The 144,179-nt window shown below is 46.8% G+C and overlaps 2 protein-coding genes across 5 annotated transcripts; both read right to left on the bottom strand.

Annotated features, from left to right (window-relative positions):
* Positions 1-30,442: 30,442 nt before the first annotated feature.
* Positions 30,443-68,408, bottom strand: LOC144155219 (uncharacterized). 4 transcript variants are annotated; one of them, XM_077686541.1, is made up of 9 exons: positions 68,250-68,408; positions 67,602-67,711; positions 64,461-64,731; positions 54,009-54,113; positions 49,830-50,324; positions 45,056-45,236; positions 42,612-42,701; positions 40,159-40,197; positions 30,443-34,920 (listed from the first exon to the last, which is right to left on the bottom strand). In XM_077686541.1, exons 1-9 carry the CDS (start codon positions 68,358-68,360, stop codon positions 34,805-34,807), a joined length of 1,518 nt encoding a protein of 505 aa, XP_077542667.1. In that variant the 5' UTR covers positions 68,361-68,408; the 3' UTR covers positions 30,443-34,804. The 4 variants fall into 4 exon arrangements, with proteins under 4 accessions (XP_077542667.1, XP_077542668.1, XP_077542669.1 ...); XM_077686542.1 differs by having other exon boundaries at positions 42,612-42,695; XM_077686543.1 differs by having other exon boundaries at positions 45,131-45,236.
* Positions 68,409-83,131: 14,723 nt separating this feature from the next.
* Positions 83,132-118,848, bottom strand: LOC144155218 (eukaryotic translation initiation factor 2-alpha kinase 1-like). Its single transcript, XM_077686540.1, has 16 exons — positions 118,602-118,848; positions 118,378-118,446; positions 113,468-113,626; positions 113,369-113,397; positions 111,788-111,895; positions 110,828-110,856; positions 106,963-107,083; positions 106,814-106,894; positions 105,061-105,191; positions 102,891-103,290; positions 99,592-99,694; positions 94,206-94,306; positions 92,267-92,461; positions 88,820-88,957; positions 87,781-87,876; positions 83,132-83,439 (listed from the first exon to the last, which is right to left on the bottom strand). The coding sequence occupies exons 2-16, from the start codon at positions 118,439-118,441 to the stop codon at positions 83,278-83,280; spliced, it is 1,917 nt and encodes a 638-aa protein (XP_077542666.1). The 5' UTR covers positions 118,442-118,446; positions 118,602-118,848; the 3' UTR covers positions 83,132-83,277.
* Positions 118,849-144,179: the final 25,331 nt, after the last annotated feature.

Genomic DNA, 144,179 nt, shown 5'->3' with positions numbered 1-144,179 from the left:
GTGTGAACAAGGGCGTGGCGGTCTAGGTCGCCCCATACGATGCCCCGTGCCAGCTGCAGTTGTCCGCAGTAGGGTGCCCGCCTCTTGCTGCGCAGACCTGGGATGTACAGCCTCACGTCAGCTGCCAGAGCAGGAGCCGGGCCACCAGATCCCGTATTCACGGGGGCCACCACCTCTTCGTAGAGCGCGAGCATGCGCCCCATGCGTGAGCGGTGGTGGCCCCACAGTCACTGCAGCAGCGGGCCGCCCCCCTCGGCGCGCCGCAGCCGGTCAATTTGGCCAAGCGCCCGCTGGTAAGCCGTCCTCTCGAGGGTCCACGCCCCCGCCGCGGCCAGTGTCTTCTCGCACGGCGAGCTCTGGGGCAGGCCGAGGCAAGCGCGGACCCCCTTGCAGGCTCACCAGCGGCAGCGCATACATGAGGAGACCCACAGCGGAGGCACTGCACAGCCAGAGAGCCGTCCGCTGTGAGCATCCACTGTCCCGGGCCACCATCTTGTGCACTGCCGTGGTGGCCAGCTGCGCCCTGGATCGGAGCTCCTTGGCTGCCTGCCGGAAGTTCAGCCGGTGGTCCAGGGTGAGCCCCAGGTAGCGTACCCTGGTCCTCCACTGGAGCTCCTCGCCATCGATGACCAGGCGCCGAGTACATCCACGGGCGACGGCGCCCAGATGCAGCAGCATGGCGTCTGTCTTTGTCGCCGACAGCTGTAGGCCGACGCCCGCCAGCTTGGCCCGGACTGCATCCATGGCCGCCTGCAGTTGCCGCACAATGGCTCGGCCCTGACCCTTGGGCCCCAGCACCCACAGGGCGATGTCGTCAGCGTACACCGAAATGTACACTCCCTCTGGGCAGGCAGCCTGGCATGGCCGCCATCACCAGGTTGAAGAGGAAGGGGATGATGACTGAGCCCTGTGGGGTGCCCACGTCCACCGGCCGGGGGGCCGACCGGGCGTTCCCCACCTGCACCTGCGCCGTGCGGCCCGTCAGGAACTCCTCGACGAAGCCCCGCAGCTTGCCCGCAATGCCAGCCTCCTCCATGGCCAGGGAGATAGCATGACGTAGCAGGTTGTCGAAGGCGCCTTCACGTCCAGCAGCACCAAGGCCGGCCCCTGCTCGGAGGCCCTGGCGTGTTCAAAGGCCGCCACGACGTCGGCGATGGAGTCAGTGGCTACTCGATGCCTCCAGAAGCCCGTTAGCTGCTCGGGAATGGCCCCCTCCACCGCTGCGATGGCCTCCATCTTCCGCAGTGCCACCCGTTCGAGCAGCTTGCAGCCGCAGGATGTGAGGGCCACGCCGGTACGCCGTGACTGCCACAAGGCCCTTGCCTGGCTTTGGGATGGGCAGCAAGATGGCTACCAGCCACTCAGGTGGTAGCCGGCCAGTGTCCCATATGACGTTGTAGGCGGCCAGGAGCCGGGCGAACCCCACCTCATCCAGATTGCGCATCATCAGGGCCGGTATTCTCGTAACTGTCCCTTTTAAAAACGTCCCTTTACCGTGACGTACTTCCGGTTAAGCAGTGGGCGTTGGCAGTAGGTTTGTTCCGCTTGCGTTACGTCACTTCCGATTGTTTGCTTTTAGCCAATCAGGGCTCGCCAAAAGGGACACTTTTGAAAGGGACGCAAAAGGGACAAAACTCGAGAATACCGCCCCTGGTATACTATAGGTGAGGCCGTCCGCTCCTGGCGCCGACTTACGCTGCGGGTGTAGCCCAAAAGAACCCATTCCCGTTTGACCCCTTCACGTTTGAACCCATTGCCGAAACGCCCTTCCCGCTTGACCCGTCCCGTGTGCGCCCGTTCCCGAAACGACCTTCCCGTTTGGGCGCTTCCTGTTTCAGCCCGTTCCCAAAACGCCCTTCCCGTTACAACCCGCTCCCAAAGCGCACTTCTCATTTGAACCCGCATCGTTCCAACCCATTTGAATTTCTGAAAATATGCGTTACCGTCTTCGAAACTGTTCCCCAAAATGTGCTTACAAGCAACAGGTCATGCTTTGAAAACTTGTATGCAGCAAATTTTCCAGAATCGACCGATATTTCGGGCCGATAAAAGTTTCCGAATGCCTTAGGCCAATACTGCCCTCTTGACACAAAATTTGTAGCGGCGAAAGTGTATTCGAAAAATATCCAATATCTTGATTAATGCACGCATTGTACTTTTCTGCAGTTGGTGTTCGTACGTGCGGCTGAAATTTATTTATCAGCCGCTCTTATGCTCATTGTTTGGAGTGTAGCTTTGTCTTCGGGTTCGAGAGATCTATAGATCAAAGATGTCCGTAGGAGAGACTTTTAAAAAGGCAAGAACATGTGCAGAAATCAGAGAATTGGCTACTAATGACTTTCCTACGTGAGTAATTGGCAGGTATTTTTATTTATTTACCGATACTTTACGGCCTGGTCGGGCTCATGCAGGAGTGAACATAAAAACACATCAGTATTGGTTGGCGTAGTTTAAAAACGCCCCTGCTTAAAAAAAGTTTAAAAAAAGCTGCGGAGGGCACTGCGGAGCTCAGCCTCCGTGATGGGGGCGTTGTTGAGGGGGTGATGCACCTCCCCCGTCCCAGCAACAGAGGCAGCAGCCGGCGGCATTCCCGTGTTTTGTCCCTTTTGTGTCCCTTTCAAAAGTGTCCCTTTTGAGCGAGCCCTGATTGGCTAAAAGCGAACACCCGGATGCGACGCCATGCAAGAACGGCGGAGCTATGAGCCGTACGTGGCTACTCGGAGCAGACGATTTGGAGCAGACGATTTTTCGTCGCCTTATTGTTGGTTCGCTCGCGGAACAATAAACACATAAAAGATACTCTGATGCGGTTTCAGTTCTTTAAAATGCGTTTGCAAGAACAGTTACGGTATTTGAATCAAAGGCCCACTGCTTAACCGGAAGTACATCACGATGAAAGGGACGCAAAAGGGACGTTTTCAAAAGGGACAGTTACGAGAATACCGCCCCTGGTTCCTCCTGGTGTGGCGGCAGGAATTGCGCAGCGAAGAGGTCGGCCAACTCTGCGAAGCTGGCCTGCTTGCGGATGGGTATTGCAGCCAGGGGGTTGCGGTTTCTCTGGGCCTTCGCGATGGCGTTGAAGATGCCCCAGAGGCGGCGGCAGCGTGGGTCGGCCTCCGAGCTGACGCATAGCTCGGCCCAGCGCTGCCGGCTCAGGCGGCTGGCGTGACGACGACAAGCCGCGTCCACTCGCCGGTGCGCCGTCCAGTCCGCCCGCTCCCCCGAGCGCTGGGCCTTCCTCTCTTCACGGTTGCGCACCACCCGCAGCTGCAGCAGCTTCAGGTCCGGCGTGGTGGCCCCCTCGGCTACTGTGCAGCTCTGCGTGGCTTGCCTGGCGCAGCAAACCAGGCCCCGGAACTCGGCTCCTTCCCCCATGTCCTGCTCGGCAAGGCAGCGCCGGAACCGGTCCCAGTGGGTGACGTGGTGCAGTGCGGCTCGCTTGGCTGTCCTGTCGGGTGGTGCGATGTGCAGCGGGTAGTGGTCGGAACCCCACGTGCTGGGCTCCCTCCTCCAGGTGGCTTCAACCCCGGCTGACACTAGGGTGAGATCAATCGCGGTGGCTGCGCAATTGCCACGCCGGAAGGTGCTCTCACCAGTCTTCAGCGCATACAGGTTGAGGCGCAGCATGGCGTCCCACAGATGCTCTCCGCGAGCGTCATCCGGCCCTCTTTCTACGCAGTGTGGTGTGCGTTGAAGTCACCGCAGAGGAGATGGCAGGCTGCGCACAGGGACACCAGCCGATCCAGGAGGCACGCGTCCCAGGGCTGTCCAGGGCGCACGTACACACTAAGCGGCTCACCTCCCACTGTCTACTTCCGACGTTCTGTCACTAGGCGCCTCCGCCCTATGAGTTTGCCACAGGGATGTTGTGTCCGCCCTTCACTCTTATGTTGCGGCGACAGGCCGGTTTCCTTGCTAGCCAGCTAAGCGTTCACAATTATTTAATTTTTCTTCCTGACTTTACTTTTATATTATAAAAGAATATTTTCTGTTCTGTATTTTCTTTTCTAAATTTTGGGATCTAACATAATATGGTCACATTCCGATTAGCTACAAAGCTTCTTGGCCAATCGACCGCGTGGGTATGTGCCATGTTCTGAGGCAACCAACCAACCAGTCAACCAACTTGCTCGGAGCGGAAAGACACGTCATAGCGTGCGCTCCTCCAAAGTGATGTACAATGATTAGGAGGAGGAGGAGGAGGAATAAACGTCCCTATGAAGAAGTTCGCCTTGGGGAAGAGTCCAATGATTCCAGGACTCCTTGAGGCCGTCCGGCTTCTTGGCTCTCTTCACCAGCCAAAGCTGGTCATCAGGGTCCGAGCTGGACAGTGCTCTCTCCCAGTGCTCAGGGGAGGGGAAAGGCGGGTGTAGCCCGAAAGAACCCATTCCCGTTTGACCCCTTCCCGTTTGAACCCATTCCCGAAACGCCCTTCCCGCTTGACCCGTCCCGTGTGCGCCCGTTCCCGAAACGACCTTCCCGTTTGGGCGCTTCTTGTTTCAGCCCTTTCCCAAAACGCCCTTCCCGTTACAACCCTCTCCCAAAGCGTCCTTCTCATTTGAACCCGCATTGTTGCAGCCCATTTGAATCTCTGAAAATATGCGTTACCGTCTTCGAAACTGTTCCCCAAAATGTGCTTACAAGCAACGGGTCATGCACTAAAAACTTGTATGCACCAAATTTTCCGGAATCGACCGATATTTCTGGCCGATAAAAGCTTACGAATGCCTTAGGCCGATACTGCCCTCTTGACACAAAATTTGTAGCGGCGAAAGTGTACTATAAAGATACCCAATATCTTGAGTCATGCAGGCATTGGATTTTTCTGCAGTTGGTGTTCGTACATGCGGCTGAAATTTATTTATCAGCCGCTCTTATGCTCATTGTTTGGAGCGCAGCCTATCTTCGGGTTCGAGAGATCTATAGATCAAAGATCTCCATAGGAGAGACTTTAAAAAAGGCAAAAACATGTGCAGAAATCAGAGAATTGGCTACTAATGACTTTCCTACGTGAGTAATTGGCAGATATTTTTATTTATTTACCGATACTTTACGGCCTGGTCGGGCTCATGCAGGAGTGAACATTAAAACACATCAGTATTGGTTGCGTAGTTTAAAAACGCCCCACACAAATAAGTAAAAGACATAAATATGTAATAGACGCAAAGGGGTGCGAACAAGGATATGCACTCGTAATGTATTCCAATTTTAAAATACCACGATACAACCAGAACACATATTTACAGAAGAAGAAAACGTGGCGCAAACTAGACGTAGACGAAAGAAACGAGTCTAGTTTGCGCTACGTTTTTTTCTTCTTCATTAAATATGTACCCACTAGCTCAGCAACAAGTTTTGTTAAGACATATTTACAATACGTGGGGAAAATTCTTCTAACGATACCGAGTTCACTGTTCACAGTTAACTTATTCCAGTAAGAAATTGCACGAGGAAACAAAGAGAACTTTCGAATAGCAATTCAGCTGATTGGCTGCCTAATAGTCTTACTATGATGTCTTCTCGCTGAACGTCTGAAAGGCCCTTGGAGGTAGTATTCCCGCGACAATTTTAAGTTTCTGTAGTAAAGAAAATTTAGGCTAGAGACGACCCTGCGCTGCTTAAGTTTCTGAAGGTTTGCCCTATTATGGAAATTGAGTACGCTAGAGTGACGGGAATAAACAGAATCAATAAAACGCAAAGCTAAGTTTATAATTTTCGCCACTTCTCTTGACTGCGATTTTTTATAGCCAGATGTGGCATATGTATCCAGATACATATACATCTTTTTATTTTTTATAGTTTTCATCTGTTTCTTTTCGACATTGATGTACACTTGCGCTATTATAATGATTAAATGTGTTAGTCCGCCAAATACGGTTTCTTTCAAAGTAAGGGTGTTTTTGCGATTTTTTATTTGTGCTTCCGCAGCGCTTTTCTGGACTTTTTGATTTTATCATTTTTTTTGGTTTGTTAATTTAAAAGATATCTTTGTTAATTTCAAAGATTTGTTTATTAATTTGTTAATTGTTAATTTGTTTGTTTGGCTTTGTTAATTTAAAAGATTTGTTAATTGCTATGACGAATTGTAACCAAATCTCGTCGTCTCTAGATTCAAAAAGTGAAGCCCAGGTTTGAAAAGCAGTCAAGGACTCTGGATGTACTGGGCATGCTATCGCAGCGGCTGTGAACAAACGGAAATAAATGAAAAACAGTATGAAAATGTTTTTTATAACGTTTCATAAACTGGGTACGTTATTCCGGGAACGGGCTAAATAGGAAAATACGAAACGGGAAGGTTCTTTCGCCCCGGGTTGAAATGGGAAGGAACAAACGGGAAGGTTGAAATGGGAACGGGTTCAAACGGGAAAGGGCCGAGTGGGAAAGGGCGAAACGGGAAGGTCGTTTTGCGCCGGGTTGAAACGGGAGGGAACAAGCGGGAAGGGTGAAATGGGAATGGGTTCAAACGGGAGCCTCCCGAAAAGGCAGGGGGGGGGGGGGGGGTAGGGTTCTTATCGCAGCCCCACACAATATGGTAAAGCGTGCCCGGAGCCTCACAGAAGTGGCATTGCGAGGAGTACAGGGTGGGGGCCAGAATGTGGGCCCTAGTTGGGTGGGGAAAGGTATTGGTTTGGATACCTCGAAGGTGGCGTTCTTGTTCTTTTGTGAGGTTTTTGTGTGGAGGAGGGTACATTGTTCGCTGCAGGCGGTAGTGCTGCGTGATTTCCTTGTAGGACAAGAGGGGACAGTCATGCCACTGCTCGCCGAACTCCTGACTAGCCCGGTGTGTCAGATCGCGGGCATGCTCATAGGCAGCTTCGTTGCCAGGCACGTCGGCATGGGCGGGAGACCAAATAATCTTTACGCGGTGTTGTGGAGGATGCTGCAGCAGAATTTGTGTGGCGGGGGGTGAGAGGAAGCCGCTGGAGAAAGTTCTGCATGCTTGTTGGCAGTCCGTAATAATGATCTCTGCAGGGGTTTGAGCAATTGCTAGGGCTATGGCCACTTCTTCTGCCTGTTGTGTATGGGTGGTAGGAATTGATGCACTTGTGAGGAGGGCTTGAGCTGTAGTCACAACAGCAGTCATAGCTCTCCTCCCGGGATAGGAGGCTGCGTCTGCGTATACTGTGGTGGAGTTTTGGCCATACCATTTGAAGATAGCTTTAGCTCTTGCGATCCTGATGGTGCATTGGATCCTGATCTTGCGATACTGATGGTGCGTTGGGCGGATCTCATGCGGAAGCTGAGTCGCATCGGCCTGGAGATGTTGAAGCGGTGAGTGCAGGCACAGCTGGTTCAGAATTGTTCTGCCGGTGGAGGTGGAGCTCAGACGTAATAATTGATTGATATGATGAGCTTCGAGAAGTTCATCCAAGGTATTATTGAACTCCCAAGTGTAGGAGTTTGTGTCGAGGTGCTGACAGGTAGTCCCAACGCCAGCTTGTACGCCTTGTCCCTTCCAAAAAATAAAGGAAGCTCACATAGCAACAATGATGGAGTAAGGGCGTTGCGGCAGAGAAGAAAAAGCAAATATCGGCTGCAATCGTGGACTTAAACCATCATGGTGGCCGTGAATGTTGCGTACAGCTTCCCTACCTTCAAGTCTCACGCGTTAGTGCCAGCTACCTTCATTTTTTTTTTATTTTGACTGTATACAAGTAATCTTATCTTTCCAGTAGGGTGCTGCAGTGTTACCCGCCGCGGTGGCTCAGTGGCTATGGTGTTGTGCTGCTAATCCCAAGGACGCAGGTTCGATTCCCAGCCGCGGCGGCCGCTTTTCAGGTGGAAGCGAAAAGCGAAAACGCCCGTGTTAGAGATTTCGGCGCAAGTTAAAGATCCCCAGGTGGTCAAAATTAATCCGGAGCCCTCCACTACGGCGCGCCTCATCGCCTGCGTTGCGTAGGCGAGTTAAACCCTGCAACCAGAATCTGTTGCAGTGTTGCAAAATGTATCATCTGCTTTGCACCGAAGCTGTTAATGTTGTTTGGCGAAAGCGTCTCACTGCCAATGTTCATCATGTCGGGGAAGCGTGAACGAGCGGCTTGCGGAGGAGTTACCTCCGTTCCGACGACTCGCAGCCAAGAGCAAACCTTGCATGGTTTAATGCATGACGAGTAGAGAATAGCGATGATAGAAGCAGCACACTGGCGTCCTTACAGCTCTAACGGACAGAGCAACGTCCTCAGTGGTGGATGCATTAAACCATGCAAGTTTTAGTGCTCGTGGAAAGCTCAACCAGAAGTCCCAATGGTCCAAAGACTTATATCGCGTTGAGCACGACACCAAAAATACAAATACACAGAATACCCGTGATAGAAGCCGGCGCACGCTGTGCCGGAGAGAGGGCGAGAAAGTAGTAGTCCAACTGACATGAGAGTCAAAAACACACAAGCAAAAGCACTCTTGTCCTTCACAGCCCTGAGATGCAGCCTTCCTAAACTCAGCTTGCATTTAAGCTGGTCTGAAATCGGCACCAGAGAGAGAGAGAGAGAGAGAGAGAGAGAGAGAGAGAGAGAGAGAGAGATTTTAATGGGGGACGCTGGTGATCCTAGGCGTCGGCCAAGAGCCCAAGAGCGCGTCCTCGGCCAGCCGGATGGCCCATACTTGATCCGCTGGGTCGGAGGTGAGCAACACGGTCTCGCATTTCTCCGCCTGGATGAGTCTGCCAGTTGGTGTAGCCACCTGCGGGCAAGCTCATAGCATATACGTGCTAGGCCTGCCCTGTCCTTACATTTGTGGAATTTGTAAGATCATTGCTATGGATAGCAGTAGAGCTGTACTTAACTGGGCTTGGGATACGAATTCGTTTGAAGTCGCCATACGACTGATTGTCGCTTTTGGAGGGACGGGTGAGCGGAGAGGAAGCGGGCCCGTTCCAGGCGATAGTTATTTGTAATGTCCCTGTAGGACGCGAACCGATCCCTGCCCTACCATCGGACGAGTGAGCTAATGTGGTGTTAGGGTCCATGCCTGCTCGGTCGGTGAATCCTCGAGCAGCGTCGCGTGGCTGCCCCGGCCAGGCCGGAGTGGAGAGGTGCCCATATATCAGGTATATTTTGTCGGCCCGCGCATCGCGACGGACGCAAGATTTAAAGATTGCAGATGCTTCTGGTGAGATTCGCCCTCTCGAAAAATTTATAAAGGCAGATTTCGAATGGCTGACTACGTATTTGATTTTTCGGATGCCATCATTGCGAGTGCTACAGTGAACTGAGTATTCTAGTTCACTGTGCAAGTGCTGTGGCCGCCTCTTCGACCGCTTCCGGTTCGTTCGTGCGAAGCGAGCCGGAAGCAATGGAATGTCCCTGTCGGTCGACTACCACAAAGGCCATGGCGACTAGGCCCTCGTAATCGGCTGCACCAACGTATGTCACGTTATCTAATTTTTCGTACTGGTTGTGTAGGGCTCTGGCCCGCGCATGTCTTCTCTCTAGGTTGTGCACAGGGCGCATGTTTTAAAGCAAAGCTTTCTAGCTTCACCGGTCAGCGGTTCTTTCGTGGCGTGCGGGACAACAAACTCCCAACGCGTCGGAGGCGGCAGCGGGGGGAGGGAGGGGGACGGGCGGAGGGTTTCACTCACGGAGCACACTAGAGATGGTGCCGCGAATTTACCCAGCAGCGTTCCCCCCGGGGGAGTGCCTGCTCGCCGGCGGCGGCGGCGGTATACGACTTTGTCGTCTGCTTTGCGCGGTGCCTTCGCGCGGCTTGATTAACTTGTTCGACAGCACCTCCAGGGCAACCTGCACCCGACGGCATTGAGCGGTCGTACGGAAACATACGTTAAGGATTGGTTTGCAGGGCGGGAAAACAAAATGTACAAACCACATACAGACATCTGGCCGATAGAGAAACGCTACGTTTTGCGCACTGCTTGCCATGAATGGGACTCCGTTTCTAAATTGGTAATTACCAATTCGGTTGTATTTAAAGAGGTATTACAAAGGGCGAAAGGAGCAACTGGTTCTGATAAATAGCGATTATAAAAGTTCCCTCAGCTTTCTCGCCATTCTCACATACTAAACTAACTAGTTTAAATCGGTATAAACGAACCATGCACTAAGCTGACATGCCAAATTGTTTCGGTGTCTGCGCTTGTGTCGCGCGGCGGTGTATCCCCGAGCTAGCACATAAGGATGACCAACGCCGCCTGTATACGCCTCGAGCGCGGCCTGTAGGGGCGCCACTGAAATCCCCCTAGCGGCCCGTTTCGAAAGCAGGCGCGGGAGTCCCCGGCCCGCTCCCCCCTGTCGCCGTTGCTTTTGGGGCTCGTTCAAGACAGCGATTTACCGTTTGTCCGCGTTCGAAATACCGAATAACGTGGAGCAGGCACTCTGTTTGCAAGCGTGGTATGTTCACGAGAGTATAAACGTTTATGACGCGATATTAGTGAGATCTATATGAGCGCCAGGCGTGTGTCACAGGCCGGCGTCCCGAAGCCAGCATTTGCATGCAGCTGATTGCAATTCCGCAGCCCTGAAATTTAGTGACTGTGTCTCCGTAAGCAGTCTTTCCTCCGATGGTCATGTTGCGGCCATACACACTATGATGTAAATCGACTTTGTGCACTTACAAAATCTAGCGGAGCACTCATACCTGACAGCACGCAAGTTACGCCTGCCAATATCACATATCAGATATTGATCAGTACCATGAACAAGCTAATGCGGCATAAATTTCACAAACATTGTACCAAAGAAGTACGATGGATAATGCAAAATTACACTCCGGAGTCAGCACACGACGACAAATTTATTGCTGGGTCGTCTTGTCCCGAGCGAGGTGAGCGCTCGCAAAGATTCATCTGTTACATTTATCCTCCACGAGAAGCGCGAAGATGGGTTTAAAGAGAGTAATCCGCGTCCGTGACCAAACTCTTATTCGAAACATCGTCGTAAGAGTCATGACACAGGGAGACTGCAGAATCTAGCATAAACCGAAATCAGAGGCCCTTATCAGATACGACACTCTTCCAACGAGCCCGTGTATACGAGATTTTGGCGCACGTTAAGGCTCTCCAGGTGGTCAAAATTAATCCGGAGCCCTCCACTACGGCGTGCCTCATCGTCTCCGTTGCGTCGGCGCGTTAAACCCTGCAATCAATCAATCAACTCTTCCAACGACACCTCGTATCGCTTGTGAACTGCCTATCCTGTATTCTTCAAAAAATGAGTCCGCCGAGTGACCAGCCGTTTTTCAAGGCTAAAAACAAACGAAAAGTGAACACGCATCTTGTGTGTGCGATTACTAAAACGTTCATTCGTTGATTCCGCTCCGCATTTGTAAACAACGATAGTTAAGCGTCCTCCTCCTCACCCCCCCCCCCCCCCCCCCCCATTTGTGGCGAAATATCAGTGCATTTCGCATCTAGTTGGTCTGGTGAATACTACCTTGCTCGAACAAACGTCTTTAGCATTTCAGAAGCTGCACTCGTTTTTTTTTTTTTCATTCCCGTACGACTATTCTATTTATTCCTTACTTGCAGACCATTCATTTTCCCGTTGTTTCATTAACATATACCTTGGTTCTTACTATAAGGCATGAGTGGGCACATATCTGACTTAACATTTTCTTTTCCGTACTTAATATTTTCGCGTGGCTTATATTCCCATAAAAGGCACAAGTTTTTGTCAGCTATTGGGTTATCACATCCCCGAAATATATTTTTCTACGACGTACGTATTCGAAGCAAAGCCGCATTTGTTGTCCGCGCTGCAAAACGAACCAACCTTTTACAGTGCCAATATCAGGTCTAAACGAGGCGACAATAAATAGAATTCCCTTGTGCTGACGTGTTCGAAGGTGACAGCGGTGATATGCTGCTGCCATCGCCGACGCCCGCAAGAGTGGCCAAGAAGCGCGCAGAACCGCCTCCCCGGGTAGCTCTTGTTGGCGTTAGAGCGCTCTACCAAGACGCAGCTGTTTTTTTTAAGTGCCCTAAATGTGCAGTTAGCTTACAGACGTCACCATAACAAGTTGTTTAGAGCGCGGAAAGGCAAAGAGAAGCGAAAGAAAACCAAAACACTGCATGACCACCTATCAGCCACGCAGCGCTAATCCCGCACACGCCGCGGAGAAGCGGCGGCAGGCGGCGCAGCGATCGCGAATCTCGAGGCGTATAAACAGTGCCTAACGCGTGAGCGAAAAATGGCCAAACAGCCACTCTCCTGTTGCTCTCTCCTACCCTTCCCCGCTCCGTAGCCTTCCAGCGTGCTTTCGTGTCCGCCAGCCAGCGCCGCTTCTTGGAAACTATGCAAAATAGTGGAAAGTTTGTTTAGCGTTCCCGAGGCGGCGCTCCAACGCCTTCTTGTTTAAGGTCCCATGCCTGTCTGTGTTGGTCTGTCACTGATAAAACTTCCTTTGTCACGAAGCAAAATCCCTTGCGCTGCCGCAGGCTGATGCCGGCTTTGCGCGCTTATCTACTCGGATCACAGGCCCTGAAGTTTTCTGAGTGGGGCATCCCCCCTCTATCCCCTCCGCATTTAGGTATTGTTTTGACACCCCTGTTCGCACTCCGCATCGGTACGCACTTCTAAAATTGATGACTGTACTGTAGAAGCGCCCGGACAGCGTGGCGGGATCGCAGCTGCTTATCCTTTTGTTTCCTATAATTATCTGAATTTTACAAGCACGTGATATTATTGGAAAGTAATCGTAGAAGTGAGCGCCTGAACAAAAAACAGGCACGCATTTTTTTCTTCTCTAAATACTCCAGAAAGAAAAATATCAGTAAAATAATGGCTCCCCCATCCGAAAATATCGTTTTCTGTTAGCTATATGTCTACCCAACAATCAGTACGTTCTTAGACTATTTCAGTCCGCCTCCGTCTTTATCTATGGAAAAATGCAGCAAGTATGAAGCGAGCGACACGTTGAACGAGATCCCCAGTGCGCCACAGAACTAGCGCCCCGTCACGGCTAAGATGTAAGCGAAACGGCTCTTAAAGGGGCACTGACACAAAAATTTAGCATCTTGTTTTTTTCGTTGCGATAAGTAGCTAGTGACCTACTTATAACCTGTAGAAACCTCATTTGCTTCAGCGTGCGACGGTTGTTTAATTAGAGGGATTTTAAATGCGGCCAGTCGCAGTTTCGGTTTCAGCGAGTGCCGCGAAACGATGGATTTTGTGGATTTTGTGTGAACAAAGCTGACCACGTGACCGTCGGAGGGATATCACAGAGCAGAGCCGCCGTAGCACTGTCGAATCCGCATCGACGGCAGTTTCTGCGAATGCCCCCACGTACTGATCTCGTGAGGCGCTTAATTAAAAAGCGACCGTGGATGTGACGCAGGCGCTGCGAGTGCAAATGCTACCGCGGCTAAAGAACGACGCGCGACGCTCGAGACGGTGGGTGGCAAGACGCGCGCTGGGAGCAGCCGGCCGGTCTGCCTACAGGTCCGCCTACAGATGTGTTCGGCTCAGCACTGCGGCGGATATTCGAGTGCCGCTCTCGTAAGCGGTGCAGATGACAATTTTTAATGCAACCCGCCATCGCATCATTAACTCCTTTCTCATTTAAGCCACTATGGTCGGGACTTGGGGACAATTTCGTGCAGCGGTAACAAGCTATCACTCAAGCTACCTGCGCCGGCCTGGGCCACTTCGCGGCCGTGGCCGCCGCCTGCACAGCGACCGTGCGGCTAGCTCAGTGGGCTTTTCGTGCCTCCGGCGCGTTTTCGCATCCAATGGTAATAAACAGTAATAGAAACAGAGTGCCTGGAATCGCTGTAGAACTTTGGTCGCGGCCAGCTGCCCGATTAGCTGACGAAATCACGGCGCCTCCGCCGCCAACGATCGGGTCGTTCGTTCTCGAGAGCAGAAGCTCCGCCCTCCGGCCCTCCGATTGGAGCGGCGAGCCGGGCGAGCCCGCGTAAAACGCCGGTAGTGCGGAAGCGGCAAACACAAACTCGTGACGTGTTTGGATGTTGTTTATTTACAATTGCGCGTGGTCCTCTGCTGGCTGCTCGGTTGCGTTTCGCACACTTCAAAATTGATTTTAAATATGTTCTAGGCTGTATTCGCCGCTGATATTTTGCAGATGATGTATATGTGTTCCCACCAATCTATCTCCAACGTTATCTCGCCTTCAAAATTTTGTGTCAGTGCCCCTTTAAAGCCCAACAGGCAAGCTGACAGACACACGTCGTAGAAGTGGGTGCAGCGTTCGCGACTCGCGAGCAGTGACGTAAGGCGAGATGTCCGCCGGCACGCGCCACATAGCGGATCAGTGCCTGAACTAAGCGTCCCTACCCGTGGCCTCCGCGATTTGCTGCCGGCGGCGCGCCGCTGGTAGCCGATCGCGGAGGCCACGCCCTACCCTTCCCATTGAAAAGCGCGCGACGCGTCAGGCAATGTTAATACAGGCGGCGTTGGGATGACTAGGTACCGCTGTCTCAGCCTTCGAAAGACGCTCCTCTCCGTTTTCTTTCTGCCGACTCACGGCGGGGCTACAGCGGCGGCGTCAGCCGCTCTAGCCTGGCCGTGGCCGACGCTGCTGCTGCGTTCGGGACACCGCTTCCGCGAATTCCAGGTAACGGCTAGCAGAATCTCTAGTTTCACTCTTTGAGGAGCCATGTGCGGTATTTCAAGTGACGCCGCATGGGCAATTGTTGTGGGTGTCGTTTAAAGCTTTGCTTTCCAACCACCTTCACAGCGTGGATTGGAGCCAATTCTTTTGTTTACTTTTATATTTATCATTGCATTATTTTAATAAACAATTGCTCCCAAGCCCTGGCCAATCCTGCTCTGTGGGTGCGAGCAAGAAGAAAACGAAGAAGACGGCGACGAAGAAGAAGCAGAGTGGGCGTTCCGCCATTGTGGATTCCACCGGTTTCTTCCCCGCTGTGCAGCATCGTACTCCTCTTACAGCAGCTTTACGTTTCCTTGTGTTCGTGACACAGCGAACCGAGCAAGTCGGTCGTGGCTGGTTGAAGGCCTCATTCCAAAGTGCCGGCGTGTTCTCGCCGGGGTTTGCTGCCTCTGCTGCGTGGCCTGCTGACGAGAACCGCGCCTGCTTCCGGCGAGCTGGCCATGCCCGACGCACTGGCCATGGAGGGCGGCAAGTCATCTCGGCGCGCTGTTGGAGGGGCTTGCGGTGACGGTCCAGGCGTGCCGCTGAAGGAGACGCCGGCCAGCGGCAACCCAGAGATCGGGGTACTTCTGCCAAACCGTCGGAGGCCGAGGTGGCGCAGTCAGATGAGGCGCTTGTTTCAGGCGCACCGGAAGAAGACCCTTCGGAGCCTGGGTTGGAGAAACCAGCAAAAGCAGTAAGCCTTACATCACCGCCGGTGCCACCACGGCCATTCGAGCCAACGTCTCTGCCAACCGGAGGCGCGGTCTCTCTGGAACCGCCAGAACCAGAGCAACCTTCAGACGTTCGGTCGGTGCGGCTACCGGAACATCCGTGTAGCCCGCCGTATCTGAAAGGAGCAACTGCAGGTGATACATTATCGCCGAATAACAACGCTGTTGAAAAAGCACAGCCGGAATTATTGGAGCCCGGCAAGAACGCTAACACTAACCCAACGGTGACAAGGGACTCAAGCCACGCATGTGGACCTGGAAGCGTAGAGCCTGCTCCGGCAGTTTCAAAAGACGAGTCAGAGCGTCCCGACAGCCGATCAGTGAAATCTGCTCACTTTCCATCAGAGCAGGAGCGAAAGCGATTGAATCCGACCTCAGCGGCACCTATCGGAGCGGCTAGTTACACAGCTGGAGGTGCCAAGTCATCGGTACCGACGGCGCGTCTACGGCGATTCGGTGGAGCTTGGCCCCAACGGTCACCAAAGCTGTGCCCGCTGACACAAGTGGCCAGTTTTTCCTCTTCAACGCCTAAGAAGCCTCCTGTGGACACACCAATCCATGCGAGAAGCCGGGAAATGGATCTCTCCAGCTTGTACCCCGCCACGGCCATGGGCCCCATTCCGCACACCGAACTTGTCGAGGTATTCCCCCCGTGCAAGGGACCGAGTATTCGCGGCGCCCGATCTAGCCCGTAAAGACTGCGTCGCTCACCGTTCCGGCGGAAACCCGGCGACGTGCGGCATCGCGAACAGCGGCGGCAACCCCCCTCGCTTACCACCGACAACGGCTCCAAGGATGGGGTTTCGAAGCAGAGCCCGCAAAAGAAAGGCGGCCTCTAGAAGAATACGGGGGAGGAACAAGGAGGAGGTCGCGGAGACGGGAAACCTGTCGCGGCGCACCTTGCCAGCAGCAACAAGGACGAAACGCCAGAGTTCAGACGCGTGTTCCGCAACGCAGAGTACGGCGATGGCGCCAAGGATCGCGTGTACCCTCCCGTACCCTTGCCTCGACACCTACCGCGCACCACAACGGTGTTGCGTGGAAACGTGGCGTATTGACAGTATATAACACAGTACTTATAGTCATGAGCTAGCTGCTCAAGCTCATCAGCAGACCACTATCACGCCCTTGCCGCACTGTCGTAGCCCAACCTTTCCCCGCCGTCTCTCAGGCCACCAGCAACCACCGTGTTTCCAACGCATCGCCTTCCTTGCTCCTTCGAAATAGATACTCCCGTGCGGATATGTGAAAACAATATACCGCGTTGTACCGGCTGTATGGTTGCACTGAGTATTTTGGCATTTATAATAAATATATTATTAGAAAGTGGAGCTGTAAACGTCTGCTAATTACGTCCGTCTTGCCCGAAGGATCGGTTTACATAAAAATCAATTTCATCAACCATATTCTAAAGCAAATTATACTCCGTTTGAATGGGGAGCTTTATATCTCATTCGGTCCGACTCCGTATTATAGGAAAGTAACAGTCGCAGTGCTGATATTACGCATAAGCCGCCGCTTCCAACACCGGAGGTCCGAGCAGCCACGTTCGGCAAATTTTAGCTAAACATGTAGCAGACCGGACGAGAGAGCGGGTGCTGCAGTGGCGCTGCCTGCGCACTCATACTGACAATACTAGGACACGTTAAGTCGAAACACGTCTCGCCACCTGCCTCGGCCGACGCGCCCATCGCTTGCCGTCTCGACTTGTTCCGGGTCTACCGTCACCGCTGGTACCTGTTGTAAGGTGGAGCGTGCGGCCAGTGTCGGGGTTAGAGGGGGGAGGAGGAGGGATGGGGTGGAGGGATGGGGAGGAGTGGGAATGACGCCTACGAAATGCCGACAATGGCGGACAACAAAAAGAGCGACAGGAAGTCAATCCCGCTTATAATGAGTACGTGACCAGTGTTAGCGTGCTAAGCGCGGTTGGCACGGTGATGGAGGGTCTTCCAAAAAACAAAGCCGCGGTGAAGCCTGAGCAAGGCGTGCACATCGGTCCGAGCCTCAAGTTTGCGATGGGGAAGGACGAGATGCCCCGCAATCTCTTAAATATCCACCAACGAATCTTCTACTTTTTTTTTTTTTGCAATTTCGGGAAGCTTAGAACATTGCCAAGCCACTACGACTAAGGGCAGGAGGAGGAGGAATAAACGTCTCTAAAGCAGTCAGCCTGGGGAAGAGTCCTCATTCCAGGATCCCTTGAGTCCGTCCGGCCTCTTGGACTCTCTGTACCATCCAAAACTGGTCGTCAGGGTCCGAGCAGGACAGCGCTCTCTCCCAGTGCTCAGGGGTAGGCAATTCATTAGAGAGTTTTAGCATAGCGGCTAGCGTCGGCGACGCTAGGGTCGGCACTAGGGTCGGCGGGTAGCGGGGCCCGACTGCGCATGCGCGCGAGGGCACGGCCAGAAGGGTCACCCTTCAACGGAACATATTCTTGGGACCGTACCGGAACGAATGCGCACCTCCCCAGTCGGGTCCCGGTACCCGCCGACCGTAGCGTAACGTACGCTAGGCGCTATGCTATATTAAACTACGCTGGCACTTAAGCTTTCCCTCGAGGACACGGGTTCGATTCCCGGCTGCGGCGGCCGTTTTTCTGATGGAGGCGAAAAGAAAAAACACCGAGTGTACGAGATTTCCGCCCAGTGGCCAAAACTAATCCGGAGCCCTCCACTACTGCGCGCCTCATCACCCGTGTTGCGTCGGCGCGTTAAACCCTATAATCAATCAAGCAAGCTTTTTCTTAAGCGTGAATTACATGGCGCGTTTTGTAGCGTAAGCTACACTGGCCGAGGTTGAGCAGTTTCGCGTGGCATAGAGTTAATGCTACTCGCGTGGATCTTGAAGGGCCGTTCTGCTAGTTCTGCGCAAGCGCGAGGCATCGCATGGGTCGGTTTGGATCGGATTGGCTTGGATTTGGATAGGATTAAATTGGATTGTGTTGAATTGAAATCCAATTTAATTGGAGTACGGGCGTGTAGAGAATTGGGTCTGCACATTCGCCGGTCTGCGCATTCCAGAGGAGTGACGTCATAGCCGCGGCAGACGCACTGGCGCCGGCGCGTGCCTATACTCGGTTACAACTCAAGAACGGCACCACCTCATGTAGTGTATCACTCCGCCAAAGCGCCGGACCCGTGACGTCAGTGCGCGCGCGTTTTGAAAGGGGTTTGCTATGAATGCGTGATATCGTCTGCCTTGTGTAACGCAGTTTGTTTGTCGTCACTGGAGTCGTTTATAAGCATATTAAGTCCAAAAAATCACGGGAACGGCTCACGCCATGTTCAAAATATTCCCAGTAACGCCCTACTTGCGCCGCGCGGAGAAACATCCGGCTATGGTGATAAGGCACAGCGGCAACTTCCGGGGCCGTTCTTAATTAAGTTGTCACCGAGTATAGTGAGACACTCCCTTGCTGCATCGTGTGCAGCCTGGTTGCCCCCATCCGAGTCCTTGTAACCCGGCACCCATGCCAATCGGGCAGTGGTCCCATTGCGAGCCAAAATGGCGATCACGTGTTGGATTTCGTGAACAGTTGGGTGATCACTGAAGGGCTTGCGGAGTTCTTGAAGTGACTGATGGGAGTCCGTGAGGATCCGAAAACGTGGAGGGGGCGGTGTTGCAATACTGTAGGTCACGTGATCCAATGCGCAGAGGACGCTGCGCCGGAGCCGCTTGATAGCCGTTTCGCATGGCTCCTGGAGAGCCGTGCTAAGGTGGACTCGACTAGACTGGACTGGACTGGACTGGACTGGACCGGATTGGATTGGATTTGATTGGACTGGATTGGATTTGATTGGAAATCGTTTTAGCAGCAGTAAGCATGATAATCAGCTAATCCTAGACAACCAGGAAACTTAAGAATAACCAGCTGAACTTTAGCTCACGCTACGTATATCCTGGCATAGCCGAGCTAAGCCTTTTTTTTACACGCGATTAGTGCGCGTTGGCTATGCGAACGCGTTCTTTTGACGCTCATGTCCCCGGAAGCTGTTTCTGAAGCCTCGGATAAACGCGCGACGCCCGCTGCCGGCTAGAGACTGAAGGCCCGTTCACACTTGTGACGTAGCGAAGTGATTTCTGTCGCGGCGACAAAAATTGGTCGACCAAACGACAAACGTGACCGCCGGGCGTCGAAAGCAAGAAAAATCGCGTCGCTTCGTCGCAAGTGTGAAAGGGCGTTCAGGCTTACCATCATAAAAGGCCGCGGCACGGATGATGATTTAAAGCGCAGTTTTCGCCCACATAATCATTTCATTCCCGCATGTGCGACTCTGCGCCTTGCATTTCATTTTGCCCAGCGGTAGGAAGCTGTCGCTCGAGCTACCTGCGCCAATTCGCGGCCGCTTCCGGTGGCCATATTCTTGCGCGCCGCGGTCTGTGCGGTCGCGGCATTTTCACGTGCAGAAAACGCTAGGCATGCAACAAATGCGTGGCAATCGCCGAGCTTAGAGTTGCCGAGCTTTGTACTACAGAGTTTGATGTTACCGAGTAATGCTGTCGCAAAACAGCTCGTTCCGCATTCCTTGTTATGGGTACAATCAGTGGCGTAGACTTCTTATTTTTCCGGGGGGGCAGACCTGGAGTGCGCCTCGAAGTGGCGAAGGGAGGGGGGGGAGGAAGCGGTGGGGGGGGGGGTCCCTATGAGATGACACGTCATCAACCCACTACAAAGAGGCTACCACTAATCATCATCATCATCATCATAAGGGGCGCCTGCAGCTGTGAGGGCTTTTTACATTGTGTCGGCTAACTACGAGGTGTCCCCAAATAAGACGTCCCGCAAATCTATGAACCGTGAACTTCAGCGATTTGACACGCATCCAGTAGAAATTTCTTTGAATACGTGTTTTACTGGTCACATTTATTCAAAAATATTGCATGACTGAACCATCAGCACAAAAAAACGAGTCGATTTGTTTTTTTTTTAATGGGCAGTTCGGGGGTAAAAAGAAAGGGACACGAGAAAGGGACACGACAGGGGCGCTACGCGCTGCTATGTTCATTCCGTTAAGAGCCCCCGAAACGGGTCTGACTTTGACCCCTCATTTTTGTATCCGTGTGTGTGTTGTGCCAAAGCGCCCGGCACAACTTCGCTGCACCTGGCGACGTGCCGATGGCGGGGTTGATTCGCGCCTAGGTCAAACCGCCCGCGTCAGACGTGCCGCGACTTGGAGGGAAAGGCGCCGCCGAGTCTGCTCTCCCTTTCCCATCGCGACGGCTGGACCGAATCATGCCTGGGACGAACTAATCCACGCAGACACGCAGCAAGTAGCGCCTGGAGACACCGCCGCAGAGTCGCCTTCCCTTTCCCGGTCGTGGCGGCTCGGCTGACGCAATCGCTTTGCCTCCATTCGCCAGATTCATAATGCGGCCAGTGATAGCTCCGACTGGAGGCATTGGAACTGCACGCGGCTGCAACGGAACCCTGGGGGTATAAAACCAGCCCGGAAGCAGCGATGGTGCGGCGGCATCTCATCAAAGGCCTTGAGTTGAGAAGAGCTATTGCGCTTGTCTTAGCCATGTAACGCTCTTGCTACCTTTGTATATATTGTATATAAATGGTGCTTCAAATAACCGTCAGCTCGGCTACTTGGTCGCTATGGTCTGCGCCGCGTTGATAGCGGACTGGGCAGGGCAACGTCGCAACAGTAGTGACTGAGCTGGGATGTCCCAGTCCCAACAGTGTATGTGTTTTGGAGGCTTGGAGCGGGTATCGCTCGCAGTCGACGGCCGCAGTGCACCCAGTTGCTGCCGGTGCTTGGCAGCCGTTACAGCATTGCCCAACTGCTCTGGCGTGCTTTGTGACTTCGAAAGCAAAGTTTGCAGACAGGCGTTTCGGAGGCGTGATAGCTTGCACTGACGTCACTGTATTCCCCTGTTGGTGCGTTGGTTGCACAGTGGAAATCTGCAGCTCTTGGTTCGAGAAGCGCTGATGAAGCTGAGAGCTATCGATAAACAAAACGCGGTGGCGTCGTTATGGGCAAGCAACATGTTTTACGAGACGTTCCAAGACGCGAGCTAAAGGTAAACACCCAACGTCTGGCGTTGGCGTTCAGCATATAAAACCGCCCTTTCACGAGGCCTTCCACAGTGCGAGCTTAAACTCGGCACAAGTTGCTAGCGAGGAGTATCGCCCCGCCAGTAAACAGCAGATGAAAGTAGGGGAAGAACAACCACGGAAATTCACCGTCGTCGTCAGCTGCATCATTACACGGTGGCATAAATGAGAAGCAGCGCATCGGGTTGCCAGTCGAAAGCAAAACGCTCCTCCAGCAGCAAGATGCCAGCGCTGTTCGACAAAATGTGCGAGGCGAAACAAGGCGTCACACGCGTTCGACTGGGCATTTTTAACAACAATAGGACATTATTAACAACATCGACTGTGGATTAAGAACCCACAACCTGCACGGTGGGGCTATCTGCTCACTTGTAAATGGAAAGCACGAGGACATAGTCCTACCAAACCTGAGCAAAAAGTTTCAAAACGGGAGCCTCATAAAACCATGTGGTTGACACAAACCATGCAGTCAATTTGACGCAAGTCACGTAAACTCACTGCGAATGTTTAAATGAGCGGTTCCGCTCACGAAACGACTCCAGAGCATGACATGCATATATGGAAACTGCTTAAGACCGGAAAAGAGCGACTTCGGTGCGCGCAGTGCATGCATTGTGAGCAGCCCCCACCGGTTCCCCTAAAACAATTTGAATGAAGCAAGCGGAACGAAGCAGCTACGCGTTCCCAGGCCGCGCATTTGTAAACAAAAATAACTGCTCCAATCAACAGGTGCCGTAGAAACAGAGCAACTGTGGCCCAGCTTCCCACCGGGACCTAACCCCCTCGTTTTTCCCTTTTCACCGCGACCCCGAGTGACCGCCGAAAAACGCTAACAGCACCAAACAAGGACAGGCAAAGGAGGGAGGTGCAGTTTTCGTTGCCTGATTTTACCATCCTTGAGAGTTAAGCAGCACAGCGCCACCGCTAAATGTCTGAAACTCGTACATGTGCGTCCAGACTTGAGTTTGTGATAGAACTTGTTCGCACTGCTGTACTCACGAGTGCATGTACTCATGAGTGCAAGCATGAGTTCTGTACTCACGAGTAGTGGACTTACCCCTGCACTCAATCGTCATCCTACTCACTTTTTTAATCTGGGTGTGTACTCACTCATCATCTTACTCACTCGTGAGTTTGAGTACAAATGAGTACAAAAGAGTGTACTCACGAGTGAGTGCACCGACCTATGCTCCCGACAAAATGTCGCTTTGCTGGCGTGCTGCTGAAACCAAGCTATGGTGGCTAGAAGGGCCACTCTTCTGGCCACCATAGTCAAGCGCAGCGCTACATTGTTGTCAACAATCCGCACACAGAGCACGTCTAACTCACCGTAAAGAAAAGCGACACGGCCCTGCGTTTCCCCCTGCCCATTGGGAGGACGAAACTGTCTTTCAAGATCCTAACCCCTATTGTAAACAATAGTTGGCAGACAGGACGGCCAACAGTCCGATGTCGACGGGCGCAGAGCCGAGCCAAACCGTTAAAAAAATCCTCAGCCGGGCCGGAGGGGGCTCTGCCCCCCCGTAAGGCCATCCGGGGTGGGCACGAGCCCCACTGCCCCCCCGTAGTTGGCGCTTCTGGGTACAATGTAGTTATGGCCGACTTGGGTTGTGCACTTTGTTTCAATGCTGCCGCTCCCACGTTTCGCCGCTACATCGCGCTCCCGCGGTTTCTGGGCGCTCAAATGCATCGGGCGGCCATTTTTCGGCTGTTCACCAGGGGGCCCAAGTCTCTAAAACGACGGGCCGTCGCTTTGAAACGACGGGGTAGCGCCATGCAAATGCATGTGTTCCGGGGTTGGGGCCGTCGCTCTGAGGGGCGAGAAAGCAGCAAAATGGCACTGCGGCGCACCGGATCCGCGCAAAGCGACACGCGCTGCCCCACGTCGTTTTGCTTGTACTTTGCGCCCTGCTTCCGGTGCGCCGCAGTGCCATTTTGCTGATTTCTCGCCCCTCAAAGCGACGGCCCCAACCCCGGAACACATGCATTTGCATGGCACTACCCCGTCGTTTCAAAGCGACGGCCTGTCGTTTTAGAGAATTGGGCCCCTGATTAGACCTTTCCTTGCTGGCGCGCCTTAGCGAGCCTGCGCCATCTGGTTAATCGCCTGCCAGGCAGAATTTTGTCGTCAGGTTCTGGCCATGCTGTTTGGTTACGCCGATCTAGGAACGCCGCGTTTTAACGCGGAAGCATTGAGCGGAAAAGCCGGCGTTGGCGTCTGTAACAGCGAAACATCAAGACCACGTGTCTTCAAAGCACTCTCGGCACTAGCGAAAGGGCCACAAGTCCAGCGTGCGCAAATGAACAAAAGGTGTCTTCGATTTGGCTGTACTCGCTGCACTCATTCAGGTAGTGCAGCACTCGCCTCTTCGATTTTCGAGTGCAGCACGCCGCCTGCACTTTTCTATTTACCGACGATGCAAATAGTGCAGGATGAGTTCACGGCTTCCCCTGCACTTCCCAGGGAGAAGGTGCAGAAGCAGACGACAAAAGTGCAGGACCGGTTCTGCAGAGCCTGCGCTGAACTGGCTGAACTAATTCTGAACTCATGCAGAAAGTGCAGGCCAAATCAAAGAGACCTGAAGAGAGTGGAAGAACGTTACTGCCAAGCGAACGAACAGACAGTCATGGTGCTGGTGGTAAAACTTTTATTGAGCTTAAAGGGAACGGGTAGAAGGGTGTGGTTAGCCTCCTAAGTTGAGGAGGCTTCTTGTCTGGGCTGCCTCCAGGGCAACCTGGCGCTCCGGTGCGGAGCTGGTCAGCTCGGACTCCCACTGCTCAAGGGGAAGGGTGGGGATGTGGGTGTTGGGGGCAGGAGAAGACGAGGTGATAGGTGTTGAGAGGGACAGAGAAAATATTATCCCATCCCATCCCACGGTGGCAGGGCCGAGCAGCGGCGCAGCGCGTAGTAGACAGATGGATCGAAGCCATTCGAAAGCGTAAAGTGGCAAGAGGACGAAGCATTTCGAAAACGCGGGGCGGAAGCAAAGCGTCTCAGGTGTTCAATTGGACATTAATGCCTTCGTATCGCAACCGTAAGTGCTTCGGTGTTCCCGAACTTTTTCGCCAGCTGAGCGAAGTAACGTGGGAATGATGACCATGCATAACATTCGTGCATTCATACGTACACCACAAATTACACCCCCCTCTTCCCCCGGCAACTTCATATCCCGCATGCTAAAGCCAACAAGCACTGAAGATTGAAGTTCGCTGCTGCGCACAATCCTTGAGGGCCAACTGCACTCAAAATTTTATTTGTCCAAATTAAGAAGTCTTAGTTCTTACGATCACCACGGCAAAATCCTAAGCTTCGTAAACACTCAGAACACTAGGTACCGTCGTTCAAAGTAGCTCCGTGCAGACGACGTTAGCACCTGGCGGAGAGTCGCCGAAACAAGTTCCAAGCGGCCTGTGACGGAGGTTGGGGAACCTGTCCCGTGGAGCTCGCGCTTCTCTGGCGACTTGCACGGTGCTCCGCCGGGCGCAGGAACGCGTTCGCCCGAAGTTTTTCGAGGTCGAGAACAACTCCTCGCTTCCCATGCCCTCCCAAATGATGCGCAAGAACACTTACTAAAAGTTCGGAGTGACACCACCCTACTTGAAGGAATTGTGCGGCTTTCACTACACAGTGGCCTCTATAAGGTTGTCTGATACGTGAACGGCGATCCCTTCTTCAGTGTGCCCTTTGGAAGAACTCTAACTGTTGTCCAGTTTGAGCACATTCGCAGCATTGCCCTTCAGTTTTTTTTTTTTTTCAAACTCAATCGCCTACGTGAACGGCGGTCCCTTCTTCAGTGCATCCTCTGGAAGATATGCAACCGTTGCCCAGTTTATGCACATTCACTGCTGCCCTTCAATGTGTTTTTTTTTTTAACTCAAGAGCACTACACAAGAACTGAATACTATAACCTTTCAATAATCTGTAATCTGTAAGCCCTCTCCCCACCCACACCCCGTATTCCCTTTTTCCTGCTAGGGCTTCTTGCCTCTTTCTCATTAAAGCCTCTCAATCAATCAATCTGCTACACCACCGCGCTGTACCGCCGTCGCCATCACGTTTAAAACTACGCGCATATAAGTAGCAATATCCGCCTTTTTTTCAGTGCAGTAAAAGAGATTAGAAGCCTACGAACTATTCGCACGCTTACGAACGTTCTGGAGCTAGCAAAAATCTTTTCACTTGAAAATAATATTTCTAGTATAGAAGAACAGCGCGACACGCACACTTGCCTTACATTTGTCAATCCTATTGCATCTATCACAGAAAAAAAAGGACATGTTATAAATTCTCACTCGCTAAGTGAACCAAAATCAGCCTTGCTCGTGGTAAGAAATACATCCGCACCAAGATCGGCCGTCGTCTTCGCGAAGTGCGAAAGCTAACAAAACTGCTCCTCTCATAAACAATCAACTTGATTTTTTTTCAATTCAAAATGAAGTATTTACTTTTGTAGAGCGCTAGATTAAGTTAACTTGAAACTAAAATGTTTTGAACAGCACATGTCTGGTGAAAGTAGAAAACAGCGGTAGATAGGTAACTTTTTTCTTGTTTTAGTGCATCATTTAGCTGTGGAAGCTGGCTTATAGTTTTAGATCCCTTTTATAATTCAATTCTCGATGTGCAGCGAGGCGAAAAATAGTGGGCTGATATTCAGGAAGCTGTTTTCACGTAATGTATAGTAAAAAAAAAGTCATTGATCTCCGCCCGCGTGAGGTTTATTCCCTTCAAAGAGAGCGATGTGACAGCCGAGGCGCCGGTTAACAAAAGCTGCTTTTCGATATTGTACGAACTAGCTTTGTAAATAAGGGCCCGCTTTTTTACTCGCAATGCCAAGGATTGCTACAACGGCAGTTATTCCGTTTAAAAAAAGAACTGTCGTACGCTCTACTTCATTTTGATTGATAGCAACTCGATGTCGGAATTATCCCGAGCAAACGTTAGCGGGAGTTCTTTGGAAATAACAGGGCGAAACGCGACGCTACCACGCGCATTTGAAGGCGGCTCTGAGCGGCCGCCGGTTCTAGCGCGGCCGCTTCCGTTCTATCACGTACGTCACGTCCGGTCGCCGGTAATGGCCGCCTTTTCGATTCAGTTGGTTCCGAAAACGCCGATGTCGTGAGCCGTTTGCGTCGCTCGCGTTAATGTCTAAAACGTAGTATTTTGCATTTCGCACTCTTTTTATGTGAGATTATTTTTACGTTGTCGAAAATTTGAGCGCAGTTGGCCTTTAAAAGGACCCAGAAAAGCTTTATGAAGGTGGCAATCAAATGCATTCAGGTGGTAGAACACATAACGGGGATTTTTGAGCAAAGTGTGAGCCCCATACGTTGTACGGACAATTTTTAAACAATTTTTGAAGATAGCCTTTCTCAACCGATGAGCGCGACGCCGCAACGGCGATCGCGGCTGACGCAACGGCGAGCCGCCCCCGATTCGCCCAATTGCCGGTGACGTCGGCCGCCGGCAACGTCACTGACATTGGCTTCCGGCGGCTCTTCGTCCTTCCTGCGCGATCCCGGGGCAAAGGCGGGTCCGCAGCGATTGACGCGTGCGTAGGTGCAGGAATGAAGCTAGCGCAGAACGGAAGTCGAGCGTCGCTATGTCACATGGCTATTCCCAGTGTTTACAGCTGCTTTGAAAGAAGCAGAGGAGGAGGAGGAATCGCTCGACAAGGGGGAGAGGTGCCCTTAATTGCTTCTCGCGCAGCTAATACTGAATGTAGATCAATAATTCCAACAGCATTGCACCGCTATATTGGTGCTACGCGGCAATACAGACCTTTTGTAACTTTTACAAAAGGCTTTTCTGGGTCCCTTTAAGAATCTACTACTAGTACATGTACACGTTCTTGAGGAAGACGATTTCATCTTAGAAAATGTGATGCGCAGAATGGTGAGGGGGCTAAGGTCACCCTCACATGAAGGCACTGACGGCCCGGTTCCGCTCCTCCCACGATCTTGTTTTAACTAGTGACTATGACAGATGAACACAGTTGTGCCTCGGGACTGCGACCGCTTTCCGCTTGAGGAATACTGAGGTCTTTCAGGCAAACTGAGCAGCGGAGTCGTACCTCTCCTCACGAGGGGCGGTGGGTTACCACATCTCACTAAAATGGGGATGCATGGACGAGTGGGGCACGCATGCATACACTTACAATCACATTCTGTGGTTTTATAAATTCCTTATGAAGAATCAATGCTTTTTTTTTTCAGTCGATGCTACTATTCGTCAGTCAGTGACCGTGGCATTTCAAAGTAGCAGTACAGTGGCTAAATGAATGATAATTTCTGTGAAAAGCACCACCTTATTTTTTTTCAGCAGTCTCCCACGAGAAAGTAAGCGTGAATTTCTCTGTTCACAGCCACCACTCTTCCCGGTCCTTTCTCTGCCTCCTTAAAGGGGCTATGAAGACAAAATACACGTTTGGTTCATCAGAAACACTACTCTGTCCCGATGACAATCATGGCAATTTTATCGCAAACTTGGAACAAATAATGTAGTATTAAAAAAATGCTAACCAGTGGCTATTTTTTAGCCACTTTCCAGCAACTTTTCCATTATTTCACAGAATCTTGTTCGTGCGATTGGCGGCCGCCACCTAAACTACACCATCGCTAAGACACATGGGATCCATTTCATTGCACAACTTGAACGCCAACGCGCAGTTGACATACTGAATTGTTTTTATTGCCAGCCCGTATGACATCACTCCTGCCCGTAACACGTCACAGTAGGGCGAAATTTGAACGTTTTTAAAAACTTGGTGTTTTCTGTTAAAAAACGTTTTGTGGCTGTAATGGGGGTGAGTGATGTACTGAAGCCCAGTTCTTTCAAACTAAACGAAGTTGTATTTTGTCTTTATGGCCCCTTAAACACTTCTCAGACGGCTACCCCTCAGCTTTTCAGCTGAGGGGTAGCTGAAAAGCTGGTGCCTGCGGAGTGGAATCCGAAATGGCTACCCCTCAGCTGAAAAGCTGAGGGGTAGCCATTTCGTTTCCACTCCGCAGGTAATGACGTCACAGAGTGCCACCTAGAGGGAGATTCCTTTCTGCCTCTTCTCCTAGCGCTCCTCGACAAAGCGCGCCTGGGAGGTGCACAAGACCCAAAGGCTGCGGTAAGTTCATGGTTTCAGAGTGTGCCTACATTACTCTATAGGCTGTAAGGTGCGTATGGATGAGAAATCTTAATTGTACCTAAATCAGCAAGCTTTGACATCTGCTGAATACCACAAAAAGCTTCGCAACGATGGAAATTCGACATGATGCTTGTTGATGACATAACCCCATTACATGCTTCGGGACCAGTATCGACTTGGTTTTAGTGACGTAGCTTTAAACTCTGAAATGATTAGCAAGGTCTCCAGTTTCAGCATACATCAATTCATTTGCGTGGTTGAGCGGGACCAGCAGAACCGTACAATGGATGTCAAATAAACATCTTTAATGAATTCTGTTGCGTTTTTCAGAGCTTTACCATCGTTCTGTCATCTGGTTGGCTATGCTAGCTCATTTTGCAATGCCATGTGCTGCGTATCAAGCTGACGTGTAGCCCACTGTTTTTTTGCTCAGTACTGGGTGCCAAATACCAACAAGATCCCCCGCCCAGAAGGCAACCTAGCTAAGTAAAAAAATCAGACAAAATTCAAGTGCACACTTCTGTGCACAAGCCCGCTCTTCGCAGCACAGGGGTACTGTGGTGTGGTGGAGCAAGACAAAGATTAGTATGAAGAGTACCATTAAAAAAACTGCGACGGCACCGGCAAATCAGTAATTTGACGTTTAAGCCTTGCTGACAAGGTTTCTTTGAACCTTGATAAAGTCCACATGAACGGGCATCTGAAGTATGAGAAGGTGTTTTTAAACATTCCCTGCTTTATTTGACACATGTGCAAAATGAAGCACAGTTCAAGCTAGACAACTGTGCTTAGATCCTTAAATGACAAAGCAACCCATGACATTAGCTGGCAAACACCAGCACTTTTTTTTTTTTTCACACAGCCCTTAAAGATGAAGCCTTAAGGTCATGACTGCCACATAAGCAATATTTACATAACTGCACAACGCTCTGCTACAGCACTGTTGCATGGAATTTGCAAGAATGACAGCTTTTTAACACTTCCTAGGCAATGCATCGACTGTAAGACCGTAAACGCACTATGCCACTTGCACAGCTCAGGCAGATCCCAGACCAGTCCATTTGTTATATACACCCTAATGTAAAATATTGGCAAGTTGTGCAAGAGTTGAATATTTACACGCATTAGTTTTGTAGGCCGAACAGATTTCTAGAGTTTACAGTTTGGAAATATCTCTTCCTTCACAAACATCACGAAATTTAAATAATTTAACCTTCCCATGTCCTACATTAAGCAAAATAAAGATTCAACTCACCATGTTACCAGGTGCCACTGTGGGTAACTAGTTCCTTGAAACATCTGTGTTGAATCTTTCACTGCTCTGAAGTACTCAGTGCATATTGTTTGTTTTATAACTAACCAGTTGCACACAGAAAGGTAAAAACTTTGCTGGCTGTTAGCAAGTGCACTTGTATGAACTATTAGTTGGTAGAGCTAGCAACAAATAAACACAAGGAAGTGACTAGGCAACACATTTTCAGTAACACTTTTAAGGATAGAAAGCTGAGAGCAGACAAGGAAATTGACCGAAAATGTGATAAAATTGTAAGAAAGAGGTGCATCACATAACTTCGAAACCAAAACATGCTCCGCTGTTGGCAAGTGGCAGCCCACTAGCCGTAATAAATGTGGCACCAGTGCTGTACAAATTACACGCACCTACTATGTACAAAAGGCGGGAGACAGAACATGAGCACAGTGAAATTACACTAAGGAATGTAATGTGTAGCACAAGGTTGAATGCGTACCAATGCATTCCAATATCAGGCACCCACAGAGTCACACAAAATGTACCACTACTCTTGAAGAGCTGCAAGCCATGACCCAGGCATTCCCAGACAACAGCTTCTAGCCCAAGAGTGCAGGAAATGTTCTCAAGAAAGTTGCTTGACTAATAATTTACAAATATTCATGCAACAGCAAAAGTGAAGTAGACGCACACAAGAAAAGAGGAAAACACATTTATATTTATGAAAGATAACATCTGTACAGATCAGGAAATGATGGCCTGGCTACTCTGGCAGAAAATATGACGAACAGGATATAAACATGCAAGGATGACCAATGTACATATATCATTCAAATAAGGGATGGTTGTATGCACATTATGTTTAAGTAAATTCTCTCTACCCACCATGATTAAGGGGTACACACAGGCTTGAATGTGAAGGCAGGTATACATATTCGGCAGCAGCAACAAAGATGAACTAGACGTACACAAAACTTGAAGTAAAGCTGCTGTACAGCAAGGCTTACAACAGACCCTTATCAGCACTCTCAAGAAGCTGCTTTAAAATTATCTACGACAATAACTTGCAGAGGTTATCTTAAAAACAGGAATTTTGGCTCAAACCCACACGTTCTAGAATTTCGAACACAAACTGAAGCCCAGCTGCCCTTAATATATTTAATGGCTGCTGAATCAAAGCACTACAGAGATTATAAAAACCTGTAAAATACCATTAAACCAAATTTCACATTAACAAGTGGTTTGACACATCACCACATGCATAACGACACTGATAACCTCAATGTTAAAAAAAGATCAAGATGAAGTGCTGTAACGAATTGTGAAACTAGCAGTGACAAATTGTTAATTACTGCTGTTGTGTGCATTGTGTTTATGTTAAGTCTAGCAGTAGCCCCCTGCAGTCTAATAATGTTGTTGTCAAGGGCCTTAGTGTAATAAAGCCCTACCTATATACAGTAAAAGCTCATTAATTCAAACTTTAATAATTAGAATTTATGGATAATTCCAACTGCACAATTTGGTCTGACCAAGCTTCATACCGTTAGTTCGAATGAGAGTAGGTTCCACAATGGATAATTTGAAGAACGTGCCACCGTATGCAAATTGGGTAAAACTAAACTACCATGAGGGCCAGAGAACTGCAGTGGTGGCTGCATCAATTTTTTTTTTTTGCACAAGTGAAGTGACGAATCAGAAACTCAGCCCATGTAATTTAAGTGTGTTTGTCATGGCATCAGCGGTGTGGCGCAGTTGGACCCAGAGCTCCAACTTAACGGTGGCGTGCGCCCACAGTAAATACCGCACCAAAACACTACAAGAGAAGAGAGACATCCTGCAGGAAGTGGATGCCGCACTCTTGTCCAAGCAAGAAATCGCAAAGGAACACACAATACCGAAAAGGACGCTATCGACTTACGCCAAGAACAAAAGGTCAATTGAAGAAGCCTTAAAGGGGCCATGCAGACATAATACAAGTTTGTTTTACTCGAAAGATTTGTTGTTTTATAGTGCCCGCAGTGCCTCTACGGCAGCAAGTGATGCTTTATTCACTGAGAATCAAAATTTTAACTTAAATTGATTAATTTCTCAGAGAATAAAGCATCGTTTGCTTCCGGACAAGCACTGGGGGCACTTTAAAACAAATCTTTCGAATAAAACAAACTTGTATTTTGTCTGCACGGCCCCTTTAAGGGCTTCAACATGCTGAAGATAGACCAGGGCTATGAGGGGCAACCTGATGGAGAGGTCCAGATTAATTGCTATCACCTCGGGATCTTTAATGTGCACCAAAATATCGACATGGGCGCCTTCACTTTTCACTTCCATCAGAAAAGCAGCCACCACGGCTGGGATCAAACCCATGTCCTGGGGCTCAGCAGCATAACGCTTTAGCCACCCTTAGATCAAAAAGTGCACTCGCTTCACTTTCAAGGGCAAAAGAAAGGCGGAGATTATGGAGTTTTTCAAGAAATAATTAAGTGACATGTTGTGCTACTTCCCTACTGCCGTGTACTGTTGTTATTTTTCACTTCCATTAGTTTGAAATTTCATTAATTCGAGCTGAGATGACGTCCCCTTGCAGTTCTAATTAGTAAGCTCTTGCTGTATATGCTTTCTCAAGTGCACAGAGGCTTGCAGTAGCTTGAAGGTCCAGCAAAATAATGAACTACTCATAATGCACTAAACGATATAATGTTTCATAAATAGGATGTCCCATGAACAGGAATAAGGTCATTTTTAATAGACTCGCTTACTCTACATGCATGAAAGTGTAATATTAGCCTCTGTGTGTGAGTTCAGAACTGCAGACGATCATGTCCACATTCTGATTCAGCCATGATTAAACCAGTGGGGAAAAACTGGACACTGGTTGTGAAGCACAAAAATGAGCCTAATGTTATTAATGTCATTATTCGTGAGGAAATTTTAGTAGTGTGGTTAAGCACACACCTGCAGAAGGTAATGGGGGGTAAGAGAGAGATTTGTTAGCCCTCCCTGAAATTTGGAAAAAATTGGCTGCAATTACAATTTTGACATCACTCTGTTTACAAACGATTTCAATTTACATAGCTTGGCAACTGAAGTAGTAAATTTACAGACAATAAATATTTTGCCACCAGTTCCGTACTGCATAGTGTTTGTCCTCTACTTCTCTCCTTTTGCCCTTCCTGAAAAAGGAAATCCTGCAGACACTCCGTGAAATTTTGTTTTAGTTGCCAAGAAAGAAGGCAGTATTCAGGCAATGTGTGACATGAGTATTTGCTGTGCTAACGTATGTTAAGTGTATAGGGGATGCACTACACGTCACTTTGCTCGCGGTAGTTAAAGCCAGTTTTTTTACGCTCATACGTAGTGCCGGTGCAGTGAAGCTGTTCAAAGCAAACAAATGGGCCGAGAGCAGGTAGCTTTGTGGGACCTACCAGTGCAGCCAAGCCTTACTGTCAATGAGCGGCTAGCTTTGAACATATTCTCCTCGGAGTGCTACATCTTTGGTATGTGCCGAGATGCACAAAAAAGTTCTTTTGTAGACGAGGCAACAGGGCTACACCCCGTAATATTCCTGCACAACCTATTCATTACAGAGCTAGAACAGGGTAGTGAGGTGGTTCCAGTATGGTACAAGGTAATCGAACGGCGCAATTGCGCAACTCGTAGGGGGGCCAGAACCGGTTGTGTACATGCGCAGGGTGCCCACCGCGTACCAGGCAGCGTACTAAGACTGGTTCTCCACTCTGTATTGCCTCAGCCTACATACCGACTCAGTGAAAAAGTTGAATCAATCATGGAATTACACATTCAGTAGAAAACACAACCGATGATTGCAGGTCACGTAATACGACACTGAAAGAACAAAACAAATCAACTGATTTTCCTCATTTCGAGCACCCTCTGATTCTAAGCAACCTTTTCATTTTGAATTCAATGGGTGCAGGCAAAATGTGATAGGATTGAAAAAATACGACTTATAAATTGATGACCATGGGCCTGCATTACATGATGTGATCCAGCCAGCACTGGTATTTCATAATGCGCAAACATATGCCGTGCTTTCCGCTTACTTATTTTGGAGGTAAAAAGTCCTTAATTGATGTCAAATCAGAATTATGGGGTTTAACACATGGAAGCTGCACCTAGGCTGTAAGGCATGCAATAGTGGAGGGCTCCAGATTAAGATGGACCTCCTGGGGATCTTGACCAAGTGCCAAAATCTCGAAACATGGGTGTTTTCACTTTTCGCCTACATCTGAAAAGCCGTCACCGCGACCAGAATCGAACCCCCATTCTTGGGCTCAGCAGCGCAACTCCTCACTGAGCCACCATGGCAGGTAATCTTAAGTGATTTATTGGTCAATTGACAGATTTAAAATCAAAATGGCAGAGCTCTTCAGCACTCTTTTGCACCACGGACTCCAAGATGGCCACATAAAAGCAACATACCATGAGTTATGCGGTTGTGTGCAAATGAGATCACGGACTGGTAACTGAATTTTCATAATTATATATGCGCTTTTGTACAGATTAAAAATATCAAGTCTATGTACAAATCTGATGATGTGGGATGAGTTACAGCAAAAGAGAGAAATGTCTGCTTTTAAAGGCACTCACTTTGTAACACAGAGGAAAACCACAAAAAGAATCACAAGAACAACCTTGTGCACCCCCCTCCCTCCCCAGGAGGGAAAAAAAAAAAAAATCATCAACACTGACAAAACACAAGGTGAAAAAAGCACACTTCCGCCAAGAAGGCTTTTTCACAGACAGCTCATTTCTGCACACTAGCAGGCGTAATGCGAACCAGAGTAATACATCGAGGAGTTACTTGAAGGGCTGTGCTACTAATGACAAATACAGTACCACATGCTGAAAGACCCAAACTATATTTAAACCGCAACACTTTTGTGAGCATGTCCTTTTTGCTGAGAAAAAGTGGAAAAAGAAGCTGCTCTTAAAACCCCGTAAGCCCTGAAGCAAAGCTTACTGCCCCACCACAGTTACATTGGATGGTGTGCGCACGAAGGCAGCCGCTGTGCTTGACGAGCGACACGAGCTCGCTGCATCACACAGGCAGTATGTCGAAAAGGTCGCAGATGCCTTCACTTTCGTCGAGGTGGAAGAAGTAGTCGCGCTCGCTCAGTGGCGGGCTAAGGCACAGGAACGATGACGACGGGGACACTGGGCAGAGGGAAGACCGAAGGCAAAGGCATGTGAAGCAAGCATTTGCACAGCAATATTAGGTGACAGAAAACTGTTCCAATACTTACTGCTGTCAGATGCTGTTGGGAATAAAGATTTCTCGCATTAAGTTTCCACCATTTACACACGAAAATTTCTGTGATTTTAGCTACACGAAAACAGAAATGAAACAGAGGCTTTCAAGAGAAATGGCATCTTTCACCTGGACAAACTCTAGGAGATAAGCAGTCAATAAATCCCATACAGTCTACATTTGTTACAACAGATCCAGCAACAACGGTCTTCCGGTTACAACAGACCATTTCTGTTGGTTTGTTTGGCACCCATGCATTTTAAGTGGAGTCCACTCCGCTAATAATGGACCCGGCTACAGCAGACTATCGGCTACAACAGAATCAATTTTAGGCGAAAATTGTTTTGACTGAATGTTAATCGTGGACTTTCGCGGTGTGCTTTTTTGTGTGTGAGCATACACCCGATATGCATTTTTTGTCTCTTTTGGTGAGGAAACTACTATTTCTGGCAACATTGTCGGCACAGAATGGGTCGTTGGCGCAGCCAAACCAAGCCAGTGCCGGAACCTTTTCACTGTCGGATTAACTAAACATAATCAACGCTGTCGACCAGGGAGCAAAACAGGCCAACCTCGTCAGAAGTACGGGCCTGCCTAAGCAGATGGTCCGCTACAATCTTAAGAACAATGCTGCTGCCGTAAAACGTGACTCCGAATAGCGCTTTCGAATATACTTATTGGCACACCCGGAGGTCGAGTCTACCCTTGTCACAGTTTTTTATGTAATAAAGGACTCAGGTTCAGTGAAGTTCGGCCTTTATTATCCCCACGCATGAATCGTCTCCGTTCTGTTGAATGAAAAAGTTAATGCCTCAAGCAGGGTGATAGTTCCCATCCATTGTGTGCAATTTTCCATTGGCCATGCAGAGTCTAACTGATCTAACTTCCAATTTCACAGCCGTCCTTTATCAGATTATTTGGTACCAGCTGTTTTATTTACCAGACTGGGATCATTAAAAATGCGGAAGTTGCCGTGGGGGAACGTCAGGCAGGAATCCAAATTGTTTGACGAACAGTTTCGGGTAAATCTGCCCCATCAAGAAGGCTTTGAGAAGAACCTGGCTAATTCTGCTGGCCTTGACTGATTTCTATAGCTGGTTAGTAGTTGCTCCTAGTTATATTCTTGTTTTATTTGCTCAGCTTAGCACGCATTTTTAAGCACTCGACCGAATGAGCCACAGCTTTTCCAAGTGCCAGTGCTAAGCTTCGACCACAGCGTCAGGCAATTCTTCTCCCCCGCGTGAACATTGTGCAGAGATGCTGCAAACATGTTACCGCCAATACGTTTTCCTCTGCTGCCTCTGTTTTCACTATGCACAGTAAAAGATATGTAAGTACAAACTTAAAGCAACACTGAAGTGATTTGTGAACATTGTGGGATTACTTGTGCAAATTGTAGTCTGGAGTCTCTAGGCCATGTTTCGGCCACTCTCACTGCGTTTACAAGACTTTATTCAGTAGAATAATTAATTCGAAAGTGCTGCCCTCCTCTCTGCAGTCATCTTGCCGATTTCCTGTGACGTTTCATAAGACGTTCAAACGAGGTAGCTTGGCTTGACTGCACTACTGCACGGCTCACCGACACACCGAGTCGCTGACAGAATCAGTCGGCTCAGCGTTTAGTCGGCCAGCTGCTGGCAGGTCATCGCAGTCCATTCGCTCAGTTGAAACTAAGCCACGACACAATCGTGCCTGGAAGAATGTGCCTCTAGTTTGTTAGTTTGTAGACTGTATTAAGCTCTAAGTTCAAGTAGCTCCAAGCAAGTGCACATGTGACGATTGGCTGACTGGTATGCTGGTAGAAAAATATAAGGCCAAATTACAGGCGAGACAAGAGTTGGTGAAGTTAATATGGATACAAAGAAATTAAAATCAACTGAAACTATTATTTACACCGTATAGCCAAGGTGCGGGAAGCACTTTTTGTGCTGGGAGAATTAGCACAACCGTCAGCAGCACGACCACACATTTTCAATTGTTTTTCTGCCTAAGGAATGCAGTTGCTAGAGATGAGATATCTGTGGTAATTTGGGGGACGCTTACTGCACGAGCGGTATTCAAGAAATAGTCTTCTAAGCTGCTTGGAATGCTAAAACTAAATAAAAATATAAACAAGCTATACCATATATACTTTATTTTTCTGCCCCTGACAGCGCTGGTTCATGGCTGAGTGGTCTGGAGCATTAGGTTCATAGTTTTGCAATTCGAGCGCATTTTTTTAGGTTGATTTATTTGTTTTTTGGCAATGTTTCCTATACTGAATTCAACATTTTGGCGCTGTAATGTTCATTGCTCCACAAGCGAGTTCGCAGAACACGTGCAGACTGACACTGAGTTCTCGTTGGCGTGGTGTTGCCGTAAGCACAGACTCCTTGCGAGAACAGTCGAGAGTCAGCCAACCCTTGGCCTGGCACGAACACGCCTCTTACGATACAGGCAAGAGCCAGGCAAGAGCCAGGAAAGCACCAAAGGTGAGGGAAAAGCGCATAGCATCTGATTGTCTCCGGGGGCACGGAGGGCATCCATCCACTGCGCACGACTCGGCGAGAGATTGTTACGATTCCAAGCCGTGATGGCAGGATTATCTGATGCATTTTACAGCCGACAGCATGACAGAAGCACAGTAACCTATTACTCAGTATCGAGAATGCCCAGCTAACGATAACGTTGGATGCTAACTATGTTTTCACAGAACCGAAACCGAAACTAGTTTGACTTCTAATCTTGGACGTCACTGCCTTAGTTGGTGCGGCCACCGCAGACCACGCATGGTAGTTTTTTCTTCTTTCAGGTTTTATAAAAGAAATATCGCTTTGTCGACCGGATAAACGAAAAGTATGTTTATTTGAGCCAGTCTACGCAATGCAAGCGAAAACAGAAGCTTGAAAAATTCACTTCAGTGTCCCTTTAAAGGGACCCCGCAACACTCTTTGAGCAGTGCAAGTAAACCTGCGCGACGTTTAGATTACACTGCCAGGAATACCTGAGCCAAATAGTACACGTGCACGTGATGCGGTGAGCGCGCAAATCACTCTGAAAGACTCGGAAAAACCAACCGCGCTCCCTTCAGTTCTCCTCATTATGCACCCCTGGCATGCCCTAATGGCGTCATTGAGGCCATGGCTGACCGATCGGCTGTCACTGGTCAACTTCGCGGCTAATTTCTCCCATTTCCGCCGTCGTCAGCGCTGTGTACGAACCTGTTCTATGCCTGAATCTGTAGGCACAGTTTTATTGATGAGCTCAATACTTCCCTTTCTACGGGACCACTCGACAACAAATGTTTATTGCTTCAAAAATGCCCTACCAGCCCGAGCGCGCGCTTGCACCCACACCTGCTTTTTTGGGGCACCAGACTGGAAATAGGCCCCTCCACGTTGCGGAGAAAAGGAGAAAACTCCCCGGCCTGTGATATATCGAAGGCCGCCGAAGAAAACGCCGCGAGCCGCCCCCCTCTCCGTGAGAGAGCGTGCTGCTTTCGTCGCATTGTCCGCGGTCGAGTTGAAAGGGAACGATTATGCGCGATTTCTCATCGCGTGTAGTTTCGGTGATAGTGAACGGATTTTCATAATTCTTGCGGGAGGACTTACGAGATTTTCATAATTCCTGGGACAATAGACTTTACCCCAAAATACATTCCTAGTAGTCGATGGTAAGTGTTGCAGGGTCCCTTTAAGAGGGTCCGTTGTAACGGGCGGACATGTGCAAGCACCCTTTTCAATAGTCAGATATACCTAGAATGTTTTTTTATTTTTCCTCACAGCGGTCCTGTGCAGTATCGTAGTGCCATCTGGAAGGACGAACTGCAAACAAGGCAACAAAATTCGCTGCAGCCCTAGTCACCATACTACTGATTGTTTTCAGTACCCACCCTGGATACGTCATCGCTGACATCCCGAAACACAATTTAGCGGGAGAATTGAAATTTTTGCTCAAAAGTTTCAATTTCTCAGTGAATAAAGCCTTGTTTGCTGCCGGACAAGCGCTGGGGGCACTAGCGTCACTAAATAAAGGCTTTTAGAGTACCGGCACTCGTTTCTCTCATTGTTATGTGCCGCCAGGATTTTCATTGGTCGGTCGGCACCAAGTGATATTTGTTTACATATGGGCGCAGCCATTTTGTTTTTCGGCGCCTCTCCTCTCCCTCCACCTCTGCTGCGCGGACGCTAGAGCAGCCGGTCACACTCTGCCCGTCACAACGGGCGGCGGCGGTTTCGTTGGTAGAGGTGGCAACATTGCAAGCCAGAAACAAAATGGCCCCCAGACGCTACCGGGCGCACGAAGTGGCGGTACTCTTAAGCGTAGCTTATTTAGTGACGCTAGGGGGCCCTATAAAACACCAAATCTTACGACCAAAACAAACTCGTGTTTTCTCTTCCTGGTACTTTTAAGTTTTTCACCGTTTTGTACACACAAAATTGATAAACTGCCTTTTATTCCTGTTTGCATAAAAATTTTCTGATCGAGCTAAAGATCCACTCTTATACAGTCTACCACTGCAGGCTTTAACTACACTACTATACTAAGTTCAATGAAGAACCTTGTTGCAGTGACCCGTCAAAAAAAAAAAGAAAAAAAAAAGTTGTCATTCTGGAGACATTGGACAATAGTAATTTGCTGTCAAGTGTGGTGGAGTGTAGCTGGTCACATTTTCTACAAATCCTACGTTTCTGAAACCTCTCGGTTATCTAAATCTCAAGAATTGAGTTTCACTTCTGGCTCCTCGCTCCCAAATTCAACTAAATAGTAACATTGATAATAAAAAGCTACACATAAACTCACATTATGTTCTAAAGCTGAGATTGCTAATTATTTATTAGAGCGAGGCCAGTATCATATCAAAGCAAAAGTCACAAATGCATAGAGATTGTGACGGATCAGAAATTGCCACGAGGCATTATAAGTCACGGAAAATTCTAGGAGTTTCCAGGTATGTGCCCAGCAAATTTATGCAGTGCTCCTTATGTGCAAAGCCTCCTTTGTGAAAGCACTTCTCAACTTTCACAACAAAGGTAGCAAAAACAGGAATTGAAGATGAAACTCAAGTGCCAATATGCACACTTAAAAGAACAAAATAAATTATTTATGGAGCTTAAATAATAGCAACAAGTTCGCTAAGCTACAAATCAAGATTTCCCACTTACAGTTCTCCAGAACTTCATCGGCGTCAGTCAGGTTCATATCTAGAAAAAAAAGAGACAATAAGATGATCACTCAGAGTGTAACAAACATTATGACCTATATGCACGAATGTGTGGATGTGGGCCTTTGTTGAGGTCCTTTGTGAATCAAGCATCTAAATCTGGATGAATTCCCTACATTGGGTGCCTGCAGGATTAGGGCAACAAAACCTTATTAAACTGTACCATGATGTAACATCAAGTTTTTACAAAGCGGTGCCACTAGTCTGGTTTCACCAAAAACGATGACCTCATACACCCATTAAACAACGCAACATGAAAACAAAATGCAGTTATTTCTGCCAGTCTCCCCATGATCTAAGCAGACCTATGGCTGTATTCTGAGTCATCCCTCCACTCCATGTGTCTCCTCGATTTCTTTAAGCAATAAATTGTAATCAGACTGTGCCCAGCGTTTTTGCTTGTTATTTGCGTATCAACACTCGCACCTGCAGCAAAGGTACGTAATTTTTGTTGTGTTACATTACCGACATGGAAATAATGGTTGCGATATTTCAAAATAACGAATTAAATCTCGCGGTCCCGCGAAGTCCGTTGTAACGAGATTCTACTGTATATGTATATACAGTAAAAGCGCGTTAATTCGACTCTCGTTAATTCAGAAAATTGGTTAATTCGGACACGTCATCTGGTCCCTGTAAATATACGCATCACTCTATGAGACAGGGCGCTCGTTATTTCGGACAGATTTGACCGCAAATCGGATAATTCGGCGACTTTCAGGCCGCTGGCGAGGCTCAAAAACGAAAAAAGAACAATTCGGAACAAAAGTGAAGCTCAAACGCAGCATCGCCATGGACATCAATTATCGACTTGGCTTGACTTGAGACTGGTTGAACGTCTTTTCTTCGCGTGTAGGTTTGGCGGTGCCATCGGTGCCATTTTGTGGCTTTGTTCCCGTTGCTGAGCACCTTGAAGGGCTCAGAAAAATTGTGTCCGCGCGAATTTCTGCTCGAAAGCAGACAAGCATACGCGATTACTTCGTAAAATAAAGGTATGTAGAAAAAAAACTTGCATTTATTGTGTTTATTTTGACCATTCGATAATACGGACATTCGGTTAATTCGGACATTTTTTCCGGTCCTTAGAAATCCAAATTAACGAGCTTTTACTGTATATATATATATATATATATATATATATATATATATATATATATATATATATATATATATATATATATATATATATATATGGCAAAACCTTGCTTCCAGACTGAGTACAAGAACTACACTCCTGATTTTCAGTAGATTCTAAAATGCATGGTTGAATTCCCAGTACAGCGAACATTTTGGTTCTGAATTGCGTAATTAATGGGGGAATGTACAAGGAGGAAGGAGGGGAGAAAACTTATTTCACACAATAAACAGAACGATACAGTAGAACCTCGTTACAAGAGACACTTGGTTATAAGAGATATTCGAATGAAGGCGGTTTGGTTGGTTTTCCTATGTTCGCCATGTTAGCAACATTGCATACAAGAGACCTTGGCTACACGAGACGTGTTTTTTGGTTCCCTTGGGTGTCTCTTGTGACGAGGTTTTACTGCATTTGTTTCTTGGAAAAAATCAATGCTGACTCATTATACAGATAAACAAGGCACAAGAGCACCGATGTGCAGGGCCCACAAAACTGGTAAGATCCTCCAATTTAGTTGTGGGTTCCAGGCCCAACACAATTCTGTGAACACTCTTGGCTACAAATCAGCAGGCTTTGGAGCATTGTTTATGGAGAGTATTACTTTGGAGTATTGCTCATGTATTACTTACAGAGAGCACACTTTTGCAAGTACAGCCTCCGAAATGTTTACTAATATCGCGCGAGCGACGACTGATGAGCATGTTAGCGCCTTATCACGGTGTCCAGCGGCGAAACAGGCGAGAGTACGCGCACGCGCATAAAACTACCTGCTGTATGATTGTTGTCTGCTACGCTGTTCTTTTTAAACCAACACAGCCTCTGCTTTTCTTAACTGCGAAAGCCATTTCACTAGCTGCCACATATAGCTAAACATTCCTGACGAACGTGCCGGGCAAGTGGTACGCGAGAAAAATCAGCACTGGTGATGCGCACGTGCTTCATGTAACCCCGGTTTCTTTTAAACAAAGTCATGCAGATGTCATGCCAGGAGGTGTATAACTCTCAACGAAACAGCCTAGCAGACGATGCTCACACACGAGAGGTCTTTATGCAGGTGCACGTACTCTCACCTATTTTGCCGTGTACACCACGATAAGGCGCTGACATGCCGATCAGTTGTCGCTCCCGTGACATTATTAAAAATTTGGGAGCCTGTACATCGTAGCAATAAATGCAGCGGCTGCCTCATTTTCAGATTTCTTCCTGACTAAAAGAAAGTAGGTGAATAACATGTGATTAGTCAAAGCAAACCATACCTCTCAGGTCAAGAAGCTCTTCTGTGGTCAAATCCTTTGGAGGATCAGAGCCACCCGAAGGTGGAGTACCACAACCAGTATTTCCTGAAACTGAAGAAACATTAATTTTACTGCTACAACAACACACCAAGATAATTCAGTAAAACACACTTCTTTTTCTGTGGCAGGAATTATTTTGCATTGTGAACGACGCTGAAGTGGGTTACACTATCAGTGTTAAAAACAGCTGCTTCAGTGGCCAACAAACCTAGCAGGTTGCCTAACATTCAGGCTTAAAATAATCTCTGTTTGGTACGGTCTCCAACTGTGCATGGCTGCAATATGGCTGCAACTGGCACTGCTGTATAGAATATAAGAAAGTGCAATTAAAGAGCAGATTCACCACATCAATTTAAGTTAAGCAATACAAAAATAAAATCAAAGAAAATATCCTTTCCTATTACGCTAACTCAAGAATAAGGAATTAAAATAAACCAACATTTCATTCATCAAGCCACAAGAAAAAGCAAGCGAAATGGCTGCCAATTAATCTGGCTTGCTTTTCCTGGCCCAAATAGAGAGCAGTCGCTACTCATCAGCTAATTGTGTCTACTTTTAGGTCTAGGTGGAGCTGGCTGCACGAGTGTCAATCAAGAAATGTTCACTTTCTCTGCTAAGGAATGTTCACAACAGGTTAGGTCCAAGCTTTTATAATCAGCACTGCAGCCCAAAGAAAGTGTTGCATTTGTAGCTATTGGTGTAGAGCGTCGAGCAGTAATTGCACAAAGTTGCACTGTACCAACACTTCAAGTGCAGTGGAGAGAAAAAAAAAAAAAAAAAAGCAGCCTTTTTTTTAAATACGCATGATGTGCTTTGCCTTATGAGCGAAACTTTAAACAAAGTGTGCTGTACTAGTTTTTTAACCTTTTCTTTACTGCAAGAGCGAGACTTTTTTTCAGGAGTTTAAGGAAATGTTTTCTTTTTCCTGCCGAAATAACAATTTGCTCAGTCAAACTACTAAATGTAACAAAAAAAAAAGATAACGAAACAGCCAGCTCGATTGTGACACTGCACAAAAGCATGCTACCATAACTAAATTGTTTCTACCGCGACAGTATTATCGTGCCCCAAATTCGTTGCCACGGTCAACGTTTTGGTGTTGAGCGATTTCAGATTTCCTGCCCCAGGATGCATGCATGCAGCAACGTGTGTAGCAGTGTATCAACATGTGCTCTGCAGACGTTACGTCGAATTCTTTGCTCTCTCTCTCTCTTTCTCTCTCTGTGCATGTGTGTGTGTGCGTGTGCATGCATTTTTGATGCCTTCGAGTGGGCTTAGAACGCCAATGTTTACTTGTTATTAGGTCCTCACCGTGGGAATTTATGACTGTAACGTGGGCTTTGGTCTGTTTACAGTGAGCCTGCATTTCTCTCACATCAACTTCGAGAACTCACGACTACTCACAGAAGGCGAGGTTCTGTACAGGGAGAAACACATTGTGGTGATTTGATTTATTAGAGTAGTGGGGGACTTTTCTGAGATTAACTTCTAATGCCGAAAATTAACACCAAAATACACTTACAAAGCGCGTCCTAAACGAACTGTCACATGCTGCAAGCCAACTACGCACCAAGGTAGGAACGGGGATCCTACAAGTGACGTAAAAACGATCGCAGCGCCAGCCTCGCCAGTGGTAGCCCTCGCAGCCAATACAGCGCCTCCTAACTCAGAAGCAAGCACTTTGCAGGCACGAACAAAAGGACGCGAAAACACAGCCCAACCACAATCACGGACTGCGATGAGGCACTTCGGAAGCAGATGGGCAGTGTGAAGCGTGAATAATACGCAGCGGAAGGAAAGCTCGCACTAGTCACCGTCTGGTCTAAAAAACAAGTAAACACGCAGTAACCCTACACCAACTGCATTAAAAACAGCCAAAACTGCTTTCGATTTTAAATTAACGAAAGCGCTGTCAAAACGGCAGCGGTCTTTACCGGAAGCTGCCCTAACATGTAAACCTCCGGTCGCAGAATTCAAACTGGCGGCCAGAGTCGACGGCTCGAAAAAATGATTTTATCGAAGCAATCGCAGTTTACTCCATGCACTGGGATAAAATTTACGGCCTCTGCAAGGTGAGCTCATCGAAAGCGCGATTTGGATGAAACTTGCCGAGCAGACGGTGTAGCAGCAGTGCATTAGCGTGCGCCGACGTTTCTCGCTTTTGCAAAGCCAAGGAACGTTCAGAAATCGAATTAGTACATATTCGATTCGCGAATTGAATTATTCGCGGAAGTACTATTCGATTCGTATTCAAATGTTCGAGTATTCGCACACCCCTACCACCAACAAAATGTGAAAACACACGTTTGCCAACTGAGCGAAATTCTCAGGGCCCCCTCAAGCTTTCGAAGAAATGCCTTAGGTGCGAGAGACAACTTGACAATAAAGAGTACAACGAAACTCACTGGGGGAAAGGTGTGCCCTGTCTGATGCCTCTGCAACCTTGGCTGCGGCCTTTTGGCTACGTGTGATCAACGTACTCGGCTGGGGACTGGCACTCCGCTGGATCTTTCGGGGCGAGTTGCGAGTTGTCATGCGGGTCACAGGCGCCTCCATAAGGGCTTCCTTGGGCTTCCGGATGTCACCCTGCATCACACGACAGAGGGAAAGCTACTTTCACACACGAAAAATGCTTCACATTAGTGGCAACTAGCTGCGTTTTGAGATTGCTTTTATGACTACCAATCTATCCCCCAAAGGAATTGGCACAGAAGTGACCATAAAGACACAACAGCATCGTACAAAAACGCACAGGCTACTTGCTGCACAGCTACAGCACAATTTCAAGGGAGGAACAAGCATGCAGAGGAATCAGCCGTACACCACACCATGAAATGTGCTTTTTGGAGAGTTGGTTCACAATACTGAGAAAACAGAAGAGCACTATGAAATGATGGACGTGAGAGACAAAAAAATGGGCAAGCACCCATCCCACTTGTCTCTCTAGTCCATACTTTGTAGTACTTTAGATAGCGTACAATAAACCTGCCTGACAGAAAAACAAGAGCATGCAAAAAATAATAAAGGAAGAAAGAAACGTACATATCAATAAAATGATGCAAAGAGCAAGCAACTTGGGCATGCGCAGGCACTAAATATCTGATGCCAGTACACATCCCCCAGCAAGACGGATAAATTTCTGCACAGGTTGTTTAGGTATTACACGTGGTTAGATGCCACAAATTTTTCTACCAGTACGAAAAAGCTTTACAGCCCCATAATTCCACATTTGCAACTTTCACAAATGGTGCAACAACCGAAAAAGGTTGTGAAAATTGTTGCTGTCGGTCCCCTTTTAGACATGCAGGGGTGAGACAGCTGAATCATATTTGGGAGCAGTTTTTGGAGCAGCGAAATCTTGATTTTGGAGCAGAAGAACTACAGTTATTATGTCACCTTAGGAGACTAAAAAAATCAAATTTTTGGCAACTCAGGGGGTAAATCTGCACTTTTTAATTGGTTTTGAACATACATAACACTGAAACAGCCTTTCAATAAAGTTTTTTTCTTGCAGAGTATCACAAGGTACGAACTGCACTACCGTTTTACAAACCATTTTTAAATTCTTAGGCTTTATGCATAGTGTGGAGCGCCATTGAGAATATGAAATTGAAAAACTAAGCAACTTTAAGGCATTTTTTTTATCATGTGAATGCCGAAATTATTCTTTTTGTAATCCCAGAATGGGCGTTACGCACAAGTGTAGAGCCACGGCAAAAGTTGCGCAAAGCGAGGTGAAAGTAGTCGCACACCACCAGCCTTCCCATTTCAATCCCCAAGGTGCACGTTCACTACGATCGTAATTTAAGTAACGTTGCTATCTTTAGCCACCTCCCTCTTGGCATTAAATTTTACTTCAGATAGATGAACCATTATCACTATTGTGCGAATAATAGCCCGTCCCGCTATCGGACAGCGGCGATGTGGCCTGCACCGCCACTTCTGCAGTGTCGATCGTCCCATTCCCGCCGCTCGCAAGCTCACTGTCAAAGGCAGCAATAACTCGGCGTTTTATAACACCGCAATTAGTCCAAAATTTCACTTCAAGCACGCACCGCGTTTCACATTCAAGGCCGAAAGACGACGAATTCGCAGGCACCACGTTGTTTTTGATGAACTCCCGTCTTTCGAGTCGCAGTTCCGCAACAGATCAAACGACTTAATGTATAAGCAGACACCCCCATATACAGCATCGCCTTGGTTGGGCTGAAAAATTATGCCATCAGTAAGCATTTTCCCCCACTGAAACTCACGGGAGCGTTAAAATCCTTGGCTCTCAGTCTGTTTTGGAGCAGTTTGGCGCAATTTTTATAATTTTCAAGCTTTTGGAGCAGCCTGGCGCAGGAAAACCAATTTGTATCAAAACTGCGCAATATGCGCAGCTGTCTCACCCCTGGACATGAGAAAGACTGCTTGTTCGCTTTCACATTTTTCCAAATGTCATCTTAACAAATGTCATGATGTTAGATAACAGGGAGAGAAAGAAAAAAATTAAAAACACAGGGTTATCATTTCCTTGGTCTGAGCAGCAAGGAGAAAAACATTGCTGAGTCAAGGAAGTTTTCTTTGCAGGTAGCAGAGCTAGCAAACACACACTGAAATTCCGTTATCCGCCTGTGCCATTTTTAATTTATGTAGGTGTTTTTTGCCAGCCCCCACTTTCATTTTTCTGTCGTGTTGAGTACAGTTGAACCCCTTTATAAGAGACACGTACCGGGGAGCAGTTTCTGTCTCTTATATGAGATGTCTCTTATAAGCAGGGAACCATGTTTTCACTTACTAATCAGACCCTAGTTCAATGTGATCCCCGTATGACTAAAATAAGCTAAAAAGAATGCTACAGTACGTTGAAAAAGATTCATTCTAATTTATGTTTAGCCCCCAGAATTTATGAAGCAGTTCTGAATCTTTGTTTGCTTCATGACTGTATTTACACTGTTTTTTACAACCAATTCTACAAGCTTTTTTTTCCTTTCACTGTTTGTGGAAGATGAATCGTAGATGTTGAGTTCACGAGCGTGATGAATAGCCAGAGTGCACAGCTTCTTCCGCTGTGCACTCAGGCTATTCATTACGCTTGCAGGACTCAACACCTGCGATGCTTCTTGATTGGGAGCTACGCGAGTGGGAGAGCCTGCATGTGCGGTCGCGCTCCAATGGATGGCAGTAAGCTTCAACCACTACTGTAAGTTGCATTTCCATTGGCCGGGCTTCTCATTGTCATTTCATAGCTGACTGAATTACTGTGTGTTTGCTGAAGTTATAATAAATAGCGACTGCAGGCGTCTGTCGTCCACCTGTGTTTCCACAATGGAAGCAACTGCAATTAGTGACTAGTGGCACTGCATCTGAAGTTAAAATGTCTGTTACAAGCGAGATTATCGATTAAAGTTCATTATAACCAATTTTCTACATCCGATGTCTATTATAAAAGAGGTCAATTTAATGGGAAAGATAGGGCAGCCAACCATGTGGGTGAATAGTGTCTCTTATACCCATTTGTCTCTTACATCCATGTCTCTTATAACGAGGTTCAACTGGATTTCTAGACTATTACATGTTAACAGACACACCTGTTGGCAGACTGCTAAAAAATACTCTGAGCATGCATGATTAATAATTGAATGCTGTGTACAAGTCTTTTTTTAGCAGTTGCAAAATATAGTTGTTCCATAAAACCCAATAAGGGGACCTTCTCCAAGTTTAGAACAGCCGGGACAGATCTGTTAACATTATTCCTATTAGCTAAATCTGAAGCTAAGTACAGAAGGCACGCAATTTATTGCTAGGATTTTTCAAACAAGTACCACATTTTCCGGTGTATAAGTCATGTTTTTTTTTCTGAAATTTTCGTTGGTGCATCTTATCCACCGGTGCGACTTATGCATGGAATAAGTCCGGTTCACGGCGGCCACGCGTGGTCAGCGCACGTTACGAGACACAGCTCTATGGTCTAAATGAATCCAAAGCCCACCGCTACGGTGTTTCTCATAGCCCATATGTCGCTTCGGTACGTTCAACCAAAGAATATTCAGCTTTTTCTAGTCAAAAACAATGATAATGACCTGCGACAACCGCGCGCCACCTTTTGCCACATGCCGTAACTACAGTTAAGAATAAATTCAAAGTGACATCAAACTAGGTTGCAAAAACAAAATGCAGCTGATAAATTATTACAGAGAGTTATTCTGAAGGAGGTAAATGTGCTGCTAATTTTTAAAATGACAGCTTGCTGATAAGTTTCGATTTTCCGGCCGCTGCCGTTTGCGTCACTTCTGTCCGCCATGACACCTTTATTGCGCTGATTTACGAAAAAGGACGCATGAGACGCGCGACATTTGGAGAGGTGGCCAAATGGGTCTCCGACTCTTGGGACTCGATTTCTACAAAAACAGTTGTAGCCGGATTCATAAAGGCCGGACTGATCCCGTCCGCGAGTGGTGACGATGTTGGAAACGAAGACATCAATGAGTCAGAGGACGACAGCGATGCGCCGGCGGAACTACCACTTGAAGTTACTGAATTATTTGTTAGCAAATCGAAGGAAAAAGGAGCTTCGATGGTTTTGCCTAAACGCTGTCTGCAAGTACATGCCATCTGTGAGTATTAATAAACCATTTTTGAGAAGTTAGTTCTGTCTAGACATTGGACGGTATATGCGCGTGTCTAGCCCTCCTTACCGCGGGATGCGTTCATAGGCGGTAGCCGCCAGAACCATGTACTTTCGCCGCACTTTCTAACGACCTGATTCGCTATGAGTTTACCTAATTAACAAGTGCGTCTTGTACACCAGTGCGACTTATATACTTTTTTTTTTCTGGAAAAACTGTCGTTTTGAGGGTGGTGCGACCTATACTATAGATTGGAAAATACGGTAAACAGCAAAAAGAGAGAGCACCAGGATGGTAGCTGTTTAAGGTATGACCTGTTCCAGCCAATTTCCTAGACCAACTTAGCACTGTGATGATTCTTAACCCTTACAGATCAACTTATTCTTTGTTGTGCAACTTACAAAAACAGAACCTTCCCTGAGCACACACACACATAAGCAAGCACGACCCAAGCACTGATTTTTACTTATTTGGTGCCAAAAACATTGCGAAAGTCAGTTTTCCTGGTGATTTCAAATAGGGGTGTGTGAACTCAGCAAAATGGTGCCACCCAAAGCCAGGCACTCACATTGGGGGCCTTGCTGTCACTCAGCTTCCGCTTCACAGGGAGCTGCTGCTGGCGAGACTTGCGACGCGTCATTGGGACCGGAGGCAGGGGGTTTTCGTCTTCTGTTGAATCCGGTTCCAGACACACAGCCTCGGAAGGCTCGCACTCAGCGACCTCGGGCTCAGCAACTTCAGCCGCAGCAGCGACCTCGACCTCTGCAACCTCGGTTGACACAACCTCTTCCATCTGTACATCCTGAGCATCGCTCACAAGCACCTGCCTCGGAGATACTTCCCCTGCCAGGGCTGTGGTGTCTGCGGCAGCGGCAGGAGGAGTCGTTTCGGCAGCTGCGGTGCTGGAAGCAGTCGTGTCAGAGGCTGCTTCAGCACCAGCCTTCGCATCAGTGGCACCAGCCACTGCTGGGGCGGTGGTAGCAGTCGTCGCAGATGCAGCTGCTTCAGCAGAACTGGGCGCACCAGCAGCATCGGTCGCCTTCTCCCCAGCCAACTCCTGCGGCTGAAGTGAGACAAGTGTGAAGCACATCACACATATCCACACGCTCTTCGGGGGTACTATTTGCTGCCTGCCATTCAAGGCCTCAACATCACAGCGGCCTGCAAAAACTAAATCATTGCTTGTTTGTCTGACGGTCACCTAGAAAGACTGCAACACCCAAGCTATAAAAACAAAGCTGCAGTGTAGAACTGCATTACAAACAACCAACTGCTTGCAAGAGGATTTTGGTCACACGACATCAGCCACTAGGGGTCAAGTTTTTTAGGAACATACAGGGATAAGGAATGCAGCAGCACAAGCAGTCTTTGCAGCACCAGTTTTGCAGACCCTACAAAACACACAGCAAGAGAATATCAAAAAGGCTGAACTTTGCAGAAAAAGACCCAATCAAGGCTTGTTTCATTATTTATACACCTTATTTGCTCCTAGGTGTCAGACAAACTTGCTAAAAATGTCGCCCGGTGTGCTCCTACAAATTCAGAAACCTTATTTCTAACACGCATTCTACAACATTCGCAAGGTTGCTTCTCCTAAACATTTGAAATTGAAAGTGGCCTTTGGTGGCGAGATCTGACAAATACTGCACTTTAAACGATTCTTGCATCCTACTTTACGGGTGGACGAGGGCTCCAGCCTTTCAGAGCAGCTCAGAGCAGGTCTAATTATGTTTTGGAGCAGCTTTGGAGCAACAAAATGTGAATTTCGGAGCAGCGGAAGTTTGTTTCGGAACAGATTTATAGAGTCAAATATCACGAATATCAATTTTTCATTTCTGATAAGCACAAAAAACAAAAACTGAAATGGCTTTTACTCAAGATTCTATCAATGCAAAGCGACCACTTCTTCATAAAGTTAGAAAAATACAGGTCCCCAACGTTAAAGCATCACAGCTGATATAACAATAACTAAAAAAAAATTTGATATAAAAGAACAAGTAAAAAATTAACATTCCTATTATTACAACACCATTACAGCCATGAGAAACAACTAAGAGAAGACCAGAAATAGGCAAAATAGTCGCTCTTGCAACTAAGATTAAAGGTTCACCTTCTTTCTGCACCTAATGGGACTCTAGACGAACAAAAACCAAGAGAGGAATAAATTAAGAGGGAAATAAACTAAGATGAAAAGAAATTTTACCTAAACCAGATTAAACTACACAGAAATTAAAAATAAATGTAAAAAAATATATATGTATATATATCCTAGCCTGCTGCCCGCAATGCTGACCAAGATTTTTCTAAAAAAAAAAAAAGCGTGCAACTGTGTTGATTTTATCCAAATAGCGAACATACTGGTGTTTAGCAACTTTATTTTTCAGCCTAAACTGCTGGCTTTTTATAGGAAGGAGGAGGGAAAAGGACACGCTTCCAACCCCCCACCCCCGCACCCCAGAAAAAGCAGTGCTGTATGGCTACACACGCCTACTGAGCTGATTACTTGCAGATAGCTGCTAGATTAACAGAATCTCCCCTCCTGTTTGTACCAGGGCTGGGCCTGTTATGTTATACTGTCTGAAACAGCATGGCAGCATCTAAGCTTTGGAATAGCAAATGCACTCGCAATAAGATAAAATGGCGAGGGTCCGACCTCGATCAGCTTTAAAAAGCCTCCGACAGAAAAGTAAAACTGTTTTACGTTTTGCATTTGACAATAAGCGAGAAGACTGTAACGACTACTGATGAAACAAGCAGAACGGCGCAGCGTGCAGTGTGGTGAAGCTGCATTTAGGAGCAGATTTTGCACATTGCCCGCTCCCACGGTGCCCGCACCCCACATTCACTCTTAGGTCCCGTAAAACCGCCCCAACACTTCGAAACCACGAAACTGTGACGAGTGACCCAGACCGTTATTTTTTTTAGGGAGTCCGCCTGAGCGCACCACGTCAAGAATGACAGCCTAACAAATTATTCCCACTGCCCCCAGGGCAATGCGACTGGCATTGAACATCATTTCTGTTGCCTCACATTTGGATGCCCCGTTTGGGAGCAGTGTCAGAGCAATGCTGCCTTTTAGAGCAGGATAACGCAGGCAAAGCGGATTGGCACAGCGTGGCACAAATGGCGCAGCACTTCCACCCCTGTACTTCCCTACCAACGGGAAGAAAAAAAAATGTGAGAGAAAGGAAGAGGCAAAGTTTATTTTCACAAGAAATCCCGCTCCTTGATGCTGTCCATGGGTCCTCATCACTTGCCACCAGCCACAATACTTGTCCTTGTATTTATTGAACATGGCCAATGGGATAACCAGGCATGCCCGCATCAACTCCGTGGTAGTTGTGTGAAAGAGCAAGAGCCATTCATTAGTCACCACTTGCTGTATGGTTTTTGAACCAGAATCTTCAGCGGCTTTCAGGCCTACAGAGGATGTAGCTGAGAGGCTGTGCTGCCACAGCTGTTACCACAATGTTTGCAGTACCTGCTTTAAGCTTGCCTTTCCCTGGGCAAAAGGACTCCAAATCCAGGCCCCGGTGCAAAGCCAAAGGCTGGCACTGGGTCTCTTATGCAATACAGTGCTGATTCAGCCCTTTCTACATGCTCTCCCAACAACGCCTTCACAAAATATCATTGCCATTGTCAGTGCCCCACATCTGAACATTGAGAATGTGGCCACTTTGTGGGCACCGGCTGTGCAGTACAGCACTGCTGACGCTCAAATATTTACATCTTCAGACCATGCGGCTCACATACTGTTGTTTTTAAAGGGAAGTGGGTGAGCTTGCTTCATTCCAACCGTAAGGCCAAGAATGCCACAATCGAACCTGCATGAAGATTCATACGCCCCGCAACACAGAACATTCAATGCTTCTTGTGGAAGACGCTGGCGCACCTCCAATGGGAAAAGGTCCTGTTTCCCATGAGCCCGAGCACTCGGTGCTCCCTTTAAACCAACCCCTTGATGGGTCATAATGGCAAGCCAGCTTCAGCGCACCAACCTTTAGCCCCCTGGTTGGGTCACAGCCTCCCAGGAAAGTTGCCAGTTTGAAGCTCTCATACAGTCCACTATCAGCATCAAGAAATCAGCTCCAGAAACAGCACCATTTGTCGCCTGTTCACGTGTTTCTGGGTTGATTCACCCACAAACACATTTTTCACAAATGACCTAAGCGTGTGCACTGGCTCTGCTGCCACTGGTGTCAGCACACAGTTGGTTCTGGCTTCCTAAAAGAGCATCGAGACCTCAACGTCGTCACTGGGTGTGCAAGCTTGTTCGCATTACTCGGTGGAATGAACCAGGCAGCACCCAAGCTGAAGCAAAGGCCCGAGCATCCTCAATAAATTGCAATGGGCAAACACTCCGGCGTAATCCTAATGCAGCAATGAGAATGGGTGGTAGAAAATGGCCGGTGCCATTTCAGTTATGTATTCAATTTCAATGTACATATTACTTCTACTCCAGATTTTTTTTTTTTTTCTGGGAAAATAAAAAGCCCGTTTCATCCAGGTAACCATGTCACACATCTCTATCATATTGCAGCATAAAACTTGCTTTTTCCAAGACTGTTACATTCCCTTTGGTGTGCCAATCCATTGACATAACCTTTAATGTCCTTTCCACACCTTGCTTCAGAAAGGCAAGAAGTAATGCATGACCATTTGACAGAAATCGCAAGCACGCGAACCTGCAGGAAAACAAGCAGCTTGAGTGCACGAGTCATACTGCTGAAGACAGAGAACAGCTTACTGGTGATGAACCACTCTCTTCAGGTTCCTTGTCCATAAGCAGCACACTGATTGGCCCTTGTTCAGACTTCGCATGGAGCCAGTAAAGCTTGCCCTCCCCTTCAACCTGCAAAATAAAGCAGCACAGTATTTAGCCAGTGAAACGGCAAGCAAAAAGTTCATTGATCATTTAGTTGGGGGAAACAGAATGAAACGCTAGTCAGAACTTTTGGGCACTTGATTACAGCCACGCAACCTCAAATAAATTGAACACTGCGGAAAAAACAGGACCAGGACTAGAAAACACAAAAGACAATGACGAACATTTTCTAATCCTTCCTCCTGCTTGTTTGCGCTGTTCAATGTATTTCAAGATCGTGAACCAACTAAGTTGAACCAGAGTCCCACATGCAGCCACCTTCGTTACTGAATCGTCATGGCCACTCGCAGACTTTCCCAGGCCCTTTTTATCCCCAAGCAAACAAGGCATTGGCTGTAGCATGGGCAGCGAAAAACTTCACGAAGTGATTTACTGCGCAACCTGTGGATGTTGTTTTAGCAGCTGGAGAAAGCTAAAAAAATTAAAACCTATACGCACAAAGCAAAATGTCCATATCTATAAACTGCTTACCTCTTTTTAATGCCTGATGAATACCAACAGCAAAACTTGTTTTTAGTTATATATTATTGCACCCAACCCCCCAAAAAATAATTGATTTGATTGAAGGGATTAACGCGCCGACACAACGCAGGTGATGAGGCACGCCGTAGTGGAGGGCTCCGGATTAATTTTGACCACCTCAGGATCTGTAACGTGCGCCGAAATCTCGTACACACGGGCGTTTTTGCTTTTCACCTCCACCCGAAAAGTGGCCGCCGCAGCCGGGAATCGAACCTGTTCAGTTCCGGTTCAACTAAATCACGTACCGAACCGGTTCGTGAACCAGTTCGATAAGTTGAATCATCAGCCACGGGATAAAAAAAAAAAATATTCCCAATACTGTGTTCTACAATAACAGTGGTGCAATTTCAAAGACAATTCAAACAATTAGGCCAGACATTAGGGCAAACAAATGAAGTAGTGAAAATTACCCAGCCACTTTCTCACCCAGCCCTCACACCGGCCCATAGGGACTAGTCTCGGGTGTTTTGATAAGAGATGGGACAGGTGTGCCCAGTCGACATTTGTATCTTTAATAAAAAATTTATGTATACGAAGCTGCTTGTGCAGAGGGTATGAGATATTTGAATTATATTGACAGGGGAAAAAAACTTCCCCCTTCTAGAAAAAACCCCAAAGCCGGCTCGGGTCACAGACGTGTTGGACAAATTGCGCGAAATTCGAAACTTCTATTAGTCTAAAACACAAGCTACTGCAGCTATCACTGCAGAATATTTCTTCCGTCAAGACTTCCCATAATTTCAAGTGAGTTAACACATTTATTTTTGGCTTCCAGAAGAAAGTTCTTACAACCAGAATCACAAACATGACATTTTCGAAAATTGCCAAAATGCCGGGTCCAGTTATTTTGCATCTAACTTGCATCTTTGCATTCTGCATCTTTAATTTTTTGTTATAATTTGTCATTCTTCATGCCAAGTTTACTTTACGTAGAGAAAATTGTTCAATTCGAAAAATGCAATGAGTCAGGCATTTCACTGTTAACTTGAAAAGCAATATAAAAAAAGGTCTTGGCATTTTTTTTAAGCTTTAACATAACAGTTGCCCTTTATCACATGTCTCAAAAAATGTTGCATTATTTGTGTATTTTTGTTTCTGCAAAGCACAAAATATGACCTTGTTGGCTGTATCTCAGTGACATATTAGAGTGGTTCCCAATAAACTTCCGAGGTCAATGTAAGATGAGATATGGCTGGTACAAATTTGTCCGCTATACGCGACTTGAGAAACTAACAATTATACCAGGATTATACACAGTGATGGCAAATCCAGTTACGTGAAAGGTCGGACAAAGGAAGGGACGTCTAGAGAAAAATCCACCTCATTTCATGCTTATTAGATGGCTGAAGACAGCGAAAAAGACCATAAACTCTTCGTGTATGAACTGGGCCTGGAGTAATTTAAACTGAGTAATAGGTGTTGTCTTTTTGTTTTCCTGTAGAATTAGACTTGTCAAAAAATTTCGCTGCGTTTGATGCTACGAATCTATACGCCTCGAGCGCGGCCTGTAGGGGCGCCACTGAAATCCCCCTAGCGGCCCGTTTCGAAAGCAGGCGCGGGAGTCCGCGTCCCGCTCCCCAGTGCCACCGCTGCTTTTGCGGCACGTTCACGACTGACATTTACCGTTTGCGGGCGTTGGAAATCCATGTTTATGTGGAGCAGTCACTCTGTTCGCAAACGGGGTGTGTTTACGAGAGCGCAAATGTTTCTGACGCGATCTTAGTTTGGTATATTCGGTCTGTATAAGCGCTAGGTGTGTGTCACAAGGCCAGCGTCGCGGAACCGGCGTATGATGGAGCCGATTGTAGTTACAATGACCTGAATTTACTAGCAGTCTCTCCGTAACCACCGGTTCCTCAGATGCTCATGCTACGGCTATACACTACGATTTAGATCGGTTTTGTGCGCTTACATAATCAACGGAGCACTCATACCTGACAGCACGCCAGTTACGTTTGCCTCAGATATTGATCACCACCATTTACAAGCCAGTCTGTGTTAATTTCGGGAATATTCAACAAAAGTACGATGGAACCGCATAATTATACTCGGGGATCAGCACACGACAGAGTCGTCTTTTCGTGAGGTGAGCGCCCGCAAACATAGCTGCTACACATATACTTTGCGAGCAGCGTGGCGACGGGCTTAGAATATAATCCGCGTCCGCGACTAATACTTCGAAATATCGTCATATGGCACAGGGAGCCAGCAGAATAAAGCAGAAACTGAAATTAGAGGGCCTTATCACATATACCACACTCTTCCAACGACACCTTTCACCGCTTGTTGAACAGCCTGTCCTCTGTATACTTCCAAAAATGCGTCTGCCGTACGATTAGCTGTTCGTTGAAGTAGAAAAACAAAAGGGAAGTGAACGCGAGATTTGTGTGTGTGATTACTAAAACGTTCATTGCTTGATTCCGCTCCGCATTTGTACACAGCGTCCCCCTCCCCTACCTCCCCAACGATGTCTCGCGAAATAGAAGTGCACTTCGCGTGGTCTAGTGAACCCTACCTGGCTTAAGTTTGGACGAACATCTTAAGCATGTCAGAAGTAGCACTGCATTTTTTTTTCATTTCCGTTAGAGCTATTATGTTTCTTTTCCGCACTTGCACAGCAGTTATTTTTCCGTGGTTTCATTAACTTGCTTTGGTTCTTGGCGTGTATGGGCACATATTTAACGACGCACAAGCTTGGAATATACTTAACATTTTCGCATGGTTTATATTCTTATAAAAGGCATAAGTTATTGTCCGGGATTGGGTAATCGCATCCCCGAAACATATTTTTCTGCGACGTACATATTCGAAACGAAGCCGCATACGTTGTCCACGCTGCAAAAAAAAAAAGCCAACCTCTCATTTTGCCAGTATCAGGTCTAAACGAGGCGACAGCAGAATTCACTTGTGCCTGATGTTTTGGAGGTGACAGGGGTGGTATACTGCGGCCGTCTCCGACGCCCGTAACAGCGGCGACGAAGCGCGCAGAACCGCGTCCCCAGGTAGCTCTTGAAGGCAATCGCGTACTCTACGAAAACGCAGCTGCTTTTTAAGGGACCTAAACGTACTCTTTGCCTACAGACGTCACCATAACAAGTTTTTTTAGGGCGCGAAAGGGCGAAACGAAGCGAAACAGAACCAAAACACTGCACGCGCCCCTATCAGCCACGCAGCGCAAATCCCGTCAACGCCGCGGAGAAGCGGCGGCAGGCGGCGCAGCGATCGCGAAGCTCGAGGCGTATATGCCTGTGCTATGAAGTGCACCGTATATTACAGGCTAGCAGAAAAAATTTACCATTCCAGAATGTTTAACAAATGCCAAAATAAAAACTGCCGCCGGGGCAGGGATAAAACATGCATCCTTTAAGGCCCAACCACATGCACGCATAAAACCGACGTACTCCCGCAACGACGTAAACTGGCGTAAGCGCGCAAGGAACCGGCGTACTCTGGCGTGCTCTGAATGCATTGCTACACGCTTGTTACGCCCAAGTCAGAGCCCGCCAGACATCGACGCAAACATTCGGGCGCACGGTGTTGACGTAGACCTCTGCCGGTGATGTTATCTGGCGGTCAGGTCGCATAAGAAGACAGCAAATTGATAAATAAGCTAACTTTACTATTAATTATGCGATAAAATGAAGTAATTTGTAAAATACGGAGAGCAAACAACCGGACAAAACACGAGAAGCAACCAGCAACTATGGGAGCAAGGTAGTTTACGCCAAATGTAGCGGAGGGTTTTGTGTCAACCAAGTATGCATACCAATACTTAAAGGGGCACTGACACAAAAATTTCGCATCTTGTTTTTTTTGTTGCGATAAGTAGCTAGTGACCTACTTATCACCTGTAGAAACCTCATTTGCTTCAGCGTGCGACGGTTGTTTAATTAGAGGCATTTTCAATGCGGCCAGTCGCAGTTTCGGTTTCTGCGGGTGCCGCGAACCGATGGATTTTGTGTGAACAAAGCTGACCACGTGACCGTCGGAGGGATATCACAGAGCAGAGCTGCCGCAGCACTGTCGAATCCGCATCGCCGGCAGTTTCTGCGAATGCCCCCACGTACCAATCTCGTGAGCCGCTTAATTAAAAAGCGACCGTGGACGTGACGCACGCGCTGCGAGTGCAAATGCTACCGCGGCTAAAGAACGACGCGCGACGCTCGAGACAGTGGGTGGCAAGACGCGTGGTGGGAGCAGCCGGCCGGTCTGCCTACAGGTCCGCCTACAGATGTGTTTGGCTTAGCACTGCGGCGGATATTCGATTGCCGCTCTCGTAAGCGGTGCAGATGACAATTTTTAATGCAACCGGCCATCGCATCATTAACCGCTTTCTCATATAAGCTACCATGGTTGGGACTTGGGTACAATTTCGTGCAGCGGTAACAAGCTATCACTCGAGCTACCTGCGCCGGCCTGGGCCACCTCGCGGCCGTGGCCGCCGCCTGCATAGACACCGTGCGGCTCACTCAGTGGGCTTTTCATGTCTCCGGCGCGTTTTCGCGTCCAATGTAAATATACAGTAATAGAAACAGAGTGCCTGGAATCGCTGTATAACTTTGGTCGCGGCCAGCTGCCCAATGAGCTGACGAAATCACAGCGCCTCCGCCGCCAACGATCGGGTCGTTCGTTCTCGAGAGCAGAAGCTCCGCCCTCCGGCCCTCCGATTGGAGCGGAGAGCCTGGCGAACAGGCGAAAAACGCCGGCAGTGCGGAAGCGGCAAACACAAACTCGTGACGTGTTTGGATGTCGTTTATTTACGAAATATCTGTCGATTGCGCGTGGTCCTCTGCTGGCTGCTCGGTTGCGTTTCGCACGCTTTAAAACTGATTTTAAACATGTTCTAGGCTGTATTCGCCGCTGATATTTTGCAGATGATGTATATGTGTTCACACCAATCTATCTCCGAAGTTATCTCGCCTTCAAAATTTTGTGTCAGTACCCCTTTAACGTTTTTTAATATCCCAAGAACTGTTTTATTTTAGTTAAAATGTAGTTGAACTGGTCGCCACAAAGCTGAGTCCGGGGTAGTCGAGCCACACTGCGCGGCACATTGGTATACGCGCGCGTTGCAGCAACATGTGGGTACTCGGCCACTCCGACGTCGTCGGTCAGCGTAAAGGCAGAGGCGTATGTCGCCGCAGGCATACGTTGTTGCACGAGTACGTGGATTTTACGCGTGCATGTGGTTGGGCCTTTACAGGAGCTTAGCCACATAACCAGTCCTGGGGATAACACTTGTCAATTATTTAAACTTTCCAGGTTTGCGACCTTTTAAAGAATATTATGAAATACAAGAGGGAGTCACGTTTAGGGTGTGGGCCTTCGCTGTTGCACAGTGCACAAATCTTACAGCCTGAATACTCCTATAAAGTCACAACAAACAAATAGCAAAGTGCATTGTGCCATTCCTTTTGCTCAGCTTTGCCCTCTGCACGCTCGACCAGCGCATACCAATGCAACACTGGTGCGCATACATTTCCCCATGACGCCCCCAAGTATGGAGTGGTGATAGTGTTGTGACTGCTCTGAAGGGGAAAAGTGCATGAGGGGTTGCAAAGTTTATCTTGCATGAAAGATAAAAGCCTGAATGACATTGACTGAGCCTCATCAACAATGGGTGGGCAGACCGTTTTGTCATGAACCGGTAACCATTACTTTTTCCAGTTCAGTTCCAGTTCGGACACAGCTGGCTCAAAAAGTAACAGTTCGGGTTTGGGTTCAGTTTCGACAAAAATACCGGTTCGGTTTCAGTTTTTAGTTCAGTTAGATTCTGGTTCGACACCTTGCTATTTATAGTCGTCTTAAAAATGACAAGCCAAAAGAGGATCGACGTGTCAGAGAGGGTTTGCAAAGTGATGGACAGGAAAGAAACTATGGTGCTCGACCACATTAATTTGGTATTTTTTGTCCTTGTAACCTGCCAGGAAATACACTTCTGGTAAACGCCTGTGCCCTGCACAACAACGGGGGGGATGACATCCCACTGCTGCCAACTTCGCAAGGTGTCCAGCATCTCGAGCTATTATTAATTATAGTCAGCAGGCACTGCCTGCTGCCAATAGCCACAAGAAATTATTTACACAAACTTATACTGTGAAACCTGTATATTTCTTGGGCACCGCAATTTGATGCCTCTACCTATTTAAAATGAGAGAAGCAGCCTTGATTAATTTTGATTAACCAGTTTTACAGACAGTTTAAGTTTTAAGCAAACTGAGCAGAAATCTAAGAAGTTTCTGCTTAGAAATAAGCAGGATTTTTTGAGGCTGAACAGTAGCGGCCAGACTTGACAAAGTGCTGCCGTCAAGGCACCAGAGCTAGCGTTCCACAAGGGGCATTGACTGCTTCAAGAGCACTCCCGATGCAGAGACTGATGCCATGAAAACACTGGCAAGCAAAACCAGTTGACTGACCAGTTTGCTCTGTAACCGTCTCATCTGCCGTCTGCCCTAAGAGCGGATACCAGATATAGCACACTGGTGGCAAATATGCTATTCCGATTTCAGAAAAAATAAGTCAGAAGGATGTTATAACTCTTTTGTTATCGTGCCTATTCAAAATCGTTCAATTTGTACGATACCTTGGGAGCCCCTTTTCATGGCGTTCCAGGCGTTTCTGGAACAGGTACAGCTATTTGCGGTTAGCTCAAAAAATGCCCTTTCAAAATCAGTTTTGTCTTCATTTTTGCAACAAAAACATGGTTTTTGACACACGTTTGCATCACCTGGGTGTGGAAAAGGGGCGTGGTCATCACGCGTCACTGCTACCAAAGAAGGTGTGCCGCTCGTAATTACTCCAATTAAGCATTTGGTTTTTGTTATTAGGGCACAAATGGTGAATCCAAAGATCCTCTGCTACCAAAGAAGGTGTGCCGCTCGTAATTACTCCAATTAAGCATTTGGTTTTTGTTATTAGGGCACAAATGGTGAATCCGAAGATCCTCTGCTACCAAAGAAGGTGTGCCGCTCGTAATTACTCCAATTAAGCATTTGGTTTTTGTTATTAGGGCACAAATGGTGAATCCGAAGATGATTTTCAACCATCACATTTGCACTCTGACAGTAATAATGCCTGAAATCTGCTAAAAATATCAAATAGTGCCTCTTTGCAAAGTTACTTTATCATTTTAGGCAGTTTTATTGCCTTTGTGCACGTTTTACTAGGTCGTGTTATAGTTCTACTTACCACAGGACCATTCGCAAACAATTTACAAGAGTTTCGGTTTAGTTTCTGCATCGTGAAATTTGTATTTGGCGCTACTACGCAGTTACCCAACTTCCAGCCTATCTCTCATGGAGCCTTCAGCATCTGCTACAGATCCTCGAAAAAAGCATGCCGCACGTGATTTCACCCCACCCTAACCCGATTTCTGTGATAAGAACTTCCGATGCAAGCCAAAAGATAGCACCCAGTTACCAGATATCAGTTCCGACAAGGAGAGCGCTTCAAACTGGCCTTTGCACACCGCCAGCTGTTTGCCAGCCAGTTTCGTTTTCAAACGAGGGTATCTCCGGAGGTCTAGTGTCGCTTCTTAGTATAAATGTCTATTCGGACAGAGTTTCCAACAAGTTTGGTATCCTTTCTTTTCGAAAATGTTAGGTGGCGTTGCAATTCCGGAGGCTCGTAGTGTAAACTCTTTCATCACGCAACAGCTGCTCGGTGAAAGCTTTGGGCACGATTCTAGCGCATCGCACCTCATTCCTGAAAGAAAGGCTAAACAGTGAGTCAGAAGATGATAATAAACCACAAGTTTATGCTCCGAGAGATAACTGACAGTAAGCATCAACAAGCATCAACCACTGAGTTTCATTTTCAACTCTATGCAGATTTTTCCGCATTGCGTGCTCGTCCCAAATACTGTGCTGGCCATAAATGCGAAGTCAGTCATCGACAAGATGTTTTTATGTCATGTGGGGACAAATTGGTGCCTCTGCTAATGTCAAACCGCGAGATTTCTTCTAGGGAACCACCCAAAATTGCGCATTTCCAAATGGAGGTCGGGCTTCACCGCATTGCGTGGGCACCACGTGTGCTAACATTTTCTTTTATATCTGACAAACTGTTCCGCGCAAGTCAACATTTTCTCTAGGACGCATTTTTGAAATAATTCCCTACAAAATGTATATTTGAAATTCTTTCTGCTATCGGTAGTTTGTTATACAGAACTCCTTTTTCATCACTTTCTACGACAACTAGACAAAAATTTTGATTGTTATATTTTTTTTTTGCAACATGATGTATGAAAACATTCTAAAACCTGGTGTTGTTAAAAAGGGTTTTAAATCATCTGCACTTTATGTTGCTGCAATTAGTGCCTACTATGCTTAGCAAAAAAAAAAAAAAGTTTTCTCAGACTCCTAAACAATTTCCCGCGCTAACGAAAGAGTGTCCTCACTGATGCCGTTGTATGCCAATATGTCCTGCAGGAAAGCCAACTTTCTCTGACAATGATGACGAATGATTGTGGGTGAAGTGAAAGAAAAAAAAGCTTTCCGTGGCAAGAATCAAACCTGGATCCCATAGGTTATAAAGCCGGCATCTATCTGATTGCTCCATTTCATTTCGACGTGGTCAAGCAGTTTGGAAAACTAGGATGACAACCAAAGAATCCGTCAGAAGAAGAATGGCGTTGCTCTGCGTGCCGTAACTGTTAGCCCCAAGACGTTAGGCCTAACTTTCCGTTGTGAGGTTTAGGACGTTAGGCCTAACGTCACATCTTGAGGTTTAACACCTCAAACCAGCCACTACTAAAAAAATTGCTCAATGAAAGCCAAGCAGCAGGTACAGATTCACCCTGTACACCCCAAACCCAAACGTTAGACCTACGGAGTGCACAACCGAGAGTTGCTGTGGGTATTCGAGAAAAGTGGTGCGTTCCTCCAGAGTACCACATACTCGCAGTGTCGGATTGGCCAACCAAAGAATCCATCAAGAGAAAGCTTCGAGTTCAACCTATGTCGTCGTTAGACGGAGGGGTGCATGACTTTTTATGTTAAGCATTATTAAGGAGCTAACAACATGCAAGAAGTTATGAGGTCACATCTCGCAAGTTGGCAGCACAGTTACATATGGGAGCTTTGCTTTTAGATTCTTTTGTACAATGTGCCATGCAAAATGTTTACTGGCAAGGCATTCTAACAGGTTGTATGTCAAGAGCTGCTGTATGTCATTTTATTGAAAGGGGGGGGAAGCCTACAACTTCAGCTATTATAAAGTAGTATATGTTTACCAACATAAAAAAAAGAAAATATTAAAATTCACAATTTAAAGCCAAAACCAAATGCACATTAAGCATACTGAATTTACCCCCTATTTTACTTACAAGCACGACAAAAATTCCTTGACTGAAATTTTAAAAATCTTACTTTCGCTTCGACGTCAGTATTGGCTACTTTATTTTAGCTGTTACAATTCAAAAAGTATTCCTTTACCTTATACGACGTTTAAGTTGGCAGCATGTCAGAGGCATTATGTGATTATGAATTTGTACAAAGCAAATTACAAAAGGGAACATTTCTGTCCAGATCTAAGCACATGACACACCAGCTGTGTCATTCTGCGAAGACATTTAATTATGCACATAAGACAGCCCTTTGAATTCATAAACTTGAAGCGACTCCCAGCTGCTATGGCTAATTTGCCTACGAGGGAGCCTTGACCTCGTGAGGTGGTCATGCAGAAACAGTTACTAAGCAGGTTGTCACATCAAGAGACTGAATCAAGAGACCCTTGCGTGAACCCTTCTTCCCACTGAAGTATCAGCGCAATGGGTCAATGTACACCACGCACCTCCCTGGGATCGGCTACTCGAATGTACGTGTCAGGTGGCCCCCGCAGACTGAGCAGCGTGGAGCCGGGGAAGCAGTTTCGCAGCGCTCGGGTGCTGAGGTGAGCGTAGGACGCATTGGACGTGTCGTCGATGATGTTGAGCAGGCTCTGCTGAGCCCACACCATGTGCTCATCCAGGGTGGCCTCTGCCTTTTCCAGCTCATCCAAGTCCGCTTGCAGCACGGCCAGTCGCTCGCTCAGCTCGAGTGTATTGCAGCCAGGCCCCGCACCCCTGTAAGCGAGCGACTCCTTCAGGTAGGGCAGGCCACCGAAGTGAATTTGTAAGCCTCATTTCTGGCCGCACCCGCAGGTTTAACCCATGTGGTGCATCATCCGACTGTTTAGCGGAAAGTCTTAGCTTTTCTGCAATGGGCGGCAGAAGAGAAAACACCGTGCGCCGTCTGCGCTTCCCCTATTTCATGGTTGATATTCACTTGTTTGTCCACACTATCAATTAGCTAAGTTTGGGAATGCACTTTCCAGCATGTCGTCACAGTAAATCTGTGTGGTGTGAGTGTGAGGGGGAGGAAAATGGCGCTTTTGACTAAATTGGCAGCAAAAAATCAGAATATGGCCTATGCCTCCTATACCTCAATCTGGTAAAGTAATTACACAATGTTTACAACTCACTTCAGTGTACCATTAAGGCTTATTCCCACCCAAGGTTTCGGTGCAAGATTACCACTATGAAAACAACATTTTGAACGGGCACCATGAACAGAAAATACAAGTTTGGTTCATTCGAAAGACTGCCAAGTCAGATAATATTCATGCCAACATAAGACTATAGTTGAAAAAAGAAAGAGACGAAATGGACAGGACAGAAGATAAGTTACAGTGAAGAAATACAGAAGTGCCGACTCCCAACTACATTGTTATTCATGAGGGCAAACACATATACCGTACACACTCCATACTGTGCGTGCGTCAGGCAAAATTGCGTGTCATGGTCAGCAAAAAACACACTTTTGCCAGGCATGTGTATGGCAGATATGTTCTTTCTAACTGAATGAAAATGTAGTTGCGAGTCAGCGCTTGTGTATTTCTTCACTCTTACCTACCTTGCCACCTGTTTTTGTGCTGTTTTTACTATTACACATTTATCCCACTTTTGCTAGTCTATGACTGGGCTGGTTTTACAACTAGTCCAATTATCTAGTTTACTCAAACAATTGAGCTAGACAACAAATAAGAAAATCCGATACAGCAGTAGCAACACATCGGCCACTTTCTCACACTCGCCTTATGACAACACAGGGACTAGTTCGGGCGATTGCCAGTACCACCAAAAAAGAGAAACAAGATTGTGCAAAATTAGTGTTGCTCCTGGTTTCATTTTCTCGCACCTCTTGAATGCTAGCATAGTTAACACAGTGATTATTCCGCTTTTAGTAAGAAATTGAGATGTTTATCAATATCTGCGATGCTTTTTTTTTTGTTATTGTCCTTGAGGGCCAGAATTTAGTTGTGAATTATCAAGGGCTAGTTATAATGCATATCTGCTTCACGGTACAAGCTTCAAGTAACCCACATACAAGTCAACCGTGTCATGTCCCACCATGGCTGTCACGAGTCTTACAAAAAGAGGAAGAAGATCTCTTAAACACCACATGTCATCAGGAACCAAGCACCACGTTTACACTCATCATGCACGCAGTAAATTTACCAACAAACAGATCGGCCCTCGCAATAGTCTTTTTGCTGATAATGCGAATGCAAGAATTGCCTTTCCTTTTCCTTCATCTCTGTTGGTTGTCCTGCTAGTGTTACCAGGCGTGGCCTATACAGGGGCTCAGAACATCACCTGTTCACCGCCACCTCTCGTAGCCTTCTAGGAACATACTTTCACACTACCACTCCCCATCACCTCCCTACAAGGACTTTGCAACAAAGTAGCAGGGAAGACTTTTTGAACATTTTATCACCACTAAATAGAACGCCAGAGACGAACGCCCACCGTCACAAAAACTGCAAATAAAAACAATCCTTTGTGGCTGAGTTGGTGTGGAATGACTGAATAACTGTGCAAACCACGGGTGGCACAATAGATGGGGACACGAACAGAACACTGAGTTTGTGCCCCTCTCAAATTGTTTCATCCGAAGCTTGCATCATTTTTCAATATTCAGTGCTGAAAAAACACATCCACCAGGTCAATGTTATATCTGTGTCAGGTGCAACCCTTCTTCCCACAAGAAGCCCCATGGCACAGAATGAGGTGAACTATTCAAGTGATGTCTACTGTTGGCATGTGCCAGAGGTATCCGAATTCTGCAGTGCTCCACCAGCTTGAATAACAAGCCAACTGGTTTACGTAAAAGAATATCATGTAGCAGCATAAAGGTGGCAGCTGGGGCAAATGACATTCACATTAGAGGCATTGCAATGCCCATACAGCATGGGTATGAGAAATTGAGTCATTTTTGCCACAGTCAGGACAGATACAGCAAAAATAAATACAACCATCCATTTATGCTAAGGAAAATGTTACTTATGCTTATTGTTACGTGTCTAATCTGTACCGAAGTGCACAAAACTCTGACGCAACATTCCCGGTCGGTAGCGGCAATCATCCACAGTGGGCGTTATGTAAGCCTCCATCGTCACCATCAACATCCAGCCGTGAAGATGATCTCAAATGACCTTCGCGAGCATGTGCTCTCTGCGTGACTGCATCCAGGCATCATGCAGCCACGAATTCACTAAATACATGTTCTTTCTTGTTCGCCCGTTTTCCTTGATCATCGTGACAATACATTCTCATGTCATTGGAAAGTGCATGTCTGCAGGTCTCTGTGGTGGTGGTCAGACAACAGAGATGATCCTGCTGGACATGGCTGTACTTACATTATTGCATATTCTTACATTTTCCACTAATACATTACGGCAATACGAAGAAATCTACGAATAAATAACGGATATGAGTATTGCACTTGCATAACCACACAGGCTTGGATGCACGTGCGAGGGGGCATTTTAAGGCTGTGTGTAACAGGTGCACAACGAAGGAAGACAGAAAGGCATAGAACCTGAGCGGAATGTTGCTTCACGTACAGCACACGCGTGCAATGACAACAGCGATTCCGAAGACATCTTACGTACTTCCACTGAATGCTGTTCTTTGACTTCTTTTCAATCAGTCCGATCCCCTCAAGCACGTTTGTGATGTCGTATATTCTTCTCTTCTGCCTGACCGCTAGGATGTCAGCAGCCTAAACAGAAATGAAATAAAGCAGCAAGTTAAGATCACAGCGCTGTACACTTCCTACTAATACACTGCAGCGATATGGTGCCGGCGTCGACGAGACGCTGGGGTACTAGACGCGCAGTTTCGGAAACTTGGCGCACTCGCACTGCGCGGCATGCAAAAGAATAGTCCCATCATTGCACCGTGTTTTCAGGCGTTCATGATCAGGCAACCTGCAAGCTTGCAATCTAGTCCACGGTGATCAAGCTTTCTTTTTCTTTTCATCCTTCCGCCCATGTGCTTTGCAGACGTTCAATTAGCAGATTTTTAAGAAAAGTAAAGTTGCCGCGAGCACAAAATACATTACGAAACAGCGACAAAAACTGCACTTCGCAAATTTTTACCGGATTAGGAACGCTGTCTACACAAAAAGCTCGGAAGGTGCGTCCGCAGACCTTTTCGAGCGTTTAAAATTGGCCGGCGTTGGAAAACAACACACCGAACTTGAACGCACTAGAATGAACTACAACGGCAAAAAAAAAATCAGTGAACGCAGTGCCTACCACTTTTAGGTCTAAAACACCGTCAGGTGCCTCCTGCAGGAGTGTGACAAATTTCGTAGTTAATAAACCCAAGCTTTTCTCGTGACGACTTGGAGCTCCTACGTCCGCCATGGTGGCAGCGTACAATGCCGTTACAAATTCACGCCAATGCTCGTGACCAACGTGTTAGCACGAGATCGCATCGTCGCGCGAGGGAGAGGGAAGGAAAAGGTTCTCCTCCATAGGAGCGCGGGCTAATTCGACCAACGTTGGCAAAAGGTACTGTTTCACTAAAGTGAACAGGCGCTGGAGTATTTGGTACAAGGGTACACTGCACAATAGGCAACGATGTTCCCGCAGTAATGGATGGATAGTGGTCTCACTCATCCACTCTGCAACTACGGCACATTGCAGTCGGCTGTCTTAAATCCGAAAACTTGTGCATCCCATCTGCTGAACCGTTAGCGTAATGTAGCCCGTAGACCGAATGTAGTATCTCTCGATATTCGGATCACTGTCAACGCCAAGGTGCAGGCAAGAAAGAACGAGCGTGGTTTATCTGCACCTCTTAACACAGTTTCCCAGAAGCGCAGTTACATGTGGAACGTGCAGGTTTGCGTGATGCCTGCACCGGCAACTGGTTCAAAGGTGCTCGTCAATAGCTAAGATTGGCAGTTTTCCGTCCTCGTAGTTCTAGCCACCAAAACCAACCACACTTTCTCCCTGTAGTCCAAGCTGATATTTCTTTTTTTTTTCTTTTTTTTTTCTTTTTTTTTTTTTTTGCTGCACTCCAAGGTACATTTCAGCAAATTTACCTTGGAGTTCACCGGGTTCAGGTGATTGCTTTTTTTTTTGTCAACGGGAATGACATTATTCGAAGCGTCTGGGTGTACCACAAACCTAAAGTGACCATATTCCTCAGACCCCAAAGTGGGACGGGGGTTGCGGGTAAGACAAAACGTGGCACATAGCTTAAATGACACATCGGCACCATGCAGCCTTTGTGGTCTTTCAAGTTTTTTCCTGGCCAGTAACATACTTCTTGCTTGAATAAATTGACCGCAACAGTTCTTCATTTTTGCTGATGTGTCTGTAGTACCGCCCACACGTCATGTGCAGATTCACCTTAAGCAACAGCATTGCATGCTTTGAGTGTGGTCAAATAAACCTGCACACCTTATTCATCAAGGAAAACATGCTTTCCACTGGTGGGTTTGTGCATGGCAAGCACAAAGCGTATTCCACGATTGTCTTGATATTGTTGCAAGTAACATCATCTGTTTCAAAGTGCTGAAGCACTTCCACCCACGTACCGTTCCTCAAACGCAAATGGATGTGCTGAACGATTGTTAGTACACACTGCAACTTCAAGAAAACAGCTCAGACGTTGGGACTAAAGAAGAAACACGCAACGCAGGTGCTGTGTTGTGTTTCTTGCTTGGTCCCGTCGTCTGCTCAATCGGTTTCTTTTGGCTCTTCCATTCTTCCAGCTTTTCATTCGTGACACAGGGCTTGATACCCATCTTCATACTTTCAGCCAAAGGCAGGACAATATACCATTCCACAAGCGGATTGCCGGAAGGGGGGACCACAGCCGTGAAGCATACACGAGTCCTTCCTAAATCGGGACGTTTGGTCACTTTACACAAACCCCGACTGCCCTGCACTAATGTGCTAAAAGCTAAGGGCTGAGACAAAAGCAATGGTCACATTGTATAAATACTTTGGCGTTCACATAACACCATCATTATCATGGGTACTACACATTGACACTATCTGTTCCAAAGCATCAAGGACTCTTAGATACCTCCAACGCAATCTGAAATCCACGGCCACAGAAAAGAAAAATTGCTTATCTAACATTCGTCTGACCAAAATTTGAATACACTTCATCAATCTGGCATCCATCACAAGCATATTTGACCACTAATTTGGAAGCCATACAAAATCGTGCAGCTCGCTCTATCACCTCCAAATACTCCTCGGGTACCAGCATCAAAGCTCTAAATCTGTCCATTTCCCTTCAGTCACCTGAACTGCACCGCCATATCGCCTGTTTATCCATTTGTGCCTCCTTCATGGGGCATACTATCATCCGAAATCAAGGCACGAATTATTAAAACCACCCCACCATACGCCAGCGCGCCTAAATCACACCCACCCGGTGTGATTTAGGCGCGCACACACAAATCGCACACATACCCGGTCGAACATCGGCACTTTCAAGTTCATTTTCCCCCCCGACGCAATAACCCTCTGGAATTCACTACCCGACAATATGCATCATGCACTGTCCACTCATCGTTTTGAAAAAATACTCCACAACCATTATCACAATTACTGACATCAACCCTGATTATTGTGCTTTACTAGCTTGAACCTGTTTAATTGGTCTTGCTTGCCTTTTGTTTGTTGTTTTTCTGTTTTTGTTAGTCTTGCAACTGAACCTGTGTAATTCGGTATTGGTTTTCTCTTATTTCCCTTTTCAGTGATTGTTTTCGCCACATGTATTCGCGCCCCCACTTACGTAATGCCTTCGGGCCCTTACGGAACAAATATAAAGGAAATGGTATTTCCCAGTTTCTCTCTGCTTTGAGACTTTAAATTGAGACTTTAATGTTCAAATATCGCTCATTTTAGAGAATGTCACAATCTTTGGCCTGCGAAAAAAAATCTTGCACTGAAAAACCAATTAATCCTGCGAAACGATGCACGATTCTAGTAATCAGCCCCAAAAATTCTGCAAAAGCATCGCCAAGACTAAGTTCGGATGCTTAGCACACAACTTTAGAAACCTGTTTCCCTTTTTTAGAGCCACCTTTGTTCAGAGAAATTTATTTATGTTCATTTTCTGATAAAAAACTGTTGCCACAAAATTAGAAACACCACAGAGCGAGATGTGCTGGAACAAGCCATCTACATTATTTCTCGCGTATTTCAAACTTTCATTCACCTCAAAATCACTGACTGTGTGTTTTCTAGTTTTTAAAGATTCCAGATGTAACTATAAACACACTGTTTGTGGTCTACTTGTCATACTCAGCAAAGCAGGCAAATGCATAATCTGCAACTCTTCCTTTGCATATTTTATGGTTTTTTAAAGTTTATATTTGTGCGCTTTTATTTTTACAGCTACAGCATGAAAATGCTAGTGGGCAGACATAGAGTAGCGTCTTGAAGGTGGGGTAAATGGGCACGGTCAGTAAAGACGATGGGGATCACTTGCAGCATTAGTATCACTAGTTCAAAAGCCACTTTGAGGTCTGACACTGGACTGCACTGATGCTTGAAATTGTTACTTCTGTTCTATAATATCACTTGTAGCTAACAAACCACTTGAGAGAATATTACACAAAAAAAGTATGTGCACCAGAACTACATTACATGAACACTGCATGGAAAATTTTCGGAAAAACAGTGATCCATTCGTTGCTATCGAGTATCGAGTGGAGCACAAATGTCCAACATTGTTTCCTAAACAGTACAGCACTGGTACTTCCTGCAAGCACTTAGCACCATCTACCATAATCCCTTCTGACACCAGCAACATTCTACATCCTTCTGATAAAATGCTAAAAATAACTCATCGTTCAAACTCTCTCTCTAGCTTTGAGGTACACTCTCTGGTTCCCATTGTAATGACCTGGGCTAGAGCCCAGGCAATTATAATAGCTATTTTTTTTTGGGGGGGGGTGGGGGGAAATGGAACATCCCTGCAAATCTATGTGGCAGCTATTTTGCTTTCGTAAATGTCTCTACTTGAGCTGTAATCACATGAAACGAAAAACGAAGTCCCGAAGCCTCAGGAAAACAGACTCCCTTTACACACCACCTGAAAAGGCTCTCCGAACAACAAAGTCCAGAAACAGAGCATTTACTTACGTCCTTCTCCGAGTCAGCCATTTCCGTTTCGTCTTCATCTCCTGACTGAAAACGGTGCACACCCACCCACGGAGAAGGATTTGCTAGGGCTTGATGAAAGCAATTGGGGGGCTGGTAAATAGCGCTAAATGCTCTCCATTCAAGAACACGAGCTGCCAACTGAGAAGCAAAACTTTATTGTGGCTGAGGGAGAGAGAGACATCAGTGCGAAAGTTTATGAAAATATTGTAAGCTACAGAGCCCTGCAGAGCACTCAGTTCATAGCCCAGCACTGTGCCTAGCACAGTGGAGTGATGCATTGAACACCATTGAGTGAGCACCGCTTATCTTTTCCAATTTCTGAACATTTGGCTGCTTCGACTGCTTCCATGTACTTCATTTACTTTGGTTCCTGAGGGGATGTTTTTGTGTCCTTGCTGGATAAGTGTACCAGAACCAGTAGTTGAAGCACACACATATGCATGTTAAATGAAAGCACACACATGCATAGAGCTTAAAAAAAGAGCTTGGAAAAAGCTGCGAGCAGTTGAGAGCCAAGAATTGGAGATGCTGTTCAGTAACTCGCTTTCATTCACAGTGCGAGTTTAAACTTCGGAGTAATGCACGAAGCGAAACCAAGAAAGTGTAGGATGTATTCACATACTTGGGACATGTAAGCTTCTGAGCAAAGCATTCTGGATGTAAATATTGAATCAACCCAAGCCATAAAGAAAAAAACAGCGGGTCTTGGCTTTGAGCACACCTACATGGCACTGAATTAATATTGCATCATAGTGCACCAAAAAGTGCTTTGGCTCGGAAATAAAAGCAGTTTGCATGCCACCTGGGCCTTCGAAATCTTTTGAACTCCTTTGCTGAGCTGATGGAAGATGTTTTTCCCTTCTTGCATGAGGTGAAGCACATACCACAGCTTGAAGATCAGATGTAAAGTGGCTAGCTGGATAGGCTGGTACATATTCGCCATCTGTTAAGGGGGAAACCTTTTTAAGTAAACTCTGTGAAACTTGCCAGTCTTGCTACTTCCCCCTGGTTTCAAATATGCCATTATTTTTTAGTCGGTCAATTAGTTCCCAAGATAATTAGAGATAATTAGCCATTTTTGGTGGAACAATAGACAAAACAGTGTTGGTCATAAAACTGTAATCTTTATATTTTCCAATACAGTTGAACCTCGATTTACTGAAGTCACTGGGACCCGCAAATTATTGCTTTAAATCATGAACTTCGTAAATTCAAAAGAACGACAAAGTTCATCGAGAGAACGACAAATTTATTGCCTTGAGAAAAAGCTTGTGATTTTCGCCTGCGCACCCTCTGTTATATAGTAGCGTGAGCACACACTTCCCGTAGCTGGCCAGTGAAGTCAAAGCGTCCTCGACACCCTCGTGTGCTCCAGCAAACTGCCTCAGAAGGTCGACAGAGTCCATCACCTGGCTTGGTGTGGGCACGGGAGCTTCGACAGTAGCCGGATCATTTGCATCTTCAGACTCCTCTTGTGCGCCGGAAACAAGCTTCACTATCTCCTCGTCGCCGAAAACTTCTGTTGTGTCAGTGTGCGTGTCTGCGTCGGCGTTTACAAAGTCATCAAAGTTCTGATCTGCGGCCACCTCGTCACGCCGACGAAGCTCTTCCTATCTGCGCGATGCCTCTTCCTGCTCATGTACACTAGCTAACAGCACACTGCCAGCTCGTGTGCTTGCACTGCACTGGCAGCACACTGCCAGACATTCTAGACGCCATAAATTTGGAAAAAACGCTTTTTCAATGCATCTTTCTTTCTGGAATGCTTCGTTAAATCGGGTTTGGCGGTGAAGTTTGTTTCATTATTTCGAGTTCGCAAAAGCATTAAACCTATGGGCAACTGCGGGGGGAATATAAATTTGTTCGTTAAATCAAGAAATTCGTAAAATCGGGTTTTGTAAAATCGAGTTTAAACTGTACTATGAACCCTGGTGAATGCAATAATCGAAGCATTTTTCTGATGCATCGCTTGGAACTAATTTTAGAGCTCTTTATGCTTTGTTGGCACCAGTTGAAAGGAACCATTTTGAGTGCCCATTTCAAACACCAAAGTTTAATGAGTTGTAAAATTAGTTCGAAGTGGTGCATCAAAAAAGTGCTTTGATTATTGCATTCCCCAGGGTTCATAGTATTGGAAAATGTGAAGATTATAGTTTTATGGCCAACACTGTTTTGTCTACTGTTTGACCAAAAATGGCTATCTCCAATTATCTTGGGAACTAATTGACTCACTCAAAAAATAATGGCATAGATATTTGAAATCAGTGGGAGAAAAGTAGCAAGACTGACAAGTTTCACAGCGTTTACATGAAAATTAAAAGTTGTAATAAGACCAGTGTCCACCCTTAAATGGGCCATGAAGACAAAATGCAAGTTTGGTTCATTCAAAAGATTTCCTCGTTAGAATCATGCTGACACCACTTTCAACATGAATGAACTTCGCTCAAATAAGCTATATAATTAGGAAAAAAGGGAATGGCCATGCGACCTGCTAGCTCATTTCCCGCAACAGAACCTACGATGTCATCCCAGCCAGCTCTGCAATTGGCGGAGGCCGGCGAAAGCAAACGCAAATTAGACAGAGCTCATCAGCTTGCCGAACGAGCTATTTGGGCTTAAATTTAGGGCACATTTTTTTTATATCAGTAAGAATGGTGGGACAAACAGGGGAAGTTACGAAAGCACATGTAAACATACAAGTAACGATGCGTACTTCTGTTGGTACTGCTCGCACTATGCTTGGTTTAGATGCACAGCACTGCACTTTGAGGTTGCCTCAGACGACACCGGCTGATTGACGCAAGCGACGGTGTCTTACGTAACCATATTTGTCGAGCGAGCAATATGTTTCACGAAACGATTACCTCCATCAATAAAAACAAGCCAGGTTTAAATACGGTCACCCCTGGGGTCACTATATAACACGAAATCTTCTGAATAAAGCAAACTCGTATTTTGTCTTCATGGCCCCTTTAAGTGCAGCCCGACAGGTGTGACACACAATGACAAAAAAGTAGGCAAGAGCTTACTGGCATTAAAACCTCAATGGCAACAAAACTGCACGCAGCACCCAGTACTGTTCTATTCTTCATTTTGTGCCCCGTCTGATGTCCTGCACTTAAACCACAAATTGAAGATGAGAAGATGCTAGGGCCCGGAATTGCGCCTCCACAATTCTAATGACCCTAATGGTATGTTCAATACAATCCTGCAAACTTCATATCTCAAGCCCTGCGAGGGGCATCTTTGCATTAAAAAATGAACATCACTGTTTAAATCGAGACTTTGTTGTTCAAATGTTGCACCTTTTCCAGAATGTCACAATCTTGGTCCTGCCAGTAAAAATCAGAATTTACTGGGTATCACGTACGAGTCACATTCATGAGTACATACGTTGTCATTTGAACATAAGAAATGCACGCGGGAAGGTTCATCCAGCGGTCCTTCCTGTGCTTCGCCCGCAGGTTACAAACATGAAGTGCCATAGGATCTGGTGGACCTCCAACATTCAATGGCATTAAACTGTGCACTGACAAATCAATTATTCCTGCAAAACGATGCACGATTCTAGCAATCAGCCCCAAAAATTCTGCAAGAGCATCGAAAAGACCAAGTTTGTATGCTTAGAGCACACAAGTTTAGAAAGCTGTTTCTCAAATTTCTTAGAGCCACCTCTGTTGAGAGAAATTTATTTCTCTTTAGTTTCTGACAAAAAACTCCCGCCACAAAATTGGAAACACCACGGGGCGGGATGTGCTGTACAACGAACCTACGTTGTGTTTTTCCCTTATTTCAAATTTTCATTCACCTCAAAATCACTGACTGTGCGTTTTATAGTTTTTGAAATTAGATAATTACACTCCAGGCGTAGCTGTTTGTGGTTTACTCGTCATACTCAGCAAAGAAGGCAAATGCATAATCTGCAACTCTTCCTTCGCATATTTTATGGTTTTTTAAAGTTTATATTTGTGCGCTTTTATTTTTACAGCTACAACTTGAAAACACCAGGTTGCAGACATAGAGCAGCCTCTTGAAGGTGGGATAAATGGGCATGGTCAGTAAAGGCAGTGGGGATCACTTGCAGCATCAGTATCACTAGTTCAAAATCCACTTTGAGGTCTGACACTGGACTACGCAGCTGTATGAAATTTTCCACTTCTGTATCACTTGTAGCTGACAAACCACTTGAGAGAATATTACACAAAAAAATAAAAAAAATTCAGAAAAACAGTGATCCATTCCTTGCTATCAAGTGGAGCACAAATCTGCAACCTTGTTTCCTAAACGGTACAGCACTGGCACTTCCTGCAGGCACTTAGCACCGTCTACCGGATCCCTTCAGATACTAGCAACATTCTAACATCCTTCTGACCAACTGACTAAAAATAACTCGCCGTTCAAACTCTCTAACTTGAGGTACATTCTCTGGTTTCGTTTAATTGTAACGACCTGGGCTCGAGCCCAGGCAATCATAGGTTTTTTTTGGGGGGGGGGGGAATGGAACATCACTGCAAATCTACCTAGCAGCTATTTTGCTTTCATAAATGTCTCTAGTTAAGCCACACTCACACGAAATGAAAACAAAGTCCTGAAGTCTCAGGAAAACCGACTCTCCTACACACACCCTCAAAAAAGGCTCTCCAAACAACTAAGTCCAGCAACGGCACATTTACTTACGTCCTTCTCCAAGTCAGCCATCTTTATTTCGTCTTCTTCACCTGACTGAAAACAGTGTAGAGGGGTAAATGGGCATGGTCAGTAAAGAAAGTGGGGTCACCTGCAGCATTAGCATCGCTAGTTCAGAAACCACTTTAAGGTCTGCCACTGGGCTGCACAGCTGCTTGAGATCTTGCACTTCTGTTCTATATTATCACTTGTAGCTAAGCACCACAACTACACGACACCAACACTTCATGGAAAATTTCCGGAAATACAGTGGTCCATTTCTTGCCATCGAGTGGATCACAAATCTGCAACTTTGTTTCCTAAACGGTACAGCACTGGCACTTCCTGCAAGCACTTAGCATTGTCTACCGGATCCCTTCAGATACTAGCAACATTCTAACATCTTTCTGGCCACTCTAACTCTCTAGCTTTGAGGTACTACATTCTCTGGTTCCCATTGTAATGACCTGGGCTAGAGTCCAGGCATTTATAAGTTATTTTTTGGGGGGGTGGGGGTAGGTGGAAGCGAGCATAACTGCAAATCTACCTGGCAGCTATTTCGCTTTCATAAATGTCCCTACTTAAGCCATAATCACATGAAAGGAAAAATGAAGTCCTGGAGTCTCAGGAAAACGGACTTTCCTTACACATTTCCTCAAAAGGCTCTCCGAAAAACAAAGTACAGAAACAGTGCATTTACTTACGTCCTCTTTCAAGTCGGCAATTTCCGTTTCGTCTTCATCTCCTGACTGAAAACGGTGCACACCCACCCACGGAGGAGGATTTGCTAGGGCTCGATGAAAGCAATTGGGGGGCTGGTAAATAGCGCTAAATGCTCTCCATTCAAGAACACGAGCTGCCAACTGAGAAGCAAAACTTTATTGTGGCTGAGGGAGAGAGAGACATCAGTGCGAAAGTTTATGAAAATATTGTAAGCTACAGAGCCCTGCAGAGCACTCAGTTCATAGCCCAGCACTGTGCCTAGCACAGTGGAGTGATGCATTGAACACCATTGAGTGAGCACCGCTTATCTTTTCCAATTTCTGAACATTTGGCTGCTTCGACTGCTTCCATGTACTTCATTTACTTTGGTTCCTGAGGGGATGTTTTTGTGTCCTTGCTGGATAAGTGTACCAGAACCAGTAGTTGAAGCACACACATATGCATGTTAAATGAAAGCACACACATGCATAGAGCTTAAAAAAAGAGCTTGGAAAAAGCTGCGAGCAGTTGAGAGCCAAGAATTGGAGATGCTGTTCAGTAACTCGCTTTCATTCACAGTGCGAGTTTAAACTTCGGAGTAATGCACGAAGCGAAACCAAGAAAGTGTAGGATGTATTCACATACTTGGGACATGTAAGCTTCTGAGCAAAGCATTCTGGATGTAAATATTGAATCAACCCAAGCCATAAAGAAAAAAACAGCGGGTCTTGGCTTTGAGCACACCTACATGGCACTGAATTAATATTGCATCATAGTGCACCAAAAAGTGCTTTGGCTCGGAAATAAAAGCAGTTTGCATGCCACCTGGGTCATTGAAATCTTTTGAACTCCTTTGCTGAGCTGATGGAAGATGTTTTTCCCTTCTTGCATGAGGTCAAGCACATACCACAACTTGAAGATCAGATGCAAAGTGGCTAGCTGGACAGGCTCGCTGGTATATATTTGCTATCTGTTAAGGGCAGCCAGACAGGGGTGACACACAATGACAAAAAGCAGGGCAAGCGCTTACTGGCATTAAAACCTCAATGGCAACAAAACTGTGCACACAGCACCCAGTACTGTTCTATTCTTCATTTTGTGCCCCGTCTGATGTCCTGCACTTAAACCACAAATTGAAGATAAGAAGAGGGCCCGGAATTGCGCCTCGACAATTCGAATGACTGATTGATTGATTGTAGGGTTTAATGCGCCGACGCAATGCAGGCAATGAGGTGCGCCGTAGTGGAGGGCTCCGGAATAATTTTGACCACTTGGGGATCTTTAACCTGCGCCGAAATCTTGTACACATGGGCATTTTTGCTTTTCGCCTCCATCAGAAAAGCAGCCGCCGCAGTCGGGAATTGATCCCGCGACCTCGTGCTCAGCAGTGCAACGGTAATAATTCTAATGACCCTAATAGTATGTTCAATACAATCTTGCAAACATCATCTTTCAAGCCTTGCGAGCGGTATCTTTGCATTCAAAAATGAATATCATTGTTCTAATCGAGACTTTGTTGTTCAAATGTTGCACATTTTCCAGAATGTCACAATCTTGGTCCTGCCAGTAAAAATCAATTTACTGGGTATCACGTACGAGTCACATTCATGAGTACATACGTTGTCATTTGAACATTAGAAATGCACGTGGGAAGGTTCATCCAGCGGTCCTTCCTGTGCTTCGCCCGCAGGTTACAAACATGAAGTGCCATAGGATCTGATGGACCTCCAACATTCACTGGCATTAAACTGTGCACTGACAAATCAATTATTCCTGCAAAAGGATGCACGATTCTAGCAATCAGCCCCAAAAATTCTGCAAAAGCGACGACAAGACCAAGTTTGGTTGCTTAGCACAGAAATTTAAAAAGCTAGCTGTTTCTCCTTTTTAGAACCGCCTCTGTTGAGATAATTATGTTTTTCTTTAGTTTCTGACAATAAAACTCCTGCCATCAATTGGAAACATCACAGGGCGAGATGTGCTGGAACAACCCTGCTATGTCCTTTTTTTCCCTTATTTCAAATTTTCATTCACCTCAAAATCACTGACTGTGCATTTTCTAGTTTTTGAAACCAAATAATTAGATTCCAGATGTAACTATAAACACACTGTTTGTGGTCTACTTGTCATACTCAGCAAAGCAGGCAAACGCATAATCTGCAACTCTTTCTTCGCATATTTTATGGTTTTTTAAAGTTTATATTGGTGCGCTTTTATTTTTACAGCTACAGCATGAAAATGCTAGTGGGCAGACATAGAGTAGCGTCTTGAAGGTGGGGTAAATGGGCACGGTCAGTAAAGACGGTGGGGATCACTTGCAGCATTAGTATCACTAGTTCAAAAGCCACTTTGAGGTCTGACACTGGACTGCACTGATGCTTGAAATTGTTACTTCTGTTCTATAATTTCACTTGTAGCTAACAAACCACTTGAGAGAATATTACACAAAAAAAGTATGTGCACCAGAACTACATTACATGAACACTGCATGGAAAATTTCTGGAAAAACAGTGGTCCTTACCTTGCCATCAAGTGGGGCACAAATCTACAACATTGTTTCCTATATCAGCGGCTAAGGCGTTGCGCTGCTGAGCACGAGGTCGTGGGTTCAATTCCCGGCCGTGGCAGCCGCTATTCTGATGGAGGCGAAAAGCAAAAACGCCCGTGTGTACGAGATTTCGGCACACGTTAAAGATCCCCAGGTGGTCAAAATTAATCCGGAGCCCTCCACTACGGTGCGCCTCATCGCGTGCGTTGAGTCGGCGCGTTAAACCCTACAATCAATCAATCAAATAAACATTGTTTCCTAGACGGTACAGCACTGGCACTTCCTGAAAGCACTTAGCACCATCTACCGCAGTGGTTCTCAAATGGGGGTCTGCGGGAGCATTTGTGGGGTCCATGAAGCCTCCTTCAAAACTTTTCCCCCTGCCATTCCTGTCTCGATTTTTGCCACTTGCTTGCAATGCGAAAAAAAAGGTGGCTTCACCGCACTACATGTGCGTTTCGTTTCTCCGCGTAGCACATATTTTAACATCTGCTTTTCGCAAAACACACCAGCTATGGGAAGAAAAAGAACAGACTCAGAAAAGACAGCATATAGGTGTTTAAAACACTTTTAGATTCAAGAGCAAATTGCATTATGAGGCGCATCGTCATTAACGTCCAGCAGAAAAGGCATGCATTGGATAAGTGTGTGGCGACGTAAGCTGGAAGTGCGAATTGTTTGACGTTATGACACCGATACACATGTGCTGCATCGTGGGGTCCCCCATCACTTTCACAAGCTCAAAAGGGTTCCTCGGGGCAGTCATGGCTGAAAGCCACTGATCTACCGGATCCATTCCGATTCTAGCAACATTCTAACATCTTTCTGACCGATTGCTAAAAATAACTCACCGTTCAAACTCTCTAGCTTTGAGGTACATTCTCTGGTTCCATTTGTAAGGACCTGGGCTAGAGCCCAGGCAATTATAAGTTATTTTTTGGTTTCTGGGGGGTGAGGGGGGGGGGGGGGGAAACGGAACATCACTCCAAATCAACCTGGCAGCTATTTTGCTTTCATAAATGTCGCTACTTAACATAATCACATGAAACGAAAAATAATGAAGTCCTGGAGTCTTAGGAAAACAGTCTTTCCTTACACATCCCCTCAAAAGGCTCTCCGAAAAACAAAGTCCAGAAACAGTGCATTTACTTACGTCCTTCTCCGAGTCGGCCATTTCTGTTTTGTCTTCTTCACCCGACTGAAAACGGTGCACACCCACCCACGGAGGAGGATTTGCTAGGGCTCGGTGAAAGCAATTGGGGGGCTGGTAAATAGTGCTAAATGCTCTCCATTTAAGAACACGAGCGGCCAACTGAGAAGCAAAACTTCATTGTGACCGAGAGAGAGAGAGAGACAAGTGACTAAGTTGATGAAATTATTGTAAGCTACAGAGCCCTGCAGAGCACTCAGTCCATTGCCTAGCATAGTGGAGTGATCCATACCATCCTTTGCACAAAAACCATTTGCTGTTCAGAAAAGAACCAAAGCAAGATTTTACACTCCTGCAAATTAAAAGCTATAATAGCTACAGGCTCATAACATTTTTTCACCAAAATAAACATGTTTCGAAAAGAAAGCGTGTTGGGTATTTGTAGTTTCATACGGAAGTGCTTACCAAGTGGATGCCACCCACTTTTCTTTTCTCAATTATCGGCGCCAATAAATATTTTCTCCTCCTCCTTAACCAAGCTTGATGAAAAGATTATAGAGGAATGTCAAGATGTAGTGCGCAGCAAATAATCAATATATAATCCAATTTCTGCCTTTGGCTACATATTGCTGCAGTGAGTAAAATGTGTATTGGAGGCAAAGAAAAAAATGAACAACTGCCAACTGCTGCAAGAAAAAGAAGAAAATTGACATGCCTGACAAAAATTACAGGCAGAATTACGAAAAAGCAGTTCTTTTTCCTCCTCCTTATTACTGCAATGTATTGGGAGCCATCTGTATTGAACTGCGGATGGCTGAGCCACAATCAGGAAAACTATTTCTCAGCAAACAGAGGACTCCAACCTTTGCATGGGATGCCCTGCATCCCTCCCAGTGATTTAACAGCCATGTTATTCAAAACAGTACCCTAGGAGTACTAATGCAAGTAATCAAAAAGTATGCAATCCCTATGAAATGCCAGTTTTATTCGAAGTAATTAACTGCTTATGTTTTACCGTTTCTGCACTGCATTGTACTTCCGAGATAATAAAATATCCTCGCCAAAACACCATACTTGTGAATGTTATTAGTGACATTTCCAGATATTTTGCATCATTAAATGTTATGCAGGAATAACTACCTACCCAGGGCTTTCGTGCAACACACCTTGACGTCTCCTCTCCGGTACAGGTGCGATAATACTTTTTTATTCAAAACTTCGAGTACTATGCAAATAGTGTATGCGATTTGCCACACAGTTTCACTGTTCGAAGCATTCAAATATTCGAAGCGTACCAATAATAGAGCAACAAAAGTTGGCTCTGCCACATGACATGCAAACTTTTACACATTTTTGCCTAACTCTAGAGCAGTGCAAAAAAGCCCAACACATGTAAACCTAGCGAAAGACAAGTTTATGCGAACTATGGTGTATGTTAGCTGAAGTGAAACTTTCTCCTTGAGTAAAACTGGTACGATTAAAAAAAGTTTCCTGTCAATGTAGTGGAACGAGTCAGAAATCAGAGTTACTTGCTGGCATTGCTTGCAGTGAATTACTGGTCATACCAGCCACTGGCATCTTTTCAATGACTGAAGAGCTAAGGAATTTCTTCATGGCAATGCGCGCCACATTTGTGTTTCACTGCTTTGCCATCTTGACCTAATCATTTATTAACATCAACACTCAGACGAGGCAAGTTCTGACTGCGTAAGTTACCTTTTATTTTTGTAGTTGTGTAAGAGCCCTGTACACACTAAATCAAAGATATTATTGTTTGTAAATACTCTATTCAATTCACAGTCTGTTTTTACTTTTCGAATTCAGAAATATTTGATTCTGTTCGCAGCGAGTTTATTTGAGTCTATTCGTGTTTTTTTGCAGTCCCAAATTTGATGTTTGCACACCTAACTTTCGGACAAACAACGGGACACTGTCTCAAATTCTACTAAAAAATGTTTTTATTGTAGAAAAAATGTTTCGATTGTAGAAAAACTTTGGCACATAGACCTGTAATGAACACATCAAGTGATGGACGGCACATTTCAAGAAAATATCACAACCACAGTGTGTAGCACAATTCCTCAGCTGTTGTGCGAGAAGAAAGCAGTGCCACCGTTCTCTTGATACCAACGAATTTCCGCTTGCATCTTAGCCATTTCACTTCGCAGTGCTGATAATTCCGTCGCCATGGAAGCCATCTGTTTGTCCTTTTCTTGAATCTCAGCTTTCAGATCTTTGATAATCTGAAAATAACAAATAAGAAAATCATGAGGGGTAAGTTTGTTTGGCTGGACATGCATATAACTTCAAAGAAGTCTTGTATGTTGCAATTGATCGATTGATTGTGGGGTTTAACGCGCCGACGCAACGAAGGCGATGAGGCGCGACGTAGTGGAGGGCTCCGGATTAATTTTGACCACCTGGGGATCTTTATCGTGCGCCAAAATCTCGTACACACGGGCGTTTTTGCTTTTCGCCTCCATCAGAAAAGCGGCCGCCGCGGCCGGGAATCTTGTATGTTGCAGTACCCTCAGTGTCTAACACTGTTGGGCAAGAAAGGCTATGAAAAACAAACAGCCACGTGCATAAGATTTTGGTACAGATTAGAAAAATCCCGAAGCCCAGGTGTAGCTTCCGTATGTAAAGCCCGAATTATAGGCAGAAAAAAAAAGTAATAAAGAAATAAAACAGGAGGGATAGGTTTTTAGTAGGGATGGGCAAATAGTGAATTTCAGGTTCGAAGCGAATACGAAGCAAATACTGATTTGGTCAAATAATTTCGGGTCAAATAGTTCGAATAGTACACATCCCAAATTACAAAGAAAAAAATGAGCAAATTGTGACCCGACCAAGAATAACAACTCACGTTAACACAGCAGCATTTTGTGAAAATATCACCAGTTCAGCATTTATTCAGAAATTACATGCACAGCTTCTCTTTACTGTATTCACAAGTGTTCGTGAAGTGACGGGTATGTTCGCGAAGTGAATACACTCACTGCTGTCCCTGTTTCTTGTTTGCACTGTGAATTCAAGAATATGGGGACACTGAAGAAATGTAAATACAAAAGTGATGGGTCCACTTAGATTAAAAGATTTATATTCAAACGCAATAAGTATAATCACCAAAATGTAACAGTGACCCGCAGTTGGCTCCTGGTTGGCTCCAGTGGTTTCAGCGCCATAAAAAAGCTTCGCTTAAAAAAAAAAAAAAAAAAGAGTATTGTAGCCACTAGTATCAGCGGCCACAACCAACCAAAGCGCAAGCAGTGCAAGTTACAGGCCGCCATTTTATAGAATGTTCTACTGATTGTGTATCGAATTGGCAGCACACGTGCAGCAGCTTGATGCCGCGATGTTGGCAGCAGTGTCAGTTCAGTGCCGCCTTTCAACGGACAGGGCGATGGCGGCCAAGAGCTCATCGAATCTCTAGGGCAAGGCACCAACTTTGCAATGATGATAGAAATGTCCGCACTGGCGGGGTCTGGTGATCCTGGGATAACATTTTGGAAGGCTTGACTGAAAACCTTGCCTGCCTTTTCGCTGCCTATTCGGGAGCGTTGTTTTCGAAAATATCAAATACCTGCATTCGGATTAAAGTGAATAACGAATAGAGCCCAATGTTTCATGAAACAATTATTACCAACCGTAGTACAAATAAGGCCCACATACAAGTCGGGCCAGAAATTTGGAAACCCCAAAATCACAAAAGAATCGATTTTTGAAAAGCCACATATTTGGGTTGTACGTCATAAACTACCTTTTTTCAAATTATCAGCTCCTAATTCATCGTAAGAAGATAAAAAAAATCAAATATATAATGAGCTGCAGCATCTCCAGAGTGGCAAGCAAGCTTGAAAAGGGCCCAACTTTGCATGAAAGCAGCCGCTTCCGGGCCGTTTTCTGTAGTGCTGCCATTTTGGTCTTATTTGGTTTGTGAACTCTTGCACTTTTCTTTTTTCCCCACCATTAGTGCTAGTGACCATGGCATGGCCGAGGCATGGTTCGCTTGTGACTGAGGGGCTCGCATGGCTTTCGAGTTTCCCACATCCTGTGTGCGAAGCTTCGATTGAACCTTGCACGCACTCCTCAAGCCTGCGAGGCATCACGTGACTGATATTGGCTGCTGCGCATGACGATGCGCCCTTCTCTGCCGTCGGCAGTCCTGCGCTGCTATTTGTTCGCCGCTATTTTTTTTTTGTTGTTCCGCTTCGCTGTTTACAATCTTATCGTTTGCTTGTCCGCTCCTCCTCGTTTTTGGCCATCTTTACGATCGCTCCCATACTTCAGTAGTTTCAAGCAGCCTTTCAGATCGTTGCGTGATCAGATACGATGTGTGAAGTAAGTTGAGGACGTTACACGTGTTCGGTGCGCGGAAGCGTTTCATGATTCAAGCTTGTCTGCATGGCCAAGCACGCCACTAATGAGTGCATCAGCACTTCCAGGGACGTATCTGCTGCTCCGTCCGTACAAGACTACAATGCTTCGAGTACACCCGCTGTCACGAGCGCATCGACCACAGCGACTGTATCCTCCAGCTCCAGTCTCATGTATACCCCGATGAACGAGAATGTGTCGGCCAAGGTTCACTTGGTAACGCATCTCCTCACGCACGACGAGGTCAAGGCGGTGAACAGACAACATGCGGCTGTTCAAAAAAAAAAACAAGAGAATACAAAAAAGCAACAGAGGAACAAAGTGCACAAAGACACCTCTAGCTATGTTGTGGGGTCTGTTTAGACTTGAGGTGTGTGCACAACCTTCGAAGTCCATTTTCTCTGAATGAATTTTTTCCATTCTGTGACCGCTAATCCCCGCAATATCTAGAGACATGCTTGACAGATTCCCATGCAGTTTTCTTTATTATGTTCCTGCATAAATTTCTGAGGACAAGACAAGCCTGTCTTTTCAACATTTTGTATCTGAAATTTCTGACAAAAGAACAAGAAAAAAAAAATGTATTTTTATGTCCGATCAGCAACACTAATTTCAGTACTGTGCTAAGATCTTTCTACAGGAAAATTGGAAAAAAAAAAAAAAAAAAAAAAAAGGCTCTGTCTTGCCTTCAGGTATTTATCCAGGAGTCATCATGATAAATTTCACAGTGCCAGCAGACTTAGCTAATTCTCCAGGCCTGGGATAAGGAACCCATACGAGCCACTTTGATATACCCTTGCAACTTAAAGGGGCCCTGCAACACTTACTCATCGACTACTGGGAATTTATTGTAAAGTAAAGTCTACTGTCCCAGAAATCTCCTCCCGCAAGAATTATGAAAATCCATTCACTATCACTGAAACTACGCGCGATGAGAAATCGCGCATAATTGTTCCCTCTCAACTCGACCGCGGACAACGCGACGAAAGCTGCACGCTCTCTCCTGGAGAGGGGGGCGGCTCGCGGCGTCTTCTCCGGTGGCCTTCGATATATGACAGGCCGGGAAGTTTACCCCTTTTCTCCGAAACGTGGAGGGGTCTACTTCCGGTTCAGTGCCACAAAAAGGCAGTCACGGCTGCCTGCTCGCAAGCGCGCGCTCAGGCTGGCAGGGAGTTTTTGAAGCAATAAACGTTTGTTGTCGAGTGGTCTGGTTGAAAGGGGGGTATTAAGTTCGTCACTCAAACTCCACGCGCACTGAAAACACAAAAGAAACGTCAAAACTGTGCGTACAGGCTCAGGCATAGAAGAGGTTTGTACGCAGCGCCGACAACGGCGGATCGTCAAAGGAAATGCGAGAAAGAAGCCGCGAAGCTCACCAGCTACAGCCCATAGGCAGCCATGGCCTCAATGACGTCGCTTAGGCCATGCTAGGGAGTGCATAATGAGGAAAATTGAAGGGAGCTCGCTTGGTTTTTCCACGTCTTTCACAGCGATTTGCGCGCTCACCGCTTCACGTGCACGTGTAATATTTGGCTCAGGTATTCCTGGCAGTGCAATCTAAACGTCGCGCAGGTTTGCTTGCACTGCTCTGTAAGCCTTACTTGCACAGCTTAATGCAACTTTGTACTTTTCTAATGCTCATGCTATAACACAACCCTGAAAATTTCATTTAGATATCTCAAGAAACAAAACACTTGGTGTTCAAGGGTGTTCCCCCCTTAAACTCTTCCCAGTGAATAAAGCATCACTTGCTGTCTGAAAAGTGCCGAGGGTACCGTATAAGTCAGAATACAGGTCGAGCCGGAATATAGGTCGACCCCCTTACCTTGCAACCGAAAAATGGGAAAAAAGGTTAGGTACACAACAACATCGTTTCATTGAAGCTATAAGCATCTGTCTAAGGTTGTTCATTAGAGACGTCTGGTGTCCTGTCGGACGACCGCTTCTGCATGGCTGCGAGTATCGCCGTATACTTATGAGTATTGCCATATCTCACTATTTTTGCTTCGCCTCAATCTGCTGCTTTTTATGCCCGCATATGTCCTGTATTTACTGCTGCCTTTTTTATTTGTTCTACTTCTACTCGTTTCCTTTTGTTCTCTGCACCATGAACAGAGTGTATACAGCTGTGTGGTAATAAACAAACAAAAAAATAATATACTGCTCAAGTCCACTCCTTCAATCCATGTTCCGCATCTGCAGCTCACCTTATCTTTTGCTACGAACAGTGGCGAGATCAAGAGTTCCTTCGCACTTGGCCGCTCCTCAGGATTGCTGTGGCACATTGCCAAAATCGAGGACACCTGTGACACAAAAACACAGCTTAGAGCGATAAGCCCCAGGCACTGTCAGCTTGGTCGTGCAGTCCAACCGCCGTCTAACGATACAGGCTACACCAAACTGACAGACATATTGGTGTCTGTCAGTTTTATAGCTCATTAAACTTGGCGGCACCAGTGGCAGGGAACCATTTTGAACGCCCATTTCAAACACTAAGTCTAATGCGCTATAAAACTGTAAAATTAGTTCCAAGTGATAAAAAAAAACTGCTTCCTAAAGTGCATTCACCAGTGTTCATAGCATTATAAAATATGAAGATCACAGTTATATGACTAACCCTGTTTTGTCTTTGTTCCTCCAAAAATGGCTAATTATCTTGGTAACTAGTTGACTGACTAAAAAATAATGGCATATTTGAAATCAGTGAGAGAAAAAAAGCAGCAAGACTAACAAGTTTCAGAGTTTACTTAAAATTTAAAGAAATTGTTTATGTCCCCATTTAAGACCCATGTCCCCATTTAAGCTAAAAACGTTGGGAATGCCAGCCCGGGGTTCAACATAACTATTTTTTTCCTCGTAAACTATGGCTTAAGTGGGTGCGTACAGGGTTACACTTTGCTAGATTTATACAAATGCCACAAGTGTGTAGCTAATACAGGCCAAGAGCAAGCTTTATTTGGCTTTCTGGAGTTTCTGCCACTCCAATTTCCCGGCAATTTCTGCAGCACACAATAATAATTATGCACAACTCCTCACTTGGGAACAGCTGCACCAGTTTGATATAAATGTACGCTGTTTAACAGCAGAAAACTAATTCCAGACATTCGTGGATGTGTAGTTTGCTCTCAATTTCTAGCCATAAATTTTGAGTGAGAAGTTTGAAAAAGCGTCCCTACAATGTTAATCCCATCTGCAACAAATGCTAGCCTAGCATGCACCGAGTGCAATGGAAACAAACATCCATACCACATCGGGCGAGCAGTCCTGCAGTGCTGTCGGTAGGCAGCCACTGCGAAGTTTGCCAAGCTCAGCGTGACGTTCATGGTCAGTAGTGAATGGGCACAGCAGCTCAGTCAGCACAACTCCCAAGCTGTATATATCCACCTGGAAGAAGGAACAGCAATCACTGTTTTGCAGAAGCGCAATGTGCGGCTGGTTGGCTGCAGCAATAACACCAAGCTTGCACATGAACAAGCATGAGACATTTTCAACATAAGCCTGCAAGCTTTCCCAGTGCTATCTTTTCCACATCATTTAGAAGATGCAGTAATTCCATTGTTTCCAGGCTGCTTTTCCTCTCACCATCCCCTTCCAAGGCCTTTTTCATCTTGCCTTTGCTTCCAACAGAAATTGTGCCTATCAAGTTCAGTCACACAGAATATGCCCAACATTTTCACTGCATTTTCTTCTGTAAAATGACACATCACAAAATTTTACAAATACAGTGGAGCCTTGGTTATATGTCCCCGGGTTTTATGACAACTTGGGTTTTCTGACAGACTAGTCGAGTCCCGGCAAAGTCCCCGTAGAAACAATGCATTAAAAACCTCGGTTATCTAACACAGTTTCACGCCTGGCCCACGTTATCCGACGACCCACGCGAAGCGCGCAACCGACCGGTGAACGAAGTGAAAGTGCCGCGGGCCTGTTACGCGAACCTTAAGTCCCTTCAATCAGTTCTCTCCGGCACAGTTGTCTTGTCCTTCTCGTCTTTCATTTCTCTTCCCTCCAGTTCCTCTGCCCATCTGCCCAATCACTTTTGCCCTCTCCTCGCTGATGTCTCCTCTTGTTGCGCGCGTCGCAGGGGCAGTGCACAGCTTTTCATTTTTCCCACTCCGCAATGAATTGCAAACAAGGTTACGACGACACGCTTAGGCTTCCACATGTGATGTGGGGATCCTTTAGATCCCCTTTACCTCTCCCGCAAGCATGGCCATCAGCCACGCACAGCGTGTGCGTTCGCCCCGTGAACTATGTCAAATGCTATGTCCGCTGGCGCTTCTCACCCAGGAACTTTCCTCATTTCCCCGGGTGCCTTTTAAGCACAGCGTGGGCACTTCGCGGGGAGCAATGAGGAATGGAGATCACAATGGAGATGCGGGTCGTCCGCCCCCCCTTGCTTGCCGCTCAAGCGTAGCCTCGGCAACCACCGCCCGTATGGGCCGCGCCCTGAGGCGTGCACTGGTACAGTGCAGTTCTTGGCACAGTCATTGCGATGAATATGCATTGGGCCACTCGGCTAATAAATGTACTGGTTCGTCCTGGCCCTTTGGAGCCTGTCGTCGCTTTGTCGGTGAGTCGAACCCATCATGCTCTGGGACGCTGCAAACTTGTGGGGGATTTTGGAGGTTGCTGTTGCCTGCCATAGCTAGCCAGTTAGGATTTCAGCACCATAGCTACAACCTGGAAGCCCGTATAATGGCATGCCAGGGCGCAGCAACCGCTTCATTCCCAGAGTTTGTCGTGATCATGTGTGCCATGTGTGAAAGTTCACCAGCTGGCAGGAATCGTGGCAGTGGACAGCAGAAGAAGGTGTGTTTTAATACAGTGTGAATGGCACGTGCACTGCATTATTCTTTTCGCATTCACTTTTTTTAGTGATTTGGGTTTCCGAGCCCTGCAAAGCATTAGCTTGTAGTTTACATTGAAGTTTCTTGCAAATCCATTGAGCAAAACTATTTTTAGAGATAACTGTTGTTCGGCTTTTACGACGCCCGCATTTTATGATGCTTTTTTCCGAGAAAGTCGTATAATCGGGGTTCTACTTTACTTAAAAATGGAAGAGAGAAGTGTGTTTCTGAGCGTAGAACTCGGGAGAATAATTGCGTTCTTGCATTTTTTGATGAATGCGTTGTAGCAACAGGACGAAGCACTAAACGTTTGGCTTTTCCAATGAGCACTAAACAGCAGTGACACACATTACCCCTAAAGGCGCAGAATGCCACCCACTTTTTCAGGCTGAAGAAATAAAGCTACCCCAACCATGAATAAATTGCTGCATGTACAGTGCTCAGCGATTGAAACGCGATACTCGGAGCGCGTGGCTGCCGGTGCTTGTTGCGCCACCGGTGAGCGCTTGTGAAAGCGAGCTGACGCATTGTGGTATACGATGAGGGTGAGAGCGTTCCTGACGCAGGCTGACTGCGTCCGGGAGACAGCCCTTCAGTGTGCGGTTCTTGGCGGCGCCATAGGGGTGCTACATGTCATGGCTTCAAAACGCTGCGCCTGCGTGCCGTGCGCGCCACGATAACCCATCGCGATAAACGCGCATTCAACTTCTTCATAACGCGCGCGGTGCCAGCTCACCCAGCTTCGCGGGGCGCGGCGCGGCACGCAGGCGCAGCGTTTTGAAGCCATGGCATGTAGCACCCCTATGGCGCCGCCAAGAACCGCACACTGAAGGGCTGTCTCCCGGACGCAGTCAGCCTGCGTCAGGAACGCTCTCACCCTCATCGTATACCACAATGCGTCAGCTCGCTTTCACAAGCGCTCACCGGTGGCGCAACAAGCACCGGCAGCCACGCGCTCCGAGTATCGCGTTTCAATCGCTGAGCACTGTACAGTCATGATGAGATGAAACGCGATCATGAAAATAACGAATCAGAACACACAAATAGCGCAACTTCTTTCCATGCAAGTCAAATTGACGTGCGATTTAATTACAGTAACAAAGTTGGGAAATGTGGCTTTGTATACCAACATATCAATAGTGCGCCATATTGGACCTGCACAAACAGTATTTTTTAATTTTGCATGTTCCGGATCATATTTTTGTGTTCGCATTTTATTTGTCCCCGACTTTACTTGCAAATACCGTCCGTAAAAACAGCAATGCGCTGCCATAACACTGTTTCCTGGCAAAGTATTTGGTATTTTTTAGACATCACAGCAGGCCCAAAGGGCTGCGTGAGTATAAGTTTCTACGGTGAGTCAGGAGCAAAACATGGGTTTGAGCGCAGTTGCTAAATGATAAGACTCCAAGCCCGACACACAAACATTTATAGCTGTAGTTTCACAACAGGGAACGTAGGAGAAAACAATGGGGGTCCAGCATGCCAGATCAGCATGCCAGCAAGGCAAACCAGCTGGTTAGTGGCCATGCTCCTCAGAACAATGCTAAAGCACGGAATTTTTTTTTAAAATACGTCATATAAATTGCCCCTAAATCTGGTTACTGCACAAACTGTTTTGGGGCTTTGCTTTATGGCTACTTCTACTCTGCTGTTGAAAATGCACATTTTCCACTTTGGTGAAAACTGGGCAGCTCCTAAACACTGGTGCCTACAAGCCATCACTGTGTTGTCCCTCGTGACGAACTTGCTCAATGCTTACAGGAAGACTTTTCTATTGTTTCAAGCACCACCGTACACAACTGCAATTGCCACAGAATGGCTTCATCCTGCACGCACACACCTTGGTGTCGTAGGAGGCTTCCTTGTACTGCTCCGGTGCTGCATACAGGCTGGTGCCCACACCCCGTGTGTGGCCTAAGCGTGGTGCCCACGGGAGCTGCGGGGGCAACGTCTCCAACTGGTTACTCCGAGTGGCCAGGCCAAAGTCTCCCAACTTCACCAACGAGCCGTCCAAATCGAACAGGATGTTCTGGGGCTGCAAGACAAAGAAGGGGACAAACGGCTTGGCTCAAGTGCAATAACTAGTGTGCCTAAAGACTCATCATCATAAAACATGTATGAATAAACAAATGCAATAAAGCTATCCAACAAAATGTGCCCTCCGCCACAGGATACATTTTGTAGGTTCAGTGCTGAGTTTCTGTTCTACGAACAACTGTACGAACCTCCCAACTGCTTGTTCTGAAAATTTTTTGAATGGTGTAGTAGCTATAAGAGCACAGATTTTGCATGTGCATCAGCGTACATATTTCAGACACACACAAACATACCTATCGTCATTCAATTTTCTTAAACATTAGGAGATTGGGGGAGGGGGAGCAAATGAGTAACATCTGTCTTGGCACTGTAAAGGTTAAACAGAGAGCCTACAAGACAAGGGCAATACTTCTGACACCTTTCGGTTTACGAAGCCGCAAATGAATGGTCACAGAACCAAGTAAGACAAGTATACCAAATCTAACATTTAGGTTAACAGAAAGATAGCTTAAACCCACTTGTAAAAGAGCTTTATCAGGTTAACAGAAGCAAACATTTTGCATTATTCGGTATGTGCTTCCATAAACAGGACGTTGCATGATCAACAAGCTTCGTTAAAAAAAAAAAAAAAAAAAAAAGCAGAGCAAGACGGAGGAAATAAGCAAGGTGCCTGTAGATGTGTATAACAATACAGCATTCTCCTACAATGTATGTATGCATGTGTTTATGGCACAGGGACATCGAGGCCGAAGAGCGCCATGTCGGAGTGAGTGGTCTTTCAGTCAGTAAAATACAATTGAAAAGTACGTGAGGAAGCTAAAAAATACATTATTGGTATGAGGTTGTAAAAGGCCCTCAGTCTAAAACGTTATCAAAAATTGTGAAGATCCTAGCATGCTCCTATAACGGGAATACTGCCACCAGAAGACGAAGAAGCACGTAGTGGAGCGTAGCGCTGTAGTCCCAGCCTACGATGACGAAGAAGCTGCGTGTGGACATAGCCTGTGCGTGGTCTCTCTAATGGACACTTTGCATACACAAACAGTGGGGCTGTTTAAGCTTTTAGTTCCACCATGGAGCGTTACCAGAAAACTCAGCCCAGCCGAGCGCATGTGAGCGTGCACCTTGCGAGGGGATTGCGTGTGGGCTTGCGCAACGTGAGGAGCTCGCAAAAAAAGAAGAAGAAGAAGAAAGAAAGAAAAGAGAAGAAAAGAGAAAACAACAATAATAATAATAATAATAATAATAAAAAAACAAGAAAAAAATGCCAAACGCACGTGAGCTTGCACCCCGTGAGGAGCGCCCAGCGTTGGCTAGCTTGACCTTCGAGAACACTCTCTCCAGCGTTCGTGGTGTGATCTCGCGTTCTGTCCTTCTCGCCAGTTCGTGTACGTTTGCGCCTCAAGTGGGGAGCACAGATGACAAGTTCACGAGGTCAGTTGTCGCGGGTTGTAATGCGTGCGAATGCAGTCCTGCAGACAAAATGATGCGGGCCTACCAGTCACGGAGAACTTCAAGCGGCAAGTTCAGAAATCCATGCGAGGTGCAACAGCCGGCTCTCCGACGAAGGGAGAGGGGCCGCCAGCTCTGCTGCTCCTCCAGCCTTGCACCACTAGTGCAGGCTGTGCCAATGTTTTTGTAAATGCATCGTTCACCATTCCAAGGTTCATGCCTTCTGTCGCGCCGCCGTGTAACAACACAAAGCTTTGTTATATGAAAAAGCACACTTGAAATCTACCCACCTTTATATCTCTATGGATAAATCCTTTGGAATGCATGTAGACCACACCTTTCAAAATTTGCTTGAAGATATGCATGGCCTTTGGAATGAAGTCTTTGTTGTCTGAAAAGAAACAAAGTTAAACTTCACCTATTTGTGCTCATCAAACAAAAAGAACATTGCTAGCATAAAAAAAAATAATAATAAACACTGTATGGAAATGAGTTGAACCTTTAACCAGCAACTTGAGTAATCACTGTACTCAATTGAACAATTATTAGAGGGAAAAGCAAATATAAGCCAATAAGCTTGTTTATGTGACCAAGGCTAGCACGCTGACCCTGATGTTGCTCAAGCTTACTGCACAACAAGGTTGGTTCAGCACAAAATCCTAATTAAAGAAACCACTTACAACAAATAATTGTTGGTACTCAGAAATGGTGTTCTTCACTTTACTTAGTGCCACTAAGAGGAGCATCCATAACCTTGCAACAGAAATGCTACATGTCACATAGCTGGTTGCAAGGAGAAAGCTAATATTAAATTTTCCCGTTCTCATGTAAACCATGAGACATGTAGCACGTGCCCCAAGATATGAGCCTCAAACTTTGCCCACCCATGGTGTTTTTGCAACAAAGTTAACAGCCACTAAAGGATTTCTTCCACAATTGTGGTCTTTTCCCATTAACTGCACAGGACTCTTCTGTGTGCGCTCTCTTGGCACTGACAGTGTTTGTTTGCGTTGTCTCCAGTAGCGCACATGCAAACTTCTCATTAACAGGAGCATATGCCGAAGCGCTTGGTGAAATTTAGTTTCCATCGCTTTCCCACCATGAGGGCAAAAAAGGACTGAACTGCACAAACAGATTTCCAAAACAGACAAGCTGCCACAGGCAGCACCTCCGCTTTCCCCTTGTGGGCTTGCAACTCATTTCAGAAACTCTGAAGCATTTTCACCGCTGACGAATGCACTGATTGCTACAGCCATACTAGACAGCACTGAAATGAAGCCCAGAAGCACTGAAATTCAACCCTAACGGTCAGCATAGCACACATCAGTATATCTGCAAGCAGGCTGCAACCACCCAGCTGATGGACTCGTCAATGGAGAACATCGCTGCAAACCCAACAACCACACCATTCAGATATTTAAAGCCACGAGCAAGGTCAGGTCTGTCACTGTCCGGAGCCATTGTGGCACAACCTTACATACCATTACAAACGCCTATGGACAAAATGATAGAAATAAGTGCTCTTTTGATATGCAATTAACTCTGTGAACACTCAAACTGGGCTATGTGGGGCCCTACAAGCTCCATAGCATGAGCAAAGAATGATGGAGTACCACTGACACAGAAATCACCTCCAATCAACAAAACAAGAGAGAGAGAGAGAGAGAGAATTAACTTTTATTTGCACCCGTCTAAAATGACGAGGGAGAGGGCATTAGCCTAGGCCCCCGTTCACCCCCTAACCGTCGGCCGGAATCCCTTGGGATTCGGCGGCGGTCAGGGCCAGACCGATGACTTTGCGTTGCTCTTCTGCTTTATGGTTGAGTAATAAGATCTCCCAGGATTCCACATTTCTGTTCGGGTCGTTATAGAAAGGGCATGTCCAGACCATGTGGGCTAGGTCCGCAATGTTATAGACCGGCTGCTGTCTCAATGTATGCTTTAAGGGAGCATCATTCTTCCTTGAAAGGAAGGCCCTACACACACCTGGCGCTGCACTGTTCGGACTGCAGCTGTAAGCCATGCTTCACAGACACGCAAGTGCTTTTTAAACACAGAGACCGTGCTACCAGGGAAATCGCTGAAGCCTTCCATATCCGGATTAGGGGCTCGGATTGTATAAGTCACCTGTCACTGAGAATTCTAGATAAAGAAGTGTTACTTCTTAAGGGGAGGGGTTAGAAGAAGAAAGAAAGGAAAAAAAGAGAAGAAGGAAAGAGGGCGCTTGTCCTCATGTACGGCCGTACGCATGTGCGACGGTCACACGCGCCTGATTGTTGGGTCTTGGCATGGTATATATGTGCTTTCGGTTTTAATAAATCTTTCAGTTGATAGTAAGTGCCGGTGTTGTTCCCCTTTCTCGTCCCTGTGTCAGTTTGCGCTTAAGTTTCACTCTAGAAATCTGGATTGAAAAGAAAATTACGCAGGTGAATTCGGGCCTTGGTGGGAATCGAACCCGGGGCCTCTGGAGTGCAAGACGAGCATATATCCCCAACACCACCACAGCAAGATGACTCTAGTCGACTGAAGGTAGACCTAATGAATGCATTGTGGCCTTAGACTTAAAAACGTGTTTTAGAGTACAGACAGTGCTGATGCTTCAGGACCAACTGTGTTATAATTACACAAATAATGATTAGGCAAGTGGGAAAGTATGTTTCCGTAAAATTTCCATCTGGCTGGGCATTACGAATGCTGGCATTGTGCCAAGTCATAGCAAAACAGAAGAAAAATGCACAAAGGGGGGAAAGATAGTCATGATAATGAGAGGACACTTTCGGCAATTGGACACTGATGCTTTTGCCTCGTTACGAATGCTTAGGTGCCCTCTTAATTTTTTGCAGTACAGTGAATGTACAGGCGGCCGCAAAATAAAACGGACCAAGCGAGCGGAGCACCAGAGCTATTGGCGCGACAATTTTCAGCCCAGTGCCTGCTGTTAAAGGGACACTGAAGTCAAAGTACAAGTTGCTCTAGATCGATAGATTAGCTCACCGAGAACACAAATATACCACTCCTATGCATAGCCTTTTTTAAAGTATGGTAGAAAATAGCGAAAACGTGAAGACAGCTGCCGCCACCACTGGCTATACCCCACAACTTGCACTGAAAGTGCTTAAACTGTCTGCCGTGCACAACATCTTTCCTGGCTGCCACTGGATGGCGCCGCTACTCATCCATACTTAGAATGGCGGTACTGCTTTTCGAGGAAGCGTGCAGAGTATGCACAAACAATTCATTTGACGCCAACATTCGCGGGTCCTCAAAAGGACATGTTTTTCTTAAACAAAGCGTCAATAATGATCACGGGTCCCATGATTTTTTCTTAGTGGTAACATTTTTCTTAGTGGTAAAATGTTTTCTCTGTGTTCTACTAAATTCTACGGCTCACCTAAGCCCATAAGCGAAAAATAGAGCTGGTAGTGCAAGTAATTCCTGATTTATTATTGAGGCCAATAATTGAAGACATGTGGCAATTAAAAATGTCATTTGGAGTGGAAAAAAAATTTTCCCTGTTTTCCTAAATTTTATGACCACATGAGCCTACAGGCAAAAGATGAGCTCCGCAGTGCAAATATTTACAGATTTACAAGCCTGGGGCTACAACTAGGACCTCTGGTTCTTTTAGCCTCGACGTCATAATTTCGTGTTCACTGGAGCTTTTTTTTCTTTGTAGCATCCGGCTCCACTAAAACGCTACAATGGTGATGTATATTGCAAAACTCATCCTTGAAGGACAATTCCCAAAAAAGCTAGCAGTTTTGGTTTTGTTCTCTATGCGCTAGAGTGACTACAGCAATGTGATTCCATTTGGAATCACCAGAACAGGAAGGGTTAAGGCATCTTTCGGCATGGGAAGGTCAGACTTTCATTTGAAACCAACTTGCTGGTTGCCTTCAGTGTCCCTTTAAAGGAGCCATGAAGACAAATTACAAGTTGTGTTTATTAGAAAGACTGCTTAGTCCCGATAAAAATGATGCCAATATCATCGCAATCTTCGCACAAATAACGGAGATATTGAAGAAAATGTGTGAAGCAGTCGCGACCCCCTCGCCAATTTCCCGCAACTTTTCTATGAAGTCACGGAACCTTGTTTGTGCGATTGGCGGCCGCCTAACTGACCTATCGCGACGACACATGACTGGACGTCTGTAATGGGGCCTCTAGTTCCATTTGACCGCATCACTTGAATGCTAACGTGCAGTTAACGCACTGAAAATTACGTTTTATTGCTGGCCCGTATGACGTCATTCTTGCTCATAACACGTCACTGTGGCGCGAAATTTGAAAGATTTTTAAATACTTCTTGCTTTTTTTTTCGTTAAAAAACATCTTTTGTGGCTGTAATTGAGCTGAGTGAGATACTGAATCCTAGTTCTTTCAAATTAAACGAAGTTGTATTTTCTCTTCATGGCTCCTTTAAGATAGGTGAGTGTGCATGCGGGCGTTTCGCAAATCAGTCACTGTATGTTGATTTTTCACGATTCCGTCTAAAGCACTCGCTCTCGGATATTCAAGGAACCAGGCGGTGCCTTATGAAGCGCGTCAAGCGAGCGACACGAATCTTTGTATCAGCACGTAGCCTCCGGCATGAGTCAAAGAAGTGTTCAGCTCTCCGAGATAACGTGCACAGAATGAGCTAGCTAGATTTTAATCAGTTTGTTGCCTCTGCCATAGATTGGTGTTGGGGCAAGTCGGCAGTAAAGTTTTATGCGTAACTGAGTGGTTGCTGGTCAGTATGTGATGAACGGACAGTTAATATTTAAGGATTACTGCGCCGCTCCTCTTCATTTTAGATTTTGTTTTTTTCTTTCGACAAATCATCTACATTTACAATATTACAAGAACTAAACATGTTAGCTTTCCTAATTACACATTTTTGTGCAGATGCAGGTCATTACACGGTTGGCGGATTTTTATAATTTTTATTCCTGTTTCAATTTGTTTCTTTGAGGCTTTTTATTTTTTGCGGCGTCGTGTGATGTGGGGTTTAAAGAGAAATTTCTTGGTTTCCGTTAGTATCTTCAGCCTTTAAAAATTTCTTTCGATGAATTATTTCCGTTTACACTATTATAACGATTAAATGCGTAAACTTCGGCAATTATGCATTTTTGTGCAGATGCATGCATTACACGGTTGGTGCTGTGAGGTACTCGCAAAAAATGCTTACTGTACGTGCATCATATGCTGAACGAGCATATGATGCACATTACAGCATCTCGGAGCTGAACAGGACCATTACACGGCTTCAGCCTGGCGCAAGAGACGGCGCAGGGTGCTTGCTTTCAAGAGAAACGAAGCCCTGCGGCCGGAATCTAGAAAATTGATATGCACCGAATGGCGAAGGACCAGCGTGCCCACTCAGTTACCTCAACAGCAGGCGCTGGGCCGGAAGGGGTCGCACCGATAGTTCTTGCGCAGCGCTCGCTTGGTCCGTTTTATTTTGTGGCCGCCTGTACATTGCAATGAACTTGAATTGTACAATAAATGCTGTATTTTACTCCACAAGAAGATGCAAAATACTCATCGGGAATTCACAGAGAGGACAATGTTAGTGGTGATTGTTTCATTCGATCTGTTTTACATTAGCCTCGAGAGTCCATTAGCTGCATATTTAACAGCTCACGACTTAGTGGTAAGCATTCTCAACAGTCCCAAGGCACAATGCATCCTTACCTGAACCTTTGAGTGCGGCCAGCTGCTGGTTACGAGCAGCCAACCAATCCGCGAGGTTTTTTGAGCACAGCTCCATTTGAATATACAGCATGCCGCCCACATCCTGACGAGAGGAAACAATCAGGGAATTTGTCACAGGTCCCACAACAAGAAAGCACCGCATGTGATGGAAACAAACAGGAAAAGCTGCAAGAAACAATAGCTGCAGACAAGCAGAGCTGTGAAAGTGCAGGCCAAGTTATTTCCAAATGCTGATCAGCAGAAAGAAAGGTGGAGGCAGCGATGAATATTGCACCTTCTAGATGGGGAAAAAAAAAAAAAAAAAAAAAAAAAAAAAAACTTGTGTGGTTGCACTTTAGCACAAAAACAAAAGCGGGCTATTGGTGTGGCTTTTGGATTTGGTGGGGATACTGGGTGTCCTATATTGTAATAATCTATCGCACCTACTAAGTTTGTTTTGAAATTCCCCTTAAAGAAGTAATGACAGAAAATTTGCCCATAAACTATAACACACAAATTAGGACTGCCCACTGTGCTTCCAATTATGAATTGCAGTGCCATTTATGGCACCAGTTTCGGTTTTGGATGCTGAGAGCTAGAATTGGGACACCAGCTTTGTCGTTGGATTCAAAAGCATCCAAGGCCACCTTTCATGTCCACCCACACACCGCTTCCCTCTTAGCTCAATTAAACAGCTGGCCTGAAGCTGCCCCAAAGGTAATGGTGTGAAAGGGGACAAAAGATGCCACAAGCTTCAGCAATATGTGTTATTTTTGTCATTTACGGGCTTGCGTGTTTAATTTTACGGCTAATATGCACGTCACTGAGAGGGAAGGCGCAGACTTCAGAGTTTTGTTGGCTGGAAGCACTCATGTCATGCAACTCCATTATCAGCCTGTTTCACGTCGCAGACCGGCTGCGCCACCATTTCTAGGCCCCTCAAAACTGCGGCAATAATAATGGTTCCGAGCAACCTTTGACACCTATTACTGCAGGAAGGCATATTGGCATCTTCATGAAGCGAACCACATCACTTTTTAAAGCACTGCTGCCAGTGCCCTTCAACTTAATTTTTTCACAGATTCTAGAGATTTTAAGCATACTTTTTTTTCCTTTTTTAAATACGTTTATAAAATTATCTCAGTGTCGGAATTCGTTAATAGGTAACGTAAAAGGACAGAGTCCCATGGAACCTTTTGCAGCCCCCTATAATAATCTAGTCTCAAAGTACTCAGGCAGTTTCAGCACGTGTCGTGTATGTGAATGCCAAATGTTTTGGTAAATATTAATCAGAAACAAACCTCCCTGATTGTGGGGTTCAACATGGCAAAGCTACACCTGGGCGATGAGGCATACCATAGTGGAGGACTCCAGATTCATTTTTAGGCCGCGTCTAATCTCACGGCAGCCGTGAGAATTACCTCCGAGAAATTCTCAAGGCAGTTTCCATAAAAGCTGGCTGGCCTAAAATTCACTGAATAACATTACCTCCCAACGTAACCTAACAAAGCACAACCTAACGTAACCCAACGTAACGTATCATAACCAACCCAAATCCAGCCCACTGCAACAATCCTAACCTAACCCAGCCCAACGACACAGAATACAATCTATATTTAACCTAATACAACCTATTCCAGAAATCCTGTGCGTTGATCTTCTGATATATCAATAACCATAACCAGGATAAAAAGCATTAACAAAAATCACCATGAGTGAAAACTTCAAAAATTTCGAAAGCTAAAAAAAAAAATCTTCAGCCATGCCGGACTCTAACCTGAGCTTTCTCGTTTAAGAGCAAGTGCTATAACACAGCCCCACCGGAGCATCTGTAGGAAAGAGTTTTTAGGAAATAATATTTGTCCCATAAAATCGCCTGGGGGCATGCTTAGCCAATCAGAGGCGACTGCCGTGAGAAATTTCGGACGGTAATTCTCCCAGTTGCCGAGATAATAAACACTACCTAATTTTTAACTATCTGTGGGTCTTGAACGCGCGCCAAAACCTCGAAACACGGGTGTTTTTGCTTTTCGCCTGTCAGAAAAGCAGCCACAGTGGCCGGGATCAGACCCACGTTCTTCGGCTCAGCAGCAAAACACCATAGCCACTGAGCCACCATGGCAGGTGGAACAAACCCCCCTCAATTATAATGCAGGCACACCCGAAAATGCCAGGTTGAAAACATTTGCATCAAGATTCTAAAGTTAACTGGCCCCATGTGGACTTTTTAACTGTTAAAAGCTACTTGCTTTTTGAGCGTTGCCTGTCCCCTGAACACACCTTTACTTCTTCTCATGCAGCTTCGAATTTTCAAGTCGATAGAACCCAAGCAATTCTACAGCATCGAAGGTTTCGTTCATGTACTGGGCGAAGAGAAGCAGTATATTTAATGTTGCGGCTGCAATCCAAGAGACAAGAACGGAAGTAAAGCTGGCTGTCACTCTTAAATCTGGGGGGAGGGGGGTGGGGAGGTCATTATTTATGTGGGTATTTGTAAAAACAAGGGTTTGAATTTCATAGTAGCCTTACTTGGCTACAACAGTATATGAGCCAATCTTTGCATCCAAAAAGAAAGGCTATTGTCACCATACTCTACAAGTGGGTGGGCATGTTCTTCCAGTCCTTGAGTAGTGATTAAAGTAATGATTTTTTTGTTTTTTCTTAACCCACCCACACATTGCACCATTTCATCAATATTATGCAACATGTTTCTGATGCTCATTAGCACACATATAGAGGGTAATGCCTGGGCAGAGTTAAAAAGGAATCGATGGGTGTCGTTTATTTAACTGTACTCTAGATATCTTGGTGCTCAAGTTTGAATGCTGCTTTCCCCCATTCTATGGTAGACACATGCCTCAAGTTTATATGATTTATTCAGTAATTGCATGAGCAAAATGACCATTTAAAATATGAAAGCTGCTACTTGTTATTTTGATAAAGATCATCCAAATTTGACAACAAGAAAATGAAAAAGCTTTCTCTGGCACAGACAACAATTTACAACAATTTTTAAAGGGAAGGTGGGGGAGACATTATGGGAATCAGTCACTCTAAAACAGCACATTCTACTGGTGGCCTAGTTTACAAAAAAGAAGTATTGAATACCTGCAAAACAATTTTTTAATGTATGGATCATCGATTCTGACTAAAACGTAGCGCTAGTGAATTCAGCAGAGCCGCCTGGTTACACTTAGACAATTTTTTTGTACTTCAATACCCCCCCCTTCCCTGTCTAAGCAAAGAACCTCCCGCGTAATGTCGACCGACCAGCCAGCCACCCTCTACTAGAAGCCTACCGAGGAGTGCAGAAGACGGAAAATGTGCTCCCCTGGAGCTGTCAATGCTCGGGATCTGGTCACGCCACTTGAGCTCTTCCTCCCGTTCACAGCATGTCCGTCGCCCCCTTTCCGAAGCTCGCTGTCACTCTTGGAGTTGTGCCGACATCGCTTCCAGCCTTCCACCGAGACACTGCCAGACACAAACTGCATGGTCACCCGGCTTGATTCGTCGAGGGAAGCGCACTGCTCCGGCACATCCGAATCCGAGTCCCCACCGCAGCCCGTTTCGATGCAAGCCCCGGAGGACAGCTGCTTCCGACCCTCGCCCGGCGGTTCCTCCTCCAAGGACGAGGAAGACTCGACGACATACGGCAGCGAGCTTGCAACGTCCCCGGTTTCAGATGAGATCAGAACAGTGCTGCAAAGAGCAGAATCAGGATGGTGAGGACACTGCAGCAGCTGTTGCACAGAAAACATAATGAGAGCAAAAAGCATGCTGGAGCACACAGTAACTCACTGAGGGAGCTCAGCCTAAAAATTACACAGATGGGATGAAAACGGTCAACTTGTCGATCGATTGAACACTGTTATTTCGCCCATTCTGGTGCTAATCTTTTGCCTCCTATGCATCCCAAGAGTGGCTGTGAAGACTTTTCATTGTGAGAGCAAGTGTTGAGCTAGTGCTTATACCGGTTTGCAAGCAGCTTTCGACCTTTAACTTTTATAGGCTTTGCACAAAAGATAATGTCATTTACACACAGTATGCATAGAGGGACTTCTTGACTGACTTGCCCCATGGTAACATCCATCACTGCAAACCGTTTTTTTATCGTGCTTTGTACAATTCTTGAATCAGCCGCACACATTTCTCATGTGCATTTTCATATCGAAACCTCCTCCAACCCTCTTGACTTGGCATCTGTCATAAGCCTTTCCCAGATTGGTGAGTCATGTTTAGTTATTGATTGTGTTCTCAGAACTTATTATCCCCTTTTGCCACAGGCTGGAGGTCCCACCTGTGGTGGATCTCCCTGACAAAAAACTGTTGCACGTGTAATGCTTCCTAGTGTTTTCAGCCTTCTGTTTAAGAACGTTTTAAAAATCTTCATGGTGTGGTGACACGAGCTTTATCCATCTGTATAACACTCACATTTCCTAATGTTCCCCTCCAATTCATATGTAGGTACAATTACGATGTCTTTTACACACATGGCATTTCCTGATGCTCATAGGCTTAGACACGAGTTTAAAACAGGCATGTTACTACTTCACTGCTACTACAGTTTGCCTTGAACTAATTCTAAATGTAGCTTTATTAAGGAAAACATGATAGCAAGCAAGCTTCAACTTCTCAAAGTACATACCTATACAAATGGGTGCGAGATACCTACACAATTGCTGTATCGTGAATAATTGCACTTATCAAAAAATTCAAACAAAGTTACTTCATAAGCACAATTATTCAAGGTAAAGCAACTACTTTATCAGGTGACATTTGTATTTACAGCACTGTAATCTGTCAATGTAGGTTGTATTCCCTAGCAAGGCACGCATGCAAGCAACCATGTGAGTGCGCTGTCACTGTCATAAGCACAATTATTCAAGGTAAAGCAACTACTTTATCAGGTGACATTTGTATTTACAGCACTGTAATCTGTCAATGTAGGTTGTATTCCCTAGCAAGGCACGCATGCAAGCAACCATGTGAGTGCGCTGTCACTGGTTCCATCGCACTATGCGAGATGGCGGTACTTGTCTCTGCTAAGCACATGATGTGTGTTGGACGTTCCAAACTCTACCCCACCGAACGCAAAATAATGCTGCGGCTCCAATGTGAGTGCCATTATAATAACACCTCTGTTCACACCACCGTTGAGAATCGGGTTGAAACAGAGCAGACGACGTACACTGGTGTTTTTTTTTTCTGTGGCGTGTGGGTGCAGTGGCACAAGCCGCGCCATGTCCGTGGCGCTTCAGTTATGTCCGTGGCCGTTTCCAATTTTGCCGAGTGAAGAAAGTAACAGCTAAACTTTTCAGTGAATACCATCTATACTAGGCATAGTTCATTTTATATTTTAGTATCCTTTTAAGAATGGCAAAATAAAAAATAAGCACAGAACTTAATTGCAGGAACAGGAATAAGAAAATATTTAGACATGCAGATAAAAACCACATAATAGGCCAGTACCTTTGAGAGCTATTCACGGTGGTCGTACGAGACTTCACCATAAAATCCGTCACATTTTCGATCCATGCAGATTTGTAGGCCACAATGTTCGGGTGAGACAGCTGGGCCAACAGTTCTACTTCTCGTAATACCTGGAAAAGACAAAAAGGTGTGCAGTGTAACAATAACAACCAGCATGCGCATGCAAGCCGTAAGGGGAAATCCACACACTGTAATACACCTTCAGGAATAAAATTGCAACAGTGGCCGATTTGAGATGTGCCCCACAAATAATTGTGGAGAAGGAAAATTGAACAACAAAGTAAAGAATGGGACTTCATGCTTTACTGCCAAGATGCCAAGAGTACTGTTGCAGCAGTCATTGCTGAGAACTGTTTGGGGTTAAAGGGGCCACAAAGACAAAGGTTCATTGAATAGGCTAGCTGTTTTGCCCTGATAATAACACAAATTTTATCACTAAAGTCAAATAAATAATCAAGATATTAAAGAAAATATGTTCTACAGTGGCAACTTCATAGCCGTTTACGGCAATTTTTCTACGACGTCCCAAAAACTTGTTTGTGTGATTAGCAGCTCCCGACCTCAGCCATCGCCAAAAAACACGACTCCAAGATTGTAGTGGAACCTCTAGTTCCGCTTGATTGTATCACTTGAATGCTAATGCGCAGTTGACATGCTGATAATGTTTTCAGTGCTGGTTCATAACACGTCACTCCTGTCCAAATTACGTCACTACGGTGCGGAATTTGGAAGTTGTTCAATATCGCTTGTGTTTTTACAGTTAAAAAAAATTACACCATCTTCCTACGTGGGAACCCTGAGGAGATGCAAAGCATTTCGAAGCGCTGTCACGTTGCCGAACCGCATCCAGATCCCTTTGGCGACGTTGGCGTGTCGAAGCGGCTTCGCGTTCTCGAAGCGCGGGATCCGCTTGTCAACACTGGCATTTACGTTCAGCATCACGAGCTCTCCTCTGCGCAGCCTTGTCTTCAGAGGTGCTCGCGGTTCTGGGAGTGGACTGGCTGGCGCTGGTTGAAGGTGTGCCAGCCAGTTCGCTGACAGAATTGTTGGCGTCCATTCAGCTCATTGGACGGCGCAGCGTGTCTCAACCGAAGCAGCAACTGAGGGAGCGGCGCGCGGACAGAGTTTATTATATAGAGCAGATGGAGTGGAGAGGAGGAGATGAGAGAGGAGACGCGCATGCGCGCTTATCGCGCAGCTGGCGTGGAGAGGGGGAGAGGTGCGGACAACGGACAAGAGATGCTTTGCATCAAATAATGTCTTTCATGGCTAGACTGGAACTGAGTGAGCTACCAAAGTCTACTTCTTTCAAATATAACAAAGCAGTATTTTGTCTTCATGGCCCCTTTAACCAGCACACACTATGCATGCAGTAGGCATACATAGCATTGCCCAAACAGCCCGAGTTGAAATCCAACTAGATCCGACTTCTCTTTTGAATTCACTATGCTAGGAACAAAACTGCTATACCATGTTTGCGTTTCAATTTATGTTCCAACACTATGGTTCTCCACCGGCAGGCCTTCTCTGCCCGTAGGAAATTCTGGAGACTGCACCAAAGCTTCTACTCTTTTGAATTCACTATGCTAGGAACAAAACTGCTATACCATGTTTGCGTTTCAATTTATGTTGCAACACTATGGTTTTCCACCGGCAGGCCTTCTCTGCCCGTAGGAAATTCTGAAGACTGCACCAAGCTTCTACTCCCCAGAGAACATCCAACAAGGCATACCTGTTTCAGGAACCTGAGGTTGCAATACTTGAATGGAATCTTCTTGATAGCATAAACCTGGCGGTCAGTCCTTCTCATAGCCTAGAAAACCAAAAGTAAATAAATTTTTAGCGTAATTGAGCAACTGAACCTAATTGTTTGTTGCCTACCTTGCAGACAACACCGAATCCACCGTGGGCAATTTTCCCAATTTCTTCGAAGTCATACTTGTACCGCTTCTGATGGCATATGACTTCATCATCACGAAAAAGCGCAACGTCTAACTGCGGCCTGCAGGTTAGAAGAACAAAGGGAACTGATTATTAGATTCCCCTCCATTACGAACTAGTACACACTTTGGATATTTCAGGCCTTTACTCTCTTCTGAGTTCTAAGTTAATAACCTGCCTGCATGCACAAATGCCTAGTGGGCTCTGTTGTATTTAGCACTGACAAAACTGCTACTGAACAGGCTCAAGGTTATGACAGGAATATAACAGAGCACATGTTCTTGCATGGTGGACCTAGGATACCTTGGTTACATGCCAGCACTAAAATATCCAGTAAGATATCTCGAAGGATAGTTGTGCGAGTGTTGACTGGTGGGCTAGTTGGTATCTAGACACTTTTCATGCTCAGCACACAGCAACAGGACATAAAAAATGGACGCAGACACAGTGCTGTGCCTGCGTCCCTTCTTTACGTCCTGTTGCTGTGCGCTGCGCATGAAGAATGGCTAGCTGTGCAGCCTTTTAGCACATCAACATGGCTATATGTGAGAACCAATTAGTAATGAGATATGTTGCGATAAAAAGTATTTGCACTACAGAGTTCATATCTGGGTTTCACACAGTGAAGCTACATCTCAAAAATGAGGTGCACTGTACTGGAGGCTTCCCTGCCACATCACTCTGTATTCAGTTCATACATGGGAATTCTTGTACTTCCCATCCATAAAAAATACAACCTCTGCAGCCAGGAATTGAACTGACAACACTGTGTGTAGCAGCCCAATGCACACCGAGTAAAATTTTGATTTTTTTTATTATAGTGCCAAAATATTCTAACATTCATCGAGACTGTCCCCGCAAAGTAGCATCCTCAGATGCACACCAGAGGTCATTTAAAAACGGCGCCAAACGCGCCCCCATGTGGCACAGCCTAGTCACTGCAAGTTTCGTGTGACGCAGACAGGTATTTACATTGTTATTTCTTCTTTAAAAACACCACGTGGTAACATTTATTTTTATAATTACTACAAACATAGTGCCTAGTTATTTCAATTTTTGTGTAGCTCAGTATATGCCGCAGCGGCGTTGCGTCAGTTGAAATAGCATAGCGCATGCATTGCGAAATGCTTGTTTACGTCAGGTCGGTCATCTATCATTCTCTTTGCACACATGTAATTGATTTCTTTTTCGACGTATTAGAGCGATCTTTCACACCTTAAGTCCACTGTGCTAGAAACATTGCCTCACTTTTCTCCGAATCCGTGCAAGAAGCGACAATTTGAAAAAATGAAACGAAAACTTTGAAGTGGGATTTCTTACAACACCATTTTCGCTGACAACAGGAACATTTTCTCTCCAACTATTTGAGCGTCCGAAAACATTTTTTGTGAGCGTTTTATCAAGCCTATATACACGTTCTGAACCAGAATAAGCATGCTCTCACCAAGATTTCTTTTTTGATTCACACTTTTTTCTGGCAAAAATTGGTTAAAATTAGTGTTTGTGCTATGGTGGTGGTGGTGCTATATAAATATATTTTAAAAAAAATCAATGGTTATTGCCACCATTATTATTCTGGTTCAGAAGAAAACCTGAGGCATTTAGCACATATAGAAAACGTTTCAGCGCTGTGCTTGTAAAGACGTTTCTGAAAATGCTAAGACGAGAAAAAAAAAGCTAAAAAAACATTAGAATTTTATTTTGAAAACTGTCAATTGTTTTTTGACATTTTGCACACGGTTAGAAGATATTTATTATGCATAGCCTCTAAAATTTCAAAAATTAAAAGTTTATTGCTCAAAAGGCAGCGAGGTTACATGCAGACGTAGTTGGACACCTACGTCTGCTATCCATCCCCCCTTATCGACTATCCCATACAAGCAGGTGGACTTTTTAAGGCACACTCCCACTGGCGACTTGGCACGTTGCGCGACGCCGTAAAGCAATGAGCCGGCCATCGCTTTTAACTTTGCGACGGTGGAGCCGATCGCTCTCGGACCGAAATCCCTCGTCGCGCAACGACATCGCAAAACCAGATAGCCAATCATGGCTGCAGAGTTGGCTGACATAACCGGAAACGAAACGTTTGTCTACATCCGGCATTCTAAACGGCGGCCGAGGTGGGCCCGCTGTGCCGGCAAGCAACGTCCCATGCACTTCGGTTCTTCGGTCAGTGGCTTCAGCATACACACGTACCAATCGATGAACAGCGTGGGACTCATCAGTGTAGAGAAACGCGTTTGAATTGCAAAAGCAAGTAACCTCCGTATATAACTAGATGGATAGCGGGACAGTAGGCTGACTTGCAGCCATTTTGTACCTCTATCAGCGAGTAGTGAACACTGTGGTGTTCGAAGGTGCCAGGACTTCTGCGTCATTGAAAAGAAGCGAACTTTGCGGGCCGGGATACAAGTGTTGTGGCGTGAAAGCAAACGGGCACATTTCTTCCTGCAATAATATGTTGAAAAGAGTCTGCTTGAGTACATTATTTTTGACTCCTCCCACAACCGGCAATGCTTACGGCACTATTCCAGGTTAGTAGCATGTGTTTTGGAGTGATTTCTACCTGTTTTTGTCGCGTTTGTGTAACAATTTTTTTTCGCGAATGGTTGAAGCACCAAGGAAGTTGTACAGGTCAGGCAACAGCTCCGCTAAACGCAGTCACATCATTGCTCGTCGCAAGTGCGAACACCGCCTCGTCGCGCGTCGCATGTCGTCCACGACGTGCCTGAGTCACTAGTGGGAATGTGCCTTTGAGGCCCCGGCAGTAAAGCTTACAAGAGCTTTTCCCACATGCAGTCCCACATTTCACAATGCACTGATAACATGAACGATCACCGACATGCTGATTGACAGTTACTGACCCAACACCAAGCATCTTTTCACGTCTGCACATCATGCAACGGTCAACTCCCACTGCCACCACAAAAACAAGGTGTCCAAACAGGTTCTGACTAGTGCCACCACTCACAAACCAGCTGCAACTAGCAGTGATGTTTTATGTCTGCCCAAGAAGTTTGGCCAGTGTTTGGCTCTGTCAGCAGCAGCACATGTGTAGACAGCAAAGACGTCATGATTACGTGTGTTAAGGGGGCTCACTGGTCTTTAACCAAAAAAGTTTATTTTTGCAGTTATGATGATGAAAATTTAAGGACACATGTAGTTTCTCATTCTGATTGTAGATATCAAATTTGCTTTTTGAGTAAAATGATTATATTGAAATTTATTTGGATTTTTATATTCAATTTTTTGACAGCCTTTGTAAAAAAACTGCTGGAGGGATGGAGCTAAACAGGGAACCAGTGAACTGTGCACTAATCAAAGAGTGCAATAAGACTAACATCATCGTTCTATCTGGTCTGTAGCAGAAGTTACGACCATTTGAAGTTTGGGCTTGAAAGGTGGCAACCAGAAAAACCGGTTTTGCCTTCCAGGCCCAAACTTCAAATGGTCGCAACTTCTGCTACAGACCGGATAGAACGATAATGTTAGTCTTATTGCACTCTTTGATTTGTGCAGAGTTCACTGGTTCCATGTTTAGCTGCATCCCTCCTGCAGTTTTTTTACAAAGGCTGTCAAAAAATTGAATATAAAATCCAAATAAATTTGAATATAATCATTTTACTCAAAAACAAATTTGATATCTACAATCACAATGAGAAACTACATGTGCTCCCCAATTTTCATCATCATAACTGCAAAAATAAAGTTTTTGATCAAAGACCCATGTGCCCCCTTAAATAATGTCGTACTGTGACAAAGATCTACACGACAAAGGTATTGAATTAGAAAAATGACAACTTACCCTGGCAGACACACGAGGCTGTCATTAGGCTGCAACAAAGTAGTGGCATGGAGTGAACACAGATGTCTGAAAATTTGCACTTAACCATGCTCACACATAAGGGCTGTGCAAGGAATATGCACCGCAGATATCTTACTAGCTAAACCCTGCCTGATGAACACAAAGCGGTTTACTTGAAAAGGCCACTCCGAAAAAATAATAAATTAGAATGGCTGTCAGTCTCTAGGAAACTTTTGTGGCCAGGTGTGAAGGTGTACTGGCCATTCAGAACACAAGCCCCGAGCTGCGGCTAGAAGAAAAAAAGAATTGAGCAGGGCTACCATTATGGCTAGCCAGTAATTTAGTTCTTTCCCACTTAAGATGACCTCAAGTAAAAAAATTGCAAATGTCACAGCAATACCATTGTAAACGATGGTAGCAGAAATTTCTAGCATTTCCTTCCTTTCATAATATTATGACAATGTAATATGTCCCAATGTGAATGTAGGGCAGCAATGAATTTCTCGCAGCAATAGAAAAATCTCAATACTGAATGTGGCTTGGTGCAGCGCTAACACACTCGCAAGCCTGCATGTCCTCTATCACAAGGCACTTTCTAACAAGCTTCCTACACGAGCGTCCACAATTTGAGACATTACAAACCACATTGCTCAGAACAGTTTAGAGCAGTTGTACAAATAGCTGTTGATATGTGGTGTGGTATTTGTGCAAGCTTTTTTTTTATAGCATGCTAACCAACTGAGATCTCCTTACCAAGGCTAACATGCAGTAACACGCGACAAGCGAGACAACAGATGCAAGTAGTGTCACCTTCTGCTTCATATATTTCGACCACACACTTTTTGCTGCGAACATAGTGCTAGCCCTAGTTTTCATTGCACATGCAAAAAGGCCCTATGCTACTCATTTGCTGGAAAGTTCTTCCCAAGTGGGCATTAGATTACATGAGAAAGCACCCACCTGACCATGAAGGTCTCGCCTGACATTCTGAATTAAATAACTGAATGACTTCCGGAATTTCATACGAAGGGAGCATAACTCCTGCAGGTCTGGGGTAGGGTCCAGGAACTGAGGAAAAAAGAAAGGCCACTTTCTAAGCTTGGTTTAAAAGATTCTGGGCAACCATCTCTAATGACATGTTAAGCAAGGCCTGGGGACATACAATGTGGTCCCCACAAAGTCTGCACAGTTTTATAAGCACACAATAAATTTAGGCCACCTGAGGATTTTAAAGGTGTTCGAAATCTCGACATGAGGCCATTTTTATTTTCCGTGTCTTTCAGAAAAATGGCTGCCGAGGCCGAGAATGGGCCAGCACACTCATGGCCAGCAGCACAACACCTCAGCCACTGCAGCAGCGAGTCCCTTAGAGAACACTCGTGGAATCCAGCCAGTGTGTGAAGGGCTGAAGGAAGCGATATGATGCCGAGAAAAGCCGGTAATTAGTGTGCAATTTTGGGTTACAAGGGTCCCTTTTCTAGAACAAGCGTGCAAGGAATGCCATCATCGGTTTACTGGCACTAGGTTTAGACAGCTACAAAGTTGTCTGCTCACCAGATATTAAAAGGCCTCTCAGACTTTACTATGAAGTGAGGCAGTGAAGTTGCACTTCTCCCATCATTGAATGGACTTGGTGTTGTAAGTAGCGTGCAAACACCTGTTGTGTTATTCACCAACCTCTGTAGTACAGGCACGTAGCACTTACTGCCCCTTTTTAATTCCGGCATTTTGTCTTACCACTCCTCAGTTAAATACACTGGTCAGCCAGTAACAAAAATACAGTGGCTGCAGAGGAATTTTTTCTGCAGCAAAGCACTTTTTTTTTCATCTACTTCTAATGTTTTTCTCCTGATGCCAGTCTTACTTTCATCATCATCATCAGCAGCAGCAGCAGCCTACTCAGGTCCACTGCAGGACGAAGACCTCTCCCACTGACCTCCAACTGCACCTGTTCTTTGCTGCTCGATTCCACAGTTCACCCCCAAATTTCTTATTTCATCCCTCCATCGTGTTGTTGGCCTTTTCCTTCTTCTAGACCCATCTCTTGGTATCCACTCTGTTACCCTAACTGTCCGCCGGTTGTTGGTTCGTTTCACTACAAGGCCAGCCTAAATCCATCTCTTTTTCTTTATTTGAACTATATCCTCTACTCTAGTTTGTTCCCTGATCCAGGTAGCTCGTTTCCTATCCCTGAGTATTACTCCCAACATTATTCATTCCATGGCCTGTTGCGCCGACGTAAGTTTGCTTTCTAGTTGTTCTAGTCTTAATTTCATGTCTCTACTACTATTCATTTCATTCAAGTGTATTCAGGTCACTGCACTAGCCCAAAATAGAGGGTGGATCAGACAGCATAAAAACTATAAAAATTCACAAGCATGAGACAGACGTGACGACACAACAGAGTTCCCAAAAAATTTGCCCCCAAATTTTTTTTCAATACCGGAAAACATACCTGCATGCACATTGTACAAAGAAATGCGCAAAAAAGACAATACATGCTAAAACGGTAAATAAAGGTGGTTCGCACAGAAGCCTTACCTTAAGTTGGTGCAGCCGCCGTCGCACTCCTGCAAAGATACGTTTTGGTCAGAAATGGGCCTCCAAGGACGTATCCACAGCATTAAACAAGAAGCTTGCCTTCAAACAACTCTTTGCGAAGTGTGTCATCACTCTCGTAAAAATTGCACAGCTGCTCCAAGACGGATTCCAACACGAGGTAGTACGGCACTCGACTACGGGACACCAGCTGTCCCCCGCCAAACGACTCCTGCCTGACCAGTTGGGGTGGATGGCGGCCTGCAGTGGATCGGCACGAGAAAACACACAAAGTGACAGCAGTTGTGGAACAGTACCAGGACACCAAGACACTGCCATCGTAGTTTCACAACATGTTGAGATTGCATATTTTGCAGCTGTGAACGATGACTTCTGCCCCCAACTATAAGCAACTACTGTATTCCGAATAAACTGCCTATTCCTACAGGGACAGATAATGACACATCCATGGATTGGTTCAGTGTTGAAGGAAGCACCAGAACTCGCGGCCACAAATCCGTACAGGGGCAAGCTCGCTTGCTACTTTTGTTTGGCTCTCTTTACCCCAGCTGGCCTTGCACCAAAAAATCTAACCATCGTCATCGTCATCATCATCATCATCACTTGCAACTGCACCTCCCTTACGCTTACCCCATTGACAGCTTTTGAGCTATTAGTACTTAAATTAACTCTGTTCAAGACAGATTGTGATTGTGGGCGTTTAACACGCCGACGCCACACAGGTGATGAGGCGCGCCGAAGTGGAGGGCTCCGGATTAATTTTGACCACCTGGGGATCTTTAACATGTGCCCAAATCTCGAACACACAGGTGTTTTCGCTTTTCGCCTCCATAAGAAAAGTGGCCACCGTGGCCAAGAATCGAACCCGCGTCCTTGGGCTCAGCAGCACAACGCCATAGCCACTGAGCCACCGCGGCGGGTGGCTCTGTTTAAAAGGGCCATGCAGACAAAATACAAGTTTGTTTTATTTGAAAGATTTCATGTTTTATGGTGCCCCCAGCGCTTACCCGGCAGCAAATGATGCCGTAATCACCGAGAAATTAATCGATTTAGGTTAAAATTTTGATTCTCCTGCCAAATCGTGTGTTTGCGTGACGTCTGCAATGAAGTCATAACGGCACGTATTAAAACAAAGTGCATCATTCGGCTCTGTAGCCTTGTTTCCGTCAGTCCTCCCAGCTGACGCTACAATACTGAGCCACGAATCGTTGGCCGCCGTTGCTTTGTTTTTGACCGTATTTACACCTGGCTGGTTCTTGTTACGGTAGAAAGTAATCGTTTTCTAAAACATGGGGTATGCTCGACAAACAGGGTCACGTAAGACCACATCACTTATGCCAATCGGCCAGTGTCGTGTAAGACAACCACAAAGCGGCGGACTGCTGTGCAGCTAAAACAAGCATAGTGTGCCCAGTACCAACAGCAGTGTGCACCGGTACTTGTATGTTTTTGTGTATTTTCGTAACTTTCGTTGTTTACTGCACCATTCTTACTGCTGTAAAATGAATGTGCATTACATTTAGGCGCAAATAGCTTGTTTGGAAAGTTTATAAGCCCTGCCTAATTTGCATTTGCTTTTGCCGGCCTCAGCCAATCGCACAGCTGGGCACATACAACATCATAGGTTCTGTTGCGATTAATGAGCTAGTGGATCGCATGGCCATTCCCCTTTCTCCTAATTATATCGCTTATTTGAGCAAAGTGTGCGTTAAAAGTGGTGTCAGTATGACTAACGAGGCAACCTTTTGAATGAACCAAACTTGTGTTTTGCCTGCATGGCCCCTTTAAGACCGAATACTTGCACCGGAGTAAACTACCTGGCCTGTATCAACAGTTATGCAGAACTGTTCCAGAACTTTTTTTTTTCTCACATTGGACTGTGCTTCACGACACGAGGCAACAGCATTGCGAAACTTAACTCAAGCATTTCTTTCTTACGCATCCTAGACATTACAAAATGGCTGATGTAATCAGAGGCATTATTACAATAGGCAAACATTATTAGTTTTAACAATCCCTGTAAAATGCTTTTGGTAGTAGGCTTCGATATTCTTTAGCACTGCCGACTTCCTACATCCCGGTACTGACACAGTACATCAACACAGTGTGCAGATGAGAATGTCAGCAACAAATGCCAAATGGCTGCTGGGACTCAAGCAGCTCACCTCAGAGCAGGCATAGCCATATGAACAATGCTTTAACAGTACACCGTTGTGCAGGAATGGCATCGAAGGAAAGTACATCGTCCCATATATACAACGTGATGCATGCTTTTTTTGAGTACTGAGAATGACACGGCATGCACTGCATACGAAGGCATTGACGTGCACAAGGTTAAAATTTTTTTTTGCCATATTTACTGCACACAAACTGCGCCAGTCATCAAAAAGAGAGAAAAAAAAAAAAACATTTCCAATTAACAGGGCAATCACAGCAACAAATATTAAAGGACTGTTGCTTCTCCTAGGCAGAAGCAACTCCCCTGCTGGAAATGCCTAGAATGAATGATGAAGGGTGGTGAAATGCTGCGTTGAAATACAATTCGTGCAAATGAACGCTGCCCGCAAAAGAAAACACGAAACCGGAACTATCGAAATGCCTTAAGACACAGCACAGCATCTTGACCATATATGCCATCTTGGCACTCAGTAGAACCACCAAAGTGTAACAAATTAATGCAGAAAATTCCAAAAGCCTGAAAACAGGTATCGCAGGCCCACATGCTTTCCCGTACTATGATTTATGACGTCCCAACTCTTGAATTGTGAACCAGGATTGGTAGAGCTTTGGGCAGGTACATGTAAAGGTAAAATAAATGTATGTATAACTTCTGCTGAGCACTAAAAAAATTACGCCCATCTCCCCTCGCGGGAACCCTGGTGGGATGCGACGCTGAAGGGGTTCCATTGGCGTTTCCGTTAGTTCGATTAGTCGAATTGCGTAAAACGCGTAGTGAACGTCCATTGTGTTTCCATCACATCTTTGGGTTCCCGCGAGGGGAGGTGGGCATAATTTTGACCATGCATACATGCAAATGAAAGTTTTTTAGGCACAAGCGCGGACGACCGTCGACTGAGAGACCAGCCGGAGCGCGGTACTCAACTTATATGCGCAGCGCGCCCGAAGGAGAGGCGACCGCGGAGAGAGAGGGCACTGCACATGCGCAGCGCCGCGCGCAGTTGTTGGGAGAGAGTGTTCGCTATCGGAGAGAGCAGAGGAGGTGAGCAGAGGAGAGACGCAGCTGTGCGGACGCAGCCGACGACGACGCAGGAAGGACAGGGCCGCCGACAAGAGATGCTCTTCTCAGTGTCACATCTAAAAAGTGTGATATTCTTCTCTTCAACATTGTTAAGCTGGTTCATGCGCCACAACTGCTGGCAAGATTTGTTTCAGTTTCAATTTTGGTCCAATGTTTTCCATAGTCATAAATACCGTCAGTCGACGCGCAAGTGAAAGAGCTATTGCCCCTTTTCACTGCCCCATATTTGTTTATAGTATATGACAACCAGCAGCAAACTTGTGAGATTACTGGCGCAATAAACTACACGGCGTGTCTGGATCAGCCGCCATTCAGGGAAGTGGCGTGAGTGGCTTCTACTGCTCCTCCTAGGCAGAAGCAACTCCCCTGCTGGAAATGCCTTGTATGACTTTGTGGGTGGCCCCTCTTCACAATGAGTGGCAGTCTTTTTAAATTGAAGGGAAACGAGAGAGAGAAACGATAGCTTTGATGACTTCTAAACAAACAAAGCATCGTTTGCCATCAAACAAAAGTGGAAACAGCTTTGAATAGTGTGACCTTTCAGCTCTGACCAAAACGTCACTCAGCCTTTAGTTTCCCTTTAATTGACCAGCAGCGAAGTAGCTGTTTTGCCTAAATTAAGAAACTGAGTGAAAGGGCAAGGGTGCAAGTGGTGTTTCATGCACCAAACAAGCTTTGTGGTAGCATCTACTCTCAAGATACCCAAGGGGTGGAGCTGTGGGAAAGAAACACGCCAAGTACACTGCTGACTGCCAGTGTCGTGAGGTGTATAAAATCCCTTTCTCCTGTGAGAGACATTAAGCCAACCAAACAGGCTAAGAGAACGCACCTGCAACCTGCTCCACAGAAACTGCCATCCACTGCCAATACAGCCCCACTTCCAGGGTTGCAAGGTGTAGAGGCGCTACAGGTATGCACACACCTGGGAAAGATCTCCAGGCCAAACAAAAAAAAAAAAAAAAAAGGTGATGTGTGTGTTTGGCTTCAGTGGACTTAATGAGTGCCGGGATGATATATCGGGACAGAAGGCTGTGTTGTAACTGAAAGAAGGCCTTTCGATAGTTGTCACTTTGCCCTTCCTTTTTTGACCAATATTCGTGTGCACTTTATTGCACGTAGTGCAATTTCAACGCCACGCTTTGCAAAACTCTCTATTTGATTTGTTTTACTTTGTATGGTTTCCACACATGCACAATTCTTTCAAGTATTAACCACACCGGTTGTTAGACTGCACTGTGTCTGCCAAATTTTTCTTTCGTCACCCGTCTTAAAGCGTAGTTTTTCAATTTCGTTAGGACTGAGCAGAGATAGTTGGCTGATTATTAAAGAACACAGACGCGTAATCGTTCAGCTGAGTGTGTCTTTCGTGCTGTGGTTCCGAAAGAAGGAATGAGAGATGTCTGCCTTGTAAGAGCTTGGGTGAAGTATACTGGAGGAGGGTGCGCTTTTTAACATTGGCGCACAGCAAGAAAAAATATTTTAAGAAATTTCTGCGTGATTTCTGTACAAGTAAACGCCATCCTTGACATAGCCACACGTTGGAAATGAAATAATAAACAAGAACAAAAGGAAGCTTCTAGAGCTTATACAGAAAAGGATGCACTTCAGGGAGTCACACGTTCGAAATGAAATAATAAAAAACAAATGGAAGCTTCTAGAGCTTATACAGAAAAGGATGCACTTCAGGGAAACGCCAGAAAGATGAAACATTGAATGCAGAAGGATAGCTTACCGATGTCTGGGACGTCCAGAGCGGTCACAGTGCGAAGTGAGATTTTAGGAATAGGTGGATCCATGAGTGCTGAAAACACACCTTTCTTTTAACCCACGTTTTCCCAGTCTGGACGAGACCGCACATAGGGTTCAAGAATAATTTTAAGTTTAGGGTCACGCCACATGGGTATTTTTTAGACTTCAAGTTGAAGGAAAGCTGGCGTGCTTATTAACGATACTTACCATGTAACAACGAACGCAAAAACGAACACTAATCACGGGCCCTGCCACTACCCGCCTCTTCTTCATCCGCACAACGTCCGCACGAACGCACGTTGGGGCATGCAGCCGGCATTCGAAAATACGGGGGTCCTCCGTCTCCTTTACAGCGCAGCCGCGCAGCACGCACAGACCCGCAGACTACGCGCATGCTATGCACAGCCAAAACACAAAACAGGCGGCGATGACAAAACACCAAACACATCACTTCGCAGATGGCGGCAGCGTAGAGTCTGCACTGAGGTTTTGCCACTTGGTCTAGGAGGCGCCACTGATGGTGGTTAGCCGTAGCAGACGACATGGTTAACACGTTTTATGTTCGGGCTCAGTCAGCGTAATTTTCTTCTTCAACGTAATTCTAGAGGCGCAAAATCAACGTTCCTGTTAAATATCGTTTCAAAGTTGCAGCGGAAAATGTCGTCTCGCCTGTGCAAGTAGATTGATGAGCTGTCGACAGTCGAGCCTACGGACGTTGGTTTGATCGCGGTCGCGGGGGCTGTTTTTAATTGAAACGAACGCGCCTGTGTGTCGAAATTTTGACCCGGAGCCCTCCAGTGCGGCCCGCCTCATAGCACGAGTGTAGCTTATACGTGCTATCCCCCCGCCCCAAAAAAACGATTATTGCAAACAATCCTCCCAACAAGAAAAAAGCGCCGCGAGTCAGCGGCTGTGCAAGGCGATAAGGACGTAACGTTGCGCAGGCTTGCGGTTGGAGCCACGGCCGGAATCCCACATTGCGCGCACACGCTGTCAAACAACGGCAACAACCTCGACTGTGCAAAAAAAAAAAAAAATAGTGACGTCACAGGAAGTCACGTGACTAGTTTAGTTTGACGTCACTTCTGCGGGGCAGGAGCCACCGCGAGGGGGCTAGATCTCGTACCCCGCGCGGGGCACGAGACTTACCCTTCGATTATAGGGACCGGAACCTGGAGTTTGCCGCGCGACACTAGCGCCATTTTTTGCCATAGTGGCGGAAAACAGAAGTTGTGGACGGAAAAAAAAAAAAAGAACGTGCCGCAGCTGTGGGCGAGATGCCCACAGCTGGAGCACTTTTTTTTTTTTTTTTTTTGCGCGCGAGCGCTGTCTTTGCTTGTCGCGAGTTTTTCCCGATTTTCCCGAGGCAGCAGGGCCCGAACGTTAATTACCTAATTTAGGTTAAATAGTTAATTATTGATTAGTCAGATTGGATTCAAAGTCAAAGTGATGTCACTAGGGCTTGTGATGTATCAAATTAAAGGTCTCGATAAGGGGAATCACGTGGGACAAATTAAAAATTGCTTCCTGGTAATAGTCATGAGATATTCACGTGAGTCATACATTGGGTTAGCAGTGAAAGTGATGCCAGTAGGGCTTGTGAGGTATCAAATAAAGGTCTCGATGAGGGGAATCATGGGGGTCAAATTAAAAATCGCTTCCTGGTTAAATCATGAGATAGTCACGTGAGTCATAGATTGGGTTAGAAGTCAAAGTGATGTCACTAGGGCTTGTGAGGTATCAAATTAAAGGCGATCGATGAGGAGAATCACGTGGGACAAATTAAAAATTGCTTCCTGGTAATAGTCATGATAGTGGGCCCGTGAGTCATAGATTGGGTTAAAAGTCAAAGTGAGGCCACTAGGGCTTGTGAGGTATCAAATTAAAGGTCTCGATGAGGGGAATCATGGGGGACAAATTAAAAATCGCTTCCTCGCTATAATCATGAGATAGTCACGTGAGTCATAGATTGGGTTAAAAGTCAAAGTGATGCCACCAGGGCTTGTGACATGACATGACAAAGACTTTATTGAGGTATCAAATTAAAGGTTTCGACGAGGGGAATCACGTGGGACGAATGAAAAGTTGCGTCCTCGTTATAGTCATGAGATAGTTACGTGAGTCATAGATATGGGTTAAAAGTCAAAGTGGTGCCACTAGGGATTGTGAGGTATCAAATTAAAGGTGTCGATTATCACGTAGAAAAAATTAAATATTGCTTCCTGGCTATAGGCATGAGATAGTCACGTGAGTCATAGATTGGGTTAAAAGTCAAATTGATGCCACTCGGCTTGTAATATCAAATTAAAGGTTTTGACGATGGGAATCACATGGGACAAATTAGAAATTGCATCCTGGTTATAGTCACGAGCTAGTCACGTGAGTCATGGATTCGGTTAAAATCAAAGTGATGCCGCTAGGGCTTGTGCGGTATCAGATTAAATGACTCGATGAGGGGAATTACGTGGGACAAATTAAATATTGCTTCCTGCTTATAGTCATGAGATAGTGACGTGAGTCACAGATTGGGTTAAAAGTCAAAGTGATGCCCTAGAGCTTGTTATCGCCCTCCCAAATGTAAAAAGAAAGTTGCAAATGAGAGAAAGGGGCTGATGGGGTGTCGAAAATTGTGCTAGGAATGTGTGTTCGCGCTGGTAGTGAAAGCAACAATCCTATATCTGCACAAGATCCCTGCATCCCAAAATCCAAAGTCAGCCATGAGTCGTTCGGGGAAAACTCCTTTTTTAAGCTCGCCGCGAGCAATTAACTTGTTCAGTTTGTGCTTCCTTCAAGCTCCCCTATTCTAAGGAAAGATTTTGTGCATCTTAAATTTTCCTAGGGACTATCTGACCCGTTTCTGAATGGGAACAGAATGAGCTCTGCAGTCTGAGTGGTCGACGCATCTCCGGGGCTTCCGAATATGACGTTATCTACCGGGGCCCGATCGCAAAAGGCAGCCAGTGCTCTGACCGCACAATGGGCAGGGGTCATTTGCTTTCGCGAAAAAAAGGCTGTTTGGGTGTATTTTCACAAGAAATAAACACCTTTTCCTTATTCAGCGTCAAGAAAACTATAAAGGAATGCCACCAACAAATGTTTTGAAAAGCTCTTCAGCAGCCCTTTAAAAGCATGTCGAGCTTTTGATATGTTTGGAATCGTGTTTTTTTATATTTTCGATATTTTTGTAAAAACGCATGACAAGAAAATTTTTTTCACGCCCTTCCCTATTTGATGGAAACTTACAACTCTACTGAGGTGACATCTCCTTGCAATTCGAAATAAGGCTTTTGCCTTACATATAAATTAAATTATTGCTACTTTGTTACTTATGGCTGATATGCCATGTGGAGCAACGTACGTAGCACCAGAGTCCCTTAAAGCATTGAAGGACTCTGGTAGCACCAACACAATAATGTACCAGGATGGTAAAAATATCTATGGTTCTTTTTTGTTGTTATGGTAGTAAACAAATATACACATGACGAACCAGTGCACTTCGGAAGCCGTTTTACATCCCCTGTCAGTCTTACAGCAGTAACTGAAAAGACCACCCGCTGCAGTGGCTCAGTTATGCTGCTGAGCCCAAGGACGCGGGTTTGATCCCGTTCATATGGAGGAGAAAAAAAAGACGATCGTATGTCGAGATTTCGTCGCGCGTTAAAGATGCCCAGGTGCTCAAAAGTAATCCAGAGCCCTCGTGGTCCAGGTGCACAGCCGCGGCGCGTTAAACCACCCTAAATTTGAATTTTGAACTGAAATAATAAAAAGGCCCTATATCTCCGTCATTTGCTGCAAATGTCATCGAAAGACAGTAGTTTTCTGCCATCCGTGCCTGAACCCCCTGGTCTCTCCCCCCCCCCCCTGGTCTCTTCCGCTCCACCTCCACCATCATAGATGCAGTCAAAGTTTGCTCAATTCGATCAGACTCTCCTACATTCGCTCCATCTGTTCAGAGCTCTTTTTTCTATGGCTCTTTGCCGCAAATTAACAGCCCCCCCACCCCCCCCCCCCCCCAAAAAAAAAAAAAAAAAGCAACACACAGCGCCTCAAGAAAGCAAGCAGTGCTTGCTCCAAAGTAGTGGATAGGGACCGTCGTGCTGCTAGGGGGAAAAGACTCGAGCCACTGTCGGGAAAAGAGTTGTCAATCACGAAACACAGGAATTTGAAAGGCAGGTGAAGTAAAAATGTAACCTTTTCCAGCAGTCCCATGACGGCACCTGATTGCAGTGCCAGACTTTCCTGCAGTGAAATTTGTTATAAATGACTTCATGCTCTAGAGAGTATGTTGCAAGCCAACGACGGAACGAGTAACGCCACAGTCACGTGATGCGCCGTCCATGATGACTGTCACCAAGAATACTCGTGGCGACGTACGCGTCACCCTTTTCTTAGGGAATGTGCGGCGCAACAGCGCCATGATGCGCCCTGCAAGACGTTTCACAGGGTTACTCTTTTAACGTGACAGCACTATTCTTTTTTGTGCTCCTTAAGAGTGCAATGAATAAATCGACATGCATGTATCCCAATATAAAGATGCCTGTTTGTGTCGTCTCGGTACAACTATTCACAACTATCCGAATACTGGGGCCACCATTTGTAAACTATATTCCACCATGAAAATAAGGAAAGTTTAGGAGAGGCTGTGACCACCTCTTTCGTGCAACCAGTAACGCCATCTTAGGAGTGTTCACTTGTTCTTGTATTTTGAGCCCATTCTCCCTTTGGTTCTCCTTAAGTCGCTTCTCGCTTCGTCTTCTCCTGTGGAAGCAATTTTGTAGCTTCGGCAGCAACGAAAATCGATCGCTTGGATTGTTTTAGCTTGTGCAGCAAAACGACATATTGCCGCACTAGCGACGCCGCAGCTGCGAATTCGCTTGTAAATTCGCACCATATAGAGCGGGCCTATGGCACCCTACTTGCATTTACGTTTAAGGTAATAGATCCATTTTTGCCACATGTGTGATTCCAGAACATGAATACTCATCCGCCCACTTTAATTCCAATACCGTGTGAATTCGAGGCGTAGACAAAGAAGTGGCTATCATTATCATTGTAACGATCGTTCTTCTGCAGCTCCGCTAGACACCTTGTACCTTCATCAGATAGCTTAGCTTTGAGGCTCACTTCATTCGACTGTTACAGTATATATGTCCAAATCCGAGTAACGTTTTTTGCAGTGGCTCAGAAAAATCAGCCCGTATTTAGAAAGAATCCCGTACAAATATTTTCTAGAGTGGGCTGATCAGAGCAACACATGCGAAGTTCTCACTGTGTTCCCTCCTCGCCTTTGTGTTACTTCACCATCGCGCCCCGCTTGGGCCAACTACATTATGCAAGCGGCCAGCGCCAACGTTGTGCAAGCCATGTATTGGCACGGAATGTTCTGAGAAGGCCGCATTACATTGGGTACACAAGCGGCTGCCATAGAAATGCTTCACCTTATCATTATTATTTTATTTTACGAGCAATAATATGGATTACGATCGAAACTGCGTAGCATATGTTATACAACTCTCAGGCGGCAGATCAAATTATATTTCGAGCGAATGACATTTGCTTTAAATGTCAATATTTCAGCGCTACACGACAACACCGAAGGACGTTTGAGGTGAATGATATTTAGCGGCGAGCCGAGGTTCGGGAGCTCATTCAGCGGCGAATTGAGGGGCCTCAACAGCAGTGGCGCATCAACAGTGAAGAAAGTTCACTAATACACCAAAAAATACGGTTTCTAAAAACTGTCAGCAAACATATTTCCCCTTCATGTTGTTTTTAAAATAAAGAAAGGCAAACAAGTACTAGGTAAAGAGAAAATCTCGTTCACAATGTGCGCTCTTTCCTAAGACGGATTTTTCGCGGTCTTGTGTCGGCTTGTGATGTCTACTGATTAGTAAGTAAGTAAGTAAGTTGTGGTTTTTTGGCACAGCAACCTTTCGGTTATAATGCGCCAGACGCAGGGTATGTCACCTAAACTGGTGATTTTTTCTAATTTTATTTAAAAGCATTCCTTTGTTATCTTTTCAAAAAATAGTTTGCTTGAAAACATTCTAGATCGAGACCTTTAATTTGATCTCTCCCAAGCCCCAGTGGCGTCACACTCACATTTAACCCAACCTACGACTCACGTGACTATCTCATGACTATAACCAGTAAGCAATTTTTAGTTTGTCCTACGTGATTCCCCTCAATGAGACCTTTAATTTAATACCCCTAAACCAATAGTGGCACCACTTTCACTTTTACCGAATCCATGACTCACGTGACTATCTCATGACTATAACCAGGAAGCAATTTTTAATTTATCCCACGTGATTCCCCCCATCGAGATCTTTAATTTGATGCCCCACAAGCCCTAGTGGCATCACTTTGACTTTTAACCGAATCCACGACTCACGTGACTATCTGATGACTATAGCCAGTAAGCAATTTTTAATTTGTCCTACGTGATTCCCCTAATCGAGACCTTTAATTTGATACCTCACAAGCCCTTTTGATACCTCGCATTTGATACCTCACAAGCACTTTTAACCCAATCTATGGCTCACGTGACTATCTCATGACTATAACCAGAAAGCAATTTTTAATTTGTCCCACGTGATTCCCCTAATCGAGACCTTTAATTTGATGCTCCACAAGCCCTGGTGGCATCACTTTGACTTTTAACCCAATTTGTGACTCACGTGACTGACTATAACCAGGAAGCGATTTTTAATTTGTCCCACGTGATTCCCCTCATCCGGACGTTTAATTTGATACCCCACAAGCCCTAGTGGCATCACTTTGACTTTTAAACGAATCCACGACTCACGTGACTATCTCATGACTATAACCAGTAAGCAATCTTTAATTTGTCCCACGTGATTCCCCTCATGGAGACCTTTAATTTGATACTTCACAAGCCTAGTGACATCACTTTGACTTTTAACTTAATCTATGACTCACGTGACTATCTCATGACTATAAACAGAAAGCAATTTTTAATTTTTCCCTCGGGATTCCCCTAATCGAGACCTTTAATATGATACCGCACAACACCTAGTGGCATCAATTTGACTTTTAACCCAATTTGTGACTCACTTGACTGTCTATAACCAGAAAGCAATTTTTAATTTCTACCACGTGATTCCCCTCATCGAGACCTTTAATTTGATACCTCACAAGCCCTAGTGACATTAATTTGACTTTTAACCTAATCAATGAATAATGAATAATTAATAATTAACATAAATTAGGTAATTAATAAAATGAACAAGCATCGCCCACACCTAATTTCTGACAAAAAAATGTGTGTGTCATATGACTAACATTATCAGGGTGACGAGCGGTTGCACTTTTAAACAACAAGGAAACACGCGTGCTCCACATTCACACGCCAGGGCACACCATGCGCCAGGGCAAGTCCATACCATTTTTGCGATTTTCTTCCGCGGGTGGCGCTGTTGAACGGCGCCAGCAGCGCCACCTGTCACACAAACAGAACCTTTGCCCAACAGAGCTCTCCTTCACAGTATTCACCGCTCCCTATTCTCCCCTCTCAACTGCACATCATGCGGCCTGAAGGCCACCATAAAGCACCACATGTTGGCCTGCCCCTACGACCCCCTACCCCCAGTCACCACCCCGGAGCTATGGGAGGCGGCGCTGGGCTACTCTGACTTGACGACGCGACATGCCCTGACGGACAAGCCAAGGTCGCTGAGCAGCTGCAGCTGCTGGCCACCCGCCCTGAGTAACAGGGCCCGATATGAATGAAGTCTCTCTCTCTCTCTCTCTCTCTCTCTCTCTCTCTCTCTCTCTCTCTCTCTCTCTCTCTCTCTCTCTCTCTCTCTCTCTCTCTCTCTCAGAATCTCATCCTTTGAACCGGGTTATTCCCCCTGTCCTCAAGATCCCTCCTTCCAGTACACATGTTCGCAATTTTCCCCGCCCATTTCCTCTCTCTCGTTCGCTGGTCTCTCCATAGCTGAAACGTGGGAGGGGTTGACTTCTGGTGCCACAGACTCCCCTTGGTTATCGCGGGGGGGGGGGGGGGGGGGGGAGAGGAGAGGGAAGGGGGAGTTTCACTGAAGAAGTTGTGCTGCTCCAGCTTAAACTCCGGACTCCCCGCTGGTAATTTTTTTCAAGCAGGTCGTTTTGCTATCCTCTGGCATGTCTGAGACTTTGCAGCCCAATAACTATGCTAAGCTAAGAACACAATGTGAATGTATTTTTTCATTTTTTAGTTGTGCGGTAAAGAAAATGGCCGCCGCAGTAAGGAGTAAATCCATAAAAAAACGCGTGAGGTTCGATGGGATCTAAACCCTGATCTGAACAGTAGCAGACCAGTGCTCAACCAACTGTGCTGTCTCCGCACGTTTCGAGAGGTATACCAAAAGTTGTCGTTTTGTTCCTTCGTGGCACGTACGCACTTGGGGGTTTGGCCAGGAATCAAGAGCTTTGAGGAAAAATGTGTCCGCTTCACAAAACTATGAATTGGAAACGTAAACGTTGTAGCACGGCCGCTCGATGGAAACAACCATCGAGCGGCCGCGGGTGTAGAATAGGGCGTGCGGCGCGACACCTGAACGTGATGACACGTGAGTAGAACAGGTGGACAACAGCCGTGCATAACCTTCATTCTAGAGAAGCTGTGGCGTGCACCCGTCTGCTCGCTGACGTAATTCGCATCATAGGACGAACAAACAACGACTAATTTTGTTCTGCGCTAGCAGCGCCTAGACCACGTGCCCACTATGACCAAAGCGCAGCCACCCTGTCTGATTTAGATGTGGATGTCAGGAAAAAGGGAGTACTATGCACTTTACTCACTTTCAATGCACTTCGAACGCACGCCTTCACCGCATATGTATTTTCGCAGAAGAAATTCCTAGCATTTGTGATTATATTGTACGCCTGGTCTTTTTCACTGACTCAACCTGTTCAAGATCAAGACGGCGTAGTGCACATGTGAGGCCTCAGTGGGATCTGTGGAGGGTTAATACATCTTTACTGGCTGATGAAATATTTTGTAAAGGTATATCAGATTCCTGTAATGGTATTCTTGAACCACACAGTCTTTCTTTACATCAGAAATGGAATATATTCAAACAGGGGGTAAGGAATTGCGCGATAGAAGAGTCCGCTCGCTTCTCGTTTTTAAAACGTTTTCATGGACGGGAACTTACTCGTACATTGGTTGGGCTTCATGAACTGGAAGCGGTCAGTCCGAGATCACGTGTAGAGGAAATTGGCATTGTTAAAGGACAACTCCACCAACATGTTACTGAAAAATACCATGGCGCTCTAATTCGGTCGAGAACTGATTAGGTTCTTTGACTGCTACCCCACTCGCCGTTCGCTTAGGGTTGAGCGAGAATCAGCACAATTGCGAAGGAGGTAACTGAAATTCAACATAAAGGTATCAGGTACACTGAAGCTGTTGAAATTGCTAATGCTTTACATGACCATTACAGCACAATATTTGCGGGGCCAAGTCCCCTGGATCGGGGGCACGAATTTAGTTCCCTCATTGACTTACTTCCTAAGTTAGAAGACGATGAGTGCGCTCGGGTTTCTGGGCCTATTACACATGAAGTTAAGGCTGCCATCTCTGACCTTACGACTAATAAGACCCGTGGGCCAGATGGTCTGAGTGGAGGAGCCGGCTCTATCAAAGGTTCTCTGATATCCTTGCTCCCATTCTGTTAGACGTATTCACAGCAGCATACGGCCGTAATGTTTAGCCGCCAAGCTTTTATTTAGAACACGTCACATAGCGTTAATTCCGAAAACACAAGATGAACAAAAGCTGAAATCTGTAGAAGGCTCTCGGCCAATATGTCTCTGTAATGCAGATTATAAAATCTGGGCAAAATTTTTATCTAGGCGCTTCAACTTGTCATCACTAGTTTAGTAGGACCTCACCAAACTTGCGGTATTCGGGGTAGGAGTATTAAAATATATATACAGTGTGTTGCAACGATAACTGGAACACTTTAAAAATTTTTCCTGAGCGATCCGCCGCTCTGTTCACGCTCAAACTTCACACAAAGGTCGCATTTTGTGGTCTATTTTGTTTGACACCGGGAACAACAACGGTACTTACCTGTTTATTCTGAAAATAAATAAAAACGATTTTCGAATATGGGAAAATGGCGGCGATTTGGACGTGCGAGCCCGAAAACCGGGTTTTCTGATCGTCTGTTAGCTCATTTCTAGGTGCATTTTCTGATCGTCTGCTGCACCATTTGGCTCCGTACGTGAATCCCAAACGTGCGTTTCACTCTGCAGGTGGTTCCGCCGTTCCAACATCAACTTGCGCTGGCTCGCACGTTCAAATCAGCGGCCGTTTTCCCATAGGCGAAAATCGTTTTTATTTATTTTCAGAATAAACAGGTAAGTACCGTTGTTGTTCCCGGTGTCAAACAAAATAGACCACAAAATGCGACCTTTGTGTGAAGTTTGAGCGCGAACAGAGCGGCGGATCGCTCAGGAAAAATCTTTAAAGTGTTCCAGTTATCGTTGCAACACCCTGTATACACGTTGCTCGTTCAATATTGAAGAGTCCAAATCAACCTTTCAAAGGCATTTGATCGAGTTTCTCACGATTTTCTATTCGCACTAATGGCAGCGTTAAATTTAGGTGATATTTTATATAAATGCATTCAGCTTTGTTACAAACAGTGCACCACACGACTTGTCGTCAACCAAGCCAGTTGCGACTAAGTTGTCTGTTAGACATGGCTGCCCCCTTTCCCCCTTGCTTTTTGCTTTGTACCCCGAACCTCTGGTCGTTAGTATTCAGCAGAGTAAAACGGTACGAGGTGTTTCCTCGTTATCATGCGAAATTAAGGTCCTTGCTTACGCGGATGACATTGCATATTTTTGTTTTGATAAAAGAAGCGTTCAAGAAGCCCTTAAATTTACAAGGCGTTTCTGACGCGTCATAAGCGGCTGTGAATAGGAAAATAAAACAAAAATTCCCCCGCATTTCCCCGAGGGGGAGAATGTGAAAGTGCGAATGCACGGTTGTCGGCCCGCTTGCGCTCGGCCCCCGCAGCCCACCGCCTCGCCGCCTTCTCTTCCATCTCTTCCATCGGGTTTGTAGTATCACGTGTACACCACGCAGTTATCAAGCCGCTATAACGCCGCTGAGTCGCCAACGCACGCCGCTGACGACGTAGTTTGAATGCGTTAAAGATATAAGGCGCGTCACTAACGCTGATATCACGTCGCGTCCGTGGCTTGGTCGGTAGAGCGTCGCGCTGCGGCCGCAAAGTCCGCGGATCGAAACCTGGCGCCGGATGCTGTTTCTTTATAGAGGAGCACTGCGGACGCCGACGCCGCCGCCGCCGGCGGTGGATGGTTTGGGGTCGCTTAAAACAAAGGGACCTTGTTTGGTGAAGGGGGAACGAAACCCCCTCGATTCGCTGGCGTTACGTTTGACAGTGACGCACTTCAATACCTAGGTGTGCCATTGCACCAAATACGAAACACCGGGACGCATCGGTCATTGGCACTCAAAAAAGTCAAGCGAGCCTCGCAGGCTTGGGGCAAAAACTTTCTTTGTTCGCGCGTGCGCATGTCTGTAATGTCTTCTTTGTCGCGAAGCTTGTTTATGTGCTGCAGGTACTTAATTGTGCGCGTCCTAAAGTCCAAGCTCTACATAGAGTTTTGGCGACCTTTGTGTGGGGGGGTTCCAATGGGAACTGTTACGATTCATCACGCCGCTCCCCTGTGCGCGCGAGTTACAAGTTTGGTGTAGTGCGGGGAAGGTTTGTGTGCTGCAGCAAAGCCCGCCCTCCTCAAACAAGTTACGAAATTGGGACACTATGAACAGACTCCCTTCGCCGAGATCTCCTTTCCCCACTCTCTCAGACCAACACCACCTAGACTTGGCCTTCGGAGTGCCGCCGTGACGTCACACGGCAGGGGCGGCCGCGCGTCGCCCGCAGAGCACAGAAGCGGAGGCACTGAACAGGTTTAGTGCCGTGTCACTACAAAAATTGTGTGGTCGTAGTATTTTGTTTCCGTGCGTGTGCTTGGACATGACCCCGTAGTTTGCCGACCGTGTAACGCCAAGCTGTGTTGTATATAGGTGACCACAAAATGGATGTACATGTAACCAAATAAGACAATGTATTAGCAATCTTCTTCCTCAAGAATTTTGTTAAAGCGATGACTATTAGCTGAGAAATGGTAAATAAAAACCGCGCATTATCGTCGCGCCGCGTTTCCTCCTCCTTTCAACTTACTCTCCGCTGTTGACGGCGCGCAGGCCTTCCCTCCCATGATGCTGCGCTCCTCGGCGGTGACGTACTTCCGCTATCGCGCTGCTCATACTGCCGTCTGCTACGGGCAAGCTTTGTTGACACCTTGAATCCCTCACTCCGCTCAAGGCTGGAAAAGCGAACGAAAAATCTGGCCGCATTTGTGCGGCGGCCTGGCCTTGCCCTTTCGCGGTGTGCGTTGCTGCAGGGCAGCACGTGACTTTTAATCGGCGGCGAACTCGCAGCCGCTCGGGGAGGATCGTGGGCTCGGTCCCTCATGCCCCTCATGCACCGCGCACTGTTTATCCAAAAAGCGCCGTATCAGATGTGGCCCCGCTGGTGCCGGGTCTTATTTTGCGGTGGTGGTAATTCCTGCCGGCGGCATGTGAAAAAGACATTTTAAACCGATACAGAACCCGTGCACAAAACGCTTCAATCATGTGACCAGTTCAGCTTGGGGCGACGCGTGGTGGAGAGCGGCAACGTTGGCAAAACATGCTCCGGCGCGGCTCTGAGCTTTCTAGCGCTGGAGCGAGCGCCATATCTTTGACAATCTCAAACATCGGTTGCCTTGGCCACTAGGCACAAACCGCCCCAGAAGTAGGTTACGGTTGCGTGATCCCGGTTCAGCTCGGGGCCCCACCTCACGACATGTGGGCACTGCAGGCGTACCACTCACTCCCATTGGGAAGTGTGAGATGCGTTTGGCATTACAGGAGGCGATGGTGTGTGTGTTGTGGACGCCTTTGTTTCGCGATGAAATGCGACGTTGTGCTTCTGCGGGTGGATAGTGCTTCCCATGGTCTGGATTATCTTTCTCGAGCGACGTACGACTCAACCTAGCATGGGGTATGTGCAGTGTGCGTGGCTAAAAGCCATCTCAGCTTGCGCGCCAGAGTTAAGTGACTTGTTGTTCGTCCCCGCAACCGCGCGCGAGGTGAGTACCGAATTTACGATGGGTGTTGCGTCTTGTAGCGAGTTGTAGCGACCGCAGTCTGCTGGTAGCGGGGCCGGTCGCCGTCGTTTCGTCGAGCCAGGACTAGGGGAGAGCTTAGAGCAAACTCAACAGGTTTATTTACATTTTTACAGTGAGTTGTCGAGATGAAGACAGAAGACAGATCTTGGCGGGCCGCAGCACGCCCTTTTTGTTGACTCCCGATCCCTAGTTCCCTAGGTTAGGGATCCCCATACAAAACAATGCGGACCAATGGTGATGTGTACGTTCCTCGCTGTGAAGCACCGCCCTCGGGTAGGGACACGCCTTTCAGGTATGACGGCAGATGCACAGCACACGCACACAGACACACCCTTGCCACTCGTCGGGAGCCTGTAGCAGAGGGGAAGAACGGAAGACGCGCGGGCGCCGCGTATTCTTTTGGTGTCTGCCGCGCGCTGCGTTCCCAGGGAGCCTAACAGCACAAATTAACAAGGTTCGTGGAATCACTCCGGGAAGGGTTAATGGCTTGACCATCGCCACTGCCTTCTTGGCTATGCTGCCGCCGCCAGGGGGTCCCATTGTCCGGTCGTCGCCGTCTGGGCTTTCACGCGCACACGCGTTCAGTTGCTCAGGCCGGGGGAATACCGGTGGCTCCTTAATCCCTTTTGGGGCAACAACACTCAACGCCGCTCAAAAGCCGCTGTCAATCAGTGGCCGCCGCGGTGTCTTGTCGGCCTCCTTTCGTTTCCGTCGACAAGCGGTGGGGTGGTCGACCGGCGGGCGACTGACCCGCGCAAACATGGCGCCAGTGAGTCATAACAGCTCCTCCGCCGACGGGAAGATTTCGGACGTCGTGTAGTATCAGCTGCTCGACGGGAGAGATCACAGTAGCAGCATTCTTCCAGCACCATTGAAACCACAAAGACCAACCTCCCCGAACCAGCAAGCGCCGGCAATGAGTTTTCGGCAACCAGGCTGCTCTTTCAAAGGTGCTACAGTGCACCTACGCTTTTTTTTTATATGGCAACCACAGTAATACTCTTGCTCACAGCTAAAAACTTAGGCTGAATTACTTAAAACACTACTCAAAATCGCTACAGAAAAACGTTCCTCGACTGAAAACAAAAGAAAGCAAAAGCGAAAAAGCTAAAAGGCTCTGCTTAATGTGTCAGTCAACATTGGCGTTGGCGGAACCCTTCGTATACTTCACAGTGAAGTTAAGCTCCTGAAGCGCAAGGCTCCAGCGTAGTAGTCGCGGATTCTTTCCCGACATTTGCGACAGCCACGTCAGTGGGCAGTGGTCAGTGACGAAGACAAAAGAAGTTCCGTAAAGGTAGCAGGCCAATTTTTGGGTAGCCCACACAATGCAGACACATTCTTTTTCTGACGCACTGTAGGCCTCCTCGCGAACGGAGAGTTTCCTGCTGACGTACAGCACTGGGTGCTCGTTCCCGTTCTCATCCTCCTGGCAGAGTATTACTCCTAAGCCTCTGTTGCTGGCATCGCACTGCACAATAAAGGGACGATCATAGTTCGGTGCATACAGTACGGGTGAGCTAACAAGAGCCGCTTTGAGGCCTTGGAATGCACACTCCATTTCCGGGCTCCAAACTACCTTTTCTGGGGCCTTCTTGCGCAGTGCATCCGTTAACGGAGCGGCTACTTCTGAGTACTGAGGAATGTAGCGCTGATAATACCCGGTCAGTCCCAAAAAGGAGCGGATAGCAGTCTTGGTTTCTGGCTGCGGGAACTCGCTAACCGCCTCTACTTTCAACTCGTCAGGTCGCCTCCTGCCCTGCCCTACCACGTGCCCTAGGTACCGTACTTCGGCGCGAGCTAGCTGGCACTTAGCCGGCTTCGCTGTCAGTCCAGCGTGCGTCAAACGTCTAAGGACATCGTTAAGATGGCACAGGTGGTCTTCCCATGTATTAGAGTAAATAGCAATGTCGTCTAAGTAGGGAACAGCGTACCCTTCAGCCCCCTGCAGAACTCGGTTCATTAGCCTTATCCCGCACTTCTCCAGGAAGCCCGCAGTCAGAACGCTGCTGAACACTGAACCCTGGTAGCACTGTATCTCCTTAGGTAAGGCCACTCTAGAAAAATTAGACAGTAGTGCGTTGACTACTTCTACCGAGCTCTGCTCCTTCATTGGGATCGCCTCTGGAAATTTGGCTGGTGGACAAACAGCGGTAAGCCAATACCGGTAGCCTGATTTTGTCGCTGGGAGTGGTCCCACAACGTCTATTACCAGCCGGCGAAAGGGCCCTGAAATGAGCGGGAGGAGCTCAAGTGGCGCCTTTCCCTTCTCGTGCGGTTTTCCCACTCTCTGACAGGTTTCACACGCTCTTACGTGGTTCTCAACCTTGGTGAAGCATCCTGGCCAATAAAACTCCTTAAAGGGGTCCTGAAATACCTTCCGCCGATGCGTAGATGTGCATGTAACCAAATAAAGCAATGTATTAGCAATCTCCTCCCGCAAGAATTTTGTTGAAGCGATGAGTATTAGCTGAGAAATCGTAAATCAAAAACCGCGCATTATCGTCGCGCCGCGTTTCCTCCTCCTTTCAACGGACTCTCCGCTGTTGACAGCGAGCGAACCTTCCCTCCCATGATGCTGCGCTCCTCGGCGGTGACGTACTTCCGCTATTGCGCTGCTCACACAGCCGTCTGCTACGGGCAAGCTTTGTTGACACCATGAACCTCGCACTCCGCTCAAGGCTGGAAAAGCGAACGAAAAATCTGGCCCCATGCGTGCGGCGGCCCGGCCTTGCCCTTTCGCGGTGTACATTGCTGCAGAACTTTGCTATCGCTATCGGCGGCACGCGACTTTTTATCGGCGGCGAACTCGCAGCCGCACGGGGAGGATCGTCCGCTCGCTCCCTTGGATGCACAGCGCACTGTTTATCCAAAAAGCCCCGTATCAGATGTGGCCCCGCTGGTGCCGGGTCTTACTTTGTGGCGGTGGTAATTCCTGCCGGCGGCATGTGAAAAAGACATTTTAAACCGATACAGAACCCGTGCACAAAACACCAGTTCAGCTTGGGGCGGCGCGTGGTGGAGAGCGGCAACGTTGCCAAAACATGCTCCGCCGCGGCTCTGAGCTTTCTAGCGCTGGAGCGAGCACCATTTTTTCTTTGATAATATCAAACATCGGTTGCCCTGGCAACAAGGCACAACCCGCTCTAGAAGTCAGTTACGGTTGCGTCATCCCGGTTCAGCTTGGGGCCCCACCTCGCGGCATATGGGCACTGCAGGCATACTACTCACTCCCATTTCGAAGTGCGAGATGCGTTTGGCATTACAGGAGGCGATGGTGTGTGTGTTGTGGACGCCTTTGTTTCGCGATGAAATGCGACGTTGTGATTCTGCGGGTGGATAGTGCTTTCCATGGTCTGGATTATCTTTCTCAAGCGGCGTACGACTCAACCTCGCATGGGGTATGTGCAGTGTGCGTGGCTAAAAGCCATCTCGGCTTGTGCGCCAGAGTTAAGTGACTTGCTGTTCGTCCCCGCAAACCGCGCGCGAGGTGAGTGCTGAATTTACGACGGGCAGGAGTAGGCAACCCATCGTCTGTCAATCGCGGTTCGGACTTGCAACGCATGTTGTGACGTTGTGTTCGTTCGAAACGCATCTCTGGATTGTTTGGAAGTTGAATAAAATGTATGCGTCAAACCCGGGCATTCGGCTCAGGGCGTTCTCTGCGATTGCAAGAAAGAAGTGCCACGGGGCTTCAACGCTTTCTTTATGGAACGTACTCAAGTAAGAGAATATTCATGTCGTGTTATGGCCCTGTTTCATTCAATACAAACGGTTAAGCGTTTGTTTACACTTGTTTCGTTTGTCGTAAAATGTCCAAGCACTCCGGCACTCCGCTGGCAGATCAGCCGGCGAGCCGACGCTGAGCAGACGACTCATCTCTTTGCCGGAAGTGCGTGAAAAATCCGCCCAATAGCAGGATGTCTAGCTCATGACGAACATCTGGGAATTGATGATGTAGACATGTGAAGATGGCGGCGTCCAAAAACACGAAGGGTGAGAAAAAAGCGACAAACTTTGCAACAAAAGTGTGAGCTTTCCGCTGCGCGTAAAAGAGTAATACTTGGCACAGATGATGTTGACGACCCAATCTAACGATTGCGCTAGTCAATTTAGTGTGCTCAAAACGCCTTTCAGGGCCCCTTTAAGGCTGGGATCGCTTTTCTGCTGCTCGATGAGCTCGTCTCCTGTCACTTTCCCCTGTACATTGCCTAGTGATTTGGATACAGGGAACACGAGCAGCCCCTCTTCCGATTCCCCTTCAGCTATATCAGCGCGAGTCTCCTCCTCTGACCCCTCTCTCTTTTTTTCAGTAGGCGACGGGATAGTAGACTCCGCTGTGCTGACTCCAGCTGGTGTTGCTGTACTTCCGGTGAAACTCGGTTCTTTCCGCTCTAGTTCGGCTGCTGACATGCGTGCTTTAGCTCTAGTCAAGGCTTGGACTGTTCCCTCCTGAAAACTTTTCCCTTGTTCTCCAAGCAGACGGTCGGTCTGATTCGAGAACAAGTAGGAGTACTGCGAGGGCAGCTTGTCTGACACCGCCGCTTCCGTCTCCACTTCTCCGAACGGCCCAGTGATGACTACTCTAGCTACCGGGAGACAAATGCTTCCCTCCTGCAAAACCGGTTTAATCCATGCGCACTTGCCGTTGTAATCTGCTTGTGCTACATAGTCCGGGTGCACCAGATCAATGGTTGCCCCACTGTCTCGTAAGACGCGGCATGGCTTTCCGTTCACTGTTAGGTTAAAAAGGTACGGACTAAGTAGCTCCTCACTAGTAGCAGAGTCACAAGTGTACGAAAGGGCTGGCCTGGGCCTACGACAGCCTATGGCAATGTGACCGATCTCCTTGCATTTGTAGCAGGTAGGTGGCTGCCGCGCGTCAAAAGGACTCTTTTTGGAAGAAGTCTCCGAAGCCTTTCCCTCCTGTTTGTTTTGCGATCCTTGACTACTTTCAGCGAAGTCCGCCTTTTTCTGTGCCGTCATACCTGCGCCAGCCCCCTGTTTTCCCGTCCAAGGTTTTTCTCTATCTCCTGCTTTTGCTGGAGGAACCTCGTCCCTTTCTCCCCGGCGTGACGCGTACTCATCAGCCAAGTCGGCAGCTGCCTGCACTGTTACTACTCCGGCCCTGTCTTGGATCCAGAGCTTCATTGGCTCGGAAAGCTTAGAAAAGAACTGTTCGAGAGCTACTACTTCAAGAGCCTTTTCGAAGTTCCCAAAAGCGCTGGCTCCCTTCATCCATTCTACCAAGTTTACCTTCAACTCATAGGCAAACTCAGAATACGTGCTGCCCTGCTTCTTTGTCAGATTGCGAAACCGCTGCCGGAACGCATCTGACGAAAGTCGGAACCTCTTTAGAAGGCTATCCTTCACTTTGTCGTAATTGTCCGCATCCTCCACCGGAAGCCGCGCGATTACATCCGCTGCTTCACATGGCAGCAAACTTAACAAATTTCGAGCCCATGTGCTACGGCCAAGCTTCGCTTTTTCACAGGTTCTCTCGAAGTTCACAAGAAAGAGGCCCACATCTTGCCCTACTTTGAAGGGTTGCATTAGCTTAGATAAATCACAAAGATTTTGTCTTCCTGCTACCTCTACTCCTTGAACCTCAGCCATCTTCCTCACTTCCACTTCCAGGCGCAGCTGTTCTACTTCCAGTTCTTTTTGCTTTAGCTGGCACTCCTGTTGCTTTAGCTGGCACTCCTGTTGTTTTAGCTGGCACTCCTGTTGCTCCCGCTTTTGCTCGCGCTCCTGTTCCTGTTGCTTTTGAATCTCATTCCACGTTTCTGTAATATCTTCACTGGTGAGATTCAAGCCCTCGATAGCGCGAACAATTTCGTCCTTCTTCATCCCCGAATCTACTTCTGCTCCCAGCTCCTCCCCCAGAATCAGCAGCTGATTCTTCAACAAACGCTTCCAATCCATGACAGAGAACTAGTGTGGTGCGGCTCACTCTCTACCCAGAAGTTCCGGAAACAACTGCTTCTGTGGTAGCCTCTACCAGCGAAAAGATTGCACTTCTATCTTATCAACCTGGCAACCAAAAAAACCAAAGCCAGCACTCACCAGTTCACAGCTGTCAGTCTCCGTGATCTCGGCGTGTTGATCATTCTCCGTCCTCCAGGCTCAGATCCAACCGCTTGCCATCCAGTTGTTGCGTCTTGTAGCGAGTTGTAGCGACCGCAGTCTGCTGGTAGCGGGGCCGGTCGCCGTATTTTCGTCGAGCTAGGACTAGGGGAGAGCTTAGAGCAAACTCAACAGGTTTATTTACATTTTTACAGTGAGTTGTCGAGATGAAGACAGAAGACAGATCTTGGCGGGCCGCAGCACGCCCTTTTTGTTGACCCCCGATCCCTAGTTCCCTAGGTTAGGGATCCCCATACAAAACAATGCGGACCAATGGTGATGTGTACGTTCCTCGCTGTGAAGCACCGCCCTCGGGTAGGGACACGCCTTTCAGGTATGACGGCAGATGCACAGCACACGCACACAGACACACCCTTGCCACTCGTCGGGAGCCTGTAGCAGAGAGGAAGAACGGAAGACGCGCGGGCGCCGCGTATTCTTTTGGTGTCTGCCGCGCGCTGCGTTCCCAGGGAGCCTAACAGGAATCACTCCGGGAAGGGTTAATGGCTTGACCATCGCCACTGCCTTCTCGCTGTGCTGCCGCCGCCACGGGGTCCCATTGTCCGGTCGTCGCCGTCTGGGCTTTCACGCGCACACGCACACACTCAACGCCGCTCAAAAGCCGCTGTCAATCAGTGGCCGCCGCGGTGTCTTGTCGGCCTCCTTTCGTTTCCGTCGACAAGCGGTGGGGTGGTCGACCGGCGGGCGACTGACCCGCGCAAACATGGCGCCAGTGAGTCATAACACGGGCAGGAGGAGGCAACCCATCGTCTGCCACTCGCGGTTCAGACTTGCAACGCATGTTGTTACGTTGTGTTCGTTCGAAACGCATCTCTGGATTGTTTTGAAGTGGAATAAAATGTATCCGTCAAACCCGGGCATTCGGCTCAGGGCGTTCTCTGCGATTGCACGAAAGAAGTGCCACGGGGCTTCAAAGAGCCATGAAGAGAAAATGCAAGTTGGTTTTATTCGAAAGATTTCGTGTTTTATAGTGCCCCCAGCGCTTATCTGGATACAAACGGTGCTTTATTCACTGAGAAATTAACAATTCAGGTTAAAATTTTGATTTTCCCGCTCAATCGTGCGTTTTCGTGGTCCCAAATGACATCACAGTAACCGACCGCTCTGTAGCCTAGAATACCTTCATTCACGCATCCGCCGTACATGGTAGAGACACGTACACGCTGGCGCCGCCATTTTCGGTTGCTCGCTCGCCGCCGAAGCAAGTCATTGCGTCAAAACCGCGCTAAAATTATCGCCGCAACGCGGTTTACTGAAGAAGTTTGAATCATATTGTCTGTTTCGCGTTGCTAGGTCTCGTGGGAAACGAAAAGAATAACGCGTTGAGCCCGTTGGCCCAATTGCGGCGGCACGGGACCGTTCAAAGGTTGTCTCCACCCTGTACAGCGGTGTTGGTTTGTTCCCGCGTTTCTTTACGTTCCGTAACCTAGATGGCGCCACCATACCGTGGCAAGCGTTTGGTTTGTTTTTGCCCACATTTAAACCTGGCTTGTTTTTGTTCTGGGAGAAAATATTCGTTCCCTGAAACAGTGGTCGCTCGACAAATGGGGTCACGTAAGACACCGTTGCTTGCGTCAATCGGCCAGTGTCGTCTGAGACAACCCCAAGCCCCGTAGTGCTGTGCAGCTGGCTAAACCAAGCATGCTGTGCGCAGTACGAACAGCAGAACGCATCAGTACTTCTATGTTTACATGTGCTTTCGTAACTTCCACTGTTTGTCCCATCATTCTTATTGCTTTGTAAAGAATGTGCCCCAAATTTAAGCGCAAATCGCTCGTTCGTTTAGTTTGTAAGCTCTACCTAATTTTCGTCTGCTTCTGCCAGCCTCCGCCAATCGCAGAGCTTAGCTCATGTGACGACATAGGTTCTGTTGCGGGAAATGAGCTGGTGGGTCGCATGACCATTCCCGTTTTTCCTAATTATGTAGCTTATTTGAGCGAAGTTTACGTTAAAAGTGGTGTCAGTATGATTCTAACGAGACAATCTTTTGAATGAACCAAACTTGTGTTTTCTCTTCATGGCTCCTTTCAACGCTTTCTTTATGAAGCGTACTCAGGTAAGAGAATATCCATGTCGTGTTATGGCCGTGTTGCATTCAATACGAACGGTTAAGCGTTTGTTTACACTTGTTTCGTTTGTCGTAAAATGTCCAAGCACTCCGACACTCCGCTGGCAGATCAGCCGGCGAGCCGACGCTGAGCAGACGACTCATCTCTTTGCCGGAAGTGCGTGAAAAATCCGCCCAATAGCAGGATGTCTAGCTCATGACGAACATCTGGGAATTGATGATGTAGACATGTGAAGATGGCGGCGTCCAAAAACACGAAGGGTGAGAAAAAAGCGACAAACTTTGCAACAAAAGTGTGAGCTTTCCGCTGCGCGTAAAAGAGTAATACTTGCCCCAGATGACCTTGACGACCCAATCTAACGATTGCGCTAATTCATTTAGTGTGCTCAGAACGCCTTTCAGGGCCCCCCTTGAAAGGCGTTCAGGGCCCCTCCTGAAATTTTGCTGGTAGTGCTTCGGATTGCTGTAGATGTTGATCACGAACGTGCTCTCTTTCCTTCTACCCGTGACGATCTCTACCGCTCGGTGCTCGATGTCGCTATTGCTCAGTAGTGCGTGCTCGAAGTAGGTGATCCCCTTCTTCACCAGGGTACACACTCCCTGCCCCGTTCCCTTCCCAATCGCTCTCGCACTGGGTGGGCTGGCGTACCAGCGGTACCCCGGTATGTTCGGGGGAGCCTCGCTGTGCGTCTCTTGCAGTAATATTACATCCGGCCGTCGGGTGAGTTGCCCAATGTACTGTTGTAGTGATGCCCTTTTGCCTTGCAGTCCGTTCGAATTCCATTGCCAAACCACGAGCTCTTGCCTGGGGGCTATTGCTGCTCTGGCCATACTGGTCGTTGATTGGGTTGTTGATATTGTGCTCCTGCGCTCAGTCTCGCGATAGCCGCTCTTCGAGTCTGCCGAGTCGTTCCTCCACTCTTTGGATTCTCCTGTCGATCGTTCGCGTTTCGGTCGCTCGCCTCTTGGCCCGGGGTCCGGGCCCGTCCATCGGGACCTCCTCCTTCGTCATCTCCTCAGCCGGCGCCTCGGTCTGTACTTCAATCACGGGTGCTTGTGCTTGCCGCTGGTTAGCGAGGAGCATATCCAGCTTCTTGTTCATTTCCAGCATTCGTGCGTCCTGCTCAGCAATCCGCTTCTTCAGGCGCTCATTCTCGTTCCTGAGCTTGAGCATCTCCGGGCTGGGTTGTGGTGGACTCGCCGCTTGTTTAGGCACGGCCTTCTGCTCTGGAACCTGTGGGCTGGCTACGTCGGCCCACGCCACGCGTTCTTTCGATTTGGCTTCTCTGCCTCTGCGGCTCGCACTGCGGCTGGCGCTGTGCGGCGCTGGCTGGCGGAGCGCCAGCGGCTGCTGCTGCGCTGACGTAAACGACCACGCTCGCCCGCAGCTGGCTCCCGCGCCTGCTCGTGCGCTACCACGTGGTCTCGCGGCTGCAGCTTCGGAAAGTCCTCTAAGCCTAATCGAGGCTGCTGCTGCTCCACGTGTTTGCGCTCCCACCGACGGCGCGTAACCACGTACGGGATCTTGTATCGATTTTTACATCCCGCCGCCCCGGTGGGATGTGTTCCATTGTATAGCTTACATCGTGGTTTACACTCTTTTTCGTGATCCGGGCCGGGGTTCGGCGCGTTACATGCAAAGCACACCTTAGTGTCTGGAAAGGGACACACATCGGTTCGATGACCAACCTTGTCGCAGCAGCGGCATACCTCAAAATGCTGCCTGTACAAGCTACACTTGACCAACATCGCGCCGTACTTTACATAATTGGGAACTTTGGTCCCCTCAAACACTACGATGACCGTGGTCGTGTTACCTATCCTGTGCGCGTCTAGTGCCAGGGGATTGGCCTCATTCACAATGTTGTCCTGAAGATCTTGATTCGTGTCCGTTAGCGTTATGCCTCGAATAACGCCCTTGGCGGTGCCGTTGGGTGCCGATAAGTAGGCATTGACCTCATGTTCTCTATCCCCGACGCATAGACGCCGGATTCCTGCATACTTACTAGCCCTGCTCTCGTGCGAGGTACTGACCACAATAATATTCTGGGCCGCGTTGGTGCACATAGTATCCTCCTTAGACTCCTGGAGCGTTGTCCCTGCCGCCGCAAAAATAGCGGCCATTAGCCTAGACGCGTCGGTGCGGGCTACGTTAAGTCTGCCGCGTGGTCTAAGCATTACCTTAATCTCCTCACTCGGCAGCGTTCGCGGCATGCGGGCTGTCCGGCTAACTCGTGCTGATACTCTCTTCGCGTACTGTGCGCTACTAACTCTGGGGGTTGCAAGAGGGGAAACCGACTCACCGCTTGCCGCGGCGGCTGCTCGCTGCCGGAGTCGCTTGCCCGCCGCCTGCCATCCCTCCGTGTCCGTTGGTTGTAGATCGGTGCCCTGGACCATTACGGCCGCACGTCCGTCGTCGTAGTTTACTTGCATATTTGTTGCCTGAAGATCATCCCCGCTGAAAGGGGCACTGCCGATGTCCATCGCTGACATCCCGTCGGGAGTAGTAGTCATAGTCCAGGCTCGGCGGCCGCCGCCGGCTCGCCCGGGGCCGTACTTGAACTAAGCCTAGCTTATGGCGAATTCCATTGGGCGAACAAAAGCAAGTGGAGCGAGCAGCCAGAGCAGCACACGGGAGTAACAGGGACGTGTGCTTTCGTTCCGCGAATGAAACATTCCCGCTGCTCCGGGAGCAGTGAAAAGAGGGGGAGGGCAAGACGTCAAGAGTCATGTGACCAAAGGTTTTCCGCGCTCGCTTCCCGGAGCATTTCGCGCGCTCGTGATGTCCGCACGCAGTTAATCCTCGCCAGTTTTGCCAGATACGTGCCGGTGGTTTTGTGTCTGCCTTCCGCATGTCGACGAATGAAGAAGCCGAGCGGATGTTCATGTTCATGATAAAGGGGTCACCATCGTGTCTCCGAACGATAACAGCGTCCACCGTCTTTTCCAGATACGACTCTACCTTCGGTGGCTGCTCCGGCGGGGTGAACAGGTGCTCGAACATAAACTCATGCAATGTCAAATCGTCGTCGTCGTCGCTGCTGCCCGATGATGAGCTTGCGCTTGAATCTGTGGTGCTTTCATCATCTAAAAGTAGCAGCAATTCCTTGTCCAGACGGCCGCGCTTAGCTGCTGCCGTACGCACTGAGCGACTACCGCGGCTGCTGGATTCCGCCATTTTTCCTCTGCCACCCGGGGATAAAACCAGAAGTGACGCAAAAGAGGTCATGTGACTTCCTCGGCGTTCCCTGTTACTCCGCCGCTGGCGACGGAGCACCGAGAACTGCTCTCGGCTGCTCTCGGCGCCAAAAAAGTGCTCCTCCTCGACCAATGAAACACAACGCCCCTGCTCCTGCCCGACCACTGGAAGACGCCAGAACTCGCGAGAGCACTTTGGGTGCAGTTAGAAGTGCTCCTGTTCGCCCAATGGAAAGCGCTATTAGGCTCAGCAAGGCAGCTACGCCGGGATCCGTTGAACTCCAATAACTCGGTGAAAAATCGATACACCTCACCGAAAAATAAGGGTCCGTAGGAGAAATTCATTTGGCACTGCGAAATTAGTCATAACATGCGGAGCCGATGCGACACACGTCCGCTCGCTCCGACGACCGCAGCGGTGCAGTTTTCGCTTCTCGATAGATTCCCCACCACCGTTTGGCCGATTGGTCATCATCGGCGTCTTCGGTCAGCCAGTCAGTCACACAACGAGCCTCCTCGATTATCAGCCCCGGATCGTCCACGGACTGCCTGAGACGCGATCCGGTGCTCGATTTTAGATGCGACGCATCTCTTTAACTCGCCTTATCCCTCCGGCGTCTTCCATAGTCCGTAGTCCGCATCCCTCCCCCATTCTCCTCGGCGCCATCTGCGTGTTAGCGCTCGCTCCCGTCGCCGTGCCAGCTGTGCGTCAGCGCGCGTTAGCGCTCGGTTAAACATCTAACACATCCGCATGCGCTGCTCTCTCTCATTCCCCTCACCGTTAACGCGCGGTACATATAAACGTGGTAACTGCGTCGCTCCGCTCAGTCGTTCCGCCGCTCCGATGACATCCGATGACCATGCACCGATGATTTGAATGGAGACTAACAGGCCTGCTATCGCCATGGTCGGCGCAACGGTACGTAATATAATTGAAACAACAACAAATTGACACGCTAAATGGAAACAACATAACGGAAACGCAACGGAAACCCCATGATGCGTCGCATCTACCCATGGTTCCCCTCGCGGGAAGATGGTGTAAATTTTTTCCATGTATTTCTATGGGATGTCCGGTCCGAGGTCAGTCGTCGGATTGCCTGCCGACCATCCAGGACTGGTAAATCAGTAATGCCCATCGTGGACTCGTGTCG

The sequence above is a fragment of the Haemaphysalis longicornis genome, unplaced genomic scaffold, assembly GCF_048455015.1.
Source record: "Haemaphysalis longicornis isolate Haplotype H1 unplaced genomic scaffold, Haemaphysalis longicornis Haplotype H1 scaffold_1, whole genome shotgun sequence".
NCBI classification, from domain to species: domain Eukaryota; kingdom Metazoa; phylum Arthropoda; class Arachnida; order Ixodida; family Ixodidae; genus Haemaphysalis; species Haemaphysalis longicornis.
The sequence above is the reverse complement of the archived record's forward strand: the minus strand, read 5'-3'. Positions and strand labels throughout refer to the sequence as shown.

Bases quoted from the DNA above. Each gene is read 5' to 3' on its own strand.
- LOC144155219 (XM_077686541.1), bottom strand. From the start codon at position 68,360: ATGGCGGACGTAGGAGCTCCAAGTCGTCACGAGAAAAGCTTGGGTTTA. The intron at 67,712-68,249 runs GTAGGCACTGCG...ATTTCTGTTTAG, and splicing joins GTGTTTTAGACCTAAAAGTG to GCTGCTGACATCCTAGCGGT. The intron at 64,732-67,601 runs GTACGTAAGATG...GCTCGCTTACAG, and splicing joins AAGAACAGCATTCAGTGGAA to GGGTGCGGGGCCTGGCTGCA.
- LOC144155218 (XM_077686540.1), bottom strand. From the start codon at position 118,441: ATGGATCCACCTATTCCTAAAATCTCACTTCGCACTGTGACCGCTCTG. The intron at 106,895-106,962 runs GTAGGCAACAAA...TTGGTTTTCTAG, and splicing joins GATTCGGTGTTGTCTGCAAG to GCTATGAGAAGGACTGACCG. The intron at 92,462-94,205 runs GTGGGTAGATTT...TTTGTCTTGCAG, and splicing joins TTATCCATAGAGATATAAAG to CCCCAGAACATCCTGTTCGA.